Genomic DNA, 144,179 nt, shown 5'->3' with positions numbered 1-144,179 from the left:
TAATTATAATTTAATATAATATTTAAATAAAGTAGAAAGAAAAAAATAATAATAATATTTTAATTTTAACTATAAATAAAATATCTCAATACCTAATTTAAATAAAATTATTAAACTTTTTATTTTATATATCATTGAAAGTAAAAAGAATTATTGAAAGTAAAAAGAATTATTTGCTAATGAGAATGATATCTCACTCATTCAATTTTTAATATGGAAATTCAATATAATATTTAGAAATTTCAATATTTTCATAAAAATATTACTTAACATTTTACTATTTGTATATTAGGGACTACCAAAATTTATCAAAATTCTTGAATTTTAAGATAAATTTTCATCCTTAAAATTTTCCAATATCAAATATAAATTTATTAGAATATACAAGAGGATGTGTATTCAAAAATATATTAATAACAAAAAAATATTTTAAAATTGATAATATAGATCAAAAGCAAAAAAAAAAATAGGATCAGCTATATATATTTAAGCTGAAATCATGATCTATTTTGCAATGAAGTTTTCAAAATTCTTATTTAAAAAATAAAATGTAATGGATGAGATCAAGGTTTCAAATTATTTTTCTATTTTGAAGCTTATGTTGTGAGGCTCTGTTGGAAGTTACAAATTATTAAATAGGTTATAAGTTAAATATCATATAAGTTTTTGACGACTATCCACATTTATGAACCATTTAATTTATATAGCTATATTGGTATATAAAACAATTAAAAAGAAGAAAGTTCTTATGATCAAAACCATTTATTGGTGTCACATTTATAACCCATTTAATTTATAGAACTATATTAATATATGAAGCAATTGAAAACAAAAATTTCTTATGACCATTGATAAAATAAAAGAAACGTGTAATTCCTTCCATACTTATTATAAAATATATATATATATAGAAATGTATCTATATATATAAAACTATTGTAGTTGTAAAATATTGCAACAGGGTTAGTGAATCGTTCGCTTTAAAATTCAGAGTCGTGTTAAATTGAAAATCCAGTACAGATTGATAATATGTGGGTTGAAACCAACGATAATAATATGTGGTTTAAATTGAAAATCCAGTACAGATTGATAATATGTGGGTTGAAAGTTGAAACCAACGATAATAATATGTGGTTTGAATACAAGAAGGATATCACGCCTAACTTCTTGTTTTTATTTGGAAATTCTTTTATTTGTATTGCATCTATCCAAGATGTTGGTGTGACTTCTGTGAACTCACGGTACGGCAGTACACGGGTCATTCCCTGCCAGGCACTATCGCAGCAAGCTGCAAACCTGCCCCGGCCTAGGTTAAAGTTAGCACGATAAAGTTGGCTCATGCTTCCAAACAAGTCAATTGATTTGCTTCCTAAGAAGTTGTACATAAATACAAAAGAAATATTGGCGAAAGGATTATATATATATATATTAATAAATAATAGAAAAATTAATATATATATATATATATATATATTATTATTATTATTATTATTGATGAATGAAAAAATAATAAAAGAAAAATAAGGGAAAAGATTCTTAATCGTGGAAATTTATTTCTATAACATTAATGTTAAATTATTATGATCCACTTAATAATTATTTATAATTAAATTAAAAATAAAAACATGGTTATGGACTTAATCATTGAGATTAGATCAATAAATATTTTTAACATTTAAAATATAATATATAAATTAAAATTGAAAATTTTATTCATATAAAAGATTGTAACAACAATATATGTAGAACTTTTTTATTAAATATAAATTAGATACAAAATAATTTTGTGTGATTAATTATAATTTTTTTCTAAGATTTAACATAAAGCATTCAAGCTTTCCTTTATAAAGCTTGATTTACAAAAATTGTGTCTATCTAGGATAAATATTTTCCTATAAAAATTTCTTATGTCAATTTCCTAAGCACATGAATATATTCTAACAAAAAAATATTAAATATGCAAAATAAGCATAATTATTGAATGTTTTCTCTTACTCCTCTTTTAATAAATGGAAAGATAAGAATTTTCTAATGTCCCAATAGAACATTTAATTTTGTTTCATAAACAATATATTTTTTAGTAAATTCTCTTCCCCTTGTAAGAGGAGGGGAGGGATTTGGAGTATTCTGTTGTACTTCCACAAAAGTGAAGGATTCAATTTACTCAAAGTGAAACTACACTTTTAGCTTTGCTTCATTTCCTCTTCTTTACATCATTTGCCTTTCTTATCCCTTTCTTTCCCTCTTTGTTTGCCTCTAACTCCACTTCATCATCTTCTTCTTCCTCTTATGTTTTTACTTCCTTTTTTTTCATTAACGATTTGATCCTCAAGGGCTATGTCTAAACCATTCTCAAATTGAGGTGGTTAACCAAAATCAAGATCCAATGTTGGTATTCAACATCTTCCTTCTTCGCATTTTTGGTATTTGTTGAGCCATTTAGGTTCTCAAATGTTTCAAATTTATTGATGCTTGACATGGTCTAACTCTCTTGTAATGAATTTGGATGAGATGACCCATTATGATGAGATTTTCTACACTTGTTTTTAACCATCTTGAACTCTAGTTATTTCTTTTCCTTTTGCTTTGGAGAAGGTTGTTGAGAACACACATGAAGTTGATGATTGAGAAAATGGCAATTCAGTGTGTAAGAACATTCTCATAGAAGAATGCATGTGCATTATTAGAAATACACACATGCTCCTAGTCCTATACCCTCAATGCTCCCCAAACTAACATGCATGTTTTCCAGTATAGATATTTAAGATCATGTACAAGTATTTAAAAGTGTGCATGTTCCTAAAATCATGTGCATGTTATTGAGAACAAACACACACTTCAATAATGCATAAGTGCTTTTGAAAAGTTTCACACACTTTCAAGGGTGTGTGCACACTTTTATGACTAAAGTTGTTTTTCCAATGCATACCCTTCATCATGGGGATATCAATACCATTAGAGGATTTAAGAATTAAGTTTGTGTACAATGGTACTTAACATGGTAATGGAATGAAACTTTGGCCTTAGGATGTAGAGGTTACTACTAAGTATCAATCCTTGGACCAACACATTTGACTTCTTAATGACATCCTTATATTACAAGTAGGGACACTTGCATTATTAACATATTTTGAGCATTACTTATGAGGCTTGAGGCCCTTGACATGGTTGTGGGAGGAAACATAGTAATTTGACCATAAAGTATGCTTTTTATATTACATGGCTATGAGGAGCACCTCAAACCACCATATAATACCTCTCAAGGTTATGCCTTCCTTTCACTAGGGATATGAGTGCCATTAGGGGGTTTTTATACTAAGTACGTAATTATTTGGGTCATAGAAATCTTTGAAGGAGGAAAGCTAAGACTTATACCATAAAGGATGGCTATAAAAATCAAGTTTCACAAATAACACCTTGATCCACTACACATGGCCTCTTTAGCATATCGTTGCTATCAAAGTGGGAATATTGATGATATTATGAAGCTATTAAGGCTAGGTTTGGGCCCTAGTGTGCAATATATTTTTGGGGGGAACTTAGATGTTAAGTCATAAATGAGGATTATATCAATTAAGATGCAAAAAAATGCATGACCTCCAAGGTGGATATTGAGACTACAAGTGACGTTATGTGGAAGAAATTTTGTAAAGGGGAAATTTTAGCAATTGGAGTTTTTTTTTTTAACATTTTCTTAAAAAATATTTCCCCATTTGGTTAAATTTTGCCCTTTTTAACTATATATTATAAAATTGATGATATTCACCAATAATTTACTAGATTAAATATTATATTACATGTTTTTTATTGAATATTTTCTACATTATATATGTATTAATCACCAATAATACTATAAATAGACATAATATTTAAATGCTTAAAAAAACACTTAGGCATTGTGTGGCATTACAATTTTTGAGCACAAAGTCAAACATTCTTGAAAAATGATGATTTGAAGAAACCTATGCTTTAGGCATTCAAAACATATTCTATGCATCTAAGGCCAATATCAACACCTTATACCCACACACGGTCTCCAACATGCACTCAAATGCTTTTTCTGCACGGAGGTTGTGAAGCAAGAATTTTTGGATGGAGTTCAAGTGAACCACTTTTTCACACCCTGGATATCATGCATGCTTTTGTTGTTGGGCCTCCCTCATACCACAGCCAAAACTATCAATCCTCTGCTGTGTTGCGCTTTTGCTGCACCTGTGATTGTACTAGAGATCAAAATATATGGCCAGTGGTTTTCTGGAGGGAGAGGATGTTGTCCAGGGTCTCCAATCCCTCAACAAATCTATCTATTGTTGGAAATTTTGTAAGCGCGATGATGGAAGGAGCCCACTAATTTCCTTTTTGCCGTAGGGTTTGCCCACTATACAGTGCTGTTTGTGACGTTATATCAGAGATTGCCCACCAATCCAACTGTGCCCAAATATCATCATCCCACATTCTTCATGTTTTTGGCGGCTCCGAGCACTGCCTGTGTGGCGTGGGAAGACATCTCTGGCACATTCGGCTTTGGCTCAAAAATACCGTATTTCCTATCACTCTTTCTCTTTGCATCTATGGTGAGTTTTTCACCACGTATTACAGCTGGCATCTTGAATTTCATGACGACGCAGTGCTTATTGATGTTGTTGGTTGTTTATCCGCATAAGATTCTTTGTGGGATCCAGGTAAAGTCTACATACAGTTAGTCTCGTGTTTAACTTCCGTGGAGGCTCCTGTCCTCGCTAAAGCTTGTTTTACTTTCTGTCTTTTGAATGTTTCTGTGGGCATGGTGGGCATACGCTTTCCCAATGACTACCGACGAAGTGCGAAGTTCCTTAGCCAAAATAGTGGCCATCCTTTTCTCCGTTATCTCAATTGCCGCGCTCCGCGTTGTGGTCATATTTCTTAATTCGAGGGACTTCAAAATTTTAAAAATAAGTATAAATATGTGAGTTTCTAAAAATGATTATGAAGACGGATGAGATATTCATAATGTTTGTTTGTTTGTTTTTTTAATAAGAGTTTAGAATGTGGGGTAGAGATTGAAAGTCTAATTTTTGAATGATAGTGGGGAATATTCTTTTTTTTAAGTGATATTTTTATCTAAAAAAATTGATAATTCTAAAATTTGAGTCTATTTTGCATGGCATAATATTTTGCCATTTTTAAAATGTATTTTGTATGGCATGATATTCTGCCATTTCTAAGAAGTTTTATGATTTGTATTCAAACATTGTAATCTAAATTTCTAAAAGGTTTATTGTTTACATGTTAAGGCTTATTTTAATTTTGGATCTATCAAACATCAAGATGGATACATTTTTTCAAGGTGCAAATCTCTTTTTTGAGTCCAAAACCTGAGGTGCAAATTTTTTTGAGTGCAGAACGTGAGGAAATGTTTGCACCTCGAGAGATTTCCCTTTTGGCGCTTGAGAGATTTGGGGATAAGATGAATCTAAGTTGGTTTCAATCATGCATGGTCACATAAAATTTGTTGAACATCTAATTATTCTGATCATTTTAAATATGCTAAATATGTCTAAGATTAATTTTGTCATCTTAATTGTAAATTTGCTTAGTTACCTTAGTTTGTTGAGATGATAAAGTTTGTAAATAACTTGAAGGATGAAAAATGATGAACTAAGAATTTTGAAGGCAAAGTGACAATGTAACAGTGTTGAATAATAGAAAATGCGCATAATAAGAATGTAGTTAATTATAAATAGTTTTCATTGTTATCACTCTCAGACTATTTTCTTCTACTGTTCTTATTGTCGCACTTGTTAGTTTTTCCATCTTTTTATATTGATCATATGAAAATGGTGGTTGAAATTCTAGATCGTTCAAATCTTTAACTTGAGTTATTGTAGTAAATATCACACGTTATTTCTCTTGATATCCAATATTAATAGTAGCTTTCTCTAAAGTCAATCATTTGTGACTTATGAAGTGTTAAGCCCCAAGTAAGTGTCAATAATAGTTGTTTCCTATAATACCCCTCTGTTTCTATGTAAATATCTTTCTGTTTTTAGATTGAACTATTTTTAGATGTGATGGCTAGAAAGACGTGATGGATTTGAATTAAGGTGAACAATAAAGTTTGATGATGTAATAAATTAATATTATTAATGCAAAACAAAACTAGAAATTACTCGGGAAAGAAACACTAGAGTTAAGAGATTCTTGTCAAGATCCGAAAATCAATGTTGGTCGATGAGATCAAACTAATCTTCCCTTAAATAACTCCTAAAAATCTGTAGGAGTTGATCAACAAGATTTAATATGATAGGAGAGAGAATTTATTAAATCACTCAGTTGTAGAAAAATACCAAGTAAGGGTGGAATAAATCATCCCGGGAGAGAAAGACAGAATTTAAAGAAACAAGAGGAAATACCTTTCGAAAAAAGAAAAAAAATAAAGAAAGCATAGGTTAGTGCATTGACAGACCCATAAAAAGTAGGAAGTTGCTAAGGAAAAATATGCTAGGGAAGTAATGTATAAAAATGCATTATGTGGAATCACAAGGGGTTGTTGATTCCATTTGGAAAAATATCTCATCTCAGGAGGAACTGTAGGATCAATTCATGGTTGGGAGGATAGTGTTTCTTCCTAGTACAGTCGAGCATCATTTACGAAAGTAGATATAGTGGTCTTCTCAAGTGGAGTTACTCGAGCAACTAATATGGTTAGAATCTGGGTACATTTAAGTTTGATTTTATTGTTGGAATTATTGTTACGCTTAATAAATTTAATTTTGTGCATATGATTTAAATCAGTGCATGTTATTCAATTTTGTACATGTTAGCGACTAGGAATTGACGAAAAGTATTTTTTTTTTTTCAATTATAATGGTGTGCTAAATATTTTAACTATGAAGTTAATAGTCTGTACCTAATGTTTTTCTTCATTATGGATTACTAATTATTTATGCATCCTGAAATGGTATGATGTGAATACGCAGTGTTAGAGGGAAAATCTAAATAGAGCCCATTTTTGTTTAAGTTCCTAAAAGCTTGTATTATATATATATATATATATATATATATATATATATATTGATTGTTCAGAAAGAGAAATTCTAAGTGAGAATTTAACGGTATGACTAAAACGCTCGCATAGAAAGAGAGAGAGAGGGAGTCATATTTATTCTTCTTGACTATGTTGGAGCTAGGGTAAACACATTGAGAAAACTGGTTAACCAGCTAGTGAACTATAATACTGCTAAAATGTATTAAAGTAAACAAGCAATTTAGGTCATATATATATATATATATATATATATATATATATATATATATATATATATATATATATATATATATATATTAGTTAATGAGTAATCTAGGAGGTAGTTTTTTTGTGTGTCGAGAATACAAGTTAGTACAGTGGCTGAGCACAAAGAGAGAAAAAAAACAAATTAGTGAAATTTCACTGCCTTGATTGCATACACAGTGTAGTACTGAAAGTGGGGAGACTCTATAACAAAGAAAATATACAACCAAACTAAGTATGCCAAAGACTGGTTTGTGAGATGAGTACTAAACTAAAATTAACCTCAAGAGAGAAGTGAAGAGGGTAAACTACTTATTAATAGAGATAATTTTATTAAAAAAAAAATTGAGTAGACGTGATGGGTACTGTTCTCCTTATTTATAAATGGTGATATTTACAAATGAACACAGAAGAACTAGAAATAATAACCCTTGGGAACATAGAAGAAAACTAAACTTACGTACTTCTGCCTACCATAGTAAATTTACCTAAATGTTAGATCCAATAATAAAATATTATCATCTACTGTACCATTGAGGCACGAAACAATGAGAATAGTAAAAGAAAAAATTGCTAAGGAATCGTTAACCTTCTTGTAAACAGATAAAAATGAAAACAGGAAAATTTGAAACAGACATATGCAGAAAATCTACAATGAAAGCGATAATTTGAAATTAACTAACACCCAACTCTTGAACAAAAGCCATAGTTGATAGACACAATGAAATAATGGAAGCCATACTCCAATTCAAACGATATTGTAGAAACAAAATAAAGAGCATAATTGAGAAAAATTTCATTCGAACTAAGATATTCATGATGAAAACTATGTACATTCGTTTATGGAATTCATAGCTTACAACCAAGAAGGTTAGCCACAAATAGGAAAGGATTACAAAACAGTTCCCCGAAGGGTTTATTGTAATTATAATGTTTAATTTGCCTCTTGGAAGTCTATAAATCACCCCATATTTATAAATATAGTATATAGGATGAAGCAGAGGCAACATGCCAAGAGAAAATTCTTCACCTATCATTTATTACAATAATATACAAAGAAAAAGGAAAAAAAAGGAAGAAAATTATAATCACTAGATAGCTAGATATAGGGGTTTCATCCCTGCTGCAACTAATGATATCACTCCTATATCATAAGGAAAAATCCTTTCAGAACATGCATAGATCATTGACCTAAGGAGCAAGGTTTCTTTCACTCTTGCATGTGTTGATTTTGCTTGCTTTCACATATCCTAAGAGCACCTTGGCACACGTGCTAGAGGAAATTCCAACACACTGTCTTGTACTAGTTGATGCTATTTATAATTAGAACATGTGTTGGACAAATTCCCATGGAATAGAAAATATTTCGATTGTAGTCGACACTGGTTTCAAAAATACTTTCTCTCTAATTGTCACACTTGGAGATAAATGTCGTTTTATTATCTCTTAAATGTATGCATGTTGGATTTGGGTACTATGCATCTTCTTATCATATGTGTAATTTTTCATGTGTGTGAGATTATGATCAGGTCATGTTATGCATTCTCTTTCTCCCCTCTTTGTTCCACTAATCTCACACTTAGTCAATTTTGGGATTCTTCCTTGTCCTAACATTTGGCGCAAGTTATGAACACCTTTAACCTTCTGCCAAGTGATGAATGCATTGTACACTTCCAAGCCTCAGTCACGAGTCTCGTGTTGATTACGCTTTCCCTCTACGCCCATATTATAGACAACTCCCTTCACATTGTGAATTGTGCATCCCTAGAGCACAATCACTCAACCCTTGTTACTCACACTTTCTCACTACACAAAGCATTGATCAACCTTGCCTTGCATTTCACATTGAGCACTCCTAGTTGATAGTGAATGCTTCTCTATCTCCTTGTAATGGAAACCTGTGTAATACTAAGGCATCCCTTTGTTCATTTCCCATTGAGCATTTGAAGGGAATAGTGACCCAGCTTCTTGTTTCTTACACTTTCCCTTTGCGCAAAACCTTAATAAACTTTCCCCGCATTGTGCATTGTGCATTCTCAGTGGAAAGTACGGCCATCTTTGGACCCCTGCAATGGAAACCTGCAAAATGCTTAGAGTCCCCTCTTTAATGACTATGCATTGAACTATCACAATGCCCAAGCATGTCATCCTTGCCTCCTGGACTTTCCAACTGTGCAAAGCCTTGCCTCTTTCCCTTTCCATTGTGTAATGCACACTTGTAATGCCCAAACCTCCACCCCCTACTCCTGACTCTGAGCTCTGCACCCAAGAAGGCCCCTCTCTCATTCCTTGCACATTGTCCCATCACAGTTAGCACCTCACATGAGCAAACAAAGATAGAATAGGTGATTTGGGGATTGATGTTGTCTTTTCATGAGTAAACTTCATTTGCAGGTTCTATCATCATATCATGGAAATATTATGCTCAAGGAGGTCATCAAGAAGGGGTTTCAAAAGGAAACTTGTGGAGATAAGACACAAAGGTGTTATCATGCAAGAGTAAATGAACCTTGGACCACAAAAGAGAGATGGAAACTCATGTTGAATTAGAAGGTTCCAATACTATAACCAGACCCTTTGGAGGGTGAAGATGAAGTATACAGAAGATATATCATGAAGGATTGAAGACATAGCAAGAAGGAGAATAACTTAGCATTGATACATTATAATGAAGCCTCACGTCTTAATCTCCAAAGTTTAGCGCTTCAAAGTGTCAACGCAAGTGTGTTGTTTTGTCTCATGTATTTTTTCGACATTAATGGTAGAATTAAATATGTAATTTCAAAAATTGGAAAATGTAAAATGTGTGGAATCTCAAGGGCCACAGATGGAATGTAAAGAGTTAATAGGAAGTCCAAGAGTCATGTAGGATCTCAAATTCACATGATAGCTCAAGAGTCATGAGGGAGGTCAAGAGACATGGGAGGTGAATAGTCACCTCATTTTCAATAAATAAACCCTCATAGCTCAAGGAACAAGGTTTTTCACCTTGACTTCTCTAGCTTGATATAGGAGTGAATGAACCTCATGTCAGTGCAGCTAGAAACTCTTGTCAGTGTATTAAGCTCTTGTCGTGACTTCGTGACTTAAGTGAAGGCTTTTACTTCGTGAAAGGCTTTCACTTCGACATCGTTTACGATTCTAAAGTGTAATTACTAATTTCAACGCATAATTACATATATAATTCACATTCTTTGGACGATCAAGTGGTGACTTAATGTTCCAGTTTTGGGGCTAGTCTTGCATCATTGTAATTATGGACTTGAAACTTTCACTTAATATTTGAAGCTCTCATAGCCAATGCACTTTCATGCATGTATCATCAATGTTGTAAGACTATTATTTTAATGTTTATCGTATATGCTTGTGTTCATACATACTGAAGAAAGTGAACTATTTCATTGGATTTGGTATATATCTTATTGAATGTTATTAGTTACTTTCTTTCATGATCATTGTTTCTATGTGAACTATTTTGCCAGTGAATTAACAATTATTTCTATGATCATGTATGTCATTATTAGGAGAGTGCTATTAATTTTCTTCTAAAGGATCACTCTCTCTTTTCATGTCCATGAAAGTTGTTTGTATCCATTGCAATTGGTGTTTCACAAAGTTAACTCACTTGCTTATCACAAAGTTGTGTGCATACTCTCTTCTATTGATAATTATAAGAAAGGAAAATCTATAAGATCAATATAATGGTGGTTGGGCCGAATTTACGAATGGGGTTCCTATACCAAACATTGTGATGTCTAGTTGGGATTTCATACTTGTAAAACCTCTTGTGTTGGTGGAATTCCAACACTGTCAATAGAAAGTTAAAATTTGATCAATTATGAAAAAACCAGGAAAGATCGACCCATTGTTTTTATTATATTGAGTGATTCATGTACAATTGGGATAAATTTATAGTTAGATTGTGTTTCATTTTCTCTTCTTCCATTCCAATATTCTATAAATTCCTATTCTTCTTGCTATGATTTTCCTACACTTGCTTCTTCATTTACCTTTATCACTAGGTTTCCCACATGATTCTTTCTTTAAAATAGAGTCTCTCACTGTTTTTTAATATTCTTACTCATAGTTGTGATTAATTTCGAAAAAATATATAAAAAACTTGGTTATGTTTTCAATAGAAAACAAAAATTTCATTCTTTTTGTTTGGGCCTTTACTAGCATGGCTTTTACAATGTGTCACTTTCAAAGGGGGTTGGAAAGGGTTTGAAACTGCTTGATATATTTTATAGTTTAGAGTATTTAATAGATTACCAATACATGGATCTAAACTATCAAGAAATCAGTACATGGCTCCATTCAAAAGGGACCATTGGCAGTAACCTCCTAGATTCAAATCACACTATTGCAGGTAGGTCATGGCTCGGTAGATTAAAAAGTATTACTAGATAACAACATCCCAATATTGGAGTTCATTGATGAAATCAAGGTTATGTTCAAAGAGAACACAATAAATAAATTAGGGATCCCTTTAACATCTTATAGAATATAGTCTTGAGTCATGTTTAGCTGCAACAAATAAAATCACTTACAAGTTTAAAGTGTTTCCAAACAATGTCATCCTAGGTTTATAGTGCATTGATGGGGTGGACCCACATGAACACCCAATTAGATTTAATTAATGTAACTTGATTTTAAAATTAAATATTAATGTATATTACCAACCATAATTGGCCAAGAGGATTATAAAACGCTCAAAATGACTAAACATTGGAAATGCTAAAGGTTCTCTGGGAGAACTACAAGAAAAATAAAAGATTACATGGTGAGTGCCTAAAGTGATATAACTAGAAAATGTTAAGCCCAAACACTAGATGGAAACCCTAAATCAAAATTTGTGTCAAATATTAGCTCCACTAACAAACAAGGCTAAGAAGAACAAAGTGATGAGCTTCCTTCCATCTACCAATGTTGTATGTTCTCATTATGATAATTTCATGTAAAGTGACACCGGGGTCGAAGAATTTGCTAAGCCATACAACATGAAATTAAGGGGATACCAACGTCAAGCTATACAATTTACTAGTAAGAGGACTATTTTTCTTTCATAGTGGAGAATATGTATGCTCTTTCAGAAAGGCTCCTTGTAACTATTAACTAGTTACTCTATGCAAAAAAAAAGAGAGATATTTTTTTAGGTAGTGGAACTTCTTTTCTAGCACCGTTGTGAGTCTTGAATGTGTCAAAGGCGCGTATGGAAAGAACCATGAAAAAAGTCAATATTTAAGAATACTTAGTACCTCGTTGATTTGTAGTTTAGCAAGCTTTAAGGAACATCGAAGGACATATTGGTAGTACCATTCTAGGTTCAAATTTGTAATGTTAAAAAGGTTAGGTAATGTTAAGGCAGAACATAAAATAATTTTGATTTTGAAGTTGAGGGTTGACTTTGTGCTTACTATGAACTAATGCTTAGGAGGTATAGAGTGGAAGATTATGAATTTTAAATTATTATAGTTCCAAGGCTCACAATTTCACTCATAGTAGTTGTGCTAACCTAAGGAACTCTTCAAGGTACCATCCTCATACCCTACCCTCTTAAAGGAGTGTTTAAATATTATTACAAGATCTAGGGTTAAAAATGCTTTGGTGAAATTGAGATCGTGTCAATTGGACCAAAGAAGAAACTAAGGATCACAAGAAAATAATAGTGTATAGCCTCTAGTATGAATAAATGAAATAACGAAAGTTGGTGATATGAGATTTAAATAACACATAGTGCTAGAGTACAACCAATCTTCATTAGAGGAAATTTCAGTGTAAAAGTGGTCTCTTAAGGAAAAATAATAAATAATAGTTAAAATAATAAAATAAGAGTTATGAAATTTGGAGGGAAAAGAAGAGAACTACTTTTTTAATTGTATTTTTGGCTTATCTCCTTATAAGTTTACTCAAATTTCAAGTGTAGACACTTTTTGGACGCAAAATTTAATTTCGCATCCAACGAGTACCCATTATGCATAGTTTTTAGAATACCCACATTGATGAAAGTTGTAGAGACATTAAAAAAGCATGTTGGACACACTTTTTTAATGTATCTAAAATTTTCATCAATGCAGGTCTTCTCAAAATTTTGCATAATGGTTACTGAGAATTAGACTGACATACATGTTTGAGTTGTAATGAGTCAGTCTTAATTTAGCGGTCACAATTATGGGGGAGTGCTAAAATAAGTTGATTAATCCTCCATGAGGAGTTGGATAAAATTAGAGAGTCAGTTAACTAAGCATTGAGTAAAGTCAAGTTAATTCATGTCAGGCCAGGAGTAACTCAAGTTTGGTAGAAAACTCAAAAAACTAATTCGATTTATTACATTAGGTAGCTATTGTTATATACAAGAATGTGACTGCTCAATTCATCTTCTGATGACTGTTCACATTCCAGGTTCACCCAACCGGAGAGGATTAGGTGTCAACATTCCCCCCTTAATCTGAAGGGATGTTGGTGAGTCCAAGCATCATTCTGAATCTTTCAAGCTTTTCTCTTCCAAGCACTTTGGTGAAGATGTCTGCAATTTGCTCATTTTTGTAACAATGACGGAGATGGATTGTTTTGGCCTCAACATGATGTCGGATCAGATGATATTTAGTATTGATGTGCTTTGTACGATCATGGAACTTTGGATTCTTGGCCAACTTTATTGCAGAGGTGTTGTCAATCATGAGTGGAGTTGATTGTACTTGTTTTACCTGTAAATCTTCAAGAATTTTCCTGAGCCACACAATTTCTTTCGTTGCTTCAGCTGCTACCATGTATTCTGCTTCTATTGTGGAATCTGTTGGAACTGATTGTTTGCGTGATCTCCAAGAGCTAGCTCCTGATCCAAGACTCATAGCATATCTTGAAGTAGATACCCCAGTTTCTTTGTCTCCATCGAAGTCTGAATCAGAGTATCCAATCAAGCTGAAGTCGTCCACCTGTGTATACTTGATTCCAAGGTCTTGAGTTCCCTTCAAGTACCTTAGAACTCTTTTTGAAGTAGACCAATGTCCCTCACAAGGCTTTTGCATAAACCTGGAGAGGATTCCAACAGCAAATGAAATGTCTGGTCTGGTAGTAGTGAGGTAGATGAGACTTCCTATAAGCTGTCTATACTTTGTTGCATCCTCAAATTCCTTTCCTTCAATAGATGTGAGCTTTAAGTTTTGTTCCATTGGAGTAGAAAGAGGATTGCACTCTGTCATGCCAAATCTGTTTAAAAAATCTCAAATGTATTTCTTTTGAGAAAGAAATATGGATTTTGGATGTTGGGTTACTTCAATGCCAAGATAGTAATGAACATAGCCCAAATCAGTCATTTCAAAACTTTTCCCCAATTCCTTCTTTATGGATGCAATGTAGCTTTCATTGTTCCTTGTCATTAAAAGATCATCTACATATACCACAAGATATACAATTGTTTTGCCAACTTTCTTGACAAATAAAGTTGCATCATCAAGATCAAAATGATTGAAGTTGAGTTTTAGAAGATGCTCAGTTAGTTTTTCATACCAGGCTCGCGGTGCTTGTTTGAGGCCATACAAGGACTTCACAAGTTTGCATACTTTTTGTTCATGTCCTTTCACAGAAAATCCTTCAGGCTGGGACATAAAAACATTCTCTTTTAGATCTCCATTCAAGAATGCATTTTTTACATCCATTTGATGGACTTTCCAAAGGTTCTGAGCTGCTAGTGCAAAGAGTGTCCGGATGGTGGCCCATTTTGCTGTGGGGGAAAACGTTTCCTCATAATCGACCCCTTCCTTCTGTGCAAAACCTTTTGCCACAAACCTAGCTTTGTGCTTGTCAAGTGAGCCATCAGCTTTGTATTTGTTCTTGTAGACCCACTTCCAGCCAATTGGTTTGGTTCCAAATGGAGGATCAACCAGCTTCCAAGTGCCATTCTTTATGAGGGCATCATACTCCTTTTGCATCGCTTCTTTCATTTCATCATGAGAAGCAGCTTCTTTGAAGGACGTTGGTTCAAAATCTGTAGACAAGTTCAATTCACAATCATAAGTAACATCCATATCAACAGGTGAATTAGAGTCATCTACATCACCTCCATCTTGTCGGTTTGAATTTCTGGTTCCTGTTTTTCCAATTTCATCAGGATGAACACTTTCAAGTGTCTTTGTCAGCCACTTTGGGGGACCTTTCTGAGATGGTCCAGGCTGCTCTGTTGATTGAGTTGGGATTGAATCAAGATTGAGTCTCCCAATTCTATCAATTACATCACTTAAAGCATCATCCATTGTTGGAGTTTCATGCAGAGGAGATTGTTCTTTAGAAGAAGATTCCACATGTTGATCTAGTATAGGAATCCCCCCTTCAAGATGTGGAATCTGATTATCAAATTCTTGAAATGATTTCGTTTTTGCAAATTTATCCAAGCGATCAAGTTGCTGCTCAACAACATTGTCAGATTTGGATGATTCAAGAAAAATGACATCTCTAGATACAACAAACTTTTTATTTACTTCATCATAGAGGCGGTATGCTTTAGATGTGTTTGAATACCCCAGGAAGATACACTTACGACTTCTAGCACCAAGTTTGTTTCTATGTACCTTTGGTAGCAAAGCATAACAGGTGGAACCAAAGATCCTGAGATGTTTTACCGAAGGAACATGTCCATACCACAATTCATAAGGAGTCTTGTTTCTTATAGCATTAGATGGACATCTATTCTTTATATATGCAACACATAGAACAGCATCAGCCCAAAACATTATCTTTACATTTTTGAAGAAAAGCATGGATCGTACCATATTCAAGATTGTTCTATTCACTCTTTCAGCTACACCATTCTGTTGGGGATTATAAGGCACAGTTGTTTGATGTTTGATCCCATGTTGGCGAAGATAGTTTTCAAATTCATTTGATGTATATTCTTTTCCATTATCAGTGCGAATAGACCCAATATGAGATTGTGCATCATTTTCAATCCATTTATGAAAATTCTTGAATGTTTGAAAAGCATCAGATTTGTTCTTCAATAAATAAACCCAACACATTCGGGTGTAATCATCAATAAATGTCATGATATATTTATTTCCATTTGCAGAAGGAACAGGCATTGGACCACATAAATCTGAATGAATGAATTCAAGCTTCCTATGTGCTCTTGAATGTGAATCATGAAAATATTGTTTGCTATGCTTTCCTAGAATGCAAGCATCACATTGCTTATGTTTCCTAGGAATTGTAGGCAAACCAACAACACCATTTTTCTTCAATAAGCGGAGATTGTCATAGTTTAAATGTCCAAATCTAGCATGCCATAATAAACTTGATGGAAGTGTACCTTCTTCATGATGAGAAATATATGAGAAATGTTGTGCATGAGCAGAGGTTCCTTGCAGTTTGAGAAGTCTTTCTTCTTCTATTCCCCTCATGACAAGTGAGTGGAAGATGCTTTTCTTACCTCAAGCTTGCCATCAAACATATGAATGGAGTGACCTTGCTGGCGGATGTGGACCAAGGACAACAAGTTTCTCTTGAGCTGTGGGAGATATAGAACATGATCCAGAAGAAAGTCTGGAAGACCACGCAGTTTAAGCCTGATTGTGCCAAGCCTTGATGGCTTGATTTTTGACTGATCTTCAAAGTATACTGCTCCATCAACATTGTCAGTGAAATCTTCAAAAAAATATTTTCTATGAGTCATATGACAGGTTTCTCCTGAATCAAGCAACCAATCGTTTTTCGAAGAAGCAAGTGAAGCATTAAACAAATCTTTATTTACTCCAATGTTACATTGTGCCTCAATATAGTGAGTGGATTCAGGTGCTTTACCTTTGTCTGTATCATCAGTTTTACTTTTCTACTGGTTTCTTTTCTGCTCAATTTTGTCCCATGGTAGCTTGCATGTAGAAGCATCATGTGATCCATTTCGTTTGCAGCGAATGCAATGCAGATCTGCCTTTTCTCCTTGAGAATGTCTGCCCCCCCTGCCTCTGAAGTATCTTCCTCTTCCTCTTTGTCCACCTCTTCCTCTTGTAGAATCTTGAGCAGGATGCTTTTCTTTATGAGCAAGGCACACAGTCTCTTCAGAAGATTCAGGGGCTGTCTTCTTTCCAAAGGCTTTCTCTCTTTCAGCAAAATTTTTCACAAGAGATTCAAAGGTTATATATTTAAGATTTCCATTTGCTTGTAAAGAATCAAGATAATTGGAGTAGGTAGGATAGAGTGCCTTGAGAAAATAAATAAGAGGGATATCCATCTCAACCTTAGTGGATTTAATATCATGCATTATAGACTTTACTTCAGATGCAAGAGCTAGAGGATCATTATTTTTCAGTTCAAGAGTGAAGAGTTTAATCATGAGCTGAACAACTTCAAGTGCAGAATGTGAGTCATAGAGTTCTTTTAGCTTTTGTAAAGCTTCAAAGGCAGTTGAATATGATGAAATATGGCGACTTACTTCTTCATTTACAGATGCTGCGATTAATGCATAGGCTTTGTTGTTCTTGTTTTCCCAAATGACGAGCTCTTTGTCTGATGTAGGCTGCACTGGGTCATTGTCTCCTTCTCCGACACACACTCCTTTCCACAACTCATTGAAGATGAGGGTATGTTTTATCATCTGGGACCATTCAGGATAGTTCTCCTTGCCAGTGAGAACTATTCCTACCATAGAGATGATTGAATGCATTCTGTAAAAAAAACTTCTGCTGATAAAAAAAAACTTCTGCTGATAAAAAAAAACTTCTGCTGATAAAAAAAACTTCTGCTGATAAAAAAAACTTCTGCTGATAAAAAAAAACTTTTGCTTATAAAAAAACTTCTACTGATAAAAAAAACTTTCTGCTGATATATAGTGAAGTTGTACTCAAAAGGGCAACAAATTTCAAATTCTTTATGCACTAGTTTTCTTCAAATGTCTCCAAAATTTATAAAATATCCTCCCCTTTCATTTTCTTTTAGTGGGATTCCTTTTCTCGAGACAAGTGCAAATAATGCCACTAATTTTGAAGAAGCATTTATGACCAGAGATAAGAAAGAGAATGGCAAATCAGCAAATCTGGCACAGTGAATGTTGGTGGGAGTCAGCCTATTCCACCGAAGAGCGGCTGCTGTTCATAGTTTCGAGTCTTGGAACTCAGGAGCATTCTGGTCAAGTAATTCTACATAATGTATGCGGCGATGTTATGGTTGCATCAGGTATTTTGGGAGCTCTTTTGGAAAATAATGCAAGGATACATAAAGTGATGCTCGATGCCCAAGTTCAATGCACTGGCTGATCTGGTCAAAGAGCTCTTTAGAAATGGGGATTATCAGAAGTTTTCAGCTTTAATTCAACGGGGTTAATAATGCAAACGCATTCAAACATTAATGCAAACGCATTCAAACATCAAAACGATAATACCACTGCGCATTCAACACTCAAACGTTAATACGACTGCGCATTCAAAACGTTGTGACCTTGCCGTCAGCATTGAGAATTTATTTAAACTTTCAAGACTTGCGTTGCAGCCCACATGGGAAAGAAAGGATTCTGTCCAATTTTCAGTGGCGTACAAGGAGGCTTCTCCGTTCTGGAACTCCCACTTCCACTGGCAATAGCTATGCTCTCTTTCCGAAAAGCCTTCACCAATACGTCAAAGAAATTAAATTAAATGAAGTACTGTCTACGATGCGGACGATTATACCTTGACTTCACATTTAAGCCCGCGTACTCAGAATCTGGAATATACAAACGCTTGAAGCAATCGTCCCTTGACTTCACATTTAAGCCCACGTACTCAGAATCATGGTTCGGCTCTAGATTTCCGTCGATAATGTAGGATGGAATCCCTGAGAACGGCGATGGCTCGCCTTCGAGCTCGAGATCAGTTACCAACATTGTCAACAGGTCACACAATTTCGTAATACAGGGTTATTCCTTGGCCAAGGGCATGGGCATTGGGTGTATGAGAGAATTCGCAACTCGGTCACGTGAGAGCGAAATGAGCTTGGACAGGTCTGCATAGAGGCACCAACGCATCTCTGGGCATGTCAGGCCATCGACAGAGGCAGAGCAGCGCTCAGGACTGAGGCAGTGGCAGACTATTTCAGGACAGAGGCAGTGGCAGCGCTCAGGACAGAGGCAGTGGCAGAGATGAAGGGAGTTACAACTATTTTTAGAACTGGCTCTGATACCATGTCAGGCCAGGAGTAACTCTATTTTGGCAGAAAACTTAGAAAACTGATTCGATTTATTACATTAGGTAGCTATTGTTATATATAAGAATGTGACTGCTCAGTTCATCTTCTGATGACTGTTCACATTCCAGGTTCACCCAACCGCAGAGGATTAGGTGTCAACAAATTCATAGTCAAATTTAGTGTGTGGTTGCATGTCAAGTTATTTTAGACAAGTCACTAGTTGGAAAAGGTTAAATACCCTTCAACGGCTTCATTGTAATAATCAAGTTTTGTGTGATCAATAGAAGATCCACAACTCATGTGTTTTGTGCGTTAATTTGTGTTTTAAGCTCCTTTTCCTTTCCAACAGTCGGTGCCTATGTGGCTGTTGTTGCAAATATGAATGCGAGCGTTCTCCTATGATAATGAAATCATGAGCATGGAGATTCAACATCGAAGGATGATCATTGTCATCTGTATGTGCATGCTTTTGTAAGAGAACGTGTGTGGTTCGTTGACCTGTAACATTTGTAAAGGAGAATTGTGTGGTTCACAGACCTATGTGTTGAGTTTCCCATGAAGTCCCACAAGGTGGATCAGGCCATATTTCCAGTACAGGACACAAGATGAATTGAAGAGGAAAATGAATTAAAGCTTTGTGATTTAAGGGAAGGTGTGGTTGTGTGCATTTTTATTTAATCCGTGGGCAAAGAAATGTTACATTTATTGTTTCTAATATATGTTGCAACAATATATGGCTGCTTTATGATTGTAGTTAGATAGGGATAAATTTGTTGTCTCGTTTGTGGCGGATCAAGTACTTTCCAAACGACGAGTTGACAAGTTCCTTGTTGAAAATATTTGAGCATTTTGATGTTGGGTCCATTGCAGATTGGCGTTTTTCATCACTTGTTTTGTGGAGGTTTGGGAATTTTGTGGCTTTAATGTTGAAAGAATCGTGGAGGACCTCAAGATTTTTCAAAGTTGGAGTAATGGAAGAGGTTCAATTTGGCTAAGTTTAGCGAGTTGGTGCTTCTTGCATCCTTGATATGTCTCGTGAATAGTCATGATTGTGTGGCCCTTTGAATTTTCCTGTTGTTGTGTGGAGATGTTGTCTACATGGTGTCTTCCTTGCTATTGGCACTGAATGGAGAACATTGTTCAGTGTTGGATAGTCCTGGATTGAGGTGCACCTGGTGTAGTGAGCAGTGAAGGCGAGAATTATGAGACGTGAGCCATGAGAGGTGTGAGGTAGTGATGGCTAATAGTTGACAGTTGTTCGATTTCAGATTTGTTCAATCCCAAGTTAAGTTGAGGCATTTGAAGAGTGACTAGTGTGGATGACTGGTTAATCCCTGTGTGCGTGGAGTGTGGTAGCGTCTTTATTGAACCATTGTGAGGCACTGTATAATTGCAGATTCAAGAGTGTGAAAGAGTGTAGTTTCGAGCCGTTAGTGTTGGGTGTTGTGTTCCAAGCTAGGAAGAAGTGTGGAGGAGCAACCTTGAGAAGTAACAAGCATTGGCTTTGAGGAGAAGCGACAAGAATATTCTTTGAAGTTTGTGAAGCCTTGCATTGTTGTGCTGTTATGAGGTTATCGGGTAATAAAGGAGTTATTTGATTGGTTGTTTGATTAGTTGTTCGAGCGGTGAGGAACTAAGAGAATCTTTTAAAGTGGGTTGGTATGCATGAAGAGGTCATTGTTGGCGTCATTTCCTGACCAAGAGTAGTCAAGTATTTAGTGATCGTTGTTATCACGCCTTCTCTAATATTTATTGGTTTGTGTTTTTGTTGTTGTTGTAAGCCTGCATTTCTTTATGGCAGAGGTAAAGTGGTGCACAGGCAATATGTCTATCTTTCTAGACTTCTTTGACAATGTCCCTTTGAATTTTATGATCACTTTTTCATGAGTCCATTTGGAAAAAAAAATTAGGTTCGACAATATCTTTGAGTTAGAAGAAATCTCTAACAAACAATGTAATTCTATTAATGATCATGAGCCAAAGTCTACTCCACATGATCCTACGATTGAAGAGCTGTCAATAGTACATGAGGTAGGGTGTAAGAAATTATTACGGGAACCTATTGTTGAAGATCTAGATGATGACCATGACAATGCAACCAAAAGGATCTGGAGTAAGAAGATGAAGAAACAAGTTTGGAGCAACAAGTTCAAGAAAACGTTTCATCAATATACTGTAGCAAAGAAAGTCAAAATGAAATATTTGAGTCATGTTGTAAGACTAGTTGAGACTTAAACCAACATGAAAATTAACTTTTAGATTGTGGTTAGTGGGAGGTGTTAAAAATAATCATGACGATGCTAGTACATTCTAGATTGTCGGTCACAGCCAATGAAATTCTAGCACTATACATCAAGCTAGCATTTCATTAGCCTACTCACTTCCATTCCTTCATGGTCTCCAGGTGCATACTCCATCACCGCTGCGTCCAGCTAGTGTAGCGAAGGGTCTTCCACTAGATATGTTTTAGAACTTCTTGGGGACTTCCATTATACAAACTTGTAGAAAGGGGATCCGAGAGGCAAAACACGTCCTTCAGTACACCCACAGTTTCATTCTCCACAGTGACCTAAATACTATCAACCTTGAGGTGCAAATTGTCCACTTTGCTTGCAATAATTTCTATTACGAGCTGTGAGCACTCAAAATCTTTCCTCGAATCACCCACTTGTTGAGTGAGCAGGACAAAATGTGACCTCACCTCCACAGTAATCTGCTTTCCAAGCTTGGACATCGTGGACATAATTGCCTCCACCATCGACAACATATGAGACTGGTGTTCGTTAACGCTGATAACTTGACTCGTATTATCCATGGCACCCAGAGATGAATCATAAGCACAGTAGGTATAATTTTGAGTCGAAACTCATGTTATATAATTCCAGAGGCTATCCTCTCGTCCCCTCTCCTCCATCACTTCACATTTAATGCTTCCAACTAACCTCCGCTCCAACATTTGTCTGTATCCCTTCTTAGAGTCCTTCATCATATTTCATATTATGATTGTACTGATTTGTATTCAAGGTGCAGACTCTTTGGCTTGTTTTCGCCTTTGCCTCAATTTAATGTCTATTGTCATTACCGTCCAACTGTCACACAACATGACGTTCCTTCGCATGTCTTCCCACCTGGATGGTTCTTCCTTGCTTGGAGTTTCACATGAGGCCTAATTCACCTGTCCCATTAACGGTCCAAGATTTGGGATTTTCATTAATGTTCTCACCACCTTAGGATTTCGCTTGATCACTTTCAATCCTTCATGGTTGCTAGGTGCATAATCCATCACCGCCATGTCCAACTGGTGTAGCGAAGGGTCTTCCATTAGATGTGTCTGAGAATTTCTGGGGGGACTTCCATTATAGAAACTTTCAAGAGTGAGATTCGAGAGGCCAAACATGTCCTTCAATACAACCATAGTTGCATTCTCCACCATGACCTAAATACTATCAACCTTGAGGCGCAAATTGTCCAATTTCCTTGCGAGAGTTTCTATCGCGAGCTAGGAGCACTCAAACTCTTTCCTCGAATCACCCACCTGTTGAGTGAGCATGACAAAATGCAACCTCACCTCCATGGTAATCCGCTCTCCAAGCTTCGACATCGTGGCCATAATTGCGTCCACCATCGACAACATATGAGACTAGCGTTCGTTAATGCTGCTAACTTGACCTGTATTATCCATGGCACGAAGAGTTGATTCATAAGCACAACATGCATAATTTTGAGTAGAAACTCATGTTATATAATGCCAAAGGCTATCCTCTCGCCCCCTATCCTCCATCACTGTAGAGTTAATGCTTCCAACTAACCTCTGCTCCAACATTCCTTTGTGTCCCTTCTTAGAGTCCTTCATCATATTTTGAGTTACGATTGTACTAATTTCTATTCAAGGTGCAAACTCTTTGGCTTGTTTATGCCTTCGTCTCAATTTAATGCCTATTGTCGTTACCTTCCAACTGTCACACAACATGATGTTCCTTCGCATGCCTTCCCACTTGGATGGTTCTTCCATGCTTGGAGTTTAATGTGAGGCCTAATTCACCTGTCCCATCGACGGTCCAGGATTTGGGATTTTCATTATTGTTCTCACCACCTTAGGAGTTCACCTGATTTGACTTTTAATGAGCCTTAGTTTGTATATTATCAACAATAAAATTATCATGGGATAGGTATTATCAAGGTATCGCCATCATCCTGGGCAAGGCCCTCGTCCCCAGGCCCCAATCCCTTATTCACCTACGCATCGACTAATGAATTGTTGTCCATTTTAACATGATAGAAAGTGATGAATTAATTTTTTTTTATCAACAACCATAACTTTTCAAATAATTGAGGCTCTATATTCCTTGGGTAACTTTTAAAATTATGGAATTTTTGAAATTTTATCATGGAGTCCCCAAAAACAATGATTTGATGAATCCCTTTGTCCATAGCAATAAAACTTCATCTTGATTATTTGTTGTCTTGCATAGTCCCCATGCAAATTTCATCACTATTTCTCCTTCGGGGTTATAAATGACACCTCCCGCTCGACCCTCCTCCAATATGATTTTGATTTTAACATGAGGGAGATGCATTAATTTTTTAAATAAAAATTATAACATTAATAAAAATATTATTCATATGAAGCATAAATTATATTGTAGTAAATTGTAAAATAAATATATAAAAAATATTTCAGTCTTAATTATAAATAAAATATTTCAATATTCATATTAAAAAATAAAATTTATATTAATTTTAAATTATTTTAATATTCATATTAAATAAATAACATAAATTTATATTACTTAGATATAAAAGATAAAGTAATTGAAAAGAAATTAAAGTAAAATAAATATAATTTAATATCATATTTAAATAAAATAAAAAGAAAATAAAAGATGAAAATAATATTTTAAATTTAATTATAAATAAAATATCTCAATATTTAATTTAAATAAAACTATTAATTTTTTTTATTTTATATATTATTAAAAGCAAAAATAATTATTTTCTAACTAGAATGATATCTCATTCAATTTTTAATATGGAAATTCAATATAATGTTTTGAAATTTCAATATTTTCACAAAAATATTACCCAATATTTTACGATTTGTATATTAGGGACTAGCAAAATTCAACAAAGTTCGTGAATTTTAAGGTAAATTTTCATCCTTAAAATTTTCCAATATCAAATATAAATTTAGTGAAATATACAATAAAGATATGTATTCAAAAATGTATTAATAACAAAAAATATTTTAATATTGATAATATGGATCATAAATAAAATATTTCAATGTGCACGTTAAGCAAAAAAAACTTCATTATCAAGTATATATATTTAAGGTGAAAGACATGATCTATTTTGGAATTGGGTTTTCAAAACTTAAAAAAAAATGTAATGGATGAGATCAAAGTTTCAAATTATTTTTCTTTTCCAAAGCTTATGTTGTACGGCTCTGTTGGAAGTTGCAAATTATTAAATGAGTTATAAATTAAATATCATATAAATTTTTAATGACTATCCACATTTATCAACCATTTAATTTATATAAATACTTCTTCTTTTTCTTTGCTTATCAGATATATAATTTAATAAAATGGCTTTTTGAAGGGTCATTTTCAAGACGAGTTGTTTGAGAGCGATAAGGAAGTCAAGACTGGCCTGTAACTCAATTTCCCATCACGTCAGTTCACAGTGGTGAGATATAAGGGCACTCTGGCTCTAAGTATTATTTTCGCGGGTCCCGCAGAAGTCGTAGAATTTAGAAACGTGATAGCTTCACCGCATTTCATATCAACTTTATCGAAAGCAGAATTTCTCGTGGTGCCATATTGCAATAGGGTCACTGAATCCTTCGCCTTAAAATTCAGAGTCGTGTTATATTGAAATATTACGCATTGTATTATAAATTGAAATTGAAAATTGTATTCATATAAAAGATTGTAACAACAATATAGGTAGAACTTCTTCCATAAATATAAATTAGATACAAAATAATTTTGTTTGATTAATTATAATTTTTTTTTAGATTTCACATTTAACATTCAAGATTTCCTGGATAAAGCTTGATTTACAAAAATTGTGTTTATCTAAAACACATATTTTCTTATAAAAATTTGTTAGGTCAATTTCCTAAGTACATGAATATATTCTAACAAAAAATATTAAATATGCAAAATAAGCATAATTATTGAATGTCTTCTCTAACTCCTTTTTTAATAAATGGAAAGATAAGAATTGCCTAATGTTTCAATAGAACATTTACTTTTGTTTCATAAACAATATAATTTTTAGTAAATTATCTTCCCCTCGTAAGAGGAGGGGACGGATTTGGAGTATTTTGTTGTACTTCCACAAAAGTGAAAGATTTAATTTACTCAGAGTGAAACTACACTTTTAGATTTGCTTCAATTTACTTTTCTTTACTTCATTTCCTTTTTTCCCTCTTTGTTTGTCTCTAACTCCACTTCATCATTCTTTTCTTCCTTTTATGTTTTTACTTCCTTTTTTTTTTCATTAACCATTTGATCCTCAAGGGCTATGTCTAAACCATTCTCAAATTGAGGTGGTTGACCAAAATCGAGATCCAACGTTGGTATTCAACATCTTCCTTCTTTGCATTTTTGGTATTTGTTGAGCCATTTAGGTTCTCAAAGGTTTCAAGTTTATTGATGCTTGACATGGTGTAACTCTCTTGTAATGAATTTGAACGAGATGGCCCATTACAATGAGATTTCCTACACTTGTTTGTAACCATCTTGAACTCTGGTTATTTATTTTCCTTTTTGCTTTGGAGAAGGTTGTTGAGAACACACATGAAGTTGATGACTAAGAAAATGGTAATTGGGTGTGTAAGAACATTCTCATAGAAGAATGCATGTGCATTATTAGAAATACACACATGCTGCTAGTCCTATACCCTCAATGCTCCCCAAACTAACATGCATGTTTTTCAATATAGATATTTAAGATCATGTACAAGTATTTAAAAGTGTGTGTTCCTAAAATCATGTGCATGTTATTGAGAACAAACCCCACACTTCAATAATACATAAGTGGTTTTGGAAAGGTTCACACACTTTCAAGGGTGTGTGCACACTTTTATGACTAAATTTGTTTTTCCAATGCATACCATTCATCATGGGGATATCAATGCCATTAGAGGATTTAAGAATTAAGTTTGTGTACAATGGTACTTAACATGGTAATGGAATGAAACTTTGGCCTTAGGCCATAGAGGTTACTTCTAAGTATCAATGTCCCTAGACCAATACATTTGACTTCTTAATGACATCCTTATATTACAAGTAGGGACACTTGCATTATTACATATCTTGAGCATTAGTTATGAGCCTTGAGGCCCTTGACATGGTCGTGGGAGGAAACATAGTAATTGGACCCTAAAATATGCTTTTTATATTACATGGCTATGAGGAGCACCTCAAACCACCATATAATACCTCTCAAGGTTATGTCTTCCTTTCACTAGGGATATGGGTGTCATTAGGGGGTTTTATACTAAGTACGTAATTATTTGGGTCATAGACATCTTTGAAGGAGGAAAGCTAAGACTTATATCATAAAGGAGGCCTATAAAATTCAAGTTTCATGAATAACACCTTGATCCACTACACATGGCCTCTTTAGCACATCGTTACTATTCAAGTTGGAATATTGATGATATTATGAAGCTATTAGAACTAGGTTTGAGCCCTAGTGTGCAATATATTGTTGGGGAAACTTAGATGTTAAGTCATAAATGAGGATTATATCAATTAAGATGGGAGAAAATGCATGACCTCCAAGGTGGATATTGAGACTACAAATGAAGTTATGTGGAAGAATTTTTGTAAATGGGAAATTTTAACAATTCTTTTTTAACATTTTCTTAAAAAATATTTTCCATTTGATTAAATTTTGCCTATTTTTAATTATATATGATAAATTAATGATATTCACCAACAATTTACCAAACAATTTACCAAATTAAATATTAAATTGCATTTTTTTTATTGAATATTCTCTATTCTATAATATTTATATCCAGAAACTTCTCCTTTATTTCACTAAACATTTCACTAACAAATATACCTACCTAAAATGCATGCCCTAATAAAATTTAATAATACTTATTTCGAGAAATTTCGCCAATATCACACTAACAGATATACCTATCTGAAACGCATTCCCTTCAAATGCTTTGAGGTAAAATAATGAATGGACAAGATCCATCTGCTAATTAACGTCATACTCCTTTCAAACCTCAGTACTTTCAAACCTCTCACCTTGCGTACTGCGCTGAGTGCGCTGAGTGGGAATCCACCTTTGTTTTTGTTTTCAGAGTGCACGCCAGCCCATCAGCCGTCCAAACACTCCGCCTTTATAGCCTTTCGACACACCACATTCCACCACAACAATATTCATCGGTATTGTGATTATCAATTCATCAAATATGGATGGAATTTTGCAGAAACCACCAGTTACCACGTCTCACAGTGCAGCAGAGATGTTGCAGATCAGCATCAGCATCCCTCCTCGAGAATCCTTTTCTACCACCTGCGCTTCTCATTACTCCACCAAAACAGAGAGGAAGTCTGCAGTCTTGGGTAAAGTAACTACCGATATTTCCAATTCCCACATATTTCGCACCAGCCATGACGATAAACAGGTTCATATTCAAATCTGCATATCTGATTTCTGTAAACTTATATACCACAAATTTATGGTATTTTCAGGTTTTAGTCTAATGAGTAACTTGGACTTGGTTCTGCAGGTTCTTGTAATGCCACGGGTCGACAAAAAATGGTATAATTTCCTTCATCAGTTCAACATAGAGAACTATCGTATATGCCTCGCGCTGTGTAGCCAGCCACTTCTGTGGAAAACACTGGAGGAATCGTTATCCTTGCATTTCTGGCCAATAGGACATTCATCAAAGATGGCAGTCTGGGGTTTTGCCCTTGTAGCGCTCATACTTGTATCCATTGCTTATGCACTCAAATGCTTTTTCTGCAGGGAGGTTGTGAAGCAAGAATTTTTGGATGGAGTTCGAGTGAACCACTTTTTCACACCCTGGATATCATCCATGCTTTTGTTGTTGGGCCTCCCTCATACCATAGCCAAAACCATCAGTCCTCTGCTGTGTTGCGCTTTTGCTGCACCTGTGATTGTATTAGAGATCAAAATATATGGCCAGTGGTTTTCTGGAGGGGAGAGGATGTTGTCCAGGGTATCGAATCCCTCAACATATCTATCTATTGTTGGAAATTTTGTAAGCGCGATGATGGCAGCAAGAGTGGGATGGAAGGAGCCCGCTAATTTCCTTTTTGCCGTAGGATTTGCCCACTATACAGTGCTGTTTGTGACGTTATATCAGAGATTGCCCACCAATCCAACTGTGCCCAAAGATCATTATCCCACATTCTTCCTGTTTTTGGCGGCTCCGAGCACTGCCTGTGTGGCGTGGGAAGACATCTCTGGCACATTCGGCTTTGGCTCAAAAATACCGTATTTCCTATCACTCTTTCTCTTTGCATCTATGGTGAGTTTTTCACCACTTCTTATAGCTGACATCTTGAATTTCATAACGACGCAGTGCTCATTGATGTTGTTGGTTGTTCAAACAGGTTGTCCGCATAAGATTATTTGCGCGATCCAGGTAAACTCTACATGTTTAACTTCCGTGGAGGCTCTTCTGTCCTCGTTAAATCTGTGTTTTAGTAATGTTTCGGTATTTTATTTGACAGATTTTCCATAGCATGGTGGGCATACGCCTTCCCAATGACTGCCGTGGCAATTGCTTCAATCAGATACACCGATGAAGTGCGAAGTTCCGTAGCCAAAATAGTGGCCATCCTTTTCTCCGTTATCTCAATTGCCGCCGTCGGCGTTCTGGTCATAGCAACTGCTATCCACTATTTGGTGTATGGACACCGAATCATTCCTCTTCAACAATGCATCGGTTCGCCCTCAAAGAAGAGGAAGAGGACCACCAGTTGTTCCTAATTCCAGATTGTTTGTTCAAAACCCAACTTTAATATCTGCTCCCATTCAGATACTCATTCGTACTGTGTACAAAGCCAATTCGAATGTTTTCACTGGTTGGATAAAAGCTGATGGTATTGCCATTGCTAAAATAGTCATGGCAACAGACCAAGCTTATTCTTTGTTTAACCTGCAAGAAAAAATGAATAGATTCGATTCAAGCAAATAGTCTTATTCCAGATCTTCCAATTATATGTATCTGTAGTCACTATCACTGTAAGATCTAAAGTAACAAATGGACAGTCATGTTATTAAGGTTCCTATCACATTGCGACTATGCACGGCCAGCAGAACAGCCGTTTTAATTTAAAATACACTCACAATCAAGAAAGTTATGAAATAAGTAAATGAGAAATAATAATGAGGAACAGCATATGAAAAGCTGGATCTGTTTTTCCAACTTGCTCTGACAATGAATCATATTAGTTGGTTCGAAACCGTCAACAGATATTTTCTGTATGTGATTTAGGCTGAAATATGTCTTATAATTATAAATCATTATGGATCACAAAAACCTCAATTCAACCAGTTGGAATCATGTTTGTATATTTATATGTTGGAACATGCATCTAATAGAACATATATAATTTTTAATTCGAACGGCTTGAATATTTAAAAAATAATTAAAAAAGTGTGAGTTTCTAAAAATCATTATGAAGATGTCATTTATATGGATGAGATATTCATAATGTTTGTTGTTTTATTTTTATATTTCTTAATAAGAGTTTAGAATGTGTGGTAGCTATTGAAAGTCTAATAGCTAAGGAATATTGTTTTTTTAAGAGTTTGAAGTATCTAATATATATTATAATCTTATGTCTAAAAGAATTTGATAATTCTAAAATTTGAGCTTACATTGCATGGCATAATATTTGTTCACGAGTTTTATGGTTCGTATTGAGACCTATTCACTAGAGTCCAAATTCTTAATACATTTATTGTTTATTAGTTTAGTTTAAACTTAATTTTGGATATATCAAATATTGAGATAGATAATTTTTTTCGAGGTGTAAATCTTTGTTTTGAGAGTAAAATTTGAGGAAATGTTTGCATCTCGAGAGATTTCTCTTTCAGTGGTGCTTGATAGATTTCCGGTTAAGATGGATCTAGGTTGGTTTCAATCATGCATGAGCACACACAATTTATTGAACATCTAATTATTTTGATAATTTTAAATACGCTAAATATGTCTAAAAATAATATAGTCATCTTAATTTTAAATTTGCTCAAATACCTTAGTTTGTTGAGATGATAGAGTATGTTAATAACTTCAATGACGAAAAATGATGAAATAAAAATTTTGAATGCAAACTGACAATGTAACAGTGTTGAATAATAGAAATTGCGCATAATAAGAATGTAATTAATTACAAATAGTTTTCATTGTTATCACTTTCACATTCTTTTCTTCTACTGTTCTTATTGTCACACTTGTTAGTTCTTCCATCTTTTCATATCGATAATATGAAAATGGTGGTTGAAATCATAGACCATTCAAATATTTAACTCGAGTTATTGTAGTAAATATCATGCGTTGTCTATCTTGCTCTCCAATATTAATAGTAGCTTTCTCCAAAGTCAATCATTGTGATTTATGAAGTGTTAAGCCCCAAGTAAGTGTCAATAATAGTTGTTTCTTGTAATAGCCCTCTATTTTTATGTAAATATCTTTCTGTTTTTAGACTGAACTATTTCTAGATGTGATGGCTAGAAAGCCATGATGGATTTGAATTAAGGTGAAGAATAAAGTATGATGATGTAATAAATTAATATTATTAATGCAGAACAAATCTAGAAATTATTTGGAAAAGAAACACTAGAGTTAAGAGATTCTTGCCAAGATCCGAAAATCAATGTTGGTCGATGAGATCAAACTAATCTTCCTTTAAATAACTCCTAAAAATTTGTAGGAGTGGATGAGCAAGATTTAATATGATGAGAGAGAGAATCTATTAAAATCACTGAGTTGAAGAAAACCACCAAGTAAGGGTGGAATAAAGCAATGCGGAAGACAAAGACAGACTTTAAATAAACAAGAGGAAATTCCTTTTTCAAAAAAAGAAAAAGAATGAAATAAAGCCTAGGTGGTGCGTTAGCAGGCCCATAAAATGTAGGACGCTGCTAAGGAAAAATATGTTAGGGAAGTAATGTATAAAAATACATTATCTGGAATCACAAGGGGTTGTTGATTCCATTGGCAAAATATCTCATCTCGGGGGGAACTGTAGGATTAGTTCATGGTTGGGAGGATAGTGTTTCTTCCCAGTACAGTCGAGCATCATTTACAAAAGTAGATATAGTGGTCTTCTCAAGTCGAATTACTCGAGCAACTAATATGGTTAGAGTCTGGGTACATTTAAGTTTGATTTTATTGTTGGAATTATTGTTGTGCTTAATGAATTTAATTTTGTGTATATGATTTAAATCGGTGCATGTTATTCAATTTTGTACATGCTGGCGACTGGGAATTGACGAAAATGATTTTTTTTTCAATTATAAGGGTGTGCTAAATATTTCAACTATGAAGTTGATATTCTGTACCTAATTTTTTTCTTCCTTGTGGATTACTGATTATTTATGCATCCTGAAATGGAATGATGTGAACACGAAGTGTTAGAGGGAAAATCTAATTAGAGCCCATTTTAATTTAAGTTCCTAAAAGCTTGTATTATATATATATATATATATATATATATATATATATATATATATATATATATATAATACAAGATTTTAGGAACTTAAATAAAAATGGCTGAACACAAAGAGAGAAGAAAAAAACAAATTATTGAAATTTCGTTGCCTTCATTGTCGACACAATGTAGTACTGAAAGTGGGGAGGCTCTATAACAAAGAAAATATATGACCAAACTCAGTATGCCAAAGACTCGCTTATGAGATGAGTACTAAACTAAAATTAACCTCAAGAGAGAAGTCAAGAGGGTAAATTACTTATTGATAGAGATCATTTTATTAAAAGAAAAAATCGAGTAGACATGATGGATACTGTTCTCCTTACTTATAAATGGTGATATTTACAAATGAACATAGAAGAACCAGAAATAATAACCCTTGGGAACATAGGAGAAAACTAAACTTACATACTTCTACCTACCATAGTAAATTTACCTAAATGTTAGATCCAATAATAAAAGCTTATCGTCTACTGTACCATTGAGACACGAAACAATGAGAACAATAAAAGAAATGATTGCTAAGGAATCATTAAACTTCTTGTAAATAGATAAAAATGAAAACAAGAAAATTTGAAACATACATATGCATAAAATTTACATTGAAAGCGATAATTTGAAATTAAATAATACCCAACTCTTGAATAGAAGTCATAGCTGATAGGCACAACGAAATAATGGAAGCCATACTCCAATTCAAATGATATCATAGAAACAAAATAAAGAGCACAGTTGACAAAATTTTCATTCGAACTAAGATAATCATGATGAAAACTATGTAGATTCATTTCCAAAAGTCATAGCTTACAACCTAGAAGGTTAGCCACAAATAAGGGACGATTAAAAAACAATTCCCCGAAGGGTTTCCTATAATTATAATGTTTAATTTGCCTCTTGGAAGGCTACAAATCACCCCATATTTTCAAATACAGTATATAGGATGAGGTAGAGGCTACATGCCAAGAGACAATTCTTCACCTATCATTTATTACAATAATATACAAAGAAAAAGGGAAAAAAAGGAAAAAACATTATTATCGCTAGATAGCTAGAGATAGGGGTTTCATCCATTCTGCAACTAATGACATCACTCCTATATCATAAGGAAAAATCCTTTAAGAGCATGCATAGAGCACCGATCTAAGAGGCAAGGTTGCTTTCCCTCTTGGATGTGCTGATTTTTCTTGCTTCCACATATCCTAAGAGCACCTTGGCACACGTGCTAGAGGAAGCTCCAACACACTCTCTCGCACTAGTTGATGTTATTTATCATTAGAACATGTGCTGCACAAATTCCCATGGGATAGAAAATCCTTCGATTTTAGTCGACACCTGTCTCACAAAGACTTTCTCTCTAATTGTCGCACTTGGATATAAGTGTCATTTTATTATCTCTTAAATGTATGCATGCTGGATTTGGGTACTACACATCTTCTTTTCATATGTGTAATTTTTCATGTGTGTGAGAGTATGATCAAGTCATGTTATGCATTCTCTTTCTCTCCTCTTTGTTACACTAATCTCACACTTAGTCAATTTTGGGATTCTTAACACCTTTATGAACACCTTGAACCTTCGGCCAAGTGATGAATGCATTGTACACTTCCAAGCCTCAGTCTTGAGCCTCGTGTTGCTTACACATTCCCTTTGCGCCCATATTATAGACAAATCCCTTCACGTTTTCCATTGTGCATCCCTAGAGCACAATCACTCAACCCTTGCTCCTCACACTTTCTCACTACACAAAGCCTTGATCAACCTTGCCTTGCATTGCACATTGAGCACTCTTAGTTGACAGTGAAGGCTTCTCTATCTCCTTGTAATCGAAAGTTGTGCAATACTAAGGCCTCCCTTTGTTCATTTCCCATTGAGCATTTCAAGGGCATAGTGACCCAACTTCTTGTTGTTACATTTTCCCTTTGCGAAAAGCCTTAATCAACTTCCCCCCCACCACGCATTGTGAATTCTTAGTGGAAAGTAGGGCCATCTTTGGACCCCTGCAATGGAAACATGCACAATGCTTAGAGGCCCCTCCTCACTAACTAGGCATTGAACTATAATAGTGCCCAAGCATGTCATCCTTGCCTCCTTGACTTTCCAACTGTGTAGAGCCTTGCCTCTTTCCCTTTCCAATGTGCAATGCACACTTCTAATGCCCAAACCTCCACCCCCTACTCCTGACTCTGAGCTCTGCACCTAAGAAGGCCCCTCTCTCATTCCTTGCACATTGTCCCATCATAGTTAGCACCTCACATGAGCAAACACAGATAGAATAGGTGATTTAGCGATTAATGTTGTCTTGTCATAAGTAAACTTCATTTCCAGGTTCTATCATCTTATCATGGAAATATTATGCTCAAGGAGTTTATCAAGAAGGGGTTTCAAAAGGAAACTTGTGGAGATATGACACAAAGGTGTTATCATGTATGAGTAAACTAATCTTGGACCATAAAAGAGAGATGTCAACTCATGTTGAATTAGAAGGTTCTGATACTATAACCAGACCCTTTGGAGGGTGAATATGAAGTACGTTCAAGATCTATCATGAAGGATTGAATACATAACAACAAGGAGAAGAACTTAGCATTGATACATTATAATGAAGTCTCATGTCATAATCTCCAAATTTTAGCTCTTCAAAGTGTCAACACAAGTGTGTTGTTTTGTCTCATGTATTTTTGCCACATTAATGGTAGAATTAGTTATGTGATTTCAAAAATTGGAAAAGGTAAAATGTGTGGAATCTCAAGGGCCATGGATGGAATGTAAAGAGTCATTAGGGAGTCCAAAAGTCATGTAGGAGCTCAAAATTCGCATGGTAGCTCAAGAGTCATGAGGGAGGTTAAGAGTCACATGGGAGGTGAATAATCACCTCATTTGCAATAAATAAACCCTCATAGCTCAAGCAACAAGGTTTTTCACCTTGAATTCTCTAGCTTGATATATGAAAGAAGGTCATTCTTTGGAGGAGCAAGTGGTGACTTAATGTTCCACTATTGGGGCTAGTGTTGCATCATTGTAATTATGGACTTGAAACTTTCACTTAATATTTGAAGCTCTCATAGCCAATGCACTTTCATGAATGTATCGTGAATGTTGTAAGACTATTATTTTAATGTTTATGATATATGTTTGTGTTCATACATACTGAAGAAAGTGAACTATTTCATTGGATTTGGTATTTATCTTATTGAATGTTATTTGTTACTTTATTTCATGATCATTGTTGCTATGTGAACTATTTTGTAGGTTAATTAATAATTATTTCTATGATCATGTGTGTCATTATTGAGAGATTGCGTTTAATTTTCTTCTAAAGGATCACTCTCTCTTTTCCTGTCCATGAAAGTGCTTTGTATCCATTTCAATTGGTGTTTCACAAAGTTAACTCACTTTCTTATCACAAAGGTAAGTGCATACTCTCTTATGTTGATAATTATAGGCAAGTAAAATCTATAAGATCAATATAATAGTGGTTGGGATGAATTTATGAATGGAGTTCCTATCCCAAACAATGTGATTTCTAGTTGGGATTTCAGACTTTGAAAACCTCTTGTGTTGGCGGACTTCCAACACTGTCAGTAAAAAGTTAAAATTTGATCAATTATGAAAAAACCAAGAAAAATCGACCCATTGCTTTTACTATATTGAGTGATTCATTTACAATAGGGCTAAATTTATAGTTAGATTGTGTTTCATTTTCTCTTCCATCATTCCAATATTATATAAATGCTTATTCTTCTTGCTATGATTTTCCTACACACGCTTCTTCACTTACCTTTATCACTAGATTTCCCACATGATTATTTCTTTACAATACAATCCCTCACAGATTTTTAATATTGCTATTCATAGTTGTGATTAATTTCGAAAAAATATATAAAAAAATTGGTTATGTTTTCAATTGAAAACAACAATTTCATTCTTTTTGCTTTAGCCTTTACTAGCATGGCTTTTATAATGTGTCACTAGCAAAGGGGCCTGGAAAAGGTTCGAAACTACTTGATATATTTTACTATTTAGAGTATTTAATGGATTACCAAGACATAAATACATGGATCTAAAATATTGAGGCATCAGTACATGGCTCCATTCAAAAGGGACCACTAGCAGTAACCTCCTAGAATCAGATCACACTATTGTAGGTAGGTCATGGCTTGGTAGATTAAAAAGTATTACTAGATAACAACATCCCAATATTGGAGTTCATTGATGAAATCAAGGTCATGTTAAAAGAGAACACAATAAATAAATTAGGGATCCATTAAACATCTTATAGAATATAGTCTTGAGTCATGTTTAGTTGCAACAAATAAAATCACTTAAAAGTTTAAAGTGTTTCCAAACAATGTCATCCTAAGTTGATAGTCCATTGATGGGGTGGACCCAAATGAACACCCAATTAGATTTAATTAACGTAACTTGATTTTAAAATTAAATATTAATGTATATTACCAACCGTAATTGGCCAAGAGGATTATAAAATGCTCAAAATGACTAAACATTAGGAATGCTAAAGGCTCTCCGGGAGAACTAAGAGAAAAATAAAAGATTACATGGTGAGTGCCTAAAGAGATATAACTAGAAATTGCTAAGCGCAAACAATAGATGGAAACCCTAAAACAAATTTTTTGTCAAATATCAACTCCACTAAAAAGCAAGGCCAAGAAGAAGAAAGTGATGAGATTCCTTCCATCTACCAATCTTGTACCTTCTCATTATGATAATTTCATGTAAAGTGACACCGGGGTCGAAGAATTTGCGAAGCCATACAACATGAAATTAAGGGGATACTAGCATCAAGTTATACACTTTACTAGTAAGAGGACTATTTTTCTTTCGCAGTGGAGAATATGTATGCTTTTTCATCAAGGTTCCTTGTAACTAGTAACTAGTTACTCTTTGCAACAAAAAAGAAATACTTTTTCAGGTAGTGGAACTTATTTTCTAGCACCGTTTTGAGTCTTGACTATGTCAAAGGGGCCTGTGGAAAGAACCATGAGAAAGTTCAATATTTAAGAATACTTAGTACCTCGTTGATTTGTAGTTTAGCACACTTTAAGGAACATCAAAGGACATATCGATAGTACCATTATAGGTTCAAATTTGTAATGTTACAAAGGTTAGGTAATGTTCAGGCAGATCATAAAATAATTTTAATTTAGAAGTTGAGGGTTGACTTCATGCTTACTATGAACTAATGCTTAGGAGGTCTAGAGTGGCAGATTATGAATTTTAAATTATTATAGTTCCAAGGCTCACAATTTCTCTCATAGCAGTTGTGCTAACCTAAGGAACTATTCAAAGTACCATCCTCATACCCTACCCTCTTGATGGAGTATTTAAATATTATTACAAGATTTAGGGTTAAAAACGCTTTGGTGAAATTGAGATCACGTGTCAAATTGGACCAAAAAAGAGACTAAGGATCACAAGAAAATAATAGTGTATGACCTATAGTATGAATAAACGAAATAACAAAAGTTGTTGATTTGAGTTTTAAATAACACATAGTGCTAAAGTATAACCAGTCTTCATTAGAGGAAATTTTAGCCTAAAAGTGCCCTCCTAAGGAAAACTAATAAAATAATAGTTAAAATAATAAAATAAGAGTTATGAAATTTGGAGGGAAAAGAAGAAAACCACTTTTTTAATTGTCTTTTTGGCTTATCTTCTTATAGGTTTAATAAAATTTCCAATGTAGATACTTGTTGGATGCGAATTTTAATTTCACATCCAAGGAGTATCCATTATGCATAGTTTTGAGAATACCCACATTGATCAAAATTTCAGATACATTAAAAAATCGTGTTGGATACACTTTTTTAATGTATCCGCAATTTTGATGAATGTGGGTTTTCTCAAAAGTATGCATAATGGGTACTCATTGGATGTAGAATTTAATTCTACATCCAACAAGTGCCTACACTTGAAATTTGAGTCAACCTACAAGGAGATAAGCCAAAAATACAATTAAAAAAATAGTTTTGCTTCTTTTCCCCCCAAAATATTTACATGTACCTCTTTTTAAATTTAAATGATTTTGATTGGTTTAAATATTATGACATGGAAATTACGTGAACATTTCATGGGCACTTTTAGGCTAAAATTTCCTCTAATGTGGTAAACAATTCTAGAATGACGCAATTTTAGGGTTTCATGCCCTCTAATGGGAATTCTAATTTTTTTATTTCACATTTGAGCATTTGAAAGTAAAATAATGAATTTTGGTAGAATGTGACTAACTTAGACCAAAAAAATAAAGGTGCACAAAATTTAATTGACCACAAAAGTGATATATAATAAAATTAGAACTTGAAAAAGAAAAAGAAATAAAAACTTATCCTTTCTTGAGAGTGTCTTCCCATCCCCTCTTAGCTTTCTAAACCCTCATCTAATTCGTTGAGGTCTCCAAAATTGTCAAGATCCAACATGCTCTTCTTCATGCCCTTGCGTCGATGTGGTTTCTCTGCTGTCTTATTTATGGATGCACAACAAGGATAATTTTAGGGGCGAATGTTCGCCCTTTGGCGAAATTAAGGGGTTTTAAATTTTTAGTGGGCGAATATTTTGTATCATAGTACATTTTTACAAATCACCTCAAATAGCCCACCTTATTTTAAGGGAGAGGGTAAAAAAGGTAAATTTAGCCCTTGAAATGAGGACTTACAACCTTCCATTCGCCCATTTTCAAGAATAGGTTTTATTTAAGTGAATCCGTTCACCCATTTTCAAGAATAGGTTTTATTTAAGTGAATCCTATGGGCCAAATACCATATTTATAAAAGAGGTATGGTAAATTAATAAAAATATAAATAAATGAGAGGTATGGTAAATAAATAAAACATTTTTTATATTTACTCCATAAGTCACCTTATATACATGTAAGGGTGTAAACAAATAAAAATATAAGTAAAGTGGAGGTATGGTAAATAAATAAAACGTCTTTTTATACTTACTCAAAAGGTATGGTAAATAAATAAAAATATAAATAAACTAGACGTATCGTAAATAAATAAAACCTCTTTTTATATTTAGTCTATAACCCTCGTTCTATTTATGAAGGCTCAAGAAAGAGGTTTTATTTAAGTGAATCCTATGGGCCAAATACCATATTTGTAAAAGAGGTATGGTAAATTAATAAAAATATAAATAAACGAGAGGTATGGTAAACAAATAAAACATTTTTTTATATTTACTCCATAAGTCACCTTATATTTACGAACACTCAAAAATGGGTTATATTTAGGTGAAACCTATGGCCAAACTACTATGGGACAAATACCATGGACTAGATTGTTATTAATACCATGCAAAAAACCATTATTAACCCTAATATTAGAATTAATAAAAATAAAAATGGCACATGGTATTGACCCATGGTATTCACCAAAACGACACATGGTATTGACCCATGGTATTCACCTGGAATGTAGCCTATTTAAATGGGGGAATTAAACCAGCATGTAGCCTATGCTAAGATTCACTAGGACTTTACAAAGTTTTATTATTTAGTGAAAGACTCGCCAAGATCTTACAAGATTTTATAATTGAGTAAAATATTCGCCATGCCTGGTGAGAGATTCGCCAAAAAATTATATATACATATTATATTATTGATAAAATCGCCTTCCATTTTTCCTATATACCATGGAGATTCGCCCATTTATTATATTTAAAAATTTAGGGGGGGTTCTTAAAATTTTCCCTGATGCACAGGAGTTCTAAACAAACTAAACTTCATGATATTTAAACCCTTCTCCATTTAGATATAAAACTTTGACACCCATGTAATGAATAGTTAGTTTTAGATTGGAGACACGAGAAATTTCCATGAACCATGAGAAAAACATTGCCAACAATTCTACTAGTTTCTTAAAAAAATAAAATATCATATCATAGAGTCTCATTGCCAGGGATATCGGCGTAGGGAAAATGCAAGCTAAATCTTAGTGACATTATGCTGAGTGATTCTTCCAATGGGGAATCGACCATGAAACCAAAGAGAAGAGAAAAGAAAAAAAATATGCTTTTAATAAAAACTCCAATACCGGGAATGAGCAATGTCATCTAGCTTTTTTATGATGACCTATTATTTTTTTTTTTTTAACAGAAACGGTTATGGATTGTTTGTATTCAACTTGGCCTGAATGCCAAAAATTTGATTACATTGGAAATCTCTTTGCCCTGTTTCCACTCACTGCAGTGACTAAGTATGTAGCTGGAGCTTGCAGAATTCTTTCTTGCTAAAGAGTTCATGGAATCAATTTCAGAGATTTTCCCCCACTTGAAGATGGAGACAAATTTATTTAATATCAAGTAGTAGAACATGGCAGCGATCAGATTATGGAATGGGTTCCCATGATTCTTTTCCGTCTTTCATCTTGGTTCCAGAAGAGAGGAGGACAACTTTGTTGGCTTCTATGTCCGCCTTTTTATTATGGGTTCTCATCACATGATAATCTCTCAAATCCTGAAAGTAGCTTTCCAAGCCTTTGATTCTGGTTATTAGTCTTGCTAGATTAAGATCCAGAGCTAGGGATTTGGAAGCCATTGCGTTTATGATGATCTGGGAGTCTCCTATAACGATGGCTTCTTTTATGTTTAATTATTTGAGGCTCTTGAGACCTTGAAGGAGGGCTAAGGCCTCCGCTTGAATGCTGGAAGAATATCCGAGACCCCAGGCATAGGAATGGAATTTTTCTCCTATTGAATTTAAAACAACACCTCCTGCTCCAGCTTTGCCCGGGTTACCCTTTGCTGCCCCGTCAAAAAAGAGGGTCTGTCTTGCTTGCATTCTGTTCCAGTCTTGAAAATCACTTTCAGACTTCCTTATCTGCCAGTCTTTAGTGATAGGGGCGTTTCTGACTGCTGGTTGGAATTGAAGGCCTAGAATCGATCCCCAAATGATGTCCTGTTGACTGAGGTTGGAGTCATCTTTTATATCAGCCAAGCACTCCTTGATTTGGCATTTGATTTTGTTTTCTAAAATCTTGTGGTTCTGCTTTGTATTTCTGAAGATTCTTCTGTTGTGTTCAAGCCATATCTGCCAACTTATGATCTTTGGGAGGACTGCCCATGCTGTTTTAATGGTCTGATTTTTAGGAGCTGGGCCAGGGTATCTGGTTGCCCAGTTTGAAAAGAGATCCGCCATGCTGCCTGGGAGCTTGCAATTTGGATACGGATTTTGAATAAGAGAAGTCCATACCTGCTTGGAGAAGTTACACTCAAGAAACAAATGAACTGTTGACTCTGCGTTCTCACTGCACAATGAGCAGATGGAGGGACCGTAGAAACCTTTCTTCTAAAGAATGTCATAGGTTAAGATTTTGCTGTGACAGAGCTGCTAGGAAAAGAAGTCAATTTTGGGAAATAAAGGAGTGCGCCATACACCTTGCCATGGAGCTGGATTTGGGGGAACATATGGTCACTCATTCAATTTGATATACCCCAGGGAGACTGTGTAGCCTTTGATGCTCGTTCCCCATCCTTTCTGATCTCTTTTCCTCATATGCGTGGGTGCCATTCCATGCAAACAATCTAGTAACGTGGCCCATTCATTTGACAGTTGCTCTGGCACCTCGATGCATTTCCAACCTGCCCAGATATCATTGTTCCATAGTGAAATATCCCACAACGAGCTCAGACCCTCACTGCCCATCCAACTACGCAGCGTGTCGATGGAGGCTCTGTTTTCAACTGGATCTTTATTCATGATTCTGTCAGTCCAAATTCTGACCTTTTTACCATTACCTGGAATCCAATATGAGTGTGTTGTTATTAGAGGGGAAACTTTAGCATACAGCTTCAGGAATGCCGAGTTAGGCCTTTGAATAACATTATCCAAAGATCTGTTGCGGGATCCCCTGAAATATTTTTTCCAGAGAGTGACTTGAGCCGAGCCCGGATTGGGTGCAATGATTTTCCATATGATCTTTGCTGCCATTGCCACATTCTGCTCGCAGAGATTTTTAAAATTTAAGCCACCCTCCCACAAAGGCTTGGTAATGGTTTCCCAACTTATTAGAGGAATTTTGTTTTCGTTTTGTTTTCCTCTCTTCCCGAAGAACCTCCGAATATATTCTTCCAATTTTTTGATGATGGTTGCCGGAGCAAGGATTCCAGTGAATCGAAATAAAGGGAGACTAATAAGCACTGATTTAATTAAAACAGATTTTCCAACAGTATTTAGCCAAGAGTAGCCACAGGCTTGTATTTTTGACTTGAATTTTTCCAACTGTGGGAGCCAGTCTTTGCTTGTAGGTCTTTTATGGCGTACAGGTAGTCCCAAGTATTTAAAAGAAGACCAGGAGGAAGAGGCTGCGACGCCCAAACATCTGGAAATATCAGATAACACCCTTGGGGTAATGTTCCAGCTGTATATGTGGCATTTGCTCTTATTTACAGCACTGCCTGAGGCCTTACTGAATTCATCCAAAACCACTTTGAATTTTGATGCAGAGGTGAGTGTGGCAGGTCCCAGTAACAATGTGTCATCCGCAAACAAGGCATGATTTATGTTTTTTACCCCTCTTGCAATGCACAATCCATTGATGTCTTGATCTTGCAACTTTTTGTTTAACAGGAAGCTGAGGACAGAAGCTTGGATGACAAATAGAAGAGAGGATAGAGGACACCCCTGTCTAAGTCCTCTCGAAGCTTTGAAAAAGTCAGTGGCTCTTCCATCCACTAGAGGGGCGATCCATGACTCCGAGATGCATGCCCGGATCCATTTAATGAAATTTTCTCCAAACCCAAATTTGCTCATAACATTTAAAAGAAAGTTATGATTTACTCGATCAAATGCATTGGCTAAATCAAATTTAATTGCCATACCTTGCTCTTTTCGGAGAAGACTTGAGTGAATTGCCTCTTGGACGAGAATGAAGTTGTCAACGATCTGCCTTCCTTGAATGAAGCCTCCTTGGTTCTCAGGAATTATTTTGGGGAGGATGAGCTTCAATCTGTTTGCGATTATTTTGGTGATTAATTTGTATCCAGTGTTACATAGGGAGATCAGACGAAATCTGCTGAAGATGTTGGTGCCTTTCTCCTTGGGGATAAGGGCTAAGAAGGCAGAGTTTGTGCTGCCTCCTATTTTCTGAGTATTCTGAGATTTTTGCACCATTTTGAGCAGATCCTTTTCTATAATCGGCTAGCAAGCTTGGAGAAATCTGGCCGAGAAGCCATCCGGTCCAGGGGCCTTATTCGGGTCCATATCAAAGAGGGCTTTTTCCACTTCCTCTTTAGTGATTTTGGCCTCAAGAGTTTCCTTTGTTCGCTGAGATATTACAGAAGGTATAACATCTAGCAGATCTGAATATTGGTTTGGATCCTTGTCCTCACTATACAAGCTTTGAAAGTGTAAAAAGGCTGCTTTCTTTATATACTCAAAATCCTTATGAATGTCATTATCCTTTTTGATCTCCGAGATAGTGTTAAAGCATTTCCTTTCCTGGGCTTGTTTGTGAAAGTAGGGAGTGTTCCTATCCCCTGCTTTAAGCTAGAGATTGCGGGATTTTAATCTCCAATACTCTTGTTCAGCTAAGCAAGCCTTGTGGTAGCACTGCTGCAGATGAGATTCCTGTTCTAGCACCTCCTTAGTGATTGTGTCCTTCTCCATACTCTTTTGATGGGAGGAAAGTGAGGCTTTCATGTATTTTTTGTCTGTAGCTGGATTAGACAGAGTTTTGGCCCATCTTTTGAGAGCTCATTTTACACTTCTAAGCTTTTCTTCCCAGATATAGAAAGGCGGGCCTTTGATCGACTGATTCCAGCAATCCTTGACAATTTGCATGAAGTCTGGCTCCTTTATCCAGAGCGGGCCAAAACGAAATGGGATAGGCCCCAAATCAAGATGAGCTAGAAGCTATAGTTTAATGGGCTTATGGTTTGAAATGCTATTAGGAAGAATATGCATTCTTGGTTCTAGGCCTAGCAACAAGAAGGAGCTTTGAATAAAGAATCTATCTAGTCTGGCAACAATATGGCCAGGGCCCATTCTTTTATTGGACCAAGAGTACTTACCGGAAGAGGGTTTGATATCCAGCATGTCCCAGTCCTGCAAAATGTCCTCCACCCATTCCCTTGCTCGATCACGTACTATGCTGCCTCCCCTTTTTTCGGATGAATGGAGAATGAGATTGACGTCCCCGACTATAATAATATTCTCCATGATTGTCAAATCTGCTTGTTGTCTTATGGAGTCCCAACAGTTCTTTTTTCCCCAACATTGACTGGAGAGTAACCATTAAAAAGACAAAAAAATTCCTTGGTGTCTAGGTTCTACATTTTCAGCAGCAACCAGTGGGTATTTCTAGCCTCAAATAGGACTGCAACTTTTCTCATGTTCCATAAGGTGTCGATTCCTCCCGAGGCTCCCCGGGCAAAGATTGCTCTTGCTTCACTCTTGAACCAGAGTTTCTTGCTTGTTTGAAGGAAGACTATGTCTTCCAGCTTTGTCTCCTAGACGAGAAGTATGTTTGGGGTCTCTGTTCTGATTAAATTTCCGATGGCTTCTTCCTTAGCTTTACTCCCCATACCTCTACAATTCCAGGAGATGATCTTCATTATTTGTGTTTCTGATGGGCTCCCTTGGAGCCTTGGACCTGGCTTTTCAGCATCTTTGACTTTGGAGCTAGCAGTTTTTCCAAGGTTGGTTGGCTGCCCTGAAGTTTTTCTTTGTAGTTCTCCTGCTCCCTTTTTTCCCTGTCCGTTTTTCGGCCTCTTGTAGATCTTCTTACTGATGTTTGGGACTCTCCTATTTCCCGTTCCTCTTCTGATTCTTCAGATTCTTGTTCTTCTTCCTCCTCTTCTAAAATCTTATCTTTGGGATCTTCAGTGTTGACTCCTTTGAGGGACGCTGAGGGGGTACCTTTTCCTGAAGGAGCTGTTTTATGGAACTCGGTCTCCTGAGTCATTTTTGTCTCCTTTTGAAGGTCGATCTCCTGGGTGCCTTCTGTTTGCGAGCTCAGCGGTTCGAACTTGTTTTTTGGCGCAGTCTTGGTCGAGATCTGGTGAGCAGTAGTCTGGTGAGGCCCTTTGCCGTTAGGGCCTCCCGTTTCTGATTCTTAGGATGTGATTTGGATCTCTTGACTTGGTTCCATCCGTCCTCCTTCCCTTGTGCAGGCTCATTGTTGGTCGGGCAATCTCTGGCGAAATGTCCATGAACATGACATTTCCGGCATTTGAAGGGAAATTGTTCATAATCCAGTTTCTGTAAATGCGTCCAACTTCCGACCTTCATTGTGATGGCCTCTGGTAATCCCACCTCTAGATGAACCTCTATGCAGATCCTGGCACAGTCATATTGATCTTTATTATTTGCTCGGTCTATGAATTTCCCCAGGGCATTTCCAATATGTCTCAGTGAGTCCCAATTCCAACAGTGCATTGGAAGATTTGGAAGTCTGACCCATACCGGGACTGCTTTGGGTACATCAACTGTCGGATCAAAGTCCGGAGTCCAGTTGTTCAGACACAGACCATGAGGGCCCATGAAGTAGGGGCCGTTTTGGAAGATCAGGTCTTTGTCTTCCTTTGATGTGAATTCGAAGAGGAAGAATCCTCTCCCCAGAAAGTATGAGGTGACATTTTCTTTGATTAGCGGCGCCCACTTTCTGATGACCCAACTCTCGGTGGATTTTGGAGACGACCATAGTCCTGTGAACTGGCCGATGAGAGCCCATTTAGCTAACGACAGAGCAACTTGGATTGGGGTTTCTGGAAGAAGAGAGATCACCGGAATATCATCTAGTTTTTTAACAAACTTCGTTGCTTCTGCTGTTTTCTTCTTTGGGAGACCAGCCAAGAGTTGGGAGAAGGCCTCTGCAGAAGATCTCGGCAGGGGAGGCAGGGGAGCCGCTTGAGGAGAGCCCAATCCCTCCATAGTTTCAATCCCCAGGAGCGGGAGTGTCAAAATCCGGCAGATCGGTCCATGAAGCAGCCCAACCACTGCATGCAGAGACCGTAGGGTTCAGATCAGCTGAGAGTGGGCAAGATCACAGCTTGCAGGATGCGCTGCGTGTGAGCCTCAGGGTTCAGCTGCAAAATGCGTGCGCGGAGCTCAGTCCAGTACGATGACCTATTATTGCGGTGGCATGTAAACTCAAAATTTGTTTTGTTTTTTTTTTTTTTTCTAAAGACGCCAAAAATATAAGAAGAAGAGGCAACATGGGCAGAAAATAAAATTTATATGTACAATTGAATGAATGTTGGCTTGTATACTTAATCATGAATGATGGAATACATAATAGGACACTTGATTTTATTAGCAATCAACCCCATTTAAACTTCAAATGACCATAGAATGCAACTATCACAGATGGAACATGCTATTAGCAACATATTAGTGACGTTTTCATGAAAAAATAAAATGGAAAAAATACTTTATGTAAACTTAAAGAAATTTCATGAGAAACAATCACACAAATTTTTTAAACGTATTTGATGATCAAAATGCCCTATGATCGGCATTTTGGTCATCACATTCCAACCCTAGTGTCAACACATAACCACATCCATCAAAAATGGGTTCGAATAAATGGCATATGACAATGCTTTCCCAATCATCAAGTAAATGCCACATCAAAATGGCACAGATGTAGAACTATAACCAGTAATCACCCTCGATCTATTTACTAGAATGCTTTGTACTTTTATTTCTGTGCTTGGAAGGTGGGTATAAAAGTGTCATATACGAACCATTGGTTCTATATGGATTTGTGTCTACCTTATCATCACTTTCCATCAAAATAATAGAATTCGACTTGACTTGATGGATCCATTTGCAACATTCGTTTACATATTCAACATCTTTTCATGGGAAGGAAGTAGTAAGAAGTGCCCATATATCACAAAGTTTGGTGGCTTAACGATGACCTTCTCCATGCGACTTACGCAGATCTTTGTGATATTACATTTGTGCACTTCTACATCACATAAATGGCCTATTTCACACACCTAGAAGCTATACTTTTTCACTCCTCTGTGATCTAATGCAAGCTACAATAAATCTTATGATAACAACTATGAGAGCTTCCACACCAAGCCCATACACTATCTTGAATTTGTAGTAGCCATACCTCTAGTGCCTAGGTCAATCACCTGAACACACAATACTTAACATTGTCTTTCCCTACTTCTAATGTTTCAACAATCCACATAACACACAATACTTAGCACTATCCTACCCGAGTTCCAATGCTCCGATAATCCATGCAACCTTCACGTTTTGGGCTTAAACCTTTGGCTCACACATCTCTCGGCTCACTAAAGAACAATTATATGCTTAGACTCCATGGCTCAATAGAACATGCGATCACCCATAGGCTTTAACACTCAAGTTTCCCAACATCACACATCTCTAACACACATGATTCACACCATGATTCACATAGGTTCTAGTACCAAGATAAAAATTATGAAACACAAAAAAAAATGGAAATGGCAACTGAAGAATATTCACAACCTCTTTCACATTCATCAAACAAACATAAAATATATTTACAAAAAGTATAATTCAATTCAACACTTATGAATGTATCTCTAAAAATAGAGATTGAAAATTAAATAAAACATACAATATAATATTTATTTCTAAAAATTTCTCTAGTATTCTACTTATCGATATACCTATACCCAAAATGCATGATATACCTACCTAAAATGCATGCCAAAAAAGAGTTAATAATACTTATTTATATAAATTTCTTCATTATCCCACTAACAGATATACCTACCTGAAACGCAAGCCCTTCAAATGCTTTGGTGTAAAATAATGAATGAAACAAATACATCTGCCAACGTGGTAGCCTTGACACCATAGTAATAATAGCTTTGTGCTTTCAAACTTCAAGGATTGTACTTTGAAACAACAAGTGGTGTTAAAATGCGGTCACCTTCCGTACTGTGCTCTGACTTTGCTCTTTGCAGGAATCTACCTTGTTTTCAAAGTGCACGTCAGCTCCTCACTTGTCTTGACACTTTGCCTTTATAAGATTTCCACACAACAAAGAAAACATCATTCTACTACAACAATATTCCTCGGTATTGCCATTGTCAATTAATCAAATATGGAAGGAATTTTTCCTTTCTCTTCTAGCCACAGAGTTGTTGCAGATCAGCATCATCATCCATCCTCAAGAATCCTTTTCTACCCCCCACACTTCTCATTACTCGACCAAAACAAAGAGGAAGTTTGCATTCTTGGACAACGTAACTACCGATATTTCCAATTCCCACATATTTCGCACCGACGTTGATGATAAATAGGTTCATGTTCAAATCTGCATATATGATTTCTGTAAACTTATATGAATCGTACAGACCATGAATTTATGGTATTTTCAGGTTTTAATCTGATGGGTAACTTGGACTTGGTTCAGCAGGTTCTTATAATGCCATGGGTCCACAAAAAATGGTATAAATTCCTTGATTAGTTCAACATAGAGAAATGTCTTATATTCCTAGTGCTGTGTAGCCAGCCACTTCTTTGGAAAACACTCGAGGAATCGTTATCCTTGCATTTCTGGCGAAAGGCATTCATCATTGATGGCAGTCTAGGGTTTTTCCCTTTTAGCATTCATACTTGTATCCATTTCTCATACAGTCAAATGCTTATTCTACACAAAGGTTGTGAAGAAAGAATATTTGGATGGAGTTCAAGTGAACTATTATATATATATATATATATATATATATATATATATATATTAGTTTATGAGTAAGCTAGGAGGTAGGGTTTTTCTTTGTGTCGAGAATACAAGTTAGTACAGTGTCTGAACACAAAGAAAGAAAACAATTAGTGAAATTTCGCTACCTCAATTGCCTAGATAGTGTAGTACTGGTAGTGGGGAGGATCTATAACAAAGAAAATATATTACCAAACTCAGTACACCAAAGACTAATTTATGAGACGAGTACTAAACTAAAATTAAGCTCAAGAGAAAAGTGAAGAGGATAAATTACTTATCGATAAAGATCATTTAATCAAAAAAAAATGAGTAGAAGTGATGGTTATTGTTCTCCTTATTTATAAATGGTGAGCTTTACAAATGAACACATAAGAACCAAAAATAATAACCCTGGGGAAAAAAGGAGAAAACTAAACTTACCTAGTTCTACCTAACATAGTAAATTTACCTAAATGTTGGATCCAATAATAAGAGATTATCATCTACTATACCATTGAGGCAAAAAACAATGAGGACAGTAAAAGAAATGAATGTTGAGGAATCGCTAACCTTCTAGTAATCATATAAAAATGAAAACAAGAAAATTTGAAACAGACATATACGGAAAATTTATAATGAAAGCAATAATTTGAAATTAACTAACACCCAACTCTTGAACAAAAGCCATAGCTGATAGACACAACGAAATAATGGAAGCCATACTCCAATTCAAATGATATTGTAGAAACAAAATAAAGAGCACAATTGAGAAAACTATGTACATTCGTTTCTGGAAGTCATAGCTTACAACCGAGAAGGTTAGCCACAAATAGGAAAGGATTACAAAACAGTTCCCCGAAGGGTTTACTGTAATTATAATGTTTAATCTGCCTCTTGGAAGGCTATAAATTCAACCCAGATTTACTAATACATTATACAGGAGCTAGAGGCTACATGCTTAGTGGAAATTCTTCACCTATTTTTTGTTACAATAATATACAAAGAAAAAGGAATAAAAGGGAAAAAAATTATAATCACTAGATAGTTAGAGATATGGGTTTCATCCCTGCTGCAACTAGCGAAATCACTCATGTACCATAAGGAAAATTACTTTAAGAACATGTGTATAGCACCAACGTGAGAAGCAAGATTTCTTTCACTCTTGTATATGTTGATTTTGCTTGCTTTCACATATCCTAAGAGTGCCTTGGCACATGTGCTAGAGGAAGCTCCAACACACTCTCTTGTACTAGTTGATGTTAGTTATCATTAGAACATGTGTTGGACACATTCCCATGGGATAGAGAATCATTCGATTGTAGTCGACACTTGTTTCATAAAGACTCTCTCTAATAATCGCACTTGGAGATAAGTGTCATTTTACTACCACTTAAATGTATGCATGTTGGATTTGGGTATTGTGCATATTCTTGGTACATTTATAATTATGCATGTGTGTGAGATCATGATCAGGTCCTGTTATGCATTCTCTTTCTCTCCTCTTTGTTCCACTAATCTTACACTTAGTCAATTTTGGCATTCTTCCTTGTCCTAACATTTGAAGCAAGTTATGAACACCTTTAACCTTTGGCCAAATGATGAGTGGATTGTACACTTCCAATCCTTAGTCATGAGCCTCATGTTTCTTACACTTTCCCTCTAATCCCATCTTATAGACAACTCCCTTCACATTGCGCATTGTGCATCCCTAGAGCATAGTCACTCAACCCTTGCTGCTCACACTTGCTCACTACACAAAGCCTTGATCAACCTTGCCTTGTGTTTCACATTGAGCACTCCTAGTTGACAATGAAGCCTTCTTTAGTGCCTTGTAATAGAAACGTATGCAATACTGAGGCCTCCCTCCATTCATTTCACATTAAGCATTTCTAGGGCATAATGACCCAACTTCTTACTGCTCACACTTTTCCTCTGCGCAATGCCTTAAACAGATCTTCCTCCATTGCAAATTGTGAATTCTCAGTGGATAGTAGAGCCATCTCTAGACCCATGCAATGGAAACCTGCATAATGCTTAGATTCCCCTCCTTAATGACTGTGCATTACACAGTCATAGTGCCCAAGCTTGTCATCCTTGCCTCTTGGACTTTCCCACTATGTAGAGCCTTGCCTCTTTCCATTTCCATTTTGTAATGCACCCTTCTAATGCCCAAACCTCTATCCCCTACCCCCGAACTCGGAGCTCTGCACCCAAGAAGGCCCCTCTCTCATTCCTTGCACATTTTCGCCTCACAATCAACACCTCACATGAGTAAATAAAGATAGAATAGGTGATTTTTGGATTGATGTTTCCTTGTCATGAGTACACTTGATTTGCAGGTTATATCATTATATCATGGAAATATTATGCTCAAGGAGGTCATCAAGAAGGGGTTTCAAAAGGAAACTTGTAGAGATAAGACACAAAGGTGTTATCATGCAAGAGTAAAGGAATCTTGGACCATGAAAGGGAGATGGAAACTCATATTGAATTAGAAGGTTCCAATACTATAACCAGACACTTTGAAGTGTGAAGATGAAGTACACACAATATCTATCATGAAGGATTGAATATGTAGCAACAAGGAGAAGAACTTGGCATTGATACAATATAATGAAGTCTCATGTCACAATATCCAAATTGTAGCTCTTCAAAGTGTCAACACAAGAGTATTGTTTTGTGTCATGTATTTTTGCCACATTATTGGTAGAATTGATTATTTAATTTCAAAAATTGGAAAATGTAAAATGTGTGGAATCCCAAGGGTCACACAATGAATGTAAAGAGTCACTAGGAAGTCCAAGAGTAATGTAGGAGCTCAAAATTCACATGGGAGCTCAAGAGTCATGAGGGAGGTCAAGGGTCACATGGGAGGTGATTAATCACCTCATTTTCTAGAAATAAACCCTCATAGCTCAAGCAACAAGGATTTTCACCTTGACTTTTCTAGCTTGATATAGGAGAGAAGATCATTATTTGGAGGAAAAAGTGGTGACTTAATGCTCTACTATTGGGGCTATTGTTGCATCATTGTAATTATGTCTTTGGAACTTTCACTTAATATTTGAACCTCTCATAGCCAATGCACTTTCATGCATGTATCGTGAATGTTATAAGACTATTATTTTAATGTTTACGATATATGTTTGTGTTCATACATACTAAAGAAAGTGAACTATTTTGTTGGATTTGGTATATATCTTGTTGAATGTGATTTGCTACTATCTTTCATGATCATTGTTGCTATGTGAACTATTTTGCAAGTTAATTACCAATTATTCCTATGTTCGTGTGTGTCATTATTAAGAGAGTTCAATTAATTTTCTTCTAAAGGTTCACTCTATCTTTTCCTATCCATGAAAGTGATTTTTATGCATCGTAGTTGGCATTTCACAAAGTTAAGTCACTTGCTTATCACAAAGTTATGTGCATACTTTCTTGTGTTGATAACTACAGCCAAGGTAAATCTATAACATCAAATAATGGTGGTTGTGACGCATTTACAAATGGGGTTCCTATTCCAAACAATGTGATGTCTAGTTGAGGTTTCATTCTTGGAAGACCCCTTGTGTTGGCAGACTTCCAACACCATCAATAGAAAGTCAAAATTTGACCAATTATGAAAAAACCAAGAGAAACTGACCCTTTTTTTTTTTACTATATTGAGTGATTCAGGTACAATAGCTCTAAATTTATAGTTAAATCATGTTTCATTTTCACTTCCCTCATTCCAATATTCTATAAATTCTTATTCTTGTTGCTATAATTTTCCTACACATGCTTCTTCACTTATCTTTACCACTAGTTTTCCCACATGATTATTTCTTTACAATACAGTCTCTCACTATTTTTTAATCTTCCTACTCATATTTGTGATTCATTTCAAAAAATATATATAAAAAAATTTGGTTATGTTTTCAATTGAAAGCAACAATTTCATTCCTTTTGTTTGGGCATTTACTAGCATGGATTTTACAATTTGTCACTAGCAAAGGGGCCTAGAAAGTATTCAAAATTGCTTGATATATTTTACATCTTAGTGTATTTCATGGACTACCACGACATCAATACATGGCTCTAAACTATCAAGACATTAGTACATGGCTCCATTCAAAAGGGACCACTGGAATTAACCTCCTAGAATCATATCACACTATTACAAGTAGGTCATGAATTGGTAGATTAAAATGTATTACTAGATAACAACATCCCAATATTGGATTTCATTGATGAAATCAAGGCCATGTTCAAAGAGAACACAATAAATAAATTAGGGATCCCTAAAACATCTTATAGAATATGGCCTTGAGTCATGTTTATCTGCAACAAGTAAAATCACTTAAAAGTTTGAAGTGTTTCCAAATAATGTCATTTTAAGTACAAAGTGTATTGATGGGGTGGACCCAAATGAATACCCAATTAGATTTAATTAATGTAACTTGATTTTTAAATTAAATATTAATGTATTTTACCATCCATAATTGTCCAACTGGACTATAAAAATCTAAAAATGACTAAGCATTGGGAATGCTAAAGTGTCTTTGGGAGAACTGCAAGAAAAATAAAAGAATACATGGTGAGTGCCTAAAGAGATGTAACCTGACACTGCTAAGCCCAAAAAATAGATGGAAACCCTAAACCAATTTTTTTTTTCAAATATTAGCTCCACTAACAAACAAGGCCAAGAAGAAGAAAGTGACGAGGTTCCTTCCATATACTCGTCTTGTACCTACTCATTATAATAATTTCATGTAAAGTGACACTAGGGTCAAAGATTTTTCTTAGCCATACAACATGAAATTAAGGGGATACCAGAGTCAAGCTATAAAATTTACTATTAAGAGGACTATTTTTCTTTCGTAGTGGAGAATATGTATGCTCTTTCAGAAAGGCTCTATGTAACTAGTAACTAGTTACTCTGTTCGACAAAAAACATAGATATTTTTTTGGGTAGTGGAACTTCATTTCTAGCATTGTTTTGAGTCTTGACTGTGTCAAAGGGGCTTGTAGAAAGAAAAATGAAAAGGGTCAATATTTATGAATACTTAGTACCTCGATGATTTGTAGTTTAGCCAAGGGGGCTTCAGTGGGGGAGAAATATCATACCACGTGGCTTCATATTGGGGGATATATATTGAGGAAAAAATGACATAATATATTAGGGGATATATAGGGGGTAAAGAATTTTTATAGTGGAAAATATAAAAAATGGACCTTAAAGTGAATGAAAAAATATAAAGGGGTATAAAAAATGCTAATGAAGAACAGGGTACCTACAATATCTAGTGAAAGTAGGGGTTTTTTAAATTGGAAAGCCTTATTGGGTTCATATTGGTAGGGGGTTAAATAATGTGATTTTTAGAGGGATTTTCCAATATGTAGTCAAATTAAGGGTATTCTTTAATATGACACAAACACACATGATATGTCAGAGGTTCACTGAATAAATCCCCCATGAGTTTAGCATTATTTAAGGAACATCGAAGGACATATCGGTAGTACCATTTTAGGTTCAAATTTGTAATGTTACAAAGGTTAGGTAATGTTCAGGCATAACATAACATAATTTTGATTTTGAAGTTGAGGGTTGACTCTGTGCTTATTATGAACTAATGCTTAGGAGGTTTAGAGTGGCAAATTATGAATTTTAAATTATTATAGTTTGAAGGTTCAAAATTTCACTCATATCAGTTGTGCTAACCTAAGGAACTCTTCAAAGTACCATCCTGATACCATACCCTCCTGATGGAGGATTTAAATATTATTACAAGATCCAGGGCTAAAAACACTTTGGTGAAATTTAGATCACGTGTCAAATTGGACTAAAAAGGAAACTAAGGATCATAAGAAAATAGTAGTGTACAGCCTCGAGTATGAATAAACGAAATAGCGAAGCTAGTGATTTGAGTTTTAAATAACACATAGTGCTAGAGTACAACAAATCTTTAGTAAACAATTTTAGAATGAAGAAATTTTAAGGTTTCATGCTCTCTAATGGGGACTCTAATTTTCTGATTTCACATTTGAGCAATTGAAAGTAAAATAATGAAGATTGGCAGAATGTGACTAACTTAGACCCAAGAAATAAAGCTGCGCAAAATTTAATTGGCTACAAAAGTGATATATAATAAAATCAAAACTTAAAAAAAATTAAAAAAATAAAACTTACATTTTATTAAGAGTGTCTTCCCATCTCCCCTTAGCTTTCTAAACCCTCATAACCCTCATCTAAGTCATTGATGTCTCCAAAATTTTTAGGATCCCCATTATATCATCCAACATGCTCTTTTTCATGTCCTTGCTTCGATGTGGTTTCTTTGTTATCTTATTTATGGACGCTCAGGGATTCTAAACAAACCAAACTTCTTGATATTTAAACCCTTCTCCATTTAGATACAAGAATTTGACACCCATGTGATCAATAGTTATTTTTAGATTGAAGACACGAGAAATTTCCAAGAACCATGAGAAAAACACTACTAACAATTCTACTAGTTTCATAAAAAAAAATCATATCATGGAGTCTCATTGTTGCGGCTATCGGGGTATGGAAAATGCAAGCTAAAGCTCAATACTATTGTGCCTAGGGATTCTTTCAATGGGGAAATCGACCATGAAACTAAAGTGAAGAGAAAACAAAAAAAAAATATTGCTTTTAAAAAATATCCAATACTTGGAATGAGCAATGTCATCTAGCTTGTTTACGATGAGTTGTTATCGTAGTGGTATGTAAACTCATTTTTTTTCTTCTAAAGATGCCAAAATTAAAAGAAGAAGAGGCAACATGGGAAAGAAATAAAATTTATATGTCAAATTGAATGAATGTTATCTTGTATACTTAATCGCGAATGATGGAATACCTAATGGGACACTTGATTTTATTAGCAATCAACCTCATTTAAACTTCAAATGACCTTATAATGCAACTAGCATAGATGGAATATGCCCTTAACAACATATTAATGATGTTTTCATGAAAAAATAAAACAACAAAAATACTTTTCGTAAACTTAAAGAAATGTCATGAGAAAGAGTCACATAATTTTTTTAAACATATTTGATGACCAAAATGCCCTATGATGGGCATTTTGGTCATCAAATTCCAACCCTAGTGTCATCACATAACCACAACCATAAAAAATGGGTTCGAATAAATGGGATGTGACAGGGCTTTCACAATCATTAAGTAACTTCCACATTAAGATGACATAGATGTAGAACTGCAACTTGTAATCACCCTCGATCTATTTACTAGAATGCTTTGAAATTTTATTTTTGTGCTTGGAAGGTGAGTGTACAAGTGTCATGCATGAACCATTGGATCTATATGGATTTGTGTCTACCTAATCGTCGCTTCCCATCAACATAATACAATTTGGCTTGACCCGAGCCGTTTCCAACATTATTTTACCTATTCAACACCTCTTCTGTTAGGATATTCCGACACATAGGAAATAGTTAAGTACAACTTGGTCTAGTATAGAGTTAGGTATAGAGTTAGGTAAAGTGTGTTTCTTTACTATGTACGTTATGAAACCAGTTCAAGAAGAGATAGAAAAGATAGATCAACGCCTTAGAATTCAGCCTCTTCGAGGGGGCAACCTCCTTTACATTACAGAAATGAACAATTATTGGATGATACAAATGACAAAACCTCCTTTCTATATATAGGAGTCTAGGGAGTCACAATATAATCCAGCCGACCTAACAATAATAATATAAAGCCACAAAAATAACAATAGAGGGATTCTATGGGGCACAGAAATAACAATATGGGGGTAATAGGGGCACAACAATATAAATAAGGGGTATAACTACAATAGTAATGGGGTAATCACTAGTATTATAGGGACCCAACATGCCCCTCTCCTTAAAAAAAGTGTTGTCCTCAACGCTTGAGTAGTTCTGGATACTTCTGCATAAAATTCTCATCCTCCCATGTGGAATCTTTAGTGGATAAGTTCTTCCACTTGATAAGATACTCTGGAATTGATCGATTTCGTAGCTGTCGAGTTCTTGTTTCTGTGACTGCTTCCGGTTCCAATATAATTTTTCCTTCCTCGTCAAGTTTTGGCAATATTGTTTGAATTGGGAGCTTGTCACCTATAACCTTCTTTAAACATGAAACATGGAAAACTGGGTGCAATCGAGAAGTTGCAGGAAGCTCCAATTTGTATGCCATAGTACCAATCTTTTGCAACACCTTATACGGACCATAATACTTTGGTGATAATTTATGATCCTTCTTAGCTTGCGTTAGGGACATTTTCTTATATGGTTGTAGCTGTAGGAATGCCCAATCACCTACATCAAAACTTCTTTCACAATCTATGTAGAATAATTTATTCTCAGCACACTTATGACCTTTTGTGTATTTGCTATCACAACTGTAACAAAGCCCTTTTGCTCTTTTTTCTTCCAATTGTTGTGGTGTCAACCTTATAGATTGTGGAAGACTAGGGGCAACAACACTTCCGTCTTTATAGTTGTGAGTGGTATGCTTCCTGGTTGCCATAATCTTGCTTTCCATTTTTCTTGCTAACCTAAATGCCTTCTCTAATGAATCAGGTTCCCAAAGGCGAACATTATGTTGGATATTATCCTTTAAAGACCCTATGAACACATCAATCCTATGCTCCTCTGGAATATCTTTTACCCTTATGTTCAATTTTTGGAACTCCTCAATGTGCTCCATTACTGAACCCTTTTGTTTGAGACTTATCAATTGGCTAAAAAAAGTGTTGCTTTTTGTATCTTCATAATGTGCTATCAATTCTTCCGTAAAAATTGCCCAAGTGATAAATTTTTTACAAGAGCAAAGCCATTGATACCATACAAACTGATTTGGTTCTAAATATACAGTTGCCATACGTACCTTTTGTGCTTTTTGCACATTATTGAGATCGAAGAATTGCTCCATCTGTAATATCCATGTGGCGGGATCCTTGCCATCAAACTTCCTCATATCGATTTTTGGAATATGGTGATTCTTCAATCCAACATTAGCGTCTATGGAATCATGATTAACATTTCTTTTGTTCTCATCATGAGTTTCCTTTACTACCTTTTCACCATTAGTGACCCTTTCTTGTAGCAACTTCTTCAATTCTTCCATGTCTGTCTTCATATCTATCTTCAAATCTGCCATGTCTCTCTTCAAATCTGTCTTTGAATAATCCATCTTAGCTTCCATGCCCTTTATCTTAGATTCCACGCCATTTATCTTAGATTCCACGCCACTTATCTTAGCTTCTGTTAGCTTTTGTGAGCGTGACATTTGTTTTACTTGTTCTTGTAATTTTGATAGATCATGTAGCATTTCTTCCTATTCTTCATGGGTCATGCTAGAGCTTTCAGGTTCCTTACTAGGTGTCTGCATTTTCTTTCCTCGGGGCAGCAGTTACCGATAATAATGCTTTACTATGCCCTTTGAATTCCGTTAAACCAAGCTTACACAAAAATTTAAAAAAAACTACACACCTTTTTTCACTTTATAGAAGCCTGATATTGAATCTGATGTATCTCTGTAATTTCGGATCATCCAATTCTGAAATTGCTACCTGTAGTAGCCTTCTGTGTCCTCTTTCCAATGCCACAAGTCTGAGCCAAATTGGATTCTCCAAGGAAGAGTTATGTGAAATCTCCCACAGTGACTTGTTTTTAGATTAGTACAGTAGAGCGAACTTGTACGACGTGCCACGAGTCACTGTTTCAACCTTTGAATCTGAAACACACACAAAAGAAACTACAGTCAGTCCTATTTCTATACCTTCTTACAAAATTTCAATCCGATCCCTAGAGAGAAAGTTATGATGATTTTTCCTAGGTCACCTGTTTTGAATGTAATTTAGGAGTCTGCAAAAAGACCAACTTCCTCAGATCATATCTCCGCAAATATCGCGCGAAAAGCTCTGAAATTCGGACCCAAGGTTCAACGCGATTTCTTATCAAATGGGTTTTTTTTGCGACTTCTGAAACGTCACAGAAAAAAGTTATTGCGAAAATTCCACGATGACCTGTTTGGAGCAGCGAAACCCTAGAATCCAAAGCTCTGATACCAAATGTTATGAAACCAGCTCAAGAAAAGATAGAAAAGATAGATCAACGCCTTAGAATTCAGCCTCTTCGAGGGGGCAACCTCCTTTACATTACATAAATGAACAATTCTTGGATGATACAAATGACAAAACCTCCTTTCTATATATAGGAGTCTAGGGAGTCACAATATAATCTAGCCGACCTAACAATAATAATATAAAGCCACAAAAATAACAATAGAGGGATTCTATGGGGCACATAAATAACAATATGGGGGTAATAGGGGCACAACAATATAAATAAGGGGTATAACTACAATAGTAATGGGGTAATCACTAGTATTATAGGGACCCAACAATGTACATTTTGTAACTTATAATCCGACGGTCATGATATGTAGTGATTCAACGGTTCATTCTCTCCTCGGTATTACCAACACTTGATCCGTGGCTTAACACCCGATTGGTCCATGATCTCTATTTAAAGAGCATGGAGGGTCATTTTTAGGTTAACCGTTCATGAGAGAAGCTTATGTAAATTTTCATTCTTTTATTAATAAATTGCCTGAAGTGGCTGCGTTGGCTCAGGCCGTGGACTGTTTCCCTCTTTGAGGGTTTTAACCACGTCAAAAGTACTGGTGTATTGATCTGCGATTTTTTTGTGAGTGGTGTCCTTTGGTGTTCTATCTGAGGAACTTACCCTGTAAATTCCTACATGGTATTAGAGCTATTTGAGGGCCGCGTCTGTTGGTGATCCAAATCTGAAACCGGTAGAACTGCATCCGACTACCGTTTCCTAGATCTACTGTTTCTGACTGCTTTCAGGCTGAGAGGACTACTTTGTTGTGTTGGGAGCATCTGTTCCAGTGAGGAACCCCTTTCGTTTCATGCGAAAAGGTTTTCGGTAGCCCTAGCTGCGTCATTTTTAAGATCTGGAGGTATACAGTGTTTATTTGCAGTTTACAGTTATTTTCTCTCTGTTTATTTCGGTTTTCAGTTTATTTAGCTTTTTTTTATTACCGGATCTATGACTTTCATTTCTGCGTATGCTCTTTTCCCTGCGACTCTGTGCGATCTGGGCAAATCAGAAACAGAAAGAAGGATTTTTCTCATGCGTATGCTCTTTTCCGCTGCGCCTTAGTGTGATCTTGGAAAATTAGAAACATTGAGGAAAATATTTAGTTTCCGGCTAAAGCTAACTTTGAGCCGCAAGGTTCGTTTTTTAAAATATCTAGTTTCCGGCTAAAGCTAACTTCGAGCCGCAAGGTTCGTTTTTTTTTGTATGTCCGTGTTGGGTTTTGTGCTTTTTGTTTTGTAGGGAAAAAACGCTTTCTCAAAGCAAGCACGCAACCCAAACCCCCCCCCCCCCCCTCCCCCCCCCCTCTCTCTCTCTCTCTCAAACGTTTTGTATAGCTCACTTGGTGCAAAGATAATTTATGAGAGTAGAGGTCTTGGGCTCAAGTCTCCATTTTGTGGGGGCGGATTTTTCATTTCCGCACATTCCCGCACTTCGTTGGCAACTTCATCAAATTTTCTTCAAAAAGCCATAACTTCTTCATCCGGAAGCCATTTTCAGAACCGTTTTTTTTTAAACAGCCTAATTTTTCGAGATCTTTCCATTGAAACACTTAGTTTTAGCATCTATAGCTTCAATTTTTTTTAAATGGAAAGTCCATGCCAAGTTATTCTTGACAGCACCAACTACTTCCAATGGTGGTCCTACATTGTGGATTTACTTAGAAATAAAAGTCTTTACAGAATAGCCACAGGCCAAGAGACCAAACCGAAATATGAAGAAAAGGCAGCTAAATGGGAAAATAGGCAAGACCAAGCACGTGGGTTGATAGGGATGTCTATTTCTCTAGATCTTAGATTCCATATTGCAGAACTTGATACTCCTGATGAAGCAATGAAACAGATTACTAAAGTCTTTGGAATTAAAAATGAACTTAAAGCCCATCAACTTGAAAATGAATTTCTTACATTGGACCCCAATAATTTTTCTTGCATTGAATATTTTTTGTCCAAATTCAAGACCCTTAGACTTCTCTTGGAAGGTGTTAAGGTTAAGAAAGAAGATAGTAGCCTTATCTACTCCATTCTTACTAAGTTGGGACCAGCCTATTCTGTGTTTGTTTCCACCTTCCATTCTACAAGAGAAGCCTTCGTTTCTCAAGGACAAGCCTACAAGTCCCCTTCCTTTGATTCCTTTTGTGATTCTTTAATAAGAGAACAAGAAAAACTCTTACGCCTTGGTCTTCTTCATCTTGGTAACTCTTCTAAGAAAGCGTTAGCCGCCCAGCAACAACCAAATTCAAAGAATCCTAAGAAGTCGTATCCTAAAAGGAATGGTCCTAAACCAAACAAGGGTCCTAAGCAATTTTCGTCTCAAAATGAAAAATCATTTCAACAAAATGATAAGACAAATGAAAAAAAATGGAAGAAGACTGATAGACATTGCAACTTTTGTAATCAAGATGGCCACTTAGAATCCAAATGCTTTAAGAAGATGGAAGCCTTGGAAGCAACAATGAAGAAGCATAACATCCATTTGGAGCAATCTTCAACTTCAACTTCATCTTCAGGAATGACACTTTCTACATGTGGTTGTCAAGCATCTCGGTCTGGCTATGCACTAAATGTATCTTCTTCTTCTCATTCTCATGAGTGGCTCATTGACTCTGGAGCATCTTATCACATGGCCAAAAACAAAGCCATGTTTTCTTCTTTAAATGATTGTAACACCAAAAATATATATGTTGGTGATGATAGATCTCTTAGTGTTGTAGGGACTGGAACTGTTCATCTAGACAATGGTCAGTTTAATGATGTATTATGTGTTCCAACCTTATCCTACAACCTTCTATCTGTATATCAGATAACCCATTCAGGTGAAGGTAAAATCGTTGAATTTTCACCTCACGATGTTGTAATTAAGGACCTAAGAGATCCTAGACAGATTTTAGCTACTGGCATTGCTGATGATTCTACAAGGTTGTATAAGTTTCACAACTTTGGGTCATCAAATCTTCCCTCAGTATTTGTTGCTCATAATGATGAAGTGAGCAAACTTTGGCATGAGCGATTTGGTCACTTAAACTATCGCTCTCTTCAGAATCTATGTAAAAAAAATATGGTGACAGGTCTTCCAATGGTATCTTGCAGAGATGGTGTTTGTTCCGCATGTGTACTCAGAAAACATCATCAGGACAGTTTTGAAAAACGTGCCTCTTGGCACGCCTTAGCCCCTTTACAGCTCGTGCATAGTGATTTATGTTGTCCACTTCCAATTGCTTCATTCTCTGGCTACAAGTATCTCTTAACTTTCATTGATGATTTCTCCAGAAGCACTTGGGTATACTTCTTAAAACTCAAGAGTGAAGTATTTAACATGTTCTTGGCCTTTAAGGCCTTTGTTGAAAAACAATCTGGACATCAAATTCTTAAGCTAAGATATGATAATGGCGGAGAATATGTTAAAAACACATTCATCAACTTTTGCACTGAGAATGGAATTCAAATGCAACATACTGCAACAACAAAATGGTGTAGCTGAAAGGAAGAATCGCACCTTAAAGGAAATGGCTAATTGTATGCTTCAATCTATAGGACTTAGTCTTAATTATTGGGCAGAAGAAATTAACTGTGCAAATTACATAATAAATCGCACTCCTACTAAGGTTTTAAATAATATCACTCCAGAAGAAGCATGGAGCTCAATCAAACCAGATGTAAGTCACTTTCTTGTTTTTGGAAGTGAAGCATGGGCCCATATTCCACATGAGAAACATAAAGCTTTAGAACCTAAGAGTGAAAAATGTATTTTTTTTGGATATTCTGAAGATGTCAAAGGATATAGACTTATTCCACTTAAGTCCAAAAATGTTATCATTAGAAGAGATGTAAAATTTGCTGAAAATATATCGGCCTGCGAGCCTAGTTCGGTGGATGTGCAACCTCTCCCTATCTCTTCTACTTTTGAAAATATTTCTTCTTCAGATGATGAAAGAGAGGATGAAAATCCTCCCCCACCTTCTTAGGATCCTCCTTTAGCTCCTCAGCTTCCAAAATGGGTCTGTGCTACTCGGGATGCAACAGGTGATCTTGCCAGTGATCCTACAGATCAGCGACGTACACGTTCTCAGTTCGAGAGAGCCTCTTCTTTACTGGCTCAAGCTTCAGTGAATTATGATCCTGACACCTTTGCAGAAGCTTCAGGCCATCCACATTGGGAAGCAGCTATGAATGAAGAATGTCATTCATTATTGGCAAATGATACATGGGATCTTGTTCCTCTACCAAAGGGACGAAGACTTGTTAGATGCAAATGGGTTTACAGAACCAAGTATGGACTAGATGGGAAAGTTGATAAACATAAAGCTCGTCTTGTTGCTAAGGGTTTTTCACAAGTTGAAGGCATTGACTATATTGAAACCTTCTCCCCTGTTGCCAAAATGAACTCTATCCGCGTTGTTCTTTCCCTTGCTGCCTCTTTCAAATGGGAAGTCCATCAGATGGATGTTAAATCCGCCTTCTTGCATGGGGAATTGCATGAAGAAATCTATATGGAACAACCTATTGGCTTTATACAAACAGACTCCAGCCTTGTATGTCGGCTTAAGAAATCCCTTTATGGTCTCAAGCAAGCTCCTCGAGCTTGGTATGCCAAAATGGATAACTTTCTTTTAGAAAATGGCTTTTCTATGTGTCATTCTGACAATACTGCCTACACCAAGAAAGTGGGCAAGTCTCTTATCATTCTTGTTCTTTATGTTGATGATCTTATCCTGACTGGTAGTGATCCCAACCTTATAAACCATGTGAAGTCTAGCCTTAAAAGGAAGTTTGAAATGACAGACTTAGGACACTTACATTATTTTCTTGGTCTTCAAGTCTTGCAATCCAAGGAAGGTATTTCCCTTTCCCAATCCAAGTATGCCTGTGATATTCTACGCCATTTTCACATGGAAGACTGTAAGCCAGCCCCTTCTCCCTTTTAGTCTGGAGTCAAACTTTCAGTCACTTGTACTTCTCCTGAAGTTGATGCTACCTTATACCATCAACTTGTAGGAAAACTTTTGTATCTAACCCATACTCGTCTTGACCTTTCCTTTGCTGTTGGCCTTGTTGCTCAGTTTATGCAAAACCCACGTGAAAGTCATTAGAAAGCAGCTAAAAGAATACTTCGTTATGTTCGAGGTACAGTTCAGTTTGGGATTCATTACAGTGCCGAACCATCTCCTCTATTGGTTGGTTTCACTGATTCCGATTGGGCTGGTGACCCTGATGATCGGAAGTCTACTACAGGTTATGTGTTCACTCTTGGTTCAAGACCTATTACATGGGCTTGCAAGAAACAAGGTGCCATTTCTCTTTCTTCAGCAGAAGCAAAGTATCGTGGTGTCGTAGAAGCTAGTAAGGAAGCCTTGTGGCTTCGTCATATCCTGTCAGAGTTTGGCTTTCAGCAGCAGCATCCAACTACACTTTGGTGTGATAATCAAAGTGCCATTCAACTATGCAAAGATCCAGTCCAACATCAGCGCAGCAAACACATTGAACTGCACATGCACTTCATCAGAAAGCTCATTCATGGCCATGTTCTTGATGTGCAATATTGTTCAACAGATGATCAAGTTGCAGACATCTGTACAAAGGCTCTCACAGAGGCGAAGTTCACTAAACTTCGATTTATGGTTGGAGTTCAAGAAGTTGTCACTAAGGGGGGATAGGCTCTAGTGCCTCCTTCCTTCTCCTATTGTGTCATATTTGTAAATCCTTCAATCCTATCCCAAGTTGTTCTTAAGGGGGGATGTTAGGATATTCCAACACATAGGAAATAGTTAAGTACAACTTGGTCTAGTATAGAGTTAGGTATAGAGTTAGGTAAAGTGTGTTTCTTTACTATGTACATTTTGTAACTTACAATCCGACAGTCACGATATGTAGTGATCCGACGGTTCATTCTCTCCTCGGTATTATCGACACTTGATCCGTGGCTTAACACTCGATTGGTCCATGATCTCTATTTAAAGAGCATGGAGGGTCATTTGTAGGTTAACTGTTCATGAGAGAAGCTTATGTAAATTTTCATTCTTTTATTAATAAATTGCCTGAAGTGGCCGCGTTGGCTCAAGCCGTGGACTGTTTCCCTCTTTGAGGGTTTTAATCACGTCAAAAGTACCGGTGTATTGATCTGCGATCTATTTGTGAGCGGTGTCCTTTGGTTTTCTGTCTGAGGAACTTACCCTGTAAATTCCTACATCTTCACAGGAAGGCAGTAGTAAGAAGTGCCCAGATATCACAAAGCTTGGTGGCTTAAAAATGAGCTTCTCCACGTGGCTTATGTAGATCTTTTTGATATTATATTTGTGCACTTCTACATCAAATAAATAGCTTAGTTCACACACCTAGAATCTATACTTTTGCACTCCTCGGTGATCTAACACAAGCTGCTACAACAACTCTTATGATAGCAACTAAGATAGCTTCGACATCAAGCCCATATACCATCTTGAATTTGTACTAGCCATGCCTCTAACACCTAGCTCAAGCACTTGAAGTGCTTGAACACACAATACTTAGCATTGTCTTGCCCTAGCTCTAATGCTTCAACAATCCACATAACACACAATACTTAGCAGTGTCCTACCCGAGTTCCAATACTCCAATAATCCACACAACCTTCACGTTTCAAGCTTACACCTGCAGTTCACACAACCCTCGACTCACTCAACAAGACAGTCAACCATAAACTTTAATACTACGCTTAAACTCCATGGCTCGATAAAATAGACGGTCAACCATAAGCTTTAATACTCATGTTTCACAACATTAAACATATCTAACACACATGTTTCACAACAACACATATCTAACACACATGTTTCACACCACAATTCACAGAGTTCTAGTATAAGACAAAAATAAAATATGGAACACAAAAAATTGGAAATGGCAATGGGAGACTATTCACAACCTCTTTCACATTCATAAAACGAACATAAAAATATATCTACAAAAAGTATATTGCAATTCAACACTTGTGAACATATCTCTAAAAATAGAAACTGATAATTAAATAAAACATACAATATAATATTTATTTCTAAAAATTTATCGAGTATTTCACTAACCGATATACCTACCTAAAATGCATGCCCAAATAAAATTAATAAACCTTATTTATAGAAATTTCTCCGTTACCCCACTAACAGATATACCTACCTGAAACGCAAGCCCTTCAAATTGTTTGGGGTAAAATAATGAATGAACAAAATACATCTGCCAACGTGGTAGCCTTGACACCACATTAACAACCGCTTTGTACTTTCAAACTTCAAGGATTGTACTTTGAAACCTCAAGTGGTGTTAAAATGAGGTCATCTTCAGTACTGCGCTCTGACGCTGCGCTTTGCGGGAATTTACCTTGTTTTCAGAGTGCACGCCAGCTCCTCAGCTGTCTAGACACTCCGCCTTCATAGGCTTTCCACACAGCAAAGAAAACATCATTCCACTACAATATTCCTCCGTATTGTGATTATCAATTAATCAAATATGGAAGGAATTTTGCCTTTCTCGTATCAGCATCAGCATCGCTCCTCGAGAATCCTTTTCTACCAACTACGCTTCTCATTACTCGACCAAAACAAAGAGGAAGTTTGCAGTCTTGGACAACGTAACTACCGATATTTCCAATTCCCATATATTTCGCACCAGGGATGATGATAAATAGGTTCATGTTCAAATCCGCATATCTGATCTCTGTAAACTTATATGAATCGTACACACCACGAATTTACGCTATTTTTCAGGTTTTAGTCTGATGGCTAACTTGGACTTGGTTCAGCAGGTTCTTGTAAGGTCATGGGTCGACAAAAAATGGTATAATTTCATTTATCAGTTCAACATAGAGAACTATCGTATATGCCTGGCGCTGTGTAGCCAGCCACTTCTTTGGAAAACACTGGAGGAATCGTTATCCTTGCATTTCTGGCCAATCGGATATTCATCACTGATGGCAGTCTAGGGTTTTGCCCTTGTAGGGTTCATACTTGTATCCATTGCTTATGCACTCAAATGTTTTTTTGGCAAAGAGGTTGTGAAGCAAGAATTTTTGGATGGAGTTGGGTGAACCACTTTTTCACACCCTGGATATCATCCATGCTTTTGGTGTTGGGCCTCCCTCATACCATGGCCAAAACTATCAATCCTATGTTGTGCTGCGCTTTTGTTGCACCTGTGATTGTAATAGAGATCAAAATATATGGCCAGTGGTTTTCAGGAGGGGAGAGGATGTTGCACAGGGTATCCAATCCCTCAACATATCTATGTGGTTTTTGATAGATTGTAATTTAATATCTGCTCCCATTCAGATTTATCCCATGAGCTTTATATTGTACCATACCCACACTACTACATCAAGGGCACTTTTGAGACATTTTTTTAAGACAAAAGAAATTTTTTGTTTCAAAAACTCATTGTTTATTTTAGTTATTTTACATTCAAAAAGACAAATATAGAATTTAAGACAAAAATAGGTTGAGACAAAAATATTTTAAGACAAAACTTTATATTTAAGACAAAAAAAGTTTAAGACAAAAATATTTTGAGACAAAAGTAGTTTGAGACAAAAATATTTTAAGACAAAACTTTATATTTAAGACAAAAATAATTTAAGATGAAAATATTTTTTAGACAAAACTTCATATTTAAGACAAAAGTAGTTGAGACAAAAATTTAAAGACAAACCTTTATATTTAAGACAAAAATAGTTTAAGACAAAAACAATTTAAGACAATTATTTTAAGACAAAATTATTTTAAGACAAAGCTTTATATTTAAGACAAAAGCATTTTGAGACAAAAATATTTTAAGACAAAACTTTATATTTAATACAATGACCACTTTAGATCAAACCTATGTTTAATACGATATTTCACTTCGAATGAAAATGAAGGGCAGCGCTGAGTTTCAGGGTGATCTGCGCACGCGTTCTGAACTGGAGCTCCCGCGCCCCTGCTTCCTCGCCCCTGCGGCCCTCCATAGGCCCCCTACCTGGCAGCCCCTGCTACTGGGCTCTCAATCTTTCCCGGCATCCTCGCAATCGGGCTCTGCCTCCCTCCTCCAGCCAGTGGCTGCGTCTAGGTTTTGCGATGGCAGAGGAGCGTAGCCGCCATGAGTGTGCCTCGGGTGGGGCGCCTTCTCCCACCCCACAAATCTCTTCAGAAGAAGCATTCAGAAGATTGCTCTCGCAGAATTGAAAGAAACATTTGATTCTAGAAGTTTCGAAATTCATCCTGGAGGAAATTCTTGAGATCCCCCTGCCAGAAGACCAACTGATAAAAATCTGTAAAGGCCCCACGAGTGATTCACAACTGTGAATCCGCCATCAACGACGAGGTTATGCCCACTGACATATTTTGACTCATCGCTGGCCAGGTACAGACCAGCCTCGGCAATATCCTCTGCTTTAAGGGTGTGCCCCTGTAAGTTGGCGATACTGTTGCAGAAGCCCTCCATTGCAGCCTTATCCTCTTCAGAAATTGAGGAGGCATCCCCTTGTTTGAAGTACTGGACTGCAAGAGCCGTGGCCACGCCATAAGGGGACACAGTGTTCACTCTGATCCCGTATTTCCCAAGCTCAGCTGCGCCATTTTTAGTCAATCCAAGGATTGCATGCTTCGATGCTGTGTAGGAGTAAGGAGCAGCTCCTCCAAGAATACCCGCCACGCTGGTTGTAGAGATGATGCACCCCTTCTTCCGCGGGATCATCACGCGGGCGGCGTGCTTAATGCCGTGCATCACTCCTTTCACGTTTACATTCATCACTCGATCGAATTGCTCCATATCATACTCTGCCACGCTCTTCACCAAAAAGCTGTCGTTAGTTCCAGCGTTGTTATACATAATGTCCAGTTGGCCATACTTATCCATGGCCACATCCACCGCCGCGCTCACATCTTCTTCTTTGCTCACATCGCAGTGCACGTAAGTTGCCACAGCGGGAGAAAGGGATTCCTCAAGCTTTCTGCCAGCTTTCTCCGCAACGTCTGCGATTATGACTTTGGCTCCATGCTTAATGAACAACCGAACAATGGCTTCTCCTATGCCCGCTGCCCCGCCCGTTACTATTGCAACCTTCCCCTCCAATCTGCATGCACCATTCAATTCAACAAATACATAGTTTCAGAAAATTAATGTTACCAAATTGAAAGAAGAAAAAGGTAGAAGGTTAGCGTGAATTGTTCCCGTATTATGCTTACCGTCGATCTCCAAGGTCGCTCAAATTACTAACACAACCAGTGCCTGCATTATGCTGTCCGTTAGACTCCATAGTTTTGAATGGGGAGAGAAACAGAAATTGGAAAAGATAGAATTAGTCCCTGCTCTCCTTTAGATGCTAAGGAGATGGATAGATGCCTATGGAGAAGCTGGCTTTTTATAGCTTCGTAGATAATGTTTCATTCCTTTGCATACTAATTTGAGAATATAATATTATCGTTAAAGTCGTACATATGTTCTCGCGTGTTTGACAATGAAGCCTGACGGATTCATGAAATCATGTGGCCGATGGGATAAGCGGACTGAGGGCAAGACCATATCTAGCTACCGGTCAAATAAGAACATAAGAAATAAACTGACCATATCTAGCTACCGGTCAGATAAGAACATAAGAAATAAACTGAAGTTTCCCTGATTCGAAGGGAAGTATGTTAGAAATCTGCTATTGGAAACAGCAAATGCTTTTAACGTTAAAGCAGTTTCTAATCTTAATGTGACCCGATCTAATCGTAAAGCATTTAGATCTTATCTTAAAGCAATTTCTAATCTAAAGCATTAGATCTTAAGCGTTGAATTGGTATACGATGGACGTACCAGATTAGAGTTAAATAATATATAAAGGATTGGGTCCTCTCTCTCCCACACAAGAGTTGCATTCTTCTCCATCAAGAAGCACATAAAGAAAGTGAGGGCAAGAGGAGAGAAACCGAATTCTGAGAAGAAGACAGAAGACAGAAGACAGAAGATGGCAGCCATTACATCTTCCGTTGTTAGTCAAGGTATGTCATCTTAAACAACATATTAAGTTCTGAATGTGAAATATTTGGTATTGATAATCTTTGGCTGTTAGTAGCTATAGTTTACATTTGGTATCAGAGCCACAATCAATAACTGAATATTTCCTATGATTGCAATTGATTTGTTCTGTGCTTTACTCATGTGTTTGAGCTTTCCCTTCCTGTGTCACTGAAAGATGTCTCAAGTCGAGGATATCTATAATTTTATCTCTGGTAATGGGTGCCGGAAGGCCCTTTGAGGATTTTAGGCGTGCAAGCATTAGGCCCTTTTTGTTGAGCAGTTCAAAATTCTTATCAGCGCTAATATTGTACTTTTCGTCTGCTGGAATGGCTAGATAACAATACCAGATGCAGCTTGAATTAATGCTTGACTCATTTATATTCCCTGAACCACAGTAAAATAAGTAGTGGGTATGGGTTTCTCCCCAGTCTAGCCACGTCATGTTTTCATTGATTTCCCTAGGTCGTTGTGTGCACTTATAAAGTGATCCCTCTGTGTATGCATTCGAAAGACTGAACAAATAACCGTTTTCTGTGATTTCTCTTAGAAAAATCGGTTGTGGGGAATGCCCTATATGTTGTGCGATTTGCACGGTTTGGGTGGAGTAAGAGGATTTCGTGATATCTCCCATTATTGTGCCAAGGAAGTCTCCCATTCGTAGCGGTCGCCGTAAAGCTTGTTGGGGATATAGGCGTGCTTATCTTAGGCGTCTCCCTTTCATTTTAATTTTGGCAATGGCCGTGCGAAGGCTCTGCCTGTGAGGGCTGTAGTCGTGGGCTTGCAGAAGTCGCTAGGGTTTCGGGAAAAATAATGATGGATCCATAAGGCTTAATAAAATTTGGGATCCCTGTGATATAGAATTCCTGCATATATGAATCTCACAATTTATTTATTCACCATATCATTGTGTGTTCGCTGTGTATGTTGGAATGAATGTATTAAAATGCGGTGAATATAAGTTATTGAATCCTGGTAGATAGTCAAATTTGTGCACTGTAAGAAGACTAACAAAGCAATCATTTTTAATACAGAGTTGAGTAGAAATCCTGTAGGAAAGTTACAGTTTCGATTGACGTTTGAAAAAGTTACAGTTTCGATTGATGTTTGAAATTTGGGCATAAAAGTAATTGTTCTGTGACTGATTGTTTTGCATAAGGTATGTGTTATAAATTATTTATGCACATGAGATTTATGATTTTGTTAATCACCAAAGTGGTCAAAATCAGAATAATCATTTAGTGCATAAGTGACATAATGATTATTGATAGAAATTGCCAATTATAATAATACCAATTAAAAACTAGCGTCACTAATGATAGAACCTGAGAACTTACCCAAAGGAAAGTCTTGTTGTATAACTAGTTGACATGATGAGGTTTGATAGATATTTTGATTAAATAAATATTGATCATCCAAAGATGTCAGTTCTATTTAATTGAATATATTTATTACCTACTTATGTTTTGGTATTTAATTATGTTAAGTATAAGATAGTATCTACCCAAAGGAGTGCTATATTATACTATTATGTCTACATCTGAATCGCGTTAGTTATGAGCTTATAGTTATTTCATTTTTGATTTGCAGGTTATCTATCTTTCGTATGTTTTGAATCAAATTTAGTTGAAGTTCCTATTAATACATGGTGGCTTGATACTGGTGCTACAACTCATGTTTCCAACAATATGCAGGGATTTCTTACGATCCGAACCATAAATCCAAATGAAGATCGTTTTCTCTTTATGGGAAACGGAATGAAATCTTCAATTGAAGGCATTGGGACTTATCGTCTAATTCTAGAAAGTGAATATGTATTAGACTTATACAGTACCCTTTATGTACCTTCATTATCTAGAAACCTTATTTCTGTAAGTAAGTTGGATAATTCTGGTTTTAGATGTATGTTTGGATCTGGCTGTTTTGATTTATATAAGAATACTGATAATGTTGGTTCTGGTATTCTAATTGATGGTTTATATAAATTGAAACTAAATGAAACTTATGCGAATTCCTTGTTGAATGTAGTAAATAATGTTGGATGTAAACGTAGCAGGTTGAATGAAAATTCTGCTTTCTTGTGGCATAAACGACTAGGTCATATATCCAAAGAAAGAATGATGAGATTAGTAAGTAATGAAATTTTGTCAAATTTGGACTTTAGTGATCTAGAATTATGTGTGGATTGTATTAAAGGTAAACAAACCAAACATAATAAGAAAGGAGCCACTAGAAGCAGCCAGCTTCTTGAAATAATACACACTGATATTTGCGGACCTATGGACACTCCAGCCTTTAATGGAGAAAAGTATTTCATCACTTTCATTGACGATTTTTCCCGTTATGGTTATGTCTATTTGCTTCATGAAAAATCTCAATCTGTGAATGTCCTTGAGACGTTTGTAAAGGAAGTTGAGAGGCAATTAGATAAAAAGGTGAAAATCATAAGGTCTGATAGAGGTGGTGAATATTATGGTAAATATAATGAGTCAGGCCAGTGTCCAGGTCCATTTTCAAAATTCCTCGAAATTCGTGGCATATGTGCGCAATACACAATGCCAGGTACACCACAGCAAAATGGTGTAGTAGAAAGGCACAATAGGACGTTAATGGATATGATTAGGAGTATGATGTCAGATTCTACACTACCTAAGAATTTGTGGTCGTATGCTCTCAAAACCGCTAACTATTTATTGAATAGGGTTCCTAGTAAATCTGTTCAAAAGACTCCTTTTGAGTTATGGACTAACAGGAAACCTAGCTTAAGACACCTGCATGTTTGGGGTTGTCCAGCGGAAGCGAGAATTTATAATCCACATGAAAAGAAATTAGATTCTCGAACGATCAGTGGGTATTTTTTAGGTTACCCTGAGAAATCTAAAGAGTATGTGTTTTACTGTCCTAATCATAGTCCAAGAATTATAGAAACTGGTAATGCAAGATTCATTGAGAATGGTGAAGTCAGTGGGAGTACTAGAAGAGAAATAGTAAAAATAAAGGAAACAAGGGTAAATGTTACATTGCCTAGAATAGTTCCTCCATCTACTATTACTCCAAATGTTATTCCAGCTGTTGTAGAACAGCATGATGATAATGAACAACATATAAATGAAGAAGTACTTCCTGAAGGAAATGACTTACATAATACTGATATGCATGAACCACAACAAGTAGCATTAAGAAGACCTCAAAGAAATCGAAGGTCAGCTATTTCTGATGATTATGTGGTTTATATGCAAGAATCAGATTATGATATTGGAATCAATAAGGATCCAGTTTCGTTTTCACATGCTGTAGAAAGTAAAGAGTCAAAGGAATGGATTAATGCCATGAAAGAAGAAATGAAATCCATGCAACATAATGAAGTTTGGGATCTCGTTGAGTTACCACATGGCTGTAAAAGAGTCGGATGCAAATGGGTTTTTAAAACCAAACACGACTCTAGTGGTAATATCGAACGGTATAAAGCTAGACTTGTTGCTAAGGGTTACACTCAGAAAGATGGTGTTGATTACAAGGAGACATTTTCTCCTGTTTCGAAAAAGGACTCACTAAGAATAATAATGGCATTAGTAGCTCATTATGATTTGGAGTTACATCAAATGGATGTGAAAACAACCTTTCTGAATGGAGATCTTGATGAGGATGTTTATATGGATCAACCTGAGGGTTTTTCTGTAGAAGGTAAAGAACAATTGGTGTGTAAACTTAAGAAGTCAATATATGGGCTTAAACAAGCATCCCGACAATGGTATATTAAGTTCAATACCATTATTACATCTTTTGGTTTTAAGGAAAATACGGTTGATCACTGTATATACCAAAATATCAGTGGGAGCAAGTTTATTTTTCTGGTCCTTTATGTTGATGACATCTTGCTTGCTGCAAATAATTTAAGTATATTGCATGAGACTAAGGAATTTCTCTCAACGAACTTTGAAATGAAAGATATGGGAGAGGCATCCTATGTGATTGGAATAGAAATATTCCGTGATCAATCACGAGGAATATTGGGATTGTCTCAGAAAGGATACGTCGAAAGGATTCTAGAGAGATTTGGAATGAGTAAGTGTTCACCTGGAATAGTTCCTGTACAGAAAGGTGATAAATTCAATCTCATGCAATGTCCTAAGAATGATGTTGAACGAAAGGAAATGGAATCAATTCCATATGCATCTGTTGTTGGTAGCCTAATGTATGCTCAAACCTGTACTAGACCGAATATCAGCTTTGCGGTCGGTATTTTAGGGAGGTATCAAAGTAATCTAGGAAGGGAACATTGGCAAGCTGCAAAGAAAGTTTTGAGGTACTTACAAGGCACGAAAGATTACATGCTCATGTATAGAAGATCCAATGAATCAGAGGTGATTGGATATAGCGATTCAGATTTTGCTGGATGCATCGATACAAGAAAATCGACTTTTGGTTACCTGTTTATGTTTGCTCAAGGCGTCATATCATGGAAAAGTGAGAAACAGACTATCGTTGCTTCATCCACTATGGAGGCAGAATTTGTGGCATGTTTTGAAGACACAATTCATGCATTATTGCTGCGGAACTTTATTTCAGGATTTGCGGTTGTCGACACCATTAGCAAGCCACTGAAAATTTATTGTGATAACTCTGCAGCAGTATTTTTCTCAAAGAACGACAAGTACTCTAAAGGTGCCAAACACATAGATCTGAAGTATCTTGTTGTGAAAGATGAGGTTCAGAAACAAAGAGTGTCAATCATGCACATCAGGACAGAACTTATGATTGCAGACCCTTTGACGAAAGGGTTACAACCAAAACAATTTAAGGAACATGTTCAAAGAATGGGTCTTGGTTGTATTAATAATAATTGATGTGTGACATTCTGAGCTCTTTTATGTGTTTCTGATATACAATTATGTGTCTCTTGTTTTAATGTAGTAGTACGTATTTTATGTAATTTTAAACAAGAAAGAGTCTTATAAAGATATTATGTTTAATCATTATGATATAAGACATTATGTGGACCATTATGCTGTTTTATATAAATTATGAGTATGAATTGATGGATTGCTGGTATTGTAGTATATGGAAGGGAATGCATTGAATTAATAGTGCACAACCGCCATAACTCTCAGCAATTTATCATAGTATGATGTTCAACACTTAATATTATGAATAGTCGGGTCAAGTGGGAGAATGTTAGAAATATGCTATTGGAAACAGCAAATGCTTTTAACGTTAAAGCAGTTTCTAATCTTAATGTGACCCGATCTAATCTTAAAGCATTTAGATCTTATCTTAAAGCAGTTTCTAATCTAAATCATTAGATCTTAAGCGTTGAATTGGTATATGATGGACGTACCAGATTAGAGTTAAATAATATATAAAGGATTGGGTCCTCTCTCTCCCACACAAGAGTTGCATTCTTCTCCATCAAGAAGCACATAAAGAAAGTGAGGGCAAGAGGAGAGAAACCGAATTCTGAGAAGAAGACAGAAGACAGAAGATGGCAGCCATTACATCTTCCGCTGTTAGTCAAGGTATGTCATCTTAAACAACATATTAAGTTCTGAATGTGAAATATTTGGTATTGATAATCTTTGGCTGTTAGTAGCTATATTTTACAAAGTACTCTCAGAAATATCTAGGCACGAGCTTGAATCGATATGCACACATATTCGAGTAATAATTGGATTCAAGTTTATGCCTTGGTGGACAATAATTGGTGAGAGAGTGAGTGAAATATCCATGCACGAGCTTTTGAATGGCATGTTATTGTTTGTCGTTTTATGGGTGGATGGTTGGCTCGACCCGAATCAACCGTAATATTACATATGTGGGATTATATGCATATGTCATCAAACGATTTGAGTGGATAAAGTCCAAATATTATATTCGAAGACTTTTCTGGTTATGTATGACAATGGATGGCGTGACATACATATTGTTTTTATTAAAGTAATTTCAAGAAGGTTCTTGCTTTCCATATTGTTCGTTTTCTAGGGGATCATTTTGAATTATTTTGGTCAAGGTTAAAACACATGTATTATGGTGAAAATTTCTAAGATTTTTTTTAGTTTCTAGTTGAGACCATAAGAATTCATCCTCACAAGATAATATTGATATATATATATAAGAAAGATGATGATGATATCGGCATCAAAGGATAATATTGATATATAAAGAAGTTGTGATCATAAGAAATCTTCATCACAAGATAATTGATATATAAAGAAAAATGATGATGATATTGGCAAAGTCATCTAGATACAAAATTTTTAAGGATTTTTAATTCTTTAGAATTTTCACCATAAAAATAATATAATTAATATAAAGAAGAAAGATGATAGTGATATGAGTTAAAGTTGTGCTAGTATAATTTATTTCTTCCCAGCAACACTTCAACACTTGAACTTGATAATCTATATGCCAAAAAAGGGTAGCTTTAGGGAACACCCTTTTCGAACTATTATATTAGAATTCATTTCTTTTGACTAGTGTTCCTAAACATGATATAAAGTTCTTGTACAATTTACAATCTTAACATGACAACTCTTAACTTGTAAGGGACTTTCAACTCCTCTAATCTATTCAAAATTTTAGCGTTAAACCTGTATCAAATGATTTTATATAGTCAACAAAGTACCATAGGAGATTTTTTTTTATTATTGTGACACTCCTCATGAGGTGGACCTTAGTTTAATGATAGTTACTAAATCCATCCTCATCTTTATCATTTTCCCCTCACTTTTTGGTTGTATGCTAGTCTTGTTTCTATAATAATTCCATAAAGATTAAGAAAGAAAAGGGATAATAATAATGGTCCTAAAATTATATGTTTCCTTTGAGTTCATGTTCTAGAGAAGCCCTATTTTATTTCAAAATTAAAGAGCTTGTGGATGTAAGGGATGAGGACATGCCCTTCAATTTTTAAACCTTTTGATTGGTAGCATTCAATATACTTAGATTTTCCTTTAGCAACCCACTTAGCCCTAAGCTCTATGTATTCTAAAGAAAAACTTCAAGTTCACTTATAAAAATGGTTTGGATATTGTCCAGGACATCATGGATTTCTAATCCTTTTTAAAGTAAGACTTTTAATATTTTAAACGAAACTTGTTTTTATTTGCTTTTATAGTTTGTTATGATCTATCTTAGAAGGGTGGAAAAGATCCTATTACATTCTTTTTCTCCCATAGAAAAAATCTAGTAATTTCATTTCTAACAAGAAAATTACATGTGTATGTGCCTTTGAGCATTCCGCTTGGCTAGACCTATCAAAATCTTTCTCAAAACGATAATAAAGAAAGCATCCCTTAAATATTAGAGACCAAAAATAAATCTTTGAGGCCTAAAAGGTCTCCAAATAACATCATCATTTGTTCAATTATGTAAATATCAGAAATATTTACTAGAGTGGAGTTCAATTTAGTTTTTTTTTTTAAATAGTATATAATGCTTAATCAAATATGAAAAACATCTAAAACCTTTATGTTAATTGAAGCCATAATTCATAATAATATTTTGATAGGCGAACTTGGTCCAATTCCTTCGTTTTCTAACTATTGTAATCCAATGACAATTAATCTTTAGGGAGGGAGTTTTCTTCTTAGTTATTGTGCTTGAAAACATGATCAAATGAGATATTAGTGAAATGTTCATAGCATAATTTATTGTATTAATATAGACACAAAAGGTTGTATTTATGAGAGAATAAACACCAATAATCTAATTATTAACCAACTATGAATCCCAAAATATGTAAAAATAAGAGATGTCCCTTTCCCTAGCCAAATGAAGGAGAATTCCAAGTTCCATCAGTTCCAAATAATTGTTGGTGGCACTACCTAGGAAAACATTAGAATGAATTCAATGGAATCTGAAAACATATAGAATCCCCTTAGACCCACCAATGGATGAATCACCTTGAGATAAACCATTAAAAAATGCCAAAGGAGAATCACGAAGAATATTTCTTGTAGGTCGAGAGTTGGATATGGGTTTAGAAACTAGAGAATGTAAAAGCTCCAAGATAATAGGGATTTGTGTGGCAAATAATTGTGGAGATGGATGTTGCTCTTCAAAAAATTCTTGGTTTTGCCCAATCCAAATACCCCATACCATAGAGAGAGGAAGAGCCTTAGTCACATATGATGCTTAGTAAAATATCAAAAAAATATAAAATATTTATGTTAATTGAAGGATGATTCGTGATAATATTTTAATATGCCACCTTGGTCCTCTCCTTGGTTTTCTAACTATTGAAATCCATCATTACGCCAACTTTAGAGAGTGAGTTTCCTTCTTAGTTACTCTCCTTGAAACATGATCAAATATGATATGAGTGAAATGTTCATAGAATAATTTAATGACACTATTATTGATCCAAGACTAAATTCATATATTGAAGTATGTCATCTGGATGTTTGGCCCAATCTAAATCAAAGTACCTTACCAAATGAACATCAAAATCATCAATATATTTAATACCAAAATTAGCAGTCCATTTTAGATCTTGAAGGACTCTCTTCATTGCTTTCTAATGGATTTCAAGAGGCTTGGCCATAATCTGACTTACGACGTTGACTGAACATGATATGTCTTTCCTAGCTGTAGTGAGATAGTTTAGACTTCCCACCAACTGATGACAGTGTACCATCCATCTCTCATCTACCATCATCACTATAAAGTTTGGAATTATGTTCTAAAGGAATTGGCACTACCTTACATTGATCCATATTGAACCCTTTGAGTACCTCCCTTGTGTATTTTCTTTTTGTAACCATTATCTAACCAACCTCTCTCCATATTTCAAGACATAAGCAATAATTCAATTCACCCATGTCTTTCATCTCAAACACCTATGAAAATTGTCTTTTAATTATATTAATCAACTTAGATGCATTGCCTATTATAACAAGATCATAAACATACAAAGAAATCAAAGCAACATGCCCCTTCTAATTTGTCTTTATATATAGGTTACCTTTCGTCTTACTTTTCATAAAACCTTTTTCAATAAAGAAAGTGTCAATCTTTACATATGAAGATCTTGGTGCCTATTTCAACACATACAAATGTTTCTTTGATTTACATACAAAATGCTCTTGAAACTTCTTTACAAATCTTTCTGGTTGAACAAGATATGTGTCTTCCTTTAGTTCCCCATTTAGAAAAGCATACTTAACACCTAGATGATGAAGTATACAATTATATTTTTTAGCTAATTCAAGCATTAATCCAATTGTGTTTATCTTAGCTATAGATGCAAAGGTTTCATCATTATCAATTCTATTTTTTTTGTGAGTAACTTTTTGCAACCAATTTGGCTTTATAATTATCTACACTTCCATCAACATTAGATTTGGTTGAACAACCATTTGGATCCTGTAAGTACTTTATTTTTAGGAAATTTTGTTAGTTCTCAAGTATTTTATTTCAATATGGACTCATACTCTTCTTTCATTGCATCTCTCCATTCCTTATGCTCTTTAACTTGTTCAAAATTCAAAGGCTCTATGACATCTTCTACTTCCGTCATCAAGGCATAGTCTTTATACCTTATATATAGCTAAGTCTGGCATGATGAAATTCATGTTTATTCACTACTTTTAACTCTTATCATGCTTAGTCATGAATCATCTCCTCCTATTGGTGTTTTGTGGCTGCTAGAGGTGTCCACGTCGTTGAATTCTTCCTCCTATATCTATTCCTATTTATCATTTACTTATTCTTTAACATGATCAAATTCATGAGGAATATACCATACATCATAATTGTCCTCTTTATGGACTTGATATGTATTCTCATGAAATAACACATCTCTACTTGCAAAAAAATTATTTGTGTGTGGATCAAACGTTTAATATCCTTTATGATAAGAATAGTAACCAATGAAAATGCACTTGATTGCTTTTGAATCAAGTTTTATCCTTTCTTCTTTTTCAACATGAGTAAATGATTTACTTCCAAAAATTCTTAAATGGATTGTTGTTGGTTTATAACCACAAAGTTCTTAAAAAGGAGTTTTATGGTCTAAAATTTTAGTTGGGATTCTATTTTTCAAATAAACAACATTAATAAGAATTTCAAACAAAAAATCATGGTTAAGGATTTTACCTTTTATCATGCTTTGTTCACATTTTACTAAGGTTTTGTTATTTATTTTAGCTATTCCATCCTGTGATGGAGTATGTGCCATCATGTACTATTGTGCAAGTCCATGGAATTTGTAGTACTTGATGAATGCATCTAATGTATATTCTCCACCTTGATGTGGTAAGAGGATAAGAGGATCTTGATGTATTTTCCCGTTTGCTTCTCAACCTCATTTTTAAGCTTTTTAAAGTATTCAAATACATCACTTTCCTTTCTCATGAAATAAAACCACGTATATTTTATACAGTCGTCAATAAAGATCAAGAAATAATATGCTCGACCTAATGATCTTGTCTACATAGGCCCACACACATCTATATGTAGAAATTGAAGGATATCCATTTTTCTTCTGTCTGTATGAGTAGGGAATTATTCCCTATGCATCTTCCCTAATGCACACCCTTCACATGCAAAATATTCATTCTTAAATATTGGAAGCCTCCATCGTTCCTTGTTTTTTAATTAGGAACAAGTCATGATAGTTAAGGTGCCAATACCTTTGGTGCCAAATAACTTTTCTTGTCATGGTTGTGGATGCCGACACTTGAGACTTTTTCTTGTCACATGAAGCTAATATAAACATCCAACGTTGGCTCATGTTATGATAACCGTGAACTGATCATGCATTTCTTTCACCACACAATATGACTTTACAAATTCTACCTTCAAATCCATATCTCTTATGGTAGAAACTGAAATTAAGATCTTATTAATGCCAGACACATACTTGACATTGTGAATCTATTTAAGACAACCATTTGATAATGTCATAAACACATCACCATACCCTTTAATTTGGCGTGAGAGATTATTCTTGAGGCATATATTTGAACCATTATTAGTTTCATGAAAATTTTCCAACCAATGCTTGTTACAAGACATATGGATGGAGGCTCTAGAATCAACAAACCATGCATTGGAATCCTCCATTTTATCAGAGAGTGTAACATCTGAGATAAATAGTATAATACCTTTGAATTCATCATTTGTTTCTTATCCTGTAGCAATAAAATTACCAATGTTCCTTTTGTTTCTTTATTTGGACTCATGATACTTCCTTTTCATACAATCTCTGAAATAATCTCCAAACTTGCCCTAGTAATAACAATTAACTCTAAAAACAACTTTTGGAGGTGGCATACCTTGTTATGGATTTGCATATGGTGGATTTCCATGTAGTGTATTTCCTCCTTTACTTCCCATGGCTTTCTTTTAGAAGAATGCTTCCCTTTTTTCATCAACAACAAGTCTGAATTCTGAGAGCTACAATTAATTTTTTTGTTGTTGTTCTTCCTCTTACAAAAGAATTCCTATGATCCCATCAAATGTAGGAGAAGTTTCTTAGGCTGCATGAACTGTAAGAAACATCTGATATTCTTCTAAAATACCATTTAACATTCTAGTTACCAGATCTTTGCTAGAGATCTTTTTAACAATATTACCTTGTTTTTCATTGAAATATTTAACTCTATAAATAAAGTTATTTATATTTTCATTCTCCTCCATTTTTAATGAAAAAAGTTTACATTTTAAGAACAAAACGTGGTTTGTATTAGTTGTTTCATACAAACATTTAAGGGTATCCCATGTCTCCCTTGATGTTTATAAGTCTCTCATATGTGGAATAATATTTTTCTTCACAAAAATTCTGAGAAGCACTTTTTCTTTTCTCTTATGGCGCTCCTAATATTGAACTGACCTTGCAAGGGCTATGGGTTTGTCTTCTTGTCCGAATACAATGGGCCAATAACTTTCCCCTTCCAGCAAGGTTTGAAGCTTGAACTTCTAATTCACATAATTGGATCCATGTAACTTGGTTTCTTAATTTAGATATGATTACATCAAAGGGTTAGACATATTAATCGCACACAAAAAAATTCTTAGATTTAATTCTAGAAATAAAGATATTTACATTATCTTTCTCCTCCTTTTTCAAATTATTTTTTAAGAACAAAATGTGGTTTGCAAACCTTTTAGGGTATCCCATGTCTCCTTGGATGTCTATAAGTATTTGATATGTGGAATAATATTGTTCTTCACAAAAATTTGAGAAGCACTTTTTCTTTGATATTATGGTGCTCCTAATCTTGAACTGACTTTACAGGGGCAATAAGATTGCCTTCTAATTTTTTGGATATAATGGGCCAAGATTTTTCCCCTTTCAGTAAGGTATATTGAAGATTGAACTTGTAATTCACATAATTGGATCCATATAACTTGGATTCTTAATTTAGATATGATTATGTCAAAGGGATAGCCATATTAATCACACAAAAAAAAAATCTTGCAACTTTCAAAAGCTACAACTTAATTTCTTGTGATGGAAAGTTACCTTCACAAAGTCAAGCTTCTGTTTAATGACATCTTTATTTGCAGGGCTTAACACACACACACACACACACACACACACACACACACACACACACACAAACACACACACCCACACATGTATCCTTCAAGACAAAGCTCACACCTAGGTGTTGTAGTAGAGAAAAGATATATATCAGTGAACAATGAATGATGGTATTGCTAAATCCACTAGATTCTATGAGTGTGCAACATCGAGAATTGTATTGGTGTCATCACATAATTACATCCATAAAAAAAGGGTTGAAATAAATGGTACCTGACAAGTCTGTCACAATTATAATCATCAAGTAAATGTCACATCAAGACGACATAGATGTAGAACTATAAATTACAGTGACCCTCGATATATTTACTAGAATGATTTATACTTTTCATTTTGTGCTTGGAAGGTGACCTAATAAGTGTTATGCATGAACCATTGGTCATATACGGATTTGTGTCTACCTGATCATCGCTTCCCATCAACATAACAAAATCTGACTTGACGAGATGGATCCATTTGTAACATTCTTTTACCTATTCAACACCTCTTCATGTGAAGGCAGCAGTAAGAAGTGCCTAGATATCACAAAACATGGTGGCTTGGCAATGGGATTCTCCATATAGCTTATGTAGGTCTTTGTGATATTACCTTTGTGCACTTATACATCACATAGATAACCCAAATCCCACACCTGACAACTATACTTTTGTAATCCTCTCTGATTTAATGGCAACTACAACAACCATTATGATGATGACTTGGAGAGCTTTCACACCAAGGCCACATGCTATCTTGAATTCACAGCATACACACCTCTAACACCTAACTTGAGCACTTGAACACATAATACTTAGCATTCTCTTTCCCTACCTCTAGTGCTCCAATGCTCCAACAATCCATGCAACACACAATACTTTGCATGACCATGCCCCAACACCACTCTAATGCTCCAACAATCCACGTAGCCTTCACATTTTAGGCTTAAACCTTTGGCTGACACAACCCTCGAATGGCTTGACCCTTGGCTCACTCAACAATAGTTCTACACTCAAACTCCATGACTTAATAGAAAAGGCGATCACCCAAAAGCTTTAACACTATCAACCTCACAATAGCTCACATCTACAACATACAAATTTCACACCATGGTTCACACAAGTTCTGGTGGCAAGACAAAAAATATGGAAGACAAAGAATTAGAAGTGGTAAGACACAACTAGGAATGAAACTGCTCACAACCGTTTCACATTCATCAACCCAACATAAAAATATATTTATAAAAAATACAATACTTATGAGCCTATTTCTAAAAAATAGAAATTAAAAAGTAAATAAGACATACAATACAAAGCATATCAAAATTTAATAATACTTATTTCTAGAAATTTCCCTATTACCTAGGTGATTATTCCACTAACATATATACCTACCTAAAATATATGTCCAAAAAAAATATAATAATTGGCCTAGCGTATCTCTTTCAAGTCAAGGTGGATGTAGGATTCCAATTTTTTTTTATTTCTTAAATCAATGCACAAGATTGGATTTTAATGGAATACGCTTCATTTGGCTGTGATTTCATAAACACCTTACACATAAAATAAAATAAAAATTATTTGAATGGTGAAATTGAAATGATTCAGTAACTTGGACCAATCACGCCTGTTACTGGTAACATGGCAATTGAAGTAATTGAAATGATTTAACTCGTACTAATCAATCTTTCATTCGTTCGTTTGCACAAATAGGGTGTGCTTCCCCTCAAATGGTTGATTTCCCTCAGTCTACAATTTGATACCAGAGGAAACTGCTCCATTTTTAACTCCTTATGTTTCAAGGGGGGACCTTGCCGATTCGTTGCTCAGCATTTTCCAGGAGGAAACTATGGTTGTGTCTCATATTCATAGCCTCGCCGAACCGTTAAATAAATTAGCATATATTATTATTATTATTATGATCTAATTTTAAGGTCACGACCAAGCCAAACACCATATTGGTGTATGAGACCCCCTTGTTTGTGGGACAAGGGACCCACCTCCGTGTAGTGATTTCACTGCTAAGTCTACGAAGGCATACATACTTTACCACCTCTGGTTTTGAACCTGTGACCTCTTAAGAGGAAACACATGCTCTTAACCATTAGGCTCTTAACCCGTGACTATTTAGTTCAAGAACGATATAGTAGGTTATCTCCATTAACTCGCCTTAAAATGCAGACGATAATAGAGAGAATGAACAATAGCAGGCACGTAGCAACAAGGCACATGGTTGCATTACTATGTTTTCTTTATTCTACTAGGTGACCTGCACGATTTCAACACCTTGATTATAGAGAAACTTTTTACTCCTATCTATTTCACATTTTCACACACTTAATAAATGAAAACCTTCTACTAATTGGTTTACGCTCCACATTAATAATGGTATTAAATACTATTTTTTCTATATAAAAATATATTATTGAGCTGAGAGACTTATTGAGATGAGAGGCTCATTCTATAGCTCAGTGTGAAGGGATATGTAAGTATGTTTGTCCCTCTTAAAATAAAAATAAAATATTATCTAAATAGAAAAGTAATGTACGATATAATAATAATTATAAAATATATGCTATGCATATTTAATTAGTTTTCCACATGACCAAATATAATTTCATGTAAAATAACTAGAAGTAAAAAACAATATGTGAATAAAATGTTCAAACCTTAAACTTTTTAAAAATATTTTAACAAGTGATATTGATTTCATATATATATATATATGAAAAAAAATGTTAAAATAAAATATTTTAATGTTATATAGAATAAACTATCAAATGTAGGTTATGAATAAAATATTTTAATATGAATTTATATTCACATATTTTTAAAATATATTAATAAAAAAAACAGTTCAATTTGCATTGAGAAAATGACTTAATACATATGTTATGTGATCTTTATAACACCTAAAATTACAATTTAAACCATAAATTTTGATTTTTTTACACTCTAAAATAAGTTTGTACCTAAATAAATTTGATCATTCTCCATGTTATATCAGTACTTACTAATTTTATTTTATTTCTTCCCTCTACTCATAATATTATTCATTAAACTTAAATATTGTCTTTCTTCATTTCTTTGGAAAACAGTAATTAACTTGTTATCTGTCATTTAAACGTCGTGTAGCGTGAACATTCTTAATATTCTTTTGTGGTTATAAAATTTGATATTCTTAGTGGGAGACATTCCTAGAAATTAAATTCTTAGTAAACAGCAGTCTTCTACCAATTTTTTTGGGTTCCCATTTGGTAAACAACATTCTCTTCTTCCATTCTGTTCGGTTCTGATTTGCGTAGTTAAGGTGAAATTATATGAATAATAAAAATTTCATTTTTATATTAAAATAATTATTTTATAGGTATAATGGTATCATTTTTATATTAAAATAATTATTTTAATTTTAACATTTATTTAAGATAATAAATTTAGCATTTTAATGTTACGTAAGACAATCTAGATTTAAAACTAATGAATTCATAAGAATAAGATAAAAATTATTCTTATATTTGTGAATGAGAGTTTATTTTAAGTGACCAGATTATTATGAAAAATAATTTATATTTTTGATATTATATTAGCATAATTACTAGTTGATATATATAGAAAACTTTATTTATATCTAGTATATAAGCCATTGATAAATATATAATAAAGGAAAAAATATTACAACAAAAATATTATTATTATAATTAATAAAAATAATTTATTTTTATTGAAGATTGTTTTAATCATTCTAAAATAATCATTATTATTACTAAATAAGTATTATTATTAAGATTATTGTTATTAATAAATAATTTTTTTTAATAAATTATATTTTTACATATTTTAATTAATAATAATATTAAAAATATTGGTACTAAAACTATTTATTAATTAATAGTTTAATTATATATTAATAATAATTAATTAAATAAATATTAATAATAAATAATAACAATTTTTTTAATAAATAATTGATTAATAAATTTAAAAACCTTTGTAATTAATATTATAAATGTAAGCGATTATTATTATCATTAACCCAATGCATCAATAAACCCAAGAAATTTATATTATAAACCTTAGGAATATGAACCCTTACATTAATAAACCCAAGGAAATAATATTAAACATAAGTGACTAATATTATAAACCCAAGGTATATAAACCCTAAGATAAAGATTATAAACCCAAGGGATTAATACTAAAAACCCAAGGAATTATAAACCCAAATCGAATAATAGTAAACCCAAACGATAAATATTATAAACATAAAGTATATAAACCTTAAGATAAATGATATTATGTTCAATAATATGATTTAAACCTTCTTGGACAAGTTTGAAGGAATTTCAATTGTTGTTGGTACCGCTACAGGATGGCTAGGGTTGCGATAATCCTCATCGCCTCCGACACACAGCAGATCTGCGTAGAAGCTGTGACAGCAGGAAGTCCCCGCAACAAACCATGTGCTGGATTCACCGAAATGCAGACGCTGACAAGGATCTGGCTCCGCAGCGGACGAGATAACAAAACCCCTGCGACTGATCTTTCCCTGGAGGCAGATCGATCCTCACACAGGTCAGGGATGAGCTTTCTTTACCTGTTTCAGAGTCCTTCTTGCTGTGTATCGTTTGCTTTCATTGTAACAGGACATAGCAAGGGCGGCGCAGCACACCACCGACCAGATCTGCAAGCAAAAATACATTACTACCCTGAACCTGTGCATTTAACTGTGCTTAAAGGCAAGGATGGGGTGATCTGGCCGGAAATGGTAAAGCGAATAGGAGCCAAACAGGATGTCACGCCCTTACCTCCCATTGGAATATTGAGGGACGACCCAGCTATGATCACTGAGGCGGAGGATCAACAGAGGGGAAAATTGCGAGCAACTGGGCTTGAATCAAATAGATCTCATGATAATACTATTGAATGGCCTGGGCTCGCAGAGGCACACCCGGGAACCACAACGGCTGCACTGGAAAAACTGCGGACAGGAGGGGGAAAGCCCTTTTATGAAGCGGGAAGACATATAAACCCCAGATCCACCAACAATCCGCCAGATCTAGCGATCAATCTAATAAAACGGGGCCTGGACAAGGTTGATCCGTCAGACCTGAAGCAAATCTTTATCAGATCGATAGAAGGCAGACATTGTTGTGTACAGATCAGGGAAGGGATGAGTGTGTTGGAGTTAAAAAAGGAGATCCAGATCAAGCTGGGAACCCCGTTAACATACCAAAATCTGTTATTTTCAGGACTCTGCATGCAGGACCAACACACACTCCAGCACTATGGAGTTGTTAAAGATTCAACCATCATCCTCAATCTGAGACTGCGAGGCGGGTGCAAGGGAACTAGCTCAAAAGCTACAGGCTCCTTCCGCGATGCAGTCAAAGGAAAGGAACCATTGCAATACAGACCAGCACCCACATCAGAGCTTCCAGGCCCCTACATTGTGGAACAAAAGCCATAATCACCTATGCTTACTGCATTGCTGCCAGAGGTAACAGATCTATAAACATATTTTATCCACAAAGCTGGCATATGCATACTTAATGGTTATTGGCCCAAAGCGGATGCACTGCATCAATGGGTTTTTACATCATGGTCACCTAAATGTGAAATATATCTATGCCCTAAAGGTTTTTTCATAGTCAGATTTAGCACAGAACTGGAACGAGACAATATCATTAATCAGGGGCCTTGGTTTTGGGGCAGTGCTGGCCTCTTTATCACCCCCTGGTTCCCGGACTTTGATGCCAATACCATGGTAGTTTCAACGATGCCAGTTTGGGTAAGGTTGCATAATCTCCCACTACACTTTTGGCACCGAAAAGCTTTAGCAGCCATTGGGAACTCCTTAGGAAAACATCTTAAAACAGATGAAGACAGAACTATCCGGGGAATTTTCACATATGCCAGAATATGTGTAGAGGTGGATCTAAGTCAAGGACTCCCAGATCACATCACATTGAATTTTAATAATTCACTGTGGACGCAAAAACTTGACTACGAGAACACGACATTTAGATGCTGCAGCTGCTTGCAGACAGGGCACCTTCAATATGCATGTCCACTGGCTAGTAAGGAGCCAAAAGGGAACAAGAAACAACAGAAAAAACCCAAAGGTTGGCAGCATACCGAACCACTCGAGGAGGAGGCACTGAATACAGAACCCACAGACGTGTAAAGGAAACAGGAAAAAACACAGGAAGAGAGCACCGAGGGGCCCAATTTGGAGCCAAATAGCTTGGTACGGCAGCAAGAATTACAGCTGGAAATAAGCGGCGCCAAACGAGCACATAGCTCCGAAGGATCGGACTCTGATAAAGAACAACCCATGTACACAGAGGAAAACCAACTTGCTATTATTTTCCCCACTCCCAACACTGGAGTCTGGCGCAAAGTAGAGAAGAAAAAAGGCAGGAAAATATAGGCCTGCTGGCACAATATTTTTTGTTATTTCTGTTTGCATTCCTGTCATTACAGGAACAACCATCTGCTATTTTTGTTTCTATTACTGTTTGCTGCCTGTCATTACAGGTTTCTATTTCTGTTTGCTGCCTGTCATTACAGGAACAACCATATGCATATGCTTCAAGCATCTACAAAATGTAATTTTATCAATATGAATAAAATTACGATTTTTTTCTACGGGAAAAAAAAACCTTAAGATAAATATTATAAACCCTAAAATAAACATGCTTGACACAATCTTTGTGACAATGCAAGGTTGGACTATGTTTTACCATGATTGATTTTCATATGAGACAACCCTTGCCACAATGCAATGTTGGACAATGACTGACCATGGTTGAACATGGTAGATTCTCATATTGAGACAATCTTTCTCACAATACAATGTTGGACCATGGTTGACCCAAACGTATTATAAAACCAAGGGAATAATATTAAAACCAAGGGATTAATATTGTAAACGCAAGCTATATAAAACCTACGATAAATATTATAAACCCTGAAATAAACATGGTTGATTGTGCTTGACCATGGTTCATTTTCACATTGAGACAATCTTTGTCACACATCAATGTTGGACCATAGTTGATCATGATTAATTTCCATATCGATACAATCTTTGTCACATTGTGACGTTGGACCATGGTTGATTTTCATATTGTGAATTTTTTTGTCACAATGTGACATTGGACCATGGTTGACCTTGGTAGACCATAATTATAAACCCAACGAATGTATATTAAACCCAAACATATATATTTTAAATCATATGAATAATAGTACATCCTAGGGAAATGAACCCTTAGATTAATAAACCAAACAGATTAATATTATAAACCCTATAGAATAATGAACTGAAGAGATTAATACTAAAAACCCAAGGGAGTAATATTAAACCCAAGGGATTAATATTATAAACCCTAAGATAAATACTATAAACCATAAAATAAACATGGTTGACCATGTTTTACCATGATTGATTTTCATGTTGAGACAATCTTTGTCATAATGTGACATTTGACCATGGTTTATTTTCATATTGAGACAATCTTTGTCAGAATGTGACATTAAACCATGGTTATGCATGGTTAACCATGATTATAAACCGGGGGGATTATATTAAACACTATGATTAATATTATAAACCCGATGAATAATATTATACCCTAGGAATATTAAGCCTTAGATTGATACATCCAAGGAATTGATATTATAAACCCAAGTGATTAATTCTAAAACCCAAAGGTTTTATAAACCCATGGAAATACTATTAAACATAAAAGATTAATATTATAAACTCAATGTATATAAACTCTAAGATAAATATTATAAACCCAAGGGAATAATAAATTCAAAGGATTATAAACCCAAGGGATAAATATTATAAATCCAAGGAATATAAACCTTAAGATAAATATTGTAAACCCTAAAATAAACATACTTCACCATGGTTGATCAGGGTTGATTTTCATATTGACACAATTTTTGTCACAATGCGACGTTGGACTATGTTTGACCATGATTGATTTTCATATTGAGACAACCTTTGTCACAATGTGACATTGGAAAATGGTTGACCGTGGTTAACCATGGTAGATTTTCATATTGAGACAATATTTGTCACAATGCGACGTTGGACTATGATTGACCATGGAAAACCATGGTTGTCACAATGTGACATTGGACCAAGTGACAATCTTTGTCACAATGTGACCATGGTTGACTATGATTGACCATGGTTCACCATGGTTGACTTTCATATTAAACCCCAAGAATTAATATTATAAACCCTATGAATAATATGATACCCTAAGAATATTAACCCATAGATTAATAAACCCAAGGGATTAATACCAAAAACTCAAGGAAATAATATAACCCTAAGATAAATATGATAATCCATAAAATAAACATGGTTGATCATGATTTATTTTCATATTGAGACAATCTTTGTCACAATACAATTTTGGATCATGGTTGACCATAATTTTTTTTCATATCAAGACACCATTTTTTTGGGTTCTCATTTGATAAACAATATTATCTTCTTCCATTCTGTTGAGTTCTTCCATTCTATTCATTTATGATTTGTTTAATTAAAAATGAATTCTACTATAAATAATAAAACTTTCACACATATATATAGCTAGTTAAAGTGAAATTCTATGAATAATAAAATTACCATTTTATATTAAAATAATTATTTTATGATTTTAATAATACCATTTTTATATTAAAATAATTAATTTAATTTTTAACATTTATTTAAGATAATAAATTTACCATTTTAACGCTACGGAAGACAATTGGGATTTGACAGTAACGAACTCACATGAATAAGATGAAAATTATTCCTATGTTGGTGAACTTATTCTAAGTGACCAGATTACTATGAAAAATAATTCGTACTTTCTATACATAGGAGCCGTTCTTAATTCCGATACTTATCATATCATAAAATTGTCACGATGGGAGGTACTCGTAAGGATAACGATATTTTTTATTGGTTTTGGAAGTGACAAAGAAATCAGTTCAGTTTACTGTGGGGTGTAATCAGATGTCCCCGTAATGAGAAGGGTAATGTTATAAGTTTAATGAAAAATGATGGTATATTTAACCAACAATTACATAAATTTACAAAAATAACTATTAAATGCGATAGAAATTTAAAAATCTAATTAAAAAAACAAAATGTAAATTTATATTTGAATTATGAAAATTTATATTAATCACATTTATTAATATAATTATGTTAATTTATATGATTAAAAGTAAAAATAATTATTCGATATGTAATTTATACCATTTTTATTATAGAAATTCTATATAATGTTTAAAAAATAGTTAAGTGTGTGTTTAAATATAAAACATTTCAATATATACATGTAGTACAACATTTTAATTAAGATATTTTAATATCAATTATTGGGAAAATTTTAGGGGTTAATATTGGTGGGTGTGCTATTTTTTCATGTTTTTTTTTAATATAATTCACCCAAATTTTATAGAATAATATTATTTTACTTTAAAAATTGCTAATAATTTATAGAGACAATATAAAATCATTAGAAATTTCAATACTTTCACAAAAATATTGCCCAACATTTTATTGTTTGCATATTAAAGACTAACAAAATTCACTAGCGTTTCTGAATTTTAAGATAAATTTTGATCCTTAAAATTTTCCCTATCAACCATAAATACATAGAGCAATATCAAACATAAATTTAGTGAAGTGTAAAAGAGAGATATGTATTTAAAATATATTAATAGCAAAATAATATTTTAATATTGATGGATCATAAATAAAATATTTCAATGCACTAATTAAGAAAAAAAGATTCAATATCAACTATGTATATTTAATGTGAAAGGCATGGTCTATTTTGGAATAGGGTTTTCAAAATTCTTATTTCTTTTTAAATAAAAAAGTATGGATAGATTAGATTTGATAATATGATTGTATACACAATGTAACATATGAGATGAGGGCTTCAATTTTTTATTTTTATTTTTCAAAGCTTATGGAGTGTGTTGGGACCTCGAATTTGTTGGAAGTTGCATAATGGGTTATAAACTAGCAATTGGACCACATGTTGCAAAGGAAACACCAGAAGGCAATAGTATAGGAAAGAGTAGCAGATCAAAATTAATGATTGTTTCATTCTTTTAATTCAAATTTTGATCTTGATTCAGCAAAGCTTACCACTCAAATGTAATGCCATTCATCACCATGGACTGAGAGATCCATGTCAGTTGCTAATTGATTTTCAATCGTAGTGTATCAATTGATTTGTCTCATAATGATATTGGAGATCAACGATGCTTCTAAATCATCCATACCTAAAACAATCCAACCTATGTGACTAGATCTGACTGAGAGACTTTTTTCATGTTATGTTTCCATTCCATTTCCCATCTTGACACTACATTAGTACATAAGTAATCAATTTTAAATGCATAATATATGGATATTGGGGGCTTCACACTTCTTATCTATTGAAACCATTTAACCCCCTTTCTAGTTTCTTTTCCATTTTCAACTTCCTCTTTGTTGTTTCTGGTAGCATAGGATCTAACAAAGCTATTTCAAAGAGGATTGGTATGCCTATGTATATGTTGAGAGAAAGCAACCCTTACACTTATATTCCTTCGTAAATTTGATTATAACATCGAATAAATAAGTCATTCATCAGTTGATGATGCGATAAAATTTCCTGATCTCTCCCTATGATTTAGTCAACATGTCTATTGTGCCCATTTTCACCATTTCTCTCCCAAAGTTATTTCTCCAAATGGAAAGATATTGGATTTTCTCTTCACCATTCTAGTTATCTATAGATTTGACATCAATATTTGATTAGAGTTCAAGAATATACACTTTAAATCAAAGATCCACATAATACTTCTAATCTAAACATCTAGGTGTTCATGAACCCAAAGGAACTTTGGGTTTAAAGTTTGAATTAGATTTTTTCATTGGGCATTCGGCTTTGAGCGACAAAGTGAATCAAGGGTCCATATTGGGGTCCTAATTACCCATTCCACTAAAACTCAAAATCTCATCTGCATTAAATGAAGAGCATTGTTAAACCCCAATAGATTGTGCCCCTGCAAACTAATAGAATATTAAAGCATGGATATGATGAGGGGATGCCATCCATTCATCTAAATCACATAAATACATGGATTCTTGTAATGATTAATTAGTAGCTACCTAATAGAGTGACCGTATATTCTTCAGACATATGTTTTGCAGCAAAATTTTGCATGAGTTGGTGTGCATTGAATTGTGGCAGGGGTGAATTCCCTAGAATGTTGGATGCTTGAGAGATCCTTTTATATATTTTTCCTATTTCCACCTCCCAAATATAATCCTCTAGCCCACACCAACATAAAATATGATAAATTTATATGTAGAGAAATAGTTGTCGAGTTGAAAATTAACAATAGTGGTAATGACTATTAATCGTCCACATGGTAGGTTCTTTCTCTTGCAATGAAAGCACGTCTTGTCTACAACATTGACTTTCGTTCATCAATTACTTCAAACCCATAAATGGTCAAATTGTTTGTCGATGATTCTTTCTTTGCTTTATTTCCCATCATGGAATCGATAAGTATTGATCCCTCGCATCCTCGTAAGCCTATCAATTAGCTAATTACCATAAATTTAATGAAATAATTATATGCGCTTAATTGTTTTGAGATTATATATATATATATATATATATATATATATATATATATATATTCTCACAAAGAAGTCATGGAAATGTATCTTGATGAAAGAATTTGTAACACTAGGATTTTCTCTCACGCCTTTTGCCACAATTACACTTACAATTTACATTGCAGGCATCATACTGAAATATATACACTTGGTAATGGATACTTGATAATGTGATCCATTAGCACGGCTCGACTATCCATCACCCTAGACATCCACATAGAGGGGACAGAGTGGAGCAACATGTTCTTAATTTAATTAATAAAAAATATTAAATGAAAATGTAAGGGGAAACATGTGTATGGGAATGAAATATCATCCCTCCATGCCAAAAAAAGATGAAAAATATGATGGAAAGGAAAAGAGAAGGAAACAAATATGCACACAAAACAATACTTCTATTGATAAAACTTCTCACATACAAAACTATCCATAGAGTTGCATCTCTAGGCTTTCACACATTACAATGACCCAACCACAGGTATATAAGGACCACAATTACTAATGATGGAATCATTAAAAACGCTAACTAGACTTGACTCAACTTCCTTTAACTTATTCATGCAAACTCACTCTAAACTAGACTTTTCCAAATATAGACTGAACTCAAATTAACTGACACTGACTCTCCATGCATTGCATGCATATGAGAGTAATTTACTATTTCCCCTTAATTATGACCATATGAATCAACATAACTCAAACATGAATCAACATGACTCAAACATGCCTAATGGTCTAAGTCTCAGCTAGGCTTACAACAAAAAATTGACTCAATCATCACTTAAACAATGTTGGACTTTCTTTTTTCGCTTTTTCTAGATTCTATACCCTCGAAACTCCTTCATTTTCTGTTGTGTTTTCTTGCACTAGGCTCCATATTTATTTACTTCTTGTTGTTGCAATTTTTCTTTAACTTATTTTGTATTTGTTCTAAGTCTATTTTCTACAGCTTCCTCTTCAACGATTTTTTCACTCATGGATTGTTTCCACAACTCTTCATCTTCAAACTATCTTCTTTGCTCTGCTTCTTGTGCTTCATATTCATGATATTCTTTTTACCATATTTCTTGATAGTAGAGTTCAATCTCTTCTTGACTACATTGTTTAAAGATCTCTTCTTCTTGACTACTTTCTTTGTTATCTTCAGAAACTTCCATTTCCTTTCTTGCATATTTTTCTTCATCCTCTCTTTCAGCTGAATTGCTATAGTATTTACCTCCACACTCAAAATTGTCATTAGGCTTATATCTAAAATCATAATCACTCTCATTTTTCTCATTCACCATTTCATTTAATTCTTTTATTCCAACTACTGATTTAAGAATCTCATCAATTTGTTCAATTGGCTTCTCAATCCATTCTTAAATGAGCTTTAAATTTGCAATAAACTTGTCAACAATTTTGTTTTCAACTTTTGCTCCCATGTTATTTTGAACACATGCATATTAAAAAACAATGTTAAAAACATCTTTATTATGCCTTGCAGTGAGAGATTTCTCCTCTTCCTCTTCCTTCTCTGCCTCTTCAACTTCATTGAGATTATCTTCCACTATTATGTAGTCAATGGATATTCTCACCAAAAATTCTTGAATCACTTTATCGTCTTCTTGATCATAGATTGCTACTAGATCATGCATTGCTTCATGAGTAGTTCCAAATACTTCATAAATTGTTGCTACAGTGGTAACTTCAATCTTTAATTCTTCATCAAACATGGTACTTACCCTATTTCCATGATCAATCCTTGTTTCAAAAAATAGATCACAACCATCCACTTTATGTTGGGATATCTAAGCATGCATGTGATCATTAACAATGTCAACTTCTTCATATTCATCAGTTGTGGTTGGATTCACCAATTTACCTCTCAATTTACAGTCATCATCCATATGTGTCTCTTCATAGTGCAATTTACCATCATCTTCACCATCCATGTTATAGTGAAGTTCTTGAGAATTTATATACTCTTTCTTTTCTTCATACGCTAAATCTTCAACTTCTCTCTCTGCAATATTTTCCATGTCTTCTTCATCCATATGCATGTCTGAATAATGGGTTCGACTTTTATAGTCTTCATGACCATCATCCACTTTTGAGTAGGATTCTCTAGGCTTTGTTGTCCTCCTGGAGTCTTGCACAATTACTCTAAGATCTATGACTGACTTCTCTATTGATTCTTCTACACACTGTGACACAATTTTTTGTTGCATGTCACTTTCCTTTATACTGAATTTTGATTTCAATATCTTCCTCACTTCCTCGGAAGATGTAGCTTCTACTACCTTGCAGAAAAACTTCTCATCCAATGTGAGATCCATATTGATCCATGCATCCTTGACTTGTTCTTCTTAAGCCAACCTTTCTAACCCATGTTTGTTGTCTTTTGCTTGTCTTATGTCTTCTCTCCTTACTGCATGAGACTTCTCTCCATATCACCCCCTAAAATAAATATGATTTTCAATATGCACCCCCGTAGGGCATAATCTTCATTGGATTCACATTCATAGAAAGATTTTCCCGAAACCAAAACACTCTTATGCTTGAAAAACAAAAAAAAAAATGCAAATTGGTAACTTTTACAAAGCCCTAAACTCACTTTCCAAAAAAACCCCTATTTACTTATTAAAAAAAACAAAACAAAATTTAAAAAAAACTTTTTAATATATTTTAAACACTTTATAAAATTCTCCAAACAATATTTTAAAACATCCAATAGGAAAAAAAAAACTCACCACTTATCTTCAAAACTTTAAAATAACATTTTTGTTAAACACACTTTAAAATATTTTAACCATTAACAAACACCTTTAAAATAACTTTTCAACACTTTTAAAATCTTATAACCTTTAAAAAAAAAAAAACAAAACTATCTCAAAACTTTTAAAACCTTATAACGTTCCCCTTAAAAAAGAACCATTGCACTTCACATGTGAATTAACCTTCAAGGCATTCATGAACTAATATAATACCAATTTCGTTATCCTTTAAAAAAAAAACCATTGCACTTCACATATGAATTAACATTCGGCATTCATGAACTAATATAATACCAATTTTATGGAAATGAAGAGGAATAAAACACACTAATCAAATTTAAAAAAAAAACCATTGCACTTCACATATGAATTAACACAAGGCATTCATGAACTAATATAATACCAATTTTATGGAAATGAAGAGGAATAAAATACACTAATTAAATTTGTATAGTGTGTTACTGGATTGTACGTTAAAAAAAAAATAAAAAATTTCTTTTTCACAGATTGCATGAGTTTTGTTTTCTGTGATATCCTTCAACTCGACCTCAACTCTCATACCAATTTGATAGAGAGAGGAAACATATATACACATAAAACAATATTTTTATTGATAAAACTTCTCACATACACAATTATCCATAGAGTTGCAGGTCCAAGCATACCAAACAATACTTTTATTAATAAAACTTCTGACATGCACAATTATCCATAGAATTGTGATTCTAGGCTTTTGCACATTACAATGACCCAATCATAAATATATAAAAAACACACTTATTAATTATGAACCATGAGAGACTCGCACTAGACTTGATTCAACTAAAGCTAACGTCGTCATACAAACACTCACTGTATTAAACTTTTCCAAATACAAATTAAATTAGAACTAATTCACATTGACATTATTACATGTATATGAAAGTAATTTACTATTTCCAACAAAATATTCGCCCAATGTGAAATATTGAATTTAAAAAAAAAATCTTCAAAGCCTATTATGAAATGGACCACACCATAGGATTAATTACAATTTTAATTTTCATAACTAGTCTCCTTAATATTTTGCCTCGATTAATAGAAGAACAAAATCCATAGGCCAACCACATCGAGTTGGATTCCAAATCACTCAACCTGAAATTTTAATTTAAAATAAAAAATAGTGAAATAGACTACGCCTAGATTTCAAATAAAAAACAGTGAAATGGACCACGCCAATAGGCGTAGTGACAATTTTAATTTTCATAATTAGTCTTCCTATTCTTTTTCGTCAATTAATGGACTTACAAACTCATCTACCAACGTCATCGCCTTGTACTCCAAATTGACAGGATTGTACTTCCAAACTTTTCATATTGCTGTTATGACCTCAATCGCTGGTTGTGAAACCAACAAAATCGTATTTGCTTACAGCCCTAGTGCATTCATTACTCTGCCCTTGGCACCGTGCTTTAATAGTGCAGGCCAGCCCATCAGCCGTCCACACACTCTGCCTTTATAGGTTTTCGACACGCCTAAGAATTCCACAGGTTATATTTGACCATCAATTAATCAAATATAACCTAAGATAACATCAACCCACCGCAACAGTATCCCTTCCTTAGTATTGTGACTATCAATTAATCAAATATGGAGAGAATTTTCCCTTTCTCGTCCACAACCTCATGTCCACTAGTTGCCTCGTCTCGGATTCCAACAGAGATGTTGCAGATCAGCATGTGGTGAGTTTTTCACCACTTATTGCAACTGGCATCTTGAATTTCATGACGGCGGAGTGCTCATTGATGTTGTTAGTTGTTCAAACAGGTTGTCCGCATTAGATTCTCTGTAGGATGCAGGTAAAAGTCTACGTACATTTCATCTCGTGTTTAACTTCCCTGGAGGCCCTTTCGTCCTCACCAAAGTTTTATCGTTGTTTCCCTCTTTTGAAAATTCTGCATAATGTTTGACAGATTTTCCGTGGCGGGGTGGGCATACGCCTTCCCAATGACTGCTATGGAAATCGCTTCAATCAGATATGCGGATTAAGTGCGAAGTTCCGTAGCCAAAATTATGGCCATTGTTTTCTCTGTTATCGCAATTGCCTTAGTCAGTGTTCTTGTAATAGCAACTGCTATCCACTATTTGGTGTGTGGAGGTCGAATCATTCCTCTTCGGCAATGGATCAGTTCGGCTTCCAAGAAGAGGAAGATTATGCAGACTCCAGAGTCATTCGTCCACCAATGGATGCTCGTGATTCCAAATTGTTTGTTCAAAAACCCAATTTTAATATCTGCTCCAATTCAACGCATGCGCTTCATTTTGTTTCGGGCCAGCAATCTCGTTTTCATTGATACTCATTCCTACAACGTACAAAGGCAATTCGAATTTTCACTGGTGAGTTAAAAGCTGATGGTACTGCCATCTTAGAAATAATCACGACGATGCTATTACATTCCTAGATTCTCGGTCACTGTCAATAAAAATGGACGAACAAACTCCCTCTGCCAACGTCATCGCCTTGTGCTCCAAATTGACAGGATTGTACTTCCAAACTTTTCATATTGCTGTTATGACCTCAATCGGTGTTAAAACTGGTTTGTCTGGTTGTGAAACCAACAAAATCGTATTTTCTTACAGCCCTAGGGCATTCATTACTCTGCCCTTGCTAATAGTGCACGCCAGCTCATCAGCCGTCCACACACTCTGCCTTTGTAGGCTTTCGACACGCCTAAGAATTCCACCGTAACAATATTGTGACTATCAATTAATCAAATATAACCTAAGATAACATCAATCCACCACAAAAATATCCCTCCCTTGGTATTGTGACTATCAATTAATCAAATATGGAGGGAATTTTGCCTTTCTCGTCCACAACCTCATGTCCACTAGTTGCCTCGTCTCAGAGTCCAGCAGAGATGTTGCAGATCAGCATGTGGTGAGTTGTTCACCACTTATTGCAACTGGCATCTTGAATTTCATGACGGTGGAGTGCTCATTGATGTTGTTGGTTGTTCAAACAGGTTGTCCGCATTAGATTCTTTGCAGGATGCAGGTAAAAGTCTAACTACATTTCATCTCGTGTTTAACTTCCATGGAGGCCCTTTCGTCCTCACCAAAGTTGTATTGTTGTTTCCCTCTTTTGAAAATTCCGCATAATGTCTGACAGATTTTCCGTGGCGGGGTGGGCATACGCCTTCCCAATGACTGCTGTGGCAATCGCTTCAATCAAATATGCGGATTAAGTGCGAAGTTTCGTAGCCAAAATGATGGCCATCGTTTTCTCTGTTATCGCAATTGCCTTAGTCGGTGGTGTGTGGAGATCGAATCATTCCTCTTCGGCAATGGATCAGTTCGGCTTCCAAGAAGAGGAAAATTATGCAGACTCCAGAGTCACTCATCCACCAATGGATGCTCTTGATTCCAAATTGTTTGTTCAAAAACCCAATTGTAATATCTGCTCCAATTCAACGCATGCGCTTCATATTGTACCGGACCCGCAATCTCGTTTTTATTCATACTTATTCCTACAACGTGCAAAGACAATTCAAATTTTCACTGGTGGATTAAAAGCTACCATCTTAGAAATAATCACGACGATGCTATTACATTCTAGATTGTTTTCGTTGATACTCATTCCTACAACGTGCAAAGGCAATTTGAATTTTCACTGCTGGGTTAAAAGCTGATGGTACTCCCATCTTAGTAATTATCACGACGATGTTATTACATTCTAGATTGTTTTCATTGATACTCATTCCTACAATGTGCAAAGGCAATTCGAATTTTCACTGGTGGATTAAAAGCTGATCCTACTGCCATCTTAGAAATAATCACGATGGTGCTATTACATTCTACATTGTCCGTCACCGTCAATAAGAATAAATAATCACGACAATGCTATTACATTCTAGCTTGTCGGTCATTGTATATAAAAGGTTAATATAAGTAGGGCCAGTTTAGGTGGAAAATAACGAGTCAGTGAAATCTCTGTAGATTCTCCGACTAACTTGATGTATAAATTAAGGTAATTGGAATCACAACGTTTTGTGTTGAGGGTTGACCTCTCATATGGTATCAGAACCGGTTGATTTCAGACCAAGAATGTTTGCATATGTGAGGAGTGTCTGCAATTGAGCATTTGTGTTGAGTTAGTGTAGTGAGGGCTCGTTGGTTTAGAGGTTGGTTGTGAAGGTTGCTTGGAGTCTTGGTTGGCTCGATACTGGTGCATGCTAGATCATAGCTGCAGACAACAGTGTTTGGAGCAATCGAGATAGAGCCACCGATCAACGTGTTTGCAGTGTCCTATTGCGTGAATTGTTGTGTAAAGAAGGATATTGTGGTTGCAAGGCTGGTGCATGTGTGGCTATGATTGTGTGTATTGTATTGCATGTAATGTGCAGTATAATAATTGAAGCAAAGTGTTGTTCGATCCCGAATAGGTTTTTGGTGCAGTAAGGAGCCCTAGGAGTTGGAAGAGTGACGTTGGAGAGTTGTTAGTTAAGGCACGACGTTGGAGGGTTGTTGGAACCATGAGCAACCAACGTGTATGGTTAAAGAGTGGTTGGTCTTAAAATAAGATAATTACCAATGTAGGAGGACTTGGTTAAAATTACAGAGTTAGTTAATTGAGTGTTGAGTGAGTCGAGTTAAGCTATAGTTGAATTTATTTGGAAAAGGTTAAATACTCTTCACGGGTTCATTTTGTGTGATCAATAAAACAATAAAAGAGCTGCCACTCGAATGTTTTGTGTGTTAATTTATGTTTTAAGCTCCTCTTCCTTTCCAACATGGGAGACCTTGGCGAGAAGCTATAAAGGTATGCCCAAAGTCAATATTGTTAAGTTGCAGAATACTAGGAGAGATTTTGAAAGTTTGCAGATGAAGAAGACAAAGAACATCGTTTCTTTAATGAATCGGGTCATGACTGTCATAAATCATTTAAAAAATTATGGCGAAGAAATTAAAGATCAAACAGTGGTTGAGAAGGTCCTCAGATCTTTGTCTACCAAATTTGATGTTGTGGTAGCAGCCATAGAAGAAGCCAAAGATTTGGCATCACGGACAGTTGCTGAATTGATGGGATCACTTCTATCGCATGAGGCAATGATAGACAGAAATAAGGATTCCACTTTATAAGTTGCTTTCAAAAGTCAAGTTTCTATTTCAAGAGACAGAAGTCGAGGCAAAACTAGATCAAGAGGCAAAGGACGATGCAGAAGATGTGGTGGTCAAAGAGATGGTTGAGAAGAGCATGAACATGAAAGTGGAAGCAATTGAAGAAGCTTTAGCAAAAATCGAAGAGTTGACAAATCAAAGGTGAGATGTTATTATAGCAATAAATTTGGTCACTGTGCATGTGATTGCAGGAAGAGGATAGCTGATCAAGGGAACCAAAGAGCTAATGTCACTATAGAAAGTACTAACTCCATGTTCCTAGATTTCCATTCCATGCATGAACCTTCTGATAATGTGTGTCTATTAAACAGTGGTTGCAGTAACAACATGACAAGCAACAAGAATTTGGCTGCAAATTTGGATCAATGTGTGAAGACAGAGGTGAAGTTGGGGACTCACAAGACTGCGAAAGTAGATGGAAAAGGAGTGGTAAACATTCTGATCAACAAAGGGGAGTCGAAGACAATCTCAGAGTTATATTATGTCCCTGGTCTCAAACATAATTTGATAAGTGTTGGTCAATTGACACAAAAGGGATAAGAGTTACATTTCAAAGACAAGAGTGTGTTATATATGACAAGCCCCTAAGCAAATAGCTGATAGCAAAGGTGCAAATGACGAGGAACAAACTCTTTCCTCTATCTATGAATTACAGTGATCAGGTCAATTCTTCTATAGTTGCATGTTCTAATGATTATTGGTTATGGCACTTTTGTTTTGGACACTTTCATTTTTCTAGTTTAAGATTGTTGCAACAAAAATAGTTGGTCAGAGGATTACCTCCCATCAAAGAACCTGCTAGTACTTGTGAGTGTTTCATCTTGGGGAAGAAACATAATGAAATTTTTCCAAAGGGAGTTTCATATAGAGCTAAGAAACCTCTTGATATAGTGCATACATACTTGTGTGGACCTATGAGGACATAGTTGATAGGTGGAAGTTGTTACTTCCTCACTTTCATTGACGACTATAGCAAAAAGACTTGGGTTTACTTCTTGAAGAAAAAGTCTGAAACTTTTGCAAAGTTCAAGGAATTCAAAGCCTTATCAGAGAACCAAAGTGATTGACATATCAAGGTATTGAGGTTAGATTGTGGTGGAGAACATGATTCCAAGGCATTCCATGATTACTGCAAACAACATGGAATAAGAAGACAATTTACAACCAGGTACACATCGCAGCAAAATGGTGTAGCAAAGAGAAAGAACAAGACAATTATGAAAATAACAAGGAGCATGTTGAAAGGAAGAAACTTGTCAAATAAGTATTAGGCAAAAGCAGTTGCATGTGTTATTTATGTGATCAACAAATCTCCTACAAAGAGTTTGATGAACAAAGTACTAGAACAAGCATGGTCATGTATGTCTTACAATGTATCTCATCTCAGAGTATTTGGATGTGTAGCTTATGCACATGTGCCTAAACAGCTAAGAGGAAAATTGGATTATAAAAGTGAAAAATGCATATTTATTGGTTATAGTGAGTAATCAAAAGCTTATAAATTGTATAACCTTATAACCCTATCATCAAGATTCTTCCAGCAATCAATCAGGTGATGAATCAAGCAATGGTAAGAGAAAGATGAGAAGTCTGAAAGATATTTATAATGATTTGGATGTTAGTTCAAATTTTGCATTGTTGTCATTCCAGCCTTCTTCGTTTGAAGAAGCAATCAAAGATGAAAGTTGGGTGTAAGCCATGGATGAATAAATTGAAGCTATTGAAAAGAATGGTACATGGGATTTGGTTGATTTGCCAAAGGACAAAAATATCATTAGTGTGAAATGGGTATATAAGACAAAGATGAATGAGAAAGGTGAAATTTTTAGATTTAAAGCAAGACATGTAGAAAAAGGGTTCTCACAACAACCGAGAATAGACTTTAGAGAAACGTTTGCTCTGATAGTGAGATTAGATAATGTAAGAGCAGTTCTAGCCATAACAGCTCAAAACCAATGAAAAGTATTATCAAATGGATGTGAAATCAGAATTCTTGAATGGAATTTTAGAAGAAGAAATTTATGTGCAACAACCTCCACGATATGAAGTTGAAGGTAAAGAAGATAAAGTTTATAGGTTGAAAAAGCGCTTTATGGACTCAAGCAAGTGCCAAAAGCTTGGTATAATGGAATTGACAACTACATGATCAAGAATGGATTTTGCAGAAGCAACATTGAGCATACCTTGTACACAAAGGTAAATGAGCATGGACATATTTTGATTGTTTTCTTATATGTTGATGACATGATTTATACATGTGATTTTGAGTTAGATGAATTTAAAGCAGCCATGATGAAAGAATTTCAGATGGAAGATCTTGGTCTCATGAAATATTTTATTAGCATAGAAGTTGAGCAATGTGAAAAAGGATTTTTTATTTTTCAAAATAAATATGCTAGAGATTTGCTGAAATTATTCAGGATGGAAAATTACAAACATGTCCCTACACCAGTTGCAATGGGTACAACGTTAAGCAAGGTTGATGAAAGATCATATGTCAATCCAACTTTATTCAAAAGATTGGTTGGTAGCTTCATGCATCTCACAACTATAAGACCGGATATTATGTAAGTTTGATTTCCATATTTATGGAGATTCCAAAAGACACACATTAGAGTGCAAGAAGAATCATTCTGAGATACATAGTAGGAACATGATATTGTGGCATAATGTATGCAATTATAGAGAAGAAGGATTTGATTGGGTACATAGACAATGATTTTGCAGGCAGCTTGGATGACAGGAACAACAATTTTGGTTATGTGTTCCATCTTGGTTCGAGTGTGATAGCATGGGCATCTAAGAAGCACCCATTTTGACACTTTTGTCAGGAGAAGCAGAATATGTAGCAACAACATCAGTAACATGTCAGGAAATACAGTTAAGAAGAGTATTTGATGGACTCAAGTAGAAACGACAAGGATCAACAACAATATATTGTGACAACACCTCAACGATTGCATTATCCCTAAATAGTGTGTTTCATCAAAAGAGCAAGCATTTTTATACTAGATATCACTTTATTAGAGAACTTGTGAGCAATGGAGAAGTTCACTTAAAGCCTTGTAAATCTAGTGATCAATTGGCTGATATATTACTAAGTCATTAGCAAAATATGTGTTTGAGTTTCATAGAAGAAACTTGGGTGTTGTAAGACTAACTGAGAATTATACCGTAGACATGTCTGAGTTGTAATGATTCAGTCTTAGTTTAATGGTCGTAATTAAGGGGGAGTGTTAAAATAAGTTTATTACTCCTACATGAGGAGTTGGCTAAATTTAGAGAGTTAGTTAATTGAGCGTTGAGTCAAGTCAAGTTAAGTCATAATCAAATTTAGTGTGTGGTTGCATGTCAAGTTATTTTAGGCAAGTTGCTAGTTGGAAAAGGTTAAATACCCTTCCTCGGGTTCATTGTAATAATCAAGTTTTGCGTGATCAATAAAAGAGTAAAAACTCATGTGTTTTGTGCATTAATTTGTGTTTTAAGCTCCTCTTCCTTTTGAACAATCGATGCATGTGTGGTTGTTGTTGCAGATCTGCATGTGAGTGTTCTCCTATGATAATGAAATCCTGATCATGGAGATTCAACACTGAAGGATGATTATTATCATTTGCATGTGTGTGCTTGTGTAAGAAAACATGTGTGGTTCGTCGACTTGTAACATCTGTAAAGGAGCATTGTGTGGTTCGTGGGTCTATGTGTTGAGTTGCCCATGGAGTCCCATAAGGAGGATCGTTCCATATTTCTAGTAGAGGACACTAGATGAATTGAAGAGGTGAATGAATTGAAGCTTTATGCTTTAAGGGAAGGTGTGGTTGTGTGAATTTTTATTTAATATGTGGATAATGCAATGCTACATTTATTGTTGCCGATATAGGTTGCAACAATAACTCATTGCTAAAGGATTATAATTAGATAGGGATAAGTTTGTGGTCTCATTTGTGGCGGATCAAGTACTTGCCAAACGATGACATGAAAAGTGCCTTGTTGAAAATATTTGAGCATTTTGATGTTGGGGCCATTGCATATCAGTGTTTTTCATCACTTGTTTTGTGGAGGTTTGGGAATTTTGTGGCTTTAATGCTGAAAGAATCGTAGAAGACCTCAAGATTTTGCAAAGGTGGAGTAATTGAAGAGGTTCAATTTGGCTAAGTTGAGGGAGTTGGTGTTTCTTGCATCCCTGACATGTCTCGTGAATAATCATGATTGTGTGGCCCTTGGAAGTTGCTTGCCACTGTGTGGAGATGCTGTCAACGTGGAGTCTTCCCTACTGTTGACATTGATTGGAGAGAATTGTTCGGTGCTAGATAGTCCCAAACTGAGGTGCACCTATTGTAGTGAGCAGTGAATGCAAGAAGCACGAGTCATGAGCCATGAGAGGTGTGAGGTAATGAGGGCTAATGTTTGAGAGTTATTCGATCTTAGATTTGTTCAATCTCGAGTTAAGTTGAGGCATTTGAAGAGTGAACAGTGTGGATGGCTGGTTAATACCTATGTGTGTGGAGTGTGGTAACATTTTTATTGAACCATTGCGAGGCACTTTATAACAGCATATTCAAGAGTGTGAAAGAGTGTCGTTTTGAGCCATGAGTGTTGGGTGCTACGTTCCAATCTAGGAAGAAGCGTGGAGGAGCAGCCTTATGAAGCAACACATATTGGATTTGAGGAGAAGCGACAAGAATAGGCTTTGAAGTTTGTGAAGCCTTGCATTGTTGTGTTGTCATGAGGTTGTTGGGTAATAGAGGATCTATTTGATTGGTTATTAGAATAGTTGTTCGAGCTGTGAGGAACTGTGAGAATTTTTTAAAGTGGGTTGGTGTGCATGAAGAGATCATTGTTGGCTTCCTTTCCTCACGAAGAGTAGTCGTGTATTTAGATATCATTTTTATCACGCCTTCCCTAATATTTCTTGGTTTGTGGCTTTTTGTTGTTGTTGTAAGCCTACATTTCTTTGTGGCGGAGGTAAAGTGCTGCACATGCGATGTGTCTATCTTTTTAGACTTCTTTGATAATGACCCTTTGAATTTGATGATCACTTTTTCATGAGTCCATTTGGAAATTTTTTTAGGTCCGACAGTATTTTTGAGTTAGAATAAATATCTGACAAACAATGGAATGATATTGATGATCATGAGCCAAAGTCTACTCCACATGATCCTACAATTGAAGCGCTATCAGTAGTTCATGAGGCAGGGTGTAAAAAGTTAATACGAGAACCTATTGTTGAAGATCTAGATGATGACCATGACAATGCAACCAAAAGGATCTGAAGTAAGAAGATGAAGACAAAAGTTTGGAGCAACAAGCTCAAGAAAAAGTTTCGTCAATATACTATAGCAAAGAAAGTCAAAATGAAATATTTGAGTCATGTTGTAAGCCTAGTTGAGACTTAAACCCACATGCAAATTAACTTTTAGGTAGTGATTAACGGGAGGTGTTAGAAATATTCGCAACGATGCTAGTACATTCTAGAGTGTCGATCACAGTTAATAAGAAGTTAATAGTCATCACATTTAGGTAAAAAATAATGGGAGTCAATGAAATGCTAGCTTGATGTATAAATTAAGATAACTGGAATGTATTCCACAAGTGTTTTGTGTTGAGGGTTCACCTCTGATATGTGATTTCTAAAATAGTGATGAAAACGACCCAAGTTTATTATTTGTATAGTATCATTGCAAGAAAAATTGATAGATTTGATTTAAACAAATAGGCTTCTCACAGTTCTCCCGATCATAACGAATTAGCTCGGTTGGCGTCAGGTAGTTGTAGGAGCAGTCAATATATAATTTAAAGTAACAAATGGGCATTCATTTTACAATGAAATATCAGGTTTGTAATGTTTCTCTCAGAGTGCAACAACCGACGATGGGAACAACCGTCCTAACTTAAATACACCATCAAAACCAAATAAACTATGTTTGATAATACCTAAATGGAAATAATAGAGAGGCATAGCTGATAAATTAAATAGAGTTTGCAGAAAAAAAATAAGGCTGGAAGGAAGAACAACATTGCAGTCATGTTTGAAATATTTTTTCATACGTGTATTCAACAATTTAATATGATTTTGATTTTTTTAATGGAAGGGGTAGTTTACATTAGTTAAGCTGTAATACAATCTAGAACCTCTACAATCAAACTATATTCATTTTTAGCTGAGGGCCAGTATATATCCTTGTAGAATTTATATCCACTTGGCCTTTTACATACAAAATACCTTACAACATTTATTCTATATATCCTCCAAAAGACACCACAAAGCTTAGCAAAAATACATTTCATTCAGGAAATTTTAATCTATCGGGCTACTCACTTCCAATCCTTCATGGTCGCTAGGTGCATACTCCATCACCGTCGTGTCCAGCTGGTGCAACAAAGGGTCTTCCACTAGATGTGTTTGAGAACATCCGGGAGGACTTCCATTAGAGAAACTTGTAGGAGTGGGATCGAAGAGGCCAAACACATCCTTCAATACACCCACAATTGCATTCTCCACCGTGACCTAAATACTATCAACCTCGAGGTGCAAATTGTCCACTTTCCTTGCCAGAGTTTCTATCGTGAGCTGGGAGCACTCAAACTCTTTCCTTGAATCACCCACCTATTGAGTGAGCAAGACAAAATGCGACCTGACCTCCACGTAATCAGCTCTCCAATCTTGGACATTGTGGCCATAATTTCCTCCACCATTGACAACATATGAGACCGGCCTTGGTTAACGCTACTAACTTGACTCGTATTATCCATGTCACCAGGAGCTTAATCTTAAGCACAACAGGCATAATTATGAGTCAAAACTCATGCTATATAATGCCAGAGGCTATCCTCATGCCCCCTCTCCTCCATCACTTTATAGTTAAGGCTTCCAACTAACCTCTACTCCAACATTCCTCTGTATCCTTGCTTAGAGTCCTTCATCACATTTTGCGTTACAGTTGTACTCGTTCCTATTCAAGGTGTAGACTCTTTGACTTGTTTATGCCTTCGCCTCAATTTAATGTCTATTATCGTTACCTTCCAACTGTCACACAGCATGACGTTCCTTCGTATGCCTTCCCACCTGGATGGTTCTTCCATGCTTGGAGTTTCGCGTGAGGTCTAATTCACATGTCCCATCGACGGTCTCGGATTTGGGATTTTCATTATTGTTCTCACCACCTTAGGAGTTCGCCTGATCTGAATTTTAATGAGCCTTAGTTTTTATATTATCAACAATAAAATTTTCATGGGATAGGTATTATCAATGTATCACCATCATCCCAGACAAGGGCCCCACTCCCTTATTCACCTACGCATCGGCTAATGAATTGTTGTCTACTTTAACATGATAGAAAGTGACAACATCAAATTTTTTTTATCAACAACCATAACTTTGAAAATAATGGAGGCTCTATATTCCGTGGCTAACTTTTAGAAATATGGAAATTTTGAAATTTTATCATGGAGTCCCAAAAAACAATGATTTCATTATTCCTTTTATCCATAGAAATAAAGCTTCAGCTTGATTATTTGTTTCCCGGCATAGTCCCCATGCAAATTTCATCACTATTTCTCCTTTGGGGTTATAAATAACACCAACTCGAGCATCCTCAAATACGATTTTGATTTTAACATGAACGAGATGTGCTCATTTTTTAAATAAAATTTATAACATTAATAAAAATATTATTCATATGAAGCATAATTGATATTATAGTAAATTTTAAAATAAATATATAAAAAATATTTCATCTTAATTATAAATAAAATATTTCAATATTCATATTAAAAAATAAAATTTTAACTTTAAATTATTTTAATATTCATATTAAATAACATAAATTTATATTAATTACAAATAAAAAATAAATAAATTGAAAAGAAATTAAATTAAAATAAATATAATTTAATATAATATTTAAATAAAGTAGAAAGGAAAAAAATATTTTAATTTTAATTATAATAAAATATCTCAATACCTAATTTAAATAAAATTATTAAACTTTTTATTTTATATATCATTGAAAGTAAAAAGAATTATTTGGTAATGAGAATGATATCTCACTCATTCAATTTTTAATATGGAAATTCAATATAATATTTAGAAATTTCAATATTTTCACAAAAATATTACTTAACATTTTACTATTTGTACATGAGGGACTACCAAAATTCATCAAAATTCTTGAATAAGATAAATATCCGTTTTAAAAATTTTCCAATATCAAATATAAATTTATTTACAAGAGGATGTGTATTCAAAAATATATTAATAACAAAAAAATATTTTAAAATTGATAATATAGATCGAAAGCAAAAAAAAGTTTAGGATCAACTATATATATTTAAGTTTTGAAAATTCTTATTTAAAAAAAAAAATGTAATGGATGAGATCAAGGTTTCAAATTAATTTTCTATTTTAAAGCTTATGTTGTGAGGCTCTGTTGGAAGTTACAAATTATTAAATGGACTATAAGTTAAATATCATATAAGTTTTTGATGACTATCCACATTTATCAACCATTTAATTTATATAACTATATTAGTATATAAAACAATTAAAAAAAAGAAAATTCTTATGATCAAAACCATTTATTGGTATCACATTTATAACCCATTTAATTTATAAAACTATATTAATATATAAAGCAATTGAAAACAAAAATTTCTTATGACCAAAAACAATTCATTAGTGTATTTGAAAATAAAAGAAACATGTAATTCCTTCCATACTTATTATAAAATAATATATATTTATTATAAAATAATATATATATATATATATATATAACTAACTATTGTAGTTGTAAAATATTGCAACAGGGTCCGTGAATCGTTCGCTTTAAAATTCAGAGTCGTGTTAAATTGAAAATCCAGTACAACGATAATAATATGTGGTTTGAATACAAGAAGGATATCACGCCTAACTTTTTGTTTTCATTTGGAAATACTTTTATTTGTATGGCATCTATCCAACATGTTGGTGTGACTTCTTTGAACTCACGGTACGGCAGTACACGGGTCAATCCCTGCCAGTCACTATCGCAGCAAGCTGCAAACCTGCCCCGGCCTAGGTTAAAGTTAGCACGATAAAGTTGGCTAATGCTTCCAAACAAGTGATTTGCTTCCTAAGAAGTTGTACATAAATACAAAAGAAATATTGGCCAAAGGATTATATATATATATATATATATATTTGCAGATTCAATATACTTAATGAGCACTAAGCCAAAACTTCGAAATTGAAATATACAATTATTGTAATCAGTATATTTAATAAAAAACAAAAAAAAATTGCAATATATATGAATTCAATTAATTATTATTTATTTTAAATTATTATTATTATTAAATAATAAAAAAATTAATATATATATATATATATATTTATTTATTTTTATATTTATTAGTGATGAATGAAAAAATAATAAAAGAAAAATATGGGAAAAGATTCTTAATCGTGGAAATTTATTTCTATAACATTAATGTTAAATTATTATGATCTACTTAATAATTATTTATAATTATTAAGCGATCTCCCGTCTGCGGTATTAAGCGATCTCCCGTCTGCGGTATTACAGATCTCCCGTCTGCGGTATTAAGCGATCTCCCGTCTGCGGTATTATCTCCGCGTCTCTTCTGCGGCTTCAGGTCTCCGGCTGCGGCTCCAGGCATTACTAATACCAACAGTTCGGCTGCGGCTCTTATTAAAGCAGATCTCCGCGTCTTATTAAATCAGATCTCCGCGTCTTTCTCCAGGTCTTATGCATTTCGATCTAATTTTTTACGGTTAGATCTAGATCTAGGCTGCTCAATCTAATTTTCTGCGGCCAGATCTAGATCTAACCTTATCTTCTCTAAGGCTGGGTTATACCATCAAGTAAAATATGGCTCCAAGCTTCGCAAAAATCACTGGTGGCTCACCCCCCTCTGGAGGGCAATCTCCTGCCCATATCGTGAGTGAAGCCCCAGCTCCCACTATCCAAGTAGTCCAGGCCTCACTCGATGAAGCTTTGAAGTTTTCCGAAAGTGCCCTAATTTGCCGGTTCAATGGTTTTTGGCCGCGGTTGATAGCACTCCACAATTGGATTTCAGAGGTATGGAAGCCTATCATTTCTGATGAAATTAATATCTACCCTTGTGCTAGGGGTTTCTTTATAGTAGATTTTGAAAATCCTGAAAGCAGACAATGTATTCTAGATTCCGACCCTTGGTTTTGGGAAAAATCAGGCCTATTCATGAAGCCATGGGACCCATCATTCGATCCCTCTACAGCAGTGATAACCTCAGCACCAGTTTGGGTGAGATTGCCAAGCCTACCCTTGCATCTCTGGAATCTCTCCTCACTAAAAGCCATCGGAAATGCAATTGGGAAATTTTACTGCAGGTGCCCAGAAACAGAGGAATATGCCAGAACCACCTATGCACGCATCTGTGTGGAAATGGACTTCAGCGCCGGATTCCCAGCTGAAATAAACCTAACAAGTAAAGACTATGTGTGGAACCAGAAACTTGATTATGAAAGTGTCCTCTTCAGATGTCGATCCTGCTTTGAGACAGGGCATCTAGCCAAAAATTGCCCAAAAGCCTCTAAGAAAAATTTTGCTAGAAAAAACCACCACAGATCTACATGGTGGGAAGGAGCACAAAAAGAACACTACACTGTCATCAAAGAAGAATATTCTAGAGAAAACTCTGAGTCACAAGAAAGCAGGGAAGAAATAAACAACTCTCAAGACAAACAAGGAGAAATCCCGCCCCAGCAAATCAACAGTTATAAGGATTCGAATAACTCAGAAAATAAATCTTCATTTAACAGCAAAGCAGATCTCCCAGACCAAACTTCTTCTCCGACTATCTTCAAAAGAACGAACACAATAGATCGCGAAGCTAAGACACCAATGTTCCAAGAACCAGAAGAGATGAAGGAGATGCAAGATAAAGGAAGTTGGAAGACCGTAGAGAAAAAAAAGAAAGCTACAACACCAATCTCGCCAAGAAAGACGAGGAGCCAGACAAGTAAAAATTAAGAAAATTGTAGGTCCGATAGACCAATTTGGTCTCAGTGGACGTTAACCACCATCATCATCAATTAAATCAAAATTAAAAACATGGTTATGGACCTAATCATTGAGATTAGATCAATAAATATTTTAACATTTAAAATATAATATATAAATTAAAATTGAAAATTTTATTCATATAAAATATTGTAACAACAATATATGTAGAACTTTTTCAATAAATATAAATTAGATACAAAATAATTTTGTGTGATTAATTATAATTTTTTTCTAAGATTTAACATAAATCATTCAAGATTTCCTTTATAAAGCTTGATTTACAAAAATTGTGTCTATCTAGGATAAATATTTTACTATAGAATTTTCTTATGTTAATTTCCTAAGCACATGAATATATTATAACAAAAAAATATTAAATATGCAAAATAAGCATAATTATTGAATGTTTTCTCTAACTCCTCTTTTAATAAATGGAAAGATAAGAATTTTCTAATGTCTCAATAGAACGTTTACTTTTGTTTCATAAACAATATAATTTTTTAGTAAATTCTGGAAGGGATTTGGAGTATTCTATTGTACTTCCACAAAAGTGAAGGATTTAATTTACTCAAAGTGAAACTACACTTTTAGCTTTGCTTCATTTTCCTCTTCTTTACATCATTTGTCTTTCTTATCCCTTTCTTTCCCTTTTTGTTTGCCTATAACTCCACTTCATCATCTTCTTCTTCCTCTTATGTTTTTACTTTCTTTTTTTTCATTAACCATTTGATCCTCAAGGGCTATGTCTAAACCATTCTCAATTTGAGGTGGTTAACCAAAATCGAGATCCAATGTTGGTATTCAACATCTTCCTTCTTCGCATTTTTGGTATTTGTTGAGCCATTTAGGTTCTGAAATGTTTCAAATTTATTGATGCTTGACATGGTCTAACTCTCTTGTAATGAATTTGGACGAGATGACCCATTATGATGAGATTTTCTACACTTGTTTTTAACCATCTTGAACTCTAGTTATTTCTTTTCCTTTTGCTTTAGAGAAGGTTGTTGAGAACACACATGAAGTTGATGATTGAGAAAATGGTAATTCGGTGTGTAAGAACATTCTCATAGAAGAATGCATGTGCATTATTAGAAATACACACATGCTCCTAGTCATATACCCTCAATGCTCCCCAAACTAACATGCATGTTTTCCAGTATAGATATTTAAGATCATGTACAAGTATTTAAAAATGTGCGTGTTCCTAAAATCATGTGAATGTTATTGAGAACAAACACACACTTCAATAATGCATAAGTGCTTTTGAAAAGTTTCACACACTTTCAAGGGTGTGTGCACACTTTTATGACTAAAGTTGTTTTTCCAATGCATACCCTTCATCATGGGGATAGCATTGCCATTAGAGGATTTAAGAATTAAGTTTGTGTACAATGGTACTTAACATGGTAATGGAATGAAACTTTGGCCTTAGGATGTAGAGGTTACTACTAAGTATCAATGTCCCTGGACCAACACATTTGACTTCTTAATGACATCCTTATATTACAAGTAGGGACACTTGCATTATTAACATATTTTGAGCATTAGTTATGAGGCTTGAGGCCCTTGACATGGTTGTGGGAGGAAACATATTAATTTGACCATAAAGTATGCTTTTTATATTACATGGCTATGAGGAGCACCTCAAACCACCATATAATACCTCTCAAGGTTATGCCTTCCTTTCACTAGGGATATGAGTGTCATTAGGGGGTTTTATACTAAGTACGTAATTATTTGGGTCATAGACATCTTTGAAGGAGGAAAGCTAAGACTTATACCATAAAGGATGGCTATAAAAATCAAGTTTCACAAATAACACCTTGATCCACTACACATGGCCTCTTTAGCATATTGTTGCTATCCAAGTGGGAATATTGATGATATTATGAAGCTATTAAGGCTAGGTTTGGGCCCTAGTGTGCAATATATTTTTTGGGAGAACTTAGATGTTAAGTCATAAATGAGGACTATATCAATTAAGATGTGAGAAAATGCATGACCTCCAAGGTGGATATTGAGACTACAAGTGAAGTTATGTGGAAGAAATTTTGTAAAGGGGAAATTTTAGTAATTGGATTTTTTTTTTAACATTTTCTTAAAAAATATTTCCCCATTTGGTTAAATTTTGCCCTTTTTTACTTATGATAAAATTGATGATATTCACCAATAATTTACCAGATTAAATATTATATTACATGTTTTTTATTGAATATTTTCTACATTATATATGTACTAATCACCAATAATACTATAAATAGACATAATATTTAAATACTTAAAAAACACTTAGGCATTGTGTGGCATTACAATTTTTGAGCACAAAGTCAAACATTCCTCAAAAATGATGATTTGAAGAAACCTATGCTTCAGACATTCAAAAAATATTATATTTTTTTCAGTGAGGGAATTTTTCATCCCTGCTGAAAGATCATCATACAACATATATGGCCGAAGCCAGCTGATTTTTTACATATGGCCGAAGCGTGAGCAGATTTTTACGGCATAGCCGTTACAAATATCACCATAGTGTGGGGGCCTCAACGATAAACGCCTCAACAAAAATCGAACATGGCTGAGGGTGCGAAAGCCATCCGCCCCAGCCATCATATCATGCACGTCAAGTGCATTCAAAAAATATTATATGCATCTAATGCCAATATCAACACCTTATACCCACACACGGTCTCCAACATGCACTCAAATGCTTTTTCTGCACGGAGGTTGTGAAGCAAGAACACGGTCTCCAACATGCACTCAAATGCTTTTTCTGCACGGAGGTTGTGAAGCAAGAATTTTTGGATGGAGTTCAAGTGAACCACCTTTTCACACCCTGGATATCATCCATACTTTTGTTGTTGGGCCTCCCTCATACCATAGCCAAAACTATGAATCCTCTGCTGTGTTGCGCTTTTGCTGCACCTGTGATTGTATTAGAGATCAAAATATATGGCCAGTGGTTTTCTGGAGGGAGAGGGGTCTCCAATCCCTCAACAAATCTATCTATTGTTGGAAATTTTGTAAGCGGGATGATGGAAGGAGCCCACTAATTTCCTTTTTGCCGTAGGGTTTGCCCACCATACAGTGCTGTTTGTGACGTTATATCAGAGATTGCCCACCAATCCAACTGTGCCCAAATATCATCATCCCACATTCTTCCTGTTTTTGGCCGCTCCGAGCACTGCCTGTGTGGCGTGGGAAGACATCTCTGGCACATTCGGCTTTGGCTCAAAAATACCGTATTTCCTATCACTCTTTCTCTTTGCGTCTATGGTGAGTTTTTCACCACGTATTACAGCTGGCATCTTGAATTTCATGACGACGCAGTGCTTATTGATGTTGTTGGTTGTTTATCCGCATAAGATTCTTTGTGGGATCCAGGTAAAGTCTACATACAGTTGGTCTCGTGTTTAACTTCCGTGGAGGCTCTTCTGTCCTCGCTAAAGCTTGTTTTACTTTCTGTCTTTTGAATGTTTCTGTGGGCATGGTGGGCATACGCTTTCCCAATGACTACCGACGAAGTGCGAAGTTCCGTAGCCAAAATAGTGGCCATTCTTTTCTCAGTTATCTGAATTGCCGCGCTCCGCGTTGTGGTCATATTTCTTAATTCGAGGGACTTCAAAATTTTAAAAATAAGTATAAATATGTGAGTTTCTAAAAATGATTATGAAGACGTCGTTTATACGGATGAGATATTCATAATTTTTTTTTTTTTAAGAGTTTAGAATGTGGGGTAGAGATTGAAAGTCTAATTTTTGAATGATAGCGGGGAATATTGTTTTTTTTAACTCGAAATTTATATTTTCAAAAAAATTGATAATTCTAAAATTTGAGTCTATTTTGCCTGGCATAATATTTTCCCATTTTTAAAATGTATTTTGCATCTCATTTCTAAGAAGTTTTATGATGGATACATTTTTTCAAGGTGCAAATCTCTTTTTTGAGTACAAAATCTGAGGTGCAAATTTTTTTGAGTGCAACACGTGAGGAAATGTTTGCACCTCAAGAGATTTCCCTTTTGGCGCTTGAGAGATTTGGCGATAAGATGAATCTAAGTTGGTCTCAATCATGCATGGTCACACAAAATTTGTTGAACATCGAATTATTCTGATCATTTTAAATATGCTAAATATGTCTAAGATTAATTTGGTCATCTTAATTGTAAATTTGCCTAGTTATCTTAGTTTGTTGAGATGATAAAGTTTGTAAATAACTTGAAGGATGAAAAATGATGAATTAAGAATTTTGAATGCAAAGTGACAATGTAACAGTGTTGAATAATAGAAAATGTGCATAATAATAATGTAGTTAATTATAAATAGTCTTCATTGTTATCACTCTCAGACTATTTTCTTTTGATGTTCTTATTGTCACAATTGTTAGTTTTTTCATCTTTTTATATTGATCATATGAAAATGGTGGTTGAAATTGTAAACCATTCAAATCTTTAACTCGAGCTATTGTAGTAAATATCACGCGTTATTTCTCTTGATATCCAATATTAATAGTAGCTTTCTCCAAAGTCAATCATTTGTGACTTATGAAGTGTTAAGCCCCAAGTAAGTGTAAATAATAGTTGTTTCCTATAATACCCCTCTATTTCTATGTAAATATCTTTCTGTTTTTATATTGAACTATTTTTAGATGTGATGGTTAGAAAGACATGATGGATTAGAATTAAGGTGAACAATAAAGTATGATGATGTAATAAATTAATATTATTAATGCAAAACAAATCTAGAAATTACGTGGGAAAGAAACACTAGAGTTATGTGATTCTTGCGAAGATCCGGAAACCAATGTTGGTTGATGAGATCAAACTAATCTTCCCTTAAATAACTCCTAAAAATATATAGGAGTTGATCAACAAGATTTAATATAATAGGAGAGAGAATTTATTAAATCACTCAGTTGTAGAAAAACACCAATGGTAGAATAAATCAGCGCAGGAGAGAAAGACAAACTTTAAAGAAACAAGAGGAAACACCTTTTTCGAAAAAAGAAAAAAAATAAAGAAAGCCCAGGTTAGTGCGCTGGAAAACCCATAAAAAGTAGGACGTTGCTAAGGAAAAATATGCTAGGGAAGTAATGTATAAAAATACATTATCTGGAATCACAAGGGGTTATTGATTCCATTGGCTTAATATCTCATCTCGGGAGGAACTGTAGGATCAATTCATGGTTGGGAGGATAGTCTTTCTTCCCAGTACAGTCGAGCATCATTTACGAAAGAAGATATAGTGGTCTTCTCAAGTGGAGTTACTCGAGCAACTAATATGGTTAGAATCTGGGTACATTTAAGTTTGATTTTATTGTTGGAATTATTGTTGCGCTTAATGAATTTAATTTTGTGCATATGATTTAAATCGGTTCATGTTATTTAATTTTGTATATATATATATATATATATATATATATATATATATATATATATATATATATATATTTATTTATTTATTAGTTAATGAGTAAGCTAGGAGGTAGTTTTTTGTGTGTGTCAAGAATACAAGTTAGTACAGTGGTTGAACATAAAGAGAGAAAAAAAAAACAAATTAGTGAAATTTCGTTGCCTTGATTGCATACACAGTGTAGTACTGAAAGTGGGGAGACTCTATAACAAAGAAAATATATGACCAAACTCATTATGCCAAAGACTAGTTTTTGAGATGAGTACTATAACTAAAATTAACCTCAAGAGAGAAGTGAAGAGGGTAAACTACTTATTAATAGAGATCATTTTATTAAAAAATAAAATTGAGTAGACGTGATGGGTACTGTTCTCCTTATTTATAAATGGTGACATTTACAAATGAACACAGAAGAACTAGAAATAATAACCCTTGGGAACATAAGAGAAAACTAAACTTATGTACTTCTGCCTACCATAGTAAATTTACCTAAATGTTAGATCCAATAATAAAAGCTTATCATCTACTATACCATTGAGGCACGAAACAATGAGAACAGTGAAAGAAATGATTGCTAAGGAATCGTTAACCTTCTTGTAAACAAATAAAAATGAAAATAGGAAAATTTGAAATAGACATATGTAGAAAATCTACAATGAAAGTGATAATTTGAAATTAACTAACACCCAACTCTTGAACAAAAGCCATAGTTGATAGACACAACGAAATAATGGAAGCCATACTCCAATTCAAATGATATTGTAGAAACAAAATGAAGAGCACAATTGAGAAAAATTTCATTCGAATTAAGATATTGATAATGAAAACTATGTACATTCGTTTATGGAATTCATAGCTTACAACCAAGAAGGTTAGCCACAAATAGGAAATGATTACAAAATAGTTCCCCGAGGGGTTTATTGTAATTATAATGTTTAATTTGCCTCGTGGAAGGCTATAAATCACCCCATATTTATAAATACAATATATAGGATGAGGCAGAGGCTACATGCCAAGAGACAATTCTTCACCTATCATTTATTACAATAATATACAAAGAAAAAGGAAAAAAAAGGAAGAAAATTATAATCGCTAGAAAGCTAGAGATAGGGGTTTCATCCATGCTGCAACTAATGACATCACTCCTATATCATAAGGAAAAATCCTTTCAGAACATGTATAGAGCACCGACCTAAGAAACAAGGTCTCTTTCACTCTTGCATGTTGGTGGGCTCCAGTATTGTAGCAATAATGCTACAACTCCTGGAGCTTCCTTCTCTAATTTTATCAACCTGGTAGTTCGTAACAAACTTGGAAGCGACGGTGCTATATGCACAAGTACTAGCTCTTGTCGCAGTTGTCACTTGGTCATCTGGCACAAGTCCGCTAGGGCTCAAGCCAACTTCTATATGTTCTCAGAAGAAGCTTTTTAAGTGATGAACGAAAGCTATCTCAAAGGAGATTAACCTACTTTGCAAGAATGAACTGAAATCCAACAAAACATGGAAACCCTAGTAAACCCTAATTCTACCAGCTTAATCCTTATGATGCAATGGTGGGAATGCAACTTCTAAAAGTGATGCCATTACTTCTATTGAGATGAGATGCATGTGTCTAAACTACTTTCATCTGAAGAGAACATGTTTTTGTATTTTTGCTCAAGTTGTTGGAGTTATTATGACTGTGATTCTTACTGGGTCTTGACTGTGCAGGGGTAGATCAAGGGGAGGAAGGCTTGGAAAAGGTCAGGAGGACTCCGAGAGGGTCCAAGGGATCCCTAACATCATTCCACAGAAGTTCACAAAGTTCAGATGCCTCGCAACCGTGTTTGCAAGCTTCTACAGGATGTCTACAGGGGGTTCTATAGGAAGTTCAGGATTTCTACAGGAAGTCCCGTAATTTCTACAGGATGTTTTGCAATCGGAATTTTGGGTGATGGATGAGTGAATGAGTTGTATGGGTGGATAGGGAGGTAGGAGGGGAGCTTGTGATGGCTTATGGACAGAGAGGTGAGATGGAGAGGGGGTGTGTAAAGCTGGTTGGTCTAGAGGAGGGTAGAGGCAATGGAAGGCTGAGAAGATAAAACAACGTGGATGATAGAAGATTTGGGAGGCAAATGATCTAACTGGGAGATAAGTAGATGGCATAGGCACGGCTGAGAAGGATAAGTAAATGATGGAGTGGTGCTGCGCAGTGTAAATGAAACAAATCACCCCTGTCTTGCGTATAACCGAAATGTCATCAACCTACTCTAACTGTTTTATTAGAAACCAAAGAACAACAATGTGGTTTTTAAGGGAAAATCGTGCATGGTGCTGAAACAAAGAGTTATTTATCAAGATCTAAATGCATGGACACTTCTACAAATGGAAATATTACGTTAAAGCTTGCATGAACATGTAAAACTGTGTTTTTGGTGGGTGGCACGGGCTGCAATCCCAATCTCTAAACAGAGGTGGAAGTGAGTGTGCAATCAACCCTTTTTTTGGAGCTCTGATCACTCTAATCTCCTTACTCTAATCTAAACTACTGAAAGCAACTTTTTTCCTAAAACTAACCTACTTAATCACACCAAGAAGTTCAACTCAGCAAACTGTGTTTCCAAATGCATGTGAAGGAAAAGAAATATAATGCTGAAAGAAAAGTAACAATACAAAGAAAGGAGGCCTATTGCTCTCAGGTTGGGCCCAACCCTGAGAGCTATAGCTCCTCTAGGAACTCAGAACTGAACTCGAATCTGCCTGCTTTTCATTAAAAGGTAATAGTCATAAATCTCATAACATGCCAAAAATGGCTTACAAAGAGCAAAACAGAGCTATCAACTCGTAGTCCAGAATAAACAACAAAGTTTCAAAAGTCCCCATCAAAGGCTATAGCCTCATCATTTATACATTACAAGGGCCAAGCTAGCCTCCTAAATTAATGGGGTTTGGCTGCCCAAACTAAGAGTAATCTGTTGTTTCCTTTCAATTCGTTTGGCTGCCTTCTAGCTCGGTGGTGGTTAGAGCTCGGAGTTGGGGTGGAGATCACGAGGAAGGCCATTCAAGGCTGTGGACAACCTTCCTACAAAACCGCAATCCCATCTTGGCTGTCTCCTAGCCTTCATCTGCATGGTTTTGCTCCATTTAATGTCAAAAAACCTGAAATAAACATGTATTAGCCACCTAGGAATAGTGACTGCCCTTCATTCGTACAAATAACATAAATATACTAAAAAATGATGCATAAGTGATGAAAAATGAAGGGTTGAGCAAGGGTAAGTAGGCCAAATGAGCCCAAAATGTTACCAAATTTGGGGCTCATCATCACCCCCCAGCTAAAATATTTGCTCATCCTTGAGCAACTAATCCAGCTCCTCATCCTTCATTGCCTTTACTGCCACCCTTACATCCCAAGCCTCTGTAGTAGTGTCCTCCTTGCTGATATGGAACCCAGCCTTTCTGTTCACCTCTTCCCACTGTTCATTATCATCTTTCTCTGTGCTTCCTTCCATCAATCCTAGCAGCAGTGGTGGGCTTAGCTTGAGGCCAATCCAGCTGGCCTGGAGGTTTTGCATGGATTTCTTATAGAGGGCCACCCGTACTAGAGCTTCCCTCATCCGAATTGGGGTATGATACTCTCTAATTTTCAGACTGTGGGCCAATGTATTCCATCGACGGGTGCAAGATTTGACAGAGTTGTCTCCTAACAGTCTCTCCATGTCCTCAAAATGCGCTATGGCCTGGGCCTGCTGATCCATATATCTCAATGAAGCTTGAGGTTCGGTGGACAAGTGTTGGTGTGTCAAGATTAGTGCAACTGGATCCCCTAGTTCTGCTCTAATTAGCAATGGCTCATTCAGCTCTCGGTTCATGACCGCTTTGGCATCTGCTGCTCTTTTGTCCTCATGGTTCAACCATGAGGCAAATGCCATTAATTGCATATCTCCTAAGGCCGTATTGGGATCCCATGAAATTACATTAGGCAGGGCCAAATTATGGAGGTAGAACTCCGCTAATTTGCCCTTATCCTCCGATGAGCTGGTACTGCATAATTCAGTGAATTGCTGCGGGTCTTGGAGCTGAGAGATACCCCTTTGCGCCAAGGTATTGATTTGAAATTGCAGCCATTGGTCTTTCAGGTACAAGCCATAGGATTTGGCCGGCTGTCTGCATTGTATAGCATCCATGGCCCAACTGGCCATGCAGGCCAATTGTGCCTCTTTCTGCTGCAGCTGTTGTCTGAGAGCTTGCACCTCAATTTGTGCTTGCTGTTCTGCTTCATGTAGATGCAAGGTTGGCTCCCCAAGACCGGTTTGCAGTTCCTTTTTGCCTTGTTGTTCTGCTGTGCCGTCCCCTGAGGGTGTGCCTGTTCCTCTCCTCAGCTCTTGTAGTTGCAGTCTAAGTTTTTCATTTTCTTCCTGTAGGAACACTCGTTGGCAATTTTCCACGTGTTTAGCCATGGCTAATTCACTTCTGGCCTCCTTGAGTTTCTCTTCCAAGGGACTTATGTCCGCCACACCTTTTGATTTGGCTATTTTCATCCACGTGTGTGTACGTACTCTCTCTTCCTCCAATGCAAAGAATAGTGGCATAGTGAATTTCTGAGGTATAATTTTGCCAGCTTCCAAGAAGTTATAGTATGAGCTCAGACTTGGCTGAGGGCTGGGCTCCGAGATATGCTCTCTTTTTTCTTCTCTTGGTGGCTCTACTTCACCCTCCCTCGGTGGTGATGAGGGTGCTTCCCCTTCCATTCTCTCTGTTTCCTTAGGCCGGGCTAAGGTTTCCTGTAGAGCAGCTTCAACATCCTGTAGCCGGGCTTTTGAAGCCAATTGGTCTAATCTTTCCTTCCAAGTAGTTTTCTTCGGGCTCCCCCTCTCATAGGTGACTGATATATTTGAGGGGGACCTCTCCTTGGGCGAAGTAGGGGCATCATCTATAGTGATTGGGCTGCTGGACGGAGGCTGTGGCTTGCCCGTCTTTATTCTCACATTTCTCCTAGCTTTAAAATATAGAGCGGCCTCCCTCTTTCTCTTTTCCTTGGGCTTAGGAGGTGTACTGAGGGCGGCCAGCACAGCTGCTGCCTCCCTTGCAAGAACATCGGCTTTCTTTTCCCTTGGTTTTCTTTTCTCAGGGCTTCCTGTAGAAGGCCCTTTTTCAGCTGATTTCGGGCTTCCTGTAGAAGTCGGTTTCGGTTTTCCTGTAGAGACAGGTGGCGCCACTTTAGGTTGCTTTGCTGAGGGTGTTTTACTTTTTGACTTGGTCGAGGCTGCTGTCGAGGTGCATTTGCTGATGTGGACTTGCTCAGTCTTGTCCACCTTGCTTTGTAATCTCTTCTCCCGGGGTGTTAATATGGGTGTTTCATCCTTCTCTTTGGCACCCTTTTTCTCTTGTTTCTTCTTTTGCTCTTTCTTCTGCTCCGTGGTCGTGGTCTTCTGGCCTTTTTCTTTCTTCCCTGCGGGCACTGACTCCTTCTCCTCACTGCTGGATGAACCGAGCTCTTCGGTCAACATCTTTATATCACCATCCTTGGTCAAATTTCTGAAGGCTTCCCATGAGAGAGGAACCTTGTATGTGTGGAGCGCATCCTCCACGAGGAGTTTAATGAGTCCATGGTGGGATACCTGGTCTGGTGTGCCTTCTTTCAACTTGGTGGCACATTCAATCATAGACTGTAGTAGAAAGTAGGGGATACTTAGTTTTTTTTCTACAGGTAGGTCCATCTGATGCCTTAATTCCATGAGTAACCGAAAATGGTACCCATATACAATGCTAAACCGACCTTCGCAGGTGATGTACTTCATAATCTGGAGGCTAACTTCACTGCAAAGTGGCAGTAAGCTAGTTCTACGAACCCCGTTCTTATCTTCTGAGAACTGCTCCTCTGGTGGAAAGAATTCTTTCTTAGCCTTCTGGCCCAATTTCCTCTCTTCTTTATCCCATGGTAATCCCATTGGGAGCTCAATAACTCGGCTAATGAATTGTGGGGTGAGTCTGAGACTCAAACCCCTGAAGTTGACGGTGGCCAATGTTTTGGATTTCGGCTTCAGAGCTTGCAAGAACTCCTCTGCCACCTCATCATCATAGCCCTGCAATTTGTCGCAGAACGACATCCATTGCGCTTGCATGAACAGCTCCACCACCTCAGGATTCTCTCTTAGCTTTGTTGAGTCGGTTGGTTCCCTTCTGATGAACCCACCCAGCATGGTGAAAAACTGCTGCATTAGCTAGAGGTGGCGAGTGCGGAAGAAAATTGGCCTACTAGGACAGAGCGTAGGATTACACCTCTGCCACGCATACAATTCACGAAAACATATCTCCCGATGGCCCTTAACACGGCTTAATTATAACTCACATCCTGTAGGACGACAATTCATGCAAACAACAGACAATACTTGCAATTTTTTTACGACCATACTGTAGAACGTCGACTCTGCCACCCTCGAAACCAATTGCATGGAAGGTTCAGGCTTACCTTTTTTAATCCGCCACCTTTTGACGTGAGGAACCCAATTTTCTGTAGAAGCAGCGCACGAATTCTGGAGGATACTGCAGTGGGTCTGCGCTCTCTGTGCTGCTTAATAGACGTTCGAATGGCCGAAGACTTGGAGTGTCGAGCTTCAGAGGAATCCGGATGCTCACTCAACTTTCAAACGGCTGATGATAAATGCGTGGAGTGGCAATCTAGCCGATAGATTTGAATCCAGCGTAATCCGTGGCGCGGGGGTGAGCTGTCCCTGCCGGACCGTTGGGTGACGTCACTTAATCATTCAACTGCAGGTTCCCTGACTGCCGCATCATTCCCCGCAGATCCGTTGCCGTCATTTCTGTTAAAACGCGCTTCTCCCCGACTGGATGGCTCTCACGTGTGCACTACCCATTCCTTTTGCCACAACCACCGTTTACACATCTGACTAGACCATCTGACTGGTCGACGTGGCCAGTCGAATGGCCATACGACCGCTCAACCCATTCACTTCACACTTGCAATCATTTCAAAGTAAAATTCATGTAATTCGACGAAAGAAAGGGCGAGGCACTTACCTGTGCGGCCGCGACATGATTTTTCAGGCTCTTGGATGACGATGACTAGATTTGTTTGTTGTTGCTTGATTGCATAGTCCCGAAGGTTCCTCTTCACAGGCAGCTAACGATGAAGCTTATGACTCGGCTGCATGTGCCTGCGTTTTCATTGCATGTTGCAGGCGCTTGAATGGTGTACACTCTAGTTGGCTTAACTGCTACGGGACTCCTGCAGGATGTCCTGTAGCAGTTTTTCCTCCTCGGGTGCATGCTGAACGATGAAGGCAGTGGCATCATGATCATGCTCACAAGGCCCTTGGATAGCTGGGATGGGTATTGCATGGCATGTCAGCGTATTTTTTATTTAAAAAAAATCGCTTCCTCTTGATAACTCACTGATTTGTTTTGATTGTGCAGGTACTTTTATTGCATGTCAACTGGGGTGGTAGCAGAAGGTGACAGCAATGTATGATGGAGGAAATAGTAGCTTGCATGCCTCCATGTCGAACCTTGGTCGTTAGATCTCCTCACATAATGAATTCTGGGCCGTCCCGAACTTCTACAGGAAGTTTTCTGTAGAAATACAGGACTTCCTGTAGAAAGTCTGCACCTTCTTGTAGAATACTAAGCTGTGATGAAATCGTGCCCATACCTTGGAGAAGATGAGTGTTTTTGGAGGAGGTGTTGGTGAGGTCTCCTGGCAGCATGATAAGGATCCTTGACTTCGAGTTGAGAGACCTCCTCTCCTTCATAGAATACCTACAACCTGCATGCATTGCCACATTATAAACTTGCTATCCCTGTCTTTTTTTGCTTATTGTTTTTTCTTTTTTTCTTTTTTCTTCTTTTTTTTTGAAAGATAGCAGGGGTGCCTCAATGAGGTTTTCACCCTTTCCATCTGCCTTAATCGCCTCAGAGAGGTTTTCACTCAAGGATCTTTTTCAAATCCTTTTTTTTTTTTTTTGAAAGACAATAGGGGCGCCTCAAGGAGGTTTTCACCCCTACCACCTGCCTTGGGAGCCTCAGAAAGGTTTTCACCCAAGGATCTTTATTTTTATTTTTTTTAGATCTTTCAGGGTATGCCCAAAGCAGAGGCACAACCCTTCTCTATGACCAGCACTGATTTCTCCACAGTTTTAATGAATTCTTGTCTTGAGAGAGGTTTCCTGTAGATTTTCAGTCGATGCCCATTGACAAGCATGGGGATGGCCTCCTCATCAATGGTCAGAATAAGAAAAGATCCATTGTCATGACATTTTTCCACTGCATATGGTCCCAGCCATCTGGTTCTCAGCTTCCCCTTGAAATCTTTATGCCTGGAATCATACAACAGTGCCCAATCTCCTAGCTGAAATTGCTTGTCATTGAGGTGTTGGTCATGCCACACCTTCCTCTGAAGTTGAACCACTTCTGAGTGAAGGAGGGCCTGCATTCGGTGCTCGTCTAGTCCATTCAGCTGCAATAACCTTTCTTGTTGGGCATGGCTGAGGTCTAGGTCCAGCTGAGCTGCCATCCTCAAAGTGTTGTATTCAAATTCGATAGACAGCAAGGCTCTCTTCCCATAGACCAGCTCATAAGGTGTGAAGCCGGTTGTGGTCTTCCAAGTGGTGTTGTAAGCCCATGTGGCCTCAACCAGGCGATCTGCCCAATCCTTCCTGCTGCTGCTCACCACCTTAGTCAAGATCCCTTCCAATGCTCTATTGGTGACTTCCACCTGCCCATTTGATTGAGGGTGATAGGGGGTGGAAGTCCGATGCTTGATTTTGTGATGAGCCAGTAGATCTTCAATTAAGTTGGATGTGAACTGGCTTCCTTGATCGGTGACTAGCTCTCTTGGGTAGCCAAATTTGTAGAAGATGTTTTCTCTTAAGAACTCAGCCACCTTTTCTTCTGTTGCTTCTTTGATTGCCTTAGTTTCTACCCACTTTGTCAGGTAGTCAGTGCACACAATGATGTAAGACCTTTGCCTTGAAGGAGGGTTGATTGGACCCACAAAGTCCATACCCCACTTCTCAAATGGCTCAAGAGTCACTTGAGGTTGGAGAGGCATATCATTCCTTTGAGTCGGTTTCCCTATTCTTTGGCATCGGTCACATTGGCTAATGTACCTTCTGACATCTTGATGAAGTGTGGGCCAATAGTAGCCTGCCTGTAGGATTTTGAAGGCAGTCCTCTTTGCTGCAAAATGTCCTCCACAAGGCCCATCATGACAGGTGAGGAGGATATCAAAGACTTCCTCCTCCCTTACACAACGCCTTAAGATCTGACCAGGGCCAAGCTTGAACAGGTTGCCCCCGATCCAAGTAAATGAGGCACTTTTTCTGATGATTCTGCTCTTCTCTCTTGAGGATAGGTGCGGAGGGAACTGTGCTGAAACAAGGTAGTTTGCTATATCAGCAAACCATGGAGAGAGTACTGAAATAGAAAACAGATGTTCAACGGGCATCTAGTCATCCACTGTTCCATCCTCATCTGCAAATAAATCCAATCTAGATAAAAAGTCAGCAACAACATTTTCTTTACCTGGTTTGTCAACAATGGTCAAATCAAACTGCTGCAACAAAAGTAACCATCTAATAATACGAGCATTCACATCTGGTTTATTCATTAAATATCTAATTGTAGCATGATCAGTATGTACAAATTTTTGATAGCCCATGATATAATGTCGGAACTTGTTCAGTGCATGGACCACAGCCAAGAATTCTTTCTCGGTTACAGTGTAATTCAATTCTGCTTTGGATAAGTTTTTGCTAACAAAGTAAATGGCATACGGAAGTTTTTGTTCAACTTGTCCTAAGGCTGCCCCTATGGCTTTGTTCGAGGCATTAGTGTGGATGTGGAAAGGTAGGGCCCAGTTTGGACCTCTCAAGATTGGGGCATACACCAACTTGTCCTTTAATTCATTCAAAGCCTTCTGACAATCGTCAGTCCATTTAAGCTCCACATCTTTTGCCAACAGGCCAAACAATGGCGAGGCTAGCTTGCTGAAGTCTTTAATGAATCTCCTGTAATACCCTGCTAATCCCAAGAAACTCCGAACATCCCTTACCTTTTGAGGAGGTGGAACCTTCTTGATGAGAGCAATTTTGTTAGGATCCACATGTAACCCTTGGCAAGAAATGGTATGGCCAAGCATGGTCCCTTCAGTCATCAAGAATTCACATTTTTCGGGACTAAGGGATAGGTTCATCTCAATTCATTTGGTTAGGACTTTTCCCAGGTTGGACAATGCTTCTTGGAAGTTGGACCCATAAGGAGTGAAGTCATCCATATAGATTTCCACCGCATCATGGACCAGCTCAGAAAAGATGCTCAAGACGGCTCTCTGGAAGGTAGCAGGAGCATTGCACAGACCAAAGGGAAGAACTCGGTAGGCAAAGGTACCCCAAGGACAAGTGAAGGTGGTCTTATCTTGGTCTTCCAGGCTGATTTGGATTTGGTTGTACCCGCTAAACCCATCTAGGAAATAGAAAAATTTCTTTCCTGCCAATCCATCCAACACTTGATCTATGAAAGGTAGAGGGAAATGGTCTTTCTTGGTAGCTTTGTTCAGTTCTCGGTAGTCCACACAGATTCTCCACTTCCCATTTTTCTTGGGAACCAACACCAGAGGGGACACCCATTCGCTATCTGAGATGGGGTAAATGAATCCGGCATCCAACAGTTTTTGCAGTTCTTCCTTGACAATGTCCTTAAGGGCTGGATTCATTCTCCTTTGGGGTTGCCTAACCGGTTTACAGTCATCTTTGATGTATATGTGATGGGTACAGACCGAAGGATGGACTCCTTTCATCTCCTTATAGCTCCAAGCAAAAGCATCTAGATGACTGGCCAACAGACTACACAGCTCCTTTTCTTGGGAAGGAGATAGGGAGGAGCTGATTTTTAACATTCTCTCAGGGCCGAACTCCACATTCTTGACTCTGGGAGTGACAGGGTTGGTCGCACAGAGGTCCACTAAGGTGCTGGCTTGGGCATCCTCCACCAATTCTTCTAAGGTCAGTGCACTGGGAGGTGGATTCTGGATCAAGGTCTCAATCAAGTCATCCTCGGTTGGGGGGTCTCTTCTAGTGGTGTCTAGGGTGCACAAAGGTGCTGAGTACCCCTCATCCTCTTCTCCTTCCTCCAACCAAAGTGGTAAGTCATGCTCTAATGAGGGTTGGGCAGGAGGGTATAGGACTAGCTGCTTGGACATATGACCATTTTTTATGGTCATGTTTCCTGCACGGCAACTTATGTAAGCATCTGTAGTGGCTAACCAAGGCCTTCCCAAAATGAGAGGGTATCTAGTAAGCTTTGCCTTTGGTTGCAGAACTAAGAAATCTGCAGGGTATTCCCAAGAGTCAACAGAGACCAAGACATCCTCCACAATCCCTTCGGGAGTCACGGTGGAGCGATCTGCTAGTTGTAGGACTGTCGAGGTCTTCCTCAAGGAACCCTGAAGGTTGAGTTTGAGCATGGTATCCCTGGTCATCACATTAATGGCAGCCCCCATATCAATCAAGGTGTGAGGTATGATGGTGCCATTGATGTGGACATCTACTACAGGACTCCCAGGATCTAGATACTTTGGGCAGATGACTTGTCCTAACATAAGGTCAGACAGCTGTCCTAAGATATTGATGGTTGAAGCATCTCTCTTTTGCCTGCTTGGGTGTCTAAAACACTTTTCCTTAACCAGTTTGTTGTATATCGGTACATCTTTGATGGCTTGGAGAAGTGGAATTTTCACACACAACTGTTTGAGTTCTCCAAGAAGCTCATCCTCCTCTGGGTTGGGTTGTGTGGTGGCTGTTAGTCTCTCAGGAAAGGGTGGAATAGCCTTTGGTTCACTTTCCTGTTTGTCCTCCTCGTCCTCTGGGGGAGGAGGTTGGCGATCCGGAAGAGTCTTTCCAGATCGCAGATTGATCTCCTGGATCTCCACAGCATAGGTAGGGCATGATGTTTCCCCAGTGTATACCTGCTGGGCCTGTCTGTTGTTGGGGTTCGGGTTCGGTTGAGTAGGCATTTGAGGTTGCCTTGGAGGAGCAGGAGGTAATGGTTGAGGTTGAACTGGTGGTGGAGGCAAAATGGCGGGAGGAGTGTTGTACTGGGGCCTCCACCCCGACTAAGGTGCATTCCACTGAGGCTGTGGCTGGGCATGTGAGTGATACGAATGAGTAGTGGGTTGAGTATGATATTGAGGTGGGTAAGACCATGGAGGAGGCACAGACCAGGAAGGATGAGCAGGGGGACCCCAGGAAGGCATAGGAGTAGATTGGTTGGGGCTGTAATAAGCTTGGGGTGCCCCTTGCATCCCCTGCTGGTAAGGTCTAGATCCTTGTGGCCTCCTTTGGTTGAGGAAATAGAGAGGTTCAGTGGGGGCTTCTGTCCCTTGATACATGGCTTTAAGCCCAGGTAAGGTTGGACATTGATTTGTGGGATGGTCCTCCTCACAAACGAAACATACCTCAACCGAATGTAATGGACATTCGTTCTTAGGGTGTCTCCTTGTATATCTAGGGCAGAAGATAGCCAATGCCCTCTCAGCTTCTTCCTTCTTCTGCTGGATCCTGAATGTGTCAAGTTGCATGGAAATGGTCTGTCTCACCTCACTCTTGAGATCTTCTAATTGATTTGCAAACTCATGTTTGGAGAAAGGAATACCAGCTGAGAGGAGGTTTCCTCTACCTCGTTTCCGGGCTGCCCTAGAGTGGTTTCTAAACACAATATTTATGTCCTCATAAGGCAGTTGGTAAATATCTCCTCCAGCTAACATGTGAAGGGTATCTAAAAGGTCTTCAAGGACTCCTCGGAGCAGGACCAACTTGAGGGATTCAGGGTCAAGTGTGCACCTGGCCCGTTTATAGCTAAGTTGGAACCTTTCCTCATAATCCTCTAAGGACTCATCATTTCCCATGGTCATCCGAAAGATTTCTCCCTTGGTTTCCTTGGACCTACAGTAGTCCCGGTATTTAGTGTTGAAAGCTTGTTGCATCTGAGCCTAAGTGGTGATATTGTTCCCAGGTAAGCCCATGAACCAGCGTAATGCTGCATCCTTAAGGGTTGAGGGGAAGAGTTTCAGCTTCTGCTCATCTTCAGTATAGTCATAGGTTTGACAAAGGACAAAAAACTCAAACAGGAAGGTATCAGGATCTTCAGTAGTCAGTCCATGGAAGTGAGGTAAAGCGGAGGGGCTAATGTTCTTCATTTTCATGTCCCCATTGGTCTCTCGGATGGGGAAGGCACCTTATATTCTCTCATCTTCTCCTCTATTGTCAGCCATAGCTTCAGATGGAATGGTTTCTAATTCTTCTTCCGCTATAGGATCTTCATATATCTCAGGAGGTTCACCTATAGGTTCTTCTGGATCACTGTCACCGAAGAAGAGAGAAGGGTGACTCAGTGATGTGGTGGGGGTGTTGGGTAAGAATTTTCCTGTTTTATCTCGATTCCTACGAGGCATGAAATGGAAAGACTTTTGATTTCTTTTGTTTTTTTTTTTTTGTACCTACAAAAACTGAAACAAATTGATCTACAACTAACTATCTTGCTGAAATGAAAATGCAGAATTGAAATGAAAGCAGGAAAGAACTAATCTACTTTACTCAAATGAAATTGCAGGAATGGAAATGCTAGTCTACGCTTGCAGAATTGAAATGCTAATCTATGCTTGCAAGAATGAAATTGCGGAATTGAAATGTTAATCTATGAAAGCAGGAAATGTCTATGCTACTTTTGTAGAATGGAAATGAAATAAACTATGCAGAAGGCGAGAGTAGGAAAATAGAAGAAAAGCAACAATCACTAATACTCTAACGCTTCCCCGGCAACGGCGCCAAAAATATGGTGGGCTCCAGTATTGTAGCAATAATGCTAAAACTCCTGGAGCTTCCTTCTCTAATTTTATCAACCCGGTAGTTTGTAACAAACTTGGAAGCGACGGTGCTGTATGCACAAGTACTAGCTCTTGTCGCAGCTGTCACTTGGTCAGCTGGCACAAGTCCGCTAGGGCTCAAGCCAACTTCTATATGTTCTCAGAAGAAGCTTTTTAAGTGATGACCGAAATCTATCTCAAAGGAGATTAACCTACTTTGCAAGAATGAACTGAAAGCCAACAAAACATGGAAACCCTAGTAAACCCTAATTCTACCAGCTTAATCCTTATGATGCAATGGTGGGAATGCAACTTCTAAAAGTGATGCCATTACTTCTATTGAGATGAGATGCATGTGTCTAAACTACTTTCATGTGAAGAGAACATGTTTTTGTATTTTTGCTCAAGTTGTTGGAGTTATTATGACTGTGCTTCTTACTGGGTCTTGACTGTGCAGGGGTAGATCAAGGGGAGGAAGGCTTGGAAAAGGTCAGGAGGACTCCGAGAGGGTCCAAGGGATCCCTAACATCATTCCACAGAAGTTCACAAAGTTCACATGCCTCGCAACCGTGTTTGCAAGCTTCTACAGGATGTCTGCAGGGGGTTCTACAGGAAGTTCAGGATTTCTACAGGAAGTCCCGTAATTTCTACAGGATGTTCTGCAATCGGAATTTTGGGTGATGGATGAGTGAATGAGCTGTATGGGTGGATAGGGAGGTAGGAGGGGAGCTTGTGATGGCTTACAGACAGAGAGGTGAGATGGAGAGGGGGTGTGTAAAGCTGGTTGGTCTAGAGGAGGGTAGAGGCAATGGAAGGCCGAGAAGATAAAACAACGTGGATGATAGAAGAGTTGTGAGGCAAATGATCTAACTGGGAGATAAGTAGATGGCCTAGGCACGGCTGAGAAGGATAAGGAAATGATGGAGTGGTGCTGCGCAGTGTAAATGAAACAAATCACCCCTGTCTTGCGTATAACCGAAATGTCATCAACCTACTCTAACTGTTTTATTAGAAACCAAAGAACAACAATGTGGTTTTTAAGGGAAAATCGTGCATGGTGCTGAAACAAAGAGTTATTTCTCAAGATATAAATGCATGGACACTTCTACAAACGGAAATATTACGTTAAAGTTTGCATGAACATGTAAAACTGTGTTTTTGGTGGGTGGCACAGGCTGCAATCCCAATCTCTAAACAGAGGTGGAAGTGAGTGTGCAATCAACCCTTTTTTTGGAGCTCTGATCACTCTAATCTCCTTAGTCTAATCTAAACTACTGAAAGAAACTTTGTTCCTAAAACTAACCTACTTAATCACACCAAGAAGTTCAACTCAGCAAACTGTGTTTCCAAATGCATGTGAAGGAAAAGAAATATAATGCTGAAAGAAAAGTAACAATACAAAGAAAGGAGGCCTATTGCTCTCAGGTTGGGCCCAACCCTGAGAGCTATAGCTCCTCTAAGAACTCAGAACTGAACTCGAATCTGCCTGCTTTTCATTAAAAGGTAATAGTCATAAATCTCATAACATGCCAAAAATGGCTTACAAAGAGCAAAACAGAGCTATCAGCTCGTAGTCCAGAATAAACAACAAAGTTTCAAAAGTCCCCATCGAAGGCTACAACCTCATCATTTATACATTACAAGGGCCAAGCTGGCCTCCTAAATTAATGGGGTTTGGCTGCCCAAACTAAGAGTAATCTGTTGTTTCCTTTCAATTCGTTTGGCTGCCTTCTAGCTCGGTGGTGGTTGGAGCTCGGAGTTGGGGTGGAGATCACGAGGAAGGCCATTCAAGGCTGTGGACAACCTTCCTACAAAACCGCAATCCCATCTTGGCTGTCTCCTAGCCTTCATCTGCATGGTTTTTCTCCATTTAATGTCAAAAAACCTGAAATAAACATGTATTAGCCACCTAGGAATAGTGACTGCCCTTCATTCGTACAAATAACATAAATATACTAAAAAATGATGCATAAGTGATGAAAAATGAAGGGTTGAGCAAGGGTAAGTAGGCCAAATGAGCCCAAAATGTTACCAAATTTGGGGCTCATCACATGTGTTGATTTTGCTTGCTTTCACATATGCTAAAAGCACCTTGGCACACGTGCTAGAGGAAGTTCCAACACATTGTCTTGTACTAGTTGATGCTATTTATAATTAGAACATATGTTGGACAAACTCCCATGGAATAGAAAATATTTTGATTGTAGTCGACACTGGTTTCAAAAAGACTTTCTCTCTAATTGTCACACTTGGAGATAAATGTCATTTTATTATCTCTTAAATGTATGCATGTTGGATTTGGGTACTATGCATCTTCTTGTCATATGTGTAATTTTTCATGTGTGTGAGATTATGATCAGGTCATGTTATGCATTCTCTTTCTCTCCTCTTTGTTCCACTAATCTCACACTTAGTCAATTTTGGGATTCTTCCTTGTCCTAACATTTGGCACAAGTTATGAACACCTTTAACCTTCGGCCAAGTGATGAATGCATTGTACACTTCCATGCCTCAGTCAGAAGCTTCGTGTTGATTACACTTTCCCTCTGTGCCCATCTTATAGACAACTCCCTTCACATTGTGCATTGTGCATCCCTAGAGCACAATCACTCAACCCTTGCTGCTCATACTTTCTCACTACACAAAGCCTTGATCAACCTTGCCTTGCATTGCACATTGAGCACTTATAGTTGACAGTAAAGGCTTCTCTATTTCCTTGTAATAGAAACTTGTGTAATACTAAGGTATCCCTCTGTTCATTTCCCATTGAGCGTTTGAAGGGCATAGTGACCCAACTTCTTATTTCTTACACTTTCCCTTTGCGCAAAGCCTTAATAAACTTTCCCCCATTATGCATTGTGCATTATCAGTGGAAAGTAGGGCCATCTTTGGACCCTTGCAATGGAAACCTACAAAATGCTTAGAGTCCCCTCTTCACTGACTATGCATTGAACTGTCACAATGCCCAAGCATGTCATCCTTGCCTCTTGGACTTTCCAACTGTGTAGAGCCTTGCCTCTTTTCCTTTCCATTGTGAAATGCACACTTGTAATGCCCAAACCTCCACCCCCCACTCCTGACTCTGAGCTTTGCACCCAAGAAGGCCCCTCTCTCATTCCTTGCACATTGTCCCATGACAGTTAGCACCTCACATGAGCAAACAAAGATAGAATAGGTGATTTGGGGATTGATGTTGTCTTTTCATGAGTAAATTTCATTTGCAGGTTCTATCATCATATCATGGAAATGTTATGATCAAGGAGGTCATCAAGAAGGGGTTTCGAAAGGAAACTTGTGGAGATAAGACACAAAGGTGTTATCATGCAAGAGTAAACAAACCTTGGATCACAAAAGAGACATGGAAACTCATGTTGAATTAGAAGGTTCCAATACTATAACCAGACCCTTTGGAGGGTGAAGATGAAGTATACACAAGATATATCATGAAGGATTGAAGACATAGTAAGAAGGAGAATAACTTAGCATTGATACATTATAATGAAGCCTCACTTCTTAATCTCCAAAGTTTAGCACTTCAAAGTGTCAAGGCAAGTGTGTTGTTTTGTCTCATGTATTTTTTCGACATTAATGGTAGACTTAAATATGTAATTTCAAAAATTGGAAAATGTAAAATGTGTGGAATCTCAAGGGCCACAGATAGAATGTAAAGAGTTAATAGGAAGTCCAAGAGTCATGTAGGATCTCAAATTCACATGGTAGCTCAAGAGTCATCAGGGAGGTCAAGATTCACATGGAAGGTGAATAGTCACCTCATTTGCAATAAATAAACCCTCATAGCTCAAGGAACAAGGTTTTTCACCTTGTCTTCTCTAGATTGATTTAGGAGTGAATGAACCTCATGTCAGTGCAGCTAGAAACTCTTGTCAGTGCATTAAGCTCTTGTCATGACTTCGTAACATAAGTGAAGGCTTTTACTTCGTGAAAGGCTTTCACTTCGACATTGTTTATGATGCTAAAGCGTAATTACTAATTTCAACGCATAATTACATATATAATTCACATTATTTGGACGATCAAGTGGTGACTTAATGTTCCACTATTGGGGTTAGTCTTGCATCATTATAATTATGGACTTGAAACTTTCACTTAATATTTGAAGCTCTCATAGCCAATGCACTTTCATGCATGTATCGTTAATGTTGTAAGAATATTATTTTAATGTTTATGGTATATGCTTGTGTTCATACATACTAAAGAAAGTGAACTATTTCATTGGATCTGGTATATATCTTATTGAATGTTATTAGTTACTTTCTTTCATGATCATTGTTGTTATGTGAACTATTTTGCAGGTTAATTAACAATTATTTCTATGATCATATATGTCATTATTAGGAGAGTGCTATTAATTCGCTTCTAAAGGATCACTGTCTCTTTTCATGTCCATGAAAGTTATTTGTATCCATTGCAATTGGTGTTTCACAAAGTTAACTCACTTGCTTATCACAAATTTATGTGCATACTCTCTTCTGTTGATAATTATAGGCAAGGAAAATCTATAAGATCAATATAATTGTGGTTGGGCCGAATTTACGAATGGGGTTCCTATCCCAAACAATGTGATGTCTAGTTGGGATTTCATACTTGGAAAACCTCTTGTGTTGGTGGAACTCCAACACTATCAATAGAAAGTTAAAATTTGATCAATTATGAAAAAACCAAGAAAGATCGACCCATTGTTTTTATTATATTGAGTGATTCATGTACAATTGGGATGAATTTATAGTTAGATTGTGTTTCATTTTCTCTTCCCTCATTCCAATATTCTATAAATTCTTATTCTTCTTGCTTTGATTTCCCTACACATGCTTCTTCATTTACCTTTATCACTAGATTTCCCACATGATTCTTTCTTTAAAATACAGTCTCTCACTGTTTTTTAATATTCCTACTCATAGTTGTGATTAATTTCGAAAAAAAATATAAAAAACTTGGTTATGTTTTCAATAGAAAACAAAAATTTCATTCTTTTTGTTTGGGCCTTTACTAGCATGGCTTTTACAATGTGTCACTAGCAAAGGGGGTTGGAAAAGGTTTGAAACTAGTTGATATATTTTATAGTTTAGAGTATTTAATAGATTACCAATACATGGATCTAAACTATCAAAAAATTAGTACATGTCTCCATTCAAAAGGGACCATTGGCAGTAACCTCCTAGAATCAAATCACACTATTGCAGGTAGGTCAAGACTTGGTAGATTAAAAAGTATTACTAGATAACAACATCCCAATATTGGAGTTCATTGATGAAATCATGGTTATGTTCAAAGAGAACACAATAAATAAATCAGGGATCCCTTAAACATCTTATAGAATATAGTCTTAAGTCATGTTTAGTTGCAATAAATAAAATCACTTACAAGTTTAAAGTGTTTCCAAACAATGTCATCCTAAGTTCATAGTGCATTGATGGGGTGGACCCAAATCAACACCCAATTAGATTTAATTAATGTAACTTGATTTTAAAATTAAATATTAATGTATATTACCAACCATAATTGGCCAAGAGGATTATAAAATGCTCAAAATGACTAAACATTAGGAACGCTAAAGGCTCTCTGGGAGAACTACAAGAAAAATAAAAGATTACATGGTGAGCGCCTAAAGAGATATAACTAGAAAATGTTAAGCCCAAACAATAGATGGAAACCCTAAACCAAAATTTTTGTCAAATATCAGCTCCACTAACAAACAAGGCTAAGAAGAACAAAGTGATGAGCTTCCTTCCATCTACTAGTGTTGTATGTTCTCATTATGATAATTTCATGTAAAGTGACACTGGGGTCGAAGAATTTGCTAAGCCATACAACATGAAAATAAGGGGATACCAACGTCCAGCTATACAATTTACTAGTAAGAGGACTATTTTTCTTTCATATTGGAGAATATGTATGCCCCTTTAGAAAGGCTCCTTGTAACTATTAACTAGTTACTCAGTGCAACAAAAAAGAGAGATATTTTTTTAGGTAGTGGAACTTCTTTTCTAGCACCGTTGTGAGTCTTGAATGTGTCAAAGGGGCCTATGGAAAGAACCGTGAAAAAAGTCAATATTTAAGAATACTTAGTACCTCATTGATTTGTAGTTTAGCAAGCTTTAAGGAACATCGAAGGACATATTGGTAGTACCATTCTAGGTTCAAATTTGTAATGTTATAAAGGTTAGGTAATGTTCAGGCAGAACATAAAATAATTTTGATTTTGAAGTTGAGGGTTGACTTCGTGCTTACTATGAACTAATGCTTAGGAGGTATAGAGTGGAAGATTATGAATTTTAAATTATTATAGTTCCAAGGCTCACAATTTCGCTCATAGCAGTTGTGCTAACCTAAGGAACTCTTCAAAGTACCATCCTCATACCCTACCCTCTTGATGGAGTATTTAAATATTATTACAAGATCAAGGGTTAAAAATACTTTGGTGAAATTGAGGTCACGTGTCAATTGGACCAAAAAAGAAACTAAGGATCACAAGAAAATAATAGTGTATAGCCTCTAGTATGAATAAATGAAACAACGAAAGTTGGTGATTTGAGATTTAAATAACACATAGTACTAGAGTACAACAATCTTCATTAGAGGAAATTTCAGCCTAAAAGTGGCCTCCTAAGAAAAAATAATAAATAATAGTTAAAATAATAAAATAAGTGTTATGAAATTTGGAGGGAAAAGAAGAAAACTACTTTTTTAATTGTATTTTTGGCTTATCTCCTTATAGGTTTACTCAAATTTCAAGTGTAGACACTTTTTGGATGCAAAATTTAATTTCGCATCCAATGAGTACCCATTATGCATAGTTTTGAGAATACCCACATTGATGAAAATTGCAGATACATTAAAAAAGCATGTTGGACACACTTTTTTAATGTATTTGGAATTTTCATCAATGCGGGTCTTCTCAAAAATCTGCATAATGGGTACTGAGAATTAGACCAACATACATATTTGAGGTGTAATGAGTCAATCTTAGTTTAACGGTCACAATTATGGGGGAGTGTTAAAATAAGTTGATTACTCCTCCATGAGGAGTTGGATAAAACTAGAGAGTCAGTTAACTAAGCATTGAGTAAAGTCGAGTTAATTCATAGTCAAATTTAGTGTGTGGTTGCATGTCAAGTTATTTTAGGCAACTCGCTAGTTGGAAAAGGTTAAATACCCTTTAGCGGCTTCATTATAATAATCAAGTTTTGTGTGATCAATAGAAGATCCACAGCTCATGTGTTTTGTGCGTTAACTTGTGTTTTAAGCTCCTTTGCCTTTCCAGCAGTCAGTGCATATGTGGCTGTTGTTGAAAATATGAATGCGAATGTTCTCCTATGATAATGAAATCATGAGCATGGAGATTCAACACCGAAGGATGATCATTGTCATCTGCATGTGCATGCTTTTGTAAGAGAACGTGTGTGGTTCGTTGACCTGTAACATTTGTAAAGGAGAAATGTGTGGTTTGTGGACCTATGTGTTGAGTTGCCCATGAAGTCCCACAAGGTGGATCAGGCCATATTTCTAGTACAGAACACGAGATGAATTGAATGGGCAAATGAATTGAAGCTTTGTGCTTTAAGGGAAGGTGTGTTTGTGTGCATTTTTATTTAATCTGTGGGCAAAGAAATGCTACATTTATTGTTTCTGATATAGGGTGCAACAATATATGGTTGCTTTAGGATTGCAGATAGATAGGGATAAATTTGTTGTCTTGTTTGTGGTGGATCAAGTACTTACCAAATGATGAGTTGACAAGTGCCTTGTTGAAAATATTTGAGCATTTTGATTTTGGTGCCATTGCAGATTGGCGTTTTTCATCACTTGTTTTGTGGAGGTTTGGGCATTTTGTGGCTTTAATGTTGAAAGAATCGTAGAGGACCTCAAGATTTTGCAAAGGTGGAGTAATGGAAGAGGTTCAATTTGGTTAAGTTCAGCGAGTTGGTGCTTCTTGCATCCTTGATATGTCTCATGAATAGTCATGATTGTGTGGCCCTTTGAATGTTCTTGTTGTTGTGTGGAGATGTTGTCTACATGGTGTCTTCCTTGTTGTTGGCGCCGAATGGAGAACATTGTTCAGTGTTGGATAGTCCTAGACTGAGGTGCACCTGGTGTAGTGAGCAATGAAGGCGAGAAGCATGAGACGTGAGCCATGAGAAGTGTGAGGCAGTGAGGGCTAATATTTGATAGTTGTTTGATCTTAAATTTGTTCAATCCCAAGTTAAGTTGAGGCATTCGAAGACTGACTAGTGTGGATGGATGGTTAATCCCTGTGTGTGTGGAGTGTGGTAGCGTCTTTATTGAACCGTTGTGAGGCACTGTATAACTACATATTCAAGAGTGTGAAAGAGTGCAGTTTCAAGCGTGAGTGTTGGGTGTTGCATTCCAAGCTAGGAAGAAGCATGGAAGAGCAACCTTGAGAAGTAACAAGCATTGGCTTTAAGGAGAAGCGACAAGAATATGCTTTGAAGTTTGTGAAGCCTTGCATTGTTGTGATGTTATGAGGTTATCGGGTAATAAAGGATTTATTTGATTGGTTGTTCGAGCGGTGAGGAACTAAGAGCACTTTTTAAAGTGGGTCAGTATGCATGAAGAGGTCATTGTTGGCATCATTTCCTGACCAAGAGTATTTGGGTATTTAGAGATCATTGTTATCACGCCTTCCCTAATATTTCTTGGTTTGTGCTTTTGTTGTTGTTGTAAGCCTGCATTTCTTTATGGTGGAGGTAAAGTGGTGCACATGTGATATGTCTATATTTTTTGACTTCTTTGACAATGTCCCTTTGAATTTCATGATCACTTTTTCATGAGTCCATTTGGAAAAAAAAAAATTAGGTCAAAAAATATTTTTGAGTTAGAAGAAATCTCTGAAAAACAATGTAATTCTATTGATGATCATGACCCAAAGTCTACTCCACATGATCCTACGATTGAAGAGCTGTCAATAGTTCATGAGGCAGGGCGTAAGCAACTATTACGGGAACCTATTGTTGAAGATCTAGATGATGACCATGACAATGCAACCAAAAGGATTTGGAGTAAGAAGATGAAGAAACAAGTTTGGAGCAACAAGTTCAAGAAAACGTTTCGTCAATATACTGTAGCAAATAAAGTCAAAATGAAATATTTGAGTCATGTTGTAAGCTTAGTTGAGACTTAAACCAACATGAAAATTAACTTTTAGGTTGTGATTAGTGGGAGGTGTTAGAAATAATCATGATGATGCTAGTACATTCTAGATTGTTGGTCACAGTCAATGAAATTCTAGTGTTTTACATCAAGCTAGCATTTCATTAGCCTACTCACTTCCAATCCTTCATGGTCTCAAGGTGCATACTCCATCACTACCACATCCAGCTGGTGTAGCGAAGGGTCTTCCACTAGATGTGTTTGAGAACTTCTTGGGGGACTTCCATTATATAAACTTGTAGGAGTGGGATCCGAGAGGCCGAACACGTCCTTCAATACACCCATAGTTTCATTCTCCACAGTGACCTAAATATTATCAACCTTGAGGTGAAAATTGTCCACTTTGCTTGCGAGAATTTCTATTGCGAGCTGTGAGCACTCACTCTTTCCTCGAATCACCCACCTGTTGAGTGAGTAGGACAAAATGTCACCTCACCTCCACGGTAATCTGCTCTCCAAGCTTGGACATCATGGAAATAATTGCCTCCACCATCGACAACATATGAAACTGGTGTTCATTAATGCTGCTAACTTGACCCGTATTATCCATGGCACCAGGAGCTGAATCGTAAGCACAATAGGCATAATTTTGAGTCGAAACTCATGTTATATAATTCTAGAGGCTATCCTCTCACCCCCTCTCCTCCATCACTTCACATTTAATACTTCCAACTAACCTCCGCTCCAAAATTCCTCTATATCCCTTCTTAGAGTCCTTCATCATATTCTGTATTATGATTGTACTGATTTCTATTCAAGGTGCAAACTCTTTGGCTTGTTTTCGCCTTCGCCTCAATTTAATGTCTATTGTCGTTACCTTCCAACTGTCACACAACATGACGTTCCTTCGCATGTCTTCCCACCTTGATGGTTCTTCCTTGCTTGGAGTTTCATGTGAGGCCTAATTCACGCGTCCCATCGACGGTCCAGGATTTGGGATTTTCATTATTGTTCTCACCACCTTAAGATTTCACCTGATCCCTTTCAATCCTTCATGGTTGCTAGGTGCATAATCCATCACTGCCGTGTCCAACTGGTGCAACGAAGGGTCTTCCACTAGATGTGTCTGAGAACTTCTCGGGGGGACTTCCATTATAGAAAATTTCAGGAGTGGAATTCGAGAGGCCAAACATGTCCTTCAATACGCCCACAGTTGCATTCTCCACCGTGATATAAATACTATCAACCTTGAGGCGAAAATTGTCTAATTTCCTTGCCATAGTTTCTATTGTGAGTTGGAAGCACTCAAACTCTTTCCTCGAATCACCCACTTGTTGAGTGAGCACGACAAAATGTGACCTCACCTCCATGGTAATCCAATCTCCAAGCTTCGACATCATGGCCATAATTGCCTCCACCATCGACAACATATGAGACTAGCATTCGTTAACATTTCTAACTTGACCTGTATTATCCATGGCACCATGAGCTGATTCGTAAGCACAACAGGCATAATTCTGAGTAGAAACTCATGCTATATAATGCCAGAGGCTATCCTCCCACCCCTGATCCTCCATCACTTTAGAGTTAATGCTTCCAACTAACCTCTTCTCCAACATTCCTCTGTATCCCTTCTTAGAGTCCTTCATCATATTTCGCGTTACGATTGTACTAATTTCTATTCAAGGTGTAGACTCTTTGGCTTGTTTATGCCTTTGTCTCAATTTAATGTCTATTGTCGTTACCTTCCAACTGTCACACAACATGACGTTCCTTTGCATGCCTTCCCACCTGGATGGTTCTTCCATGCTTGGAGTTTCATGTGAGGCCTAATTCACCTGTCCCATCGACGGTCCAGGATTTGGGATTTTCATTATCGTTCTCACCACCTTAGGAGTTCACCTGATTTGAACCTTCATGAGCCTTAGTTTGTATATTATCAACAATAAATTATCATGGGATAGGTATTATCAAGGTATCGCCATCATCCCGGACAAGGGTCTTGTCCCCAAGCCCCACTCCCTTATTCACCTACACATCAACTAATGAATTTTTGTCCATTTTAACATGATAGAAAGTGAGAGCTTAAAATTTTTTATCAACAACCATAACTTTTCAAATAATTGAGGCTCTATATTCCTTGGTTAACTTTTAGAATTATGAAATTTTTGAAATTTTATCATGGACTCCCCGAAAACAATGATTTGATGAATCCCTTTGTCCATAACAATAAAGCTTCATCTTGATTATTTGTTGTCTTGCATAGTCCCCATGCAAATTTCATCACTATTTCTCTTTCGGGGTTCTAAATGACACCTCCTGCTCGAGCCTCCTCCAATATGATTTTTATTTTAACATGAGGGAAATGCATTAATTTTTTAAATAAAAATTATAACATTAATACAAATATTATTGATATGAAGCATAAATTATATTATAGTAAATTGTAAAATAAATATATAAAAAATATTTCAAGCTTAATTATAAATAAAATATTTCAATATTCATATTAAAAAATAAAATTTATATGAACTTTAAATTATTTTAATATTCATATTAAATAAACCACGGAGATTTATATTAATTACATATAAAAGATAAAGTAATTGAAAATAAATTAAAATAAAATTCATATAATTTAATATCATATTTAAATAAAATAGA

At 36.1% G+C, this 144,179-nt stretch overlaps 2 protein-coding genes and 2 pseudogenes across 4 annotated transcripts; 2 read left to right on the top strand and 2 right to left on the bottom strand.

Moving 5' to 3' along the window:
* The first annotated feature begins 27,837 nt into the window (after positions 1-27,837).
* On the top strand, positions 27,838-29,608 carry LOC149238206 (guard cell S-type anion channel SLAC1-like). Of its 2 annotated transcripts, none has more exons than XM_089366936.1 (4): positions 27,838-28,014; positions 28,182-28,949; positions 29,035-29,066; positions 29,155-29,608. In XM_089366936.1, the coding sequence occupies exons 1-4, from the start codon at positions 27,865-27,867 to the stop codon at positions 29,411-29,413; spliced, it is 1,209 nt and encodes a 402-aa protein (XP_089223062.1). In that variant the 5' UTR covers positions 27,838-27,864; the 3' UTR covers positions 29,414-29,608. The 2 variants fall into 2 exon arrangements, with proteins under 2 accessions (XP_089223062.1, XP_089223061.1); XM_089366935.1 differs by having other exon boundaries at positions 27,838-28,076.
* A 12,725-nt stretch (positions 29,609-42,333) lies between these two features.
* LOC149238205 (uncharacterized) lies at positions 42,334-43,273 on the bottom strand. The gene is made up of 2 exons (XM_089369504.1): positions 42,982-43,273; positions 42,334-42,482 (listed from the first exon to the last, which is right to left on the bottom strand). Exons 1-2 carry the CDS (start codon positions 43,271-43,273, stop codon positions 42,334-42,336), a joined length of 441 nt encoding a protein of 146 aa, XP_089225630.1.
* Positions 43,274-45,767: 2,494 nt separating this feature from the next.
* Positions 45,768-116,532, top strand: LOC149238203 (S-type anion channel SLAH2-like; annotated as a pseudogene).
* Positions 68,147-69,253, bottom strand: LOC149238204 (zerumbone synthase pseudogene; annotated as a pseudogene). Its single transcript, XR_016268197.1, has 2 exons — positions 69,118-69,253; positions 68,147-69,005 (listed from the first exon to the last, which is right to left on the bottom strand). The product of XR_016268197.1 is annotated as a zerumbone synthase pseudogene (transcript).
* Positions 116,533-144,179: the final 27,647 nt, after the last annotated feature.

Source organism: Pinus tabuliformis, chromosome 8, assembly GCF_031772625.1.
Source record: "Pinus tabuliformis cultivar Carrire ecotype Pingquan chromosome 8, CPIR1, whole genome shotgun sequence".
NCBI classification, from domain to species: Eukaryota; Viridiplantae; Streptophyta; class Pinopsida; order Pinales; family Pinaceae; genus Pinus; species Pinus tabuliformis.
Note: the sequence above shows the minus strand (reverse complement) of the source record. Positions and strands in the feature narration are given on the sequence as shown.

Excerpts from the sequence above, each read along its gene's own strand:
- LOC149238206 (XM_089366935.1), top strand. The coding sequence starts at position 27,861 with ATGGATGGAATTTTGCAGAAACCACCAGTTACCACGTCTCACAGTGCA. Across the intron at positions 28,950-29,034 it reads TCTTTCTCTTTGCATCTATG|GTTGTCCGCATAAGATTATT; the intron begins GTGAGTTTTTCA and ends TTGTTCAAACAG. Across the intron at positions 29,067-29,154 it reads AGATTATTTGCGCGATCCAG|ATTTTCCATAGCATGGTGGG; the intron begins GTAAACTCTACA and ends TTTATTTGACAG.
- LOC149238205 (XM_089369504.1), bottom strand. The coding sequence starts at position 43,273 with ATGGTGCAAAAATCTCAGAATACTCAGAAAATAGGAGGCAGCACAAAC. Across the intron at positions 42,483-42,981 it reads TCTTCTCCGAAAAGAGCAAG|ATGTTTGGGCGTCGCAGCCT; the intron begins GTATGGCAATTA and ends TGATATTTCCAG.